The following is a 144,179-nucleotide window of genomic DNA, read 5'->3' as shown; positions in this document are numbered from 1 at the left end:
CCTAAATGTGCTTGTCCCTGAAAGCAGCATGTGCCAGGGGTGCTGTCACCGCAGGGTGACCCGGCTGCACCACCTGGTTGTGTAGGTGTGCCTACAGCCACCACACATGCCAACAGCCCAGCCTGCCCTTCTTTTCCTTAGGTGTGCCAGCTGCTACTGGACGAGTGCTTAAGCCTGCTGGCTTCACCTCCTGCTCCTCTTGTGGGTCCTGCCCTTTGAGTAGTCAGTGATTGAATGCATCCAGAGTTGAAAGGTGAAGCCTCAATGACTCACAGGTAGGGGGAAGGAGGGAGGGAAATGAACAACAAGGGACAGGCCATGTGTTTCAGCCCACAGTGCGTGTTTTTCCTCCCCTCTGTATCCAGCAGGGCTGTATACCATGTGCTCTGGAGGTTGGAGGCAGTGGGTGTCTGCTCCTCTGGAGATGCTGTTCCAGCATTTTGTGGGAGTACAGCTGCCAACACCCTCTGTAACTGAGCCTACCTGTAACCTGACCCAGTCACTGCAGTTTTTTTCCTTCCCTCCCTCCCTTCTCTGCAGGGACTTCTTCCTTTGCCATCTATGATGGAGGTCCCTAAACATCCTTCTTTCACTTCCTCCTGCCTTGGGTGGCCAAGTTATTAAAGGATCTCTCTCTAGCAGCAGTGAAATGGGGTGAGACATAGGAAGCTTACTGATTCAGTGAAAAGAAAGCCAAGTCCTAAAACAGAAATGTGGAGGAGGGAGAAGAAAGTCAAGAAGGCAGCTGTGAAAGAAAAGCACATAGTAGAAGTATGCAGCATCCCTGTAACAAAATCAGTTATTCAACTACCTGTGAGGGCACCTATTTGCATTATTCATAGGGTATTAATTACACAACTCCTAATTTTTTTGAGTCTTTGCCATTACAGCTCAACACCTGCAGCAGGTAGACCAGCAGCACTTTGCTGCCTCCACTCCCCCCCAACACAGCTTATTCAGTTTTCTGCTCCTGCCTAATTATGACAATTACTTTCTTATCCTCCTCTTTTATTTCCCTTTACATGCATTGTTTGAGCCAGCTGTTACAGCTTTAATGTTCTTGTAACAAAGTTGTTCTCTGCAAAGACCCCACCCAAGATGGCACCATGATATTAAGCTGGTATCAGGCAGCTGAAATCAACTCTCCACCAGGTGTTTTTCTGACAGCTTCTAACAAAAAGGAGTTTGTGGGTTTGTTTTATTTTCCTTCAACTGCTGCATTTCTCCATGGCCTCCTCTTACCAACCCTTCCTGCTCAACACATGATGGATCAACACAGATGCACAGTCTCAGAGATTTTCTTAGAAGTGGCATGTGTCCCAGGGAAGGGCTCAGCTGACTGCCTAAGCACAGCATCTCAGCTCCTCGAAGTAGAAATCCACGGCACCAACAGTCTAAGCATCACCGAGGGCTTGTGCTTACAGCCCTCCTGCAGCAGGCCCAGGCAACTCCTGCAGCGTGGGCTCCCCTCCTGCACATCCCAGATCACAGCACAGGGGGCTGTATGCAGACCACAGCAGGTAACGTGCTTACTAATTAATTATTGAGAGCACCAACAAAGAACCATTTGCAAGTGCTAGAAATACATGACCAAGTCGGAGAATAATAAAACAGGGGGAATAGAGCTAGTCAGCAACACTCGATCACAGTTGTTTAGGTTATTCATTAAATATAAATTTTCACAGCCAGATGGAATGCAGCACACCCATCTTTAGGACTCCGTAAGCTGCAAGTGTGCAAAAGCTGCCTCAGCAATCAGTGGAGAGAAAAAGTGGAAACCCAAGTGTATGTATTCATCCCACCTAGCTCAGGCACTGAGCTGTGTCTCCAGGTGAGCTGAGTGCCCTGCACCAACCAGAGAGGGAGAGCAGACTGCCCAGATGAACCCTGGGGAACTGGTGTGACCAAAGTAAGAAGAGCCAAATCTCACCAAGGCTGCCTACACTTTGTTGTTAAAACAGCCCCAGGAAAGGCTAATGATAAGAAGCTCCTGTGACATGCCTCAGGGTATCACTGGAGTTATAAGAAGGTTTTGGTCCAGAAGCTGGAGAATCAGGCTCATGACTGTGTTGTAGACTCTCCTGAGGAAGGAAGAGAACAGAGGCAGTAGCAGAACCAAGTATCTCACCTGATGGGTTCTCCTAGGGTGAGTGCTATTTGCAAGAGACTGCTCTCAAAGCCAGTTTTCTAGGGGTTTGGCTTGAGTTGACCAGGCTAATGGGGTAACACTAGGGTTAGAATTATGCTCTTGGACAAGGACAGAAGGAGCCGAAGAGCTGGGCCTACCACTGCTAAAAGCAAGGTCTGAAGACCTACAGTAAGTGCTGCTGTCTCTAGGGATAATGAGGTCATCAACCCTTGAGCTAGCAGTGCTTCTCTAAAGGGGTCTTAGAGGGACTTAGGGCTGCCCTGACAGATCACCTGGGGTACACAGGCATGGGGGCAAGTTTCTGAAGGGCTGTAGATAATTCTGAAACTGGCTGAGGATTCCTGGGTGTAGGAAACCTCACAGCTGGAGGGGTAAGGGTTTTGGTAGCAGGGGGGCTACAGGGGTAGCTTCTGTGAGAAGCTTCCCTTTTGTCTGATAGAGCCAGTGCTAGCCGTCTCCAAGATGGATCCGCTGCTGGTCAAGGCTGAGCCCATCAGTGACGGTGGTAGCGCCTCCATGGTAACATATTTAAGAAGTAAGAAAAAACTACATGCACAATTGCAGCCAGAGTGAGAAGACACGAGAGAAACACCTCTGCAGACACCAAGGTCAGTGAAGGAAGGAGGAAAAGCTGCTCCAGGCACCAGAGCAGAGATTCCACTACAGCCACTGGTGAAGACCATGGTGAGGCAGGCTGTGCCCCTGCAGCACATGGGGGTTAACAGTGAACCAGATCTGCACCTGCAGCCTGTGGAAAAGGCCATGCCAGAGCAGGTGGATGTGCCTGAAGAGGCTGCAGCCCCCTGGGAAGCCCGCACTGGAGTGGGCTCCTGGCAGGACCTATGACCCTGTGGAGAGGGGAGCACACGCTGGAGCAGGTTTGCTGGCAGGACTTGTGACCCTGTGGGGGATCCACCCTGGAACAATCAGTTGCTGGGAGGACTGCAGACTGTAGCAGGAACCCACGCTGGAGCAGTTTGTGAAGAACTGCAGCCCGTGGGAAGGAGTCATGGTGAAAAAATTTGGGATGACTGTCTCCTGTGGGAGGGACCCCACGCAGGGGAAGAGTGTGAGGGGTCCTCCCCCTGAGGAGGAGGAAGGAGCGGCAGAGACAATGTGTGATGAACTGACTGCAACCCCCCCTTTCCCATCCCTCTGCACCTGGGGGGAAGGAGGTGGAGAAATCAGGAGTAAAGTTGAGCCTAGAAAGAAGGGAGGGGTGGGTGGGATGTGTTTTAAGATTTGGTTTTATTTCTCATTATCCTACTCTGATTTAATTGATACTAAATTAAACTAATTTCTCCAAGTCAAGTCTGTTTTTCCAGTGATGGTAGTTGGTGAGTGACCTCTCCCTGTCCTCGATCCATAAGCCTTTCATTATATTTTCCCTGTCCAGTTGAGGAAAGGGAGTGATAGAGCAGCTTTGGTGGGCACCTGGCATCCAGCCAGGGTCAACCCACTACGTTGGTATGGGTGGGTCCGAGGAAGTTCAGAACTAAAACAGATGCAGCCTAAAGACAGCGGATGATGCAGGGTGACAGCAGTGATGACCAGCATGTGCTTTGCATTGGGATATTCTGCTAAGGCCAGAGTTAAGAACCACAGGATCAAAAGAAATTAACTAAGCAATGTTGTCTAGAAGGTGAATGCAGCCCAACAGTAGTAGTAGAAACAAGTAACTGTCAGCCTTCCTAAAAACACCCAACTGTCTCCATTTGTCCTGAACAAAGATTCAGCACTCCTAGCACTAGCCTCACATTCAGCAAGGCTTGCCACTCACTTCACAGTTAGGAAAACTTCTGCTTTTCCAAGACCTAACACCCATCTTACCCCTTGTCTTAAGCCTGGGCCACAACCCCATCCGCTTTTATGCTGTAGTTTCCTGTACAATAGGTGCAAATCATAATGACTGTTCATTAAGTTGAACCTGGCCCAGAATAATCAACACTGGATTCACGCTGAAGGGCACTGGCTCATTTTAGCCTTACAGAAAAATCTCATCCCACTTCTGAGTAAATCAACGCCAATTTGCTTCCACATGATGCAACCCTTATCTTAGCCAGACAAGCTCTGCAGATGCTTCTATTACATCAAATTCTTCAGCTTCTGCTCTTAGCACTCTAGTCCAGTGATATTGAGCTGAACATAAACAAATTATGACCTTTTTGCTCCAGGTGACTCTAACTCTTAGGTTTTACAGAACTACAAAAATCAAACAGAAATTACAACTTTCTGTGAGCCTACTTGAGCCCTAATGATAGGCTTCATATCCTTGCTTATAGACCCTGAATTGGTACAAAATGAATGAGGGCTCTCTCACCCACATGGTAGCCATCCTACTTCTAAATGTGTAGCAGGACCCAGCAGAGCAGAACACAAAGCCCAAGAGATCTTCAGTCCATGCTAAGCCAAACCCTAACCGTCATACCTTCTGCCATGTTTTTGTAAAACACACCTGAACAAATCAAAGATCCACATTTTCCCTCGGGATGCCACCCTCACTTTTGCTTGTTCAGCCTTGCAGGCACATGCACATATTGACCCATGCAGCTCATTAGACCCTTACCTTTCCATGTGGTCCCTCAGACACAGGAGCCAGAAACCCCCGCCCACATGGCACCAGTGCTAATCGAAGCCCAAAGGCAGTGGAAACACCCCAGAAAGCTTAGGGCAGGGCCAGGGCTCCATTCAACAGGATCTGAGGAGTTTCCTGTTTTACCATAACGTAAATCTGAGGGCCTGGGATGAGAGCCTGTGCAACGTCCTCAAGGGCTTAATTGTTTTTCATAAGGTTGAATTCCTGGAGGATCTGTGCTAAAATGAGGACCAGGGTTAGGAACAGCAAGGTTTGAGGAGCCCAAGTGATCTGCAAAACTCAGATAAGCAGGAGGAGGACGGGCATTAAAAGGAGCAAATGACTTTTGGACTATTTTGGTATGAGGCAGGGACTCCTACATATGTGTCTATGGGCATACAATGCTGGGTTGGAAGAGCCTGTTTTCCTACTGTAATTGGCTCTGTGGGAAGGCAGGATGGGAGCTTGTATCATGCTATCAGGGTTCTTTAGCCCTTCTCATCACCTCAGTGAGACCTAACTGGCCAAACTCACCATCAGCTCCACCCCTGGGACCTTCCCAGCTCCAGCAGCAAGCCTTTTTCAGGCCAGGCTGACTCTACCCTACCCAATGCTAACCTACCTCCAGCATCTGGTGTCTCCTAACCAGCCTTTGGCAAACTCACCACAGCTGCCAGTAACCTTCTATTGCATATCAAAGGAGGAGGACTGGGCAGGATTAGGGATCAAAACAATGCATGGAAGATCTCAGTCGTCTTCTGAATCATTCAGCGCTTGGAGGCTAGGATTAGAGCTGGTGCCACTGGAAGCCAATAGCTCCTGCTTTTTTCTGGGGGAGGAAGAGTTTTCTGAGATGCTACTCCATGGCACAGTAATTTTTAAACACAGGGTTGGCACTTGAGACCAAACTCTACGCCAAATGATAAATCCTGCAGATCTGTGTAAATACTGGTGTCAGTCTGGATGTCTTCTATGTAACTGTGGGGCATGTGTGGATCTCCTGGATATACAATAGCAGAAGCAAATAACTTAATAGGTCTGTTGTGAGTAAAGCCTGCTTCAAAGGCTGGAGTTGCAGTCCTGATTAAGAAAACCAAGAGATGAAGAGCTAAGCTGATTTACACATTTTGCAACACCTCCCAAGGTAGAGTGAGGGCTGCTGGTAATAGCAGCAAGCGTCTCCTGGGTTGTCTTGGGGCACAAATTGTTCTCCAGGCAAATATGGGCAAGCCTAGAACTGAGCTTAATATTAGGGAAAGAGACAACATGGACTGAAGACCTCTTTATTGCTGTTTTCTCTTAAAGCTCAGGGCATTACAGTGCGTGCTGCCCTGGCTGATAGATACACTGAGCACTCAGTGCCTGGCTGGTGCCTTGGGTTGATCAGGGCACTGTGGTCAGTGCTCCGGCAGCAGCGCTGAATGAACAACCTTTTTGCTCAGGCCCAGAAGGTCCACAGGGGTTAGCTGAGGTTAACACCAGCAGATACCAGGCTGTCTAGCAGCATCTTTGCTTCTCAGCCCTAGCATGTGGGATCAGCTGGGCATAAGCCCCCCTACTCCCATGGCACCACCCAGCCAGGGTTTTCACCCCTTGCTCCTGCTCCCTTTTTACCCCATGCTGTTCTGCAGCCCAGATGCGTCCTGACAGATGTATCATATACAGGGAACACAGACAAATCATCAGGCAAATTGCTTAAGAGCTCCAACTTCCAGAGTATACATACTGTTACTCCCAACAACTCCCCCAAAAGCAGATGTTGGCCTAGATGATCTCTCTGAATGTTTTCATTTCCAATTAATTAATTATGTAAGTGTGCAATTTTAAGTTAAAAAGAAGTTGAAGCTTCAATTAGTAAGTTTATTGTTATCTATTAGATTTGGAGTACCTTTGTTGACTCTGAATAACTGCCTTTCTGCTTCAGGTTAGCATTATTGGAAAGGCTATTGAAGCACATGCCCAACATGAAGCAATGCAAACTATGGTTTATAAATTAACTTTATTGCAGTAATCTTTCACATGAGAGGCACCTCTGCCTCATTTATGTACTCCTGTCCACCTTCATGTGCAAAATGTAATGCTCATGAATTTTAATAGATATTGGGAATGTCCGCTGGATTGAGAACAGACTCTTTTCACTGGCCACAAACATAATACAATGGCACTAACATTTTTTTCCACCCTGCTCATTTTTTGATCCTGGCTTCTTATTTAATAATAAACCAGGTTGTGAACACAGTGACTCATCTCTTGTTTTCTCAAAATAGTGAGAAGTTTTATTTATTTTTTTAATCAGTAACTACCTGAGAGAAAGGAATGCCTCATAAGATAAAGTCATTTAATTAGTTTGTTTGCTGTTAAGAAAAATATGTAGGTGGATGTGGGCAAAAAGCCAAGCCAAAGTGGTCTGGCTTTACTGACAGTTCAGCAAAAGAAAAAGATTAGACGTCATGGAAAAAAATTACTCCCTGAACAGGAAAAGCTGGACATGGCACATATTTCTCTTCATGATCTAGCTTTGTAACAGTAAAAGGAACCACTAGCATTAGCTAACAGAGCATACTTAGGGTATAAAAGGGCTACAAAACAACAAAAGCGTAGCTGAACCTGATGACTTTACAAATTACATAACATTTCTTTCAAATATCTTATTTTTCATTATAATTATTGTTAATATTTGGGGAGACCTCATCGCCCTCTACAACTACCTGAAAGAAGGTTAAGAGAGTCGTCTCCAGCTCTCTGCAAAGGGACCAAGTAACAAGTGATAGGACAAGAGGTAATGGCCTCAAGTTGCGCCAGGGAAGATTTAGACTAGATATTAGGAAGCATTTCTTTCCAGAAGGGGTTGTTAGGCGTTGGAATGGGCTGCCCAGGGAGGTGGTGGAGTCCCCATCCCTGGAGGTGTTTAAGAGTTGGGTCGACATAGTGCTGAGGGATCTGGTGTAGTTGAGAATGGTCAGTGTTAGGTTAATGGTTAGACTAGATGATCTTCAAGGTCTTTTCCAACCTAGATGATTCTGTGATATAATATTATTATAGCAAAACTGAGTACTTCCTTGCACCCCCAGAATGCACAAAAGCCAACAGGTCAGTGCTGTTCAGGGGCACTGTGAACATTTGGCTACACCACATAAGTTTCAGAGCACACTCAGACATCAAGCTACTTTCATTTATAATTCAGAGCGCACTACAAAGCGGAATACCTTTTGTAACCAGGTTAGCAAACAAACAGCACTGTATCAATCATCCTAATCTTAATGCTTTTTACATTCCTGCGGACGTGAAACACTCAAGATACAACGTGCTGGAATCCCAAAATACAAACAAACCCAGAGAAGCCATAGAGGAGCACAAGCCTGTTTAGACTTTGGCCATTCTTGCTGAAGGCCAAATCTGCACTGCAACTGCAACATCCTTCGTGCTCTGTTCACAGCCAGATCCTTCTGCTCCACTGCTGCCAAGGAGCTATTCCCCACACTTGAGTTTGTGCCACATCCTGAAGCGGGAGCACGTCCATCTGTACTGAGCTTCCCTCCAGGGACTGCAGGGCATTTCAGACAAAGCTTTCCAGCTGGCTGGTGCATCAGGAAAGTCTACCAGCATGTTTTGGATACAGTATCTTATTGCCAGTCATTCTTTACCCTTTAGACTTTTGTCCCAGATAACAACCAACCAGCTCCATACCTTTCCTGAAATCCACGATTCTTATCATAGCAACCTGGCTTATTTTATGATCATTCAATTAACTCCCACCTTGGGATTGTTAAATCAGTTTCTATTAACTCAGCACAGATACTGAAATAGCCAGTCCACTACTAGTTTTTGAGATGAGTTGTTTTTACCATGTTGGAGGAACCTGACCACCCAACTGCTTCTCCAACAGACCTCCAACAGAGCGAGATATCTGTTTACCACAAAGTCCTACCCCTCAAGCAGGCCTGATAGCTGCCTTAACAAAAAATTAAAAAAAAAAAAATCATATCCATCCCTTCCCATACCATAGTGGTCTATTAGAAACCCTCCTATCATATCACCTTGATTTTCCCTTTTATAATTGAAGACTGTGTGCATGACTACATGAGTGTTTATAAGGAACTTGGTGAGACAATTTCTTCACAACCACCCACAACCCAGCCCAGTTGTGTGTGTAGGACACACTTGTAAGCAACTCTCCAAAACAAATGGAACCCAATGGGAAGCATCTAGTTTTGAAGACTAAATCTGACATTTCCAGCAGCTGTCAGCAATGGCACAGGGATGTGCTGGATAGGGGGCAGAGATATGAACAGAGAACAGGAATTTCCATCAGGTCAAAGACCATGAACCACGTGCAGATTGAAAGTTAAAAAAAAAAATTAGCAGGTGGATGGTCTGCTCCCCAACCAGCAGAGAGAAATGTGGCTCTTCCCCTTTCTTCTCCCACAGGATCTTCCCTTGCATACGCTTTTCTCATTACAACTTCCACTTGCCCTGTGCCCCAGCAAGACTTCCAACTTGTGCCCTTACGCAACTTCAACTTCCTTGTGAGATGGGCTGAAAACCCTACCTGAATAGACAGCAACTGGCTCAGCACTTCTCATTGCTGAGCCAGTAACACCAAAGGTAATGCCCACACCACAGGCTAAAAGGGTGCGACTGCTGCCTGGGAAGCCACGGCTCAGGCACCGGCGGCGGCTTGTATCCCTCAGCATAGCTCCAGCAATCTTCCACGCTCCCAGGCAGGGTTTGCAACTTGTTATTTTACCCTGTATTGCCATTGCATCAGGACTGGTGTCAGACACTTTAAACCTCAGCTGGTTACTTTTCCTTTCTAGGGTGTCAAGAGGAGGGAAAAAAGAACAAGATTAGCTCTGAATTTTCTCCTCTAGGAGAAATTAGAAATTAAATCCTGGGTTAATAAATCTTCATTTTACCCAGTCTGGTCCACCAGAGTGAGGCTAAAGGCAACAAGTTCTCCCTACTACCTCCACACGCTTGGCTGGCTGTTGTCCTGCCAGGGAACACAGGCTCCTCCAAGTTAATGTACTCCTTCAAATTTTATATCATCTTCTCTGGGTCATATCCCCTTTGGCAGGATGACACAACTATCATTTTGCAACATATTGCCTGTACACACACCAGTGTGGACCTCCCTCCTCTCCTGCCATTACCCTCCCCAAACTGGTGAGTTTCTCCCTCTACTGCAACTGCAGCTGCTGTTTTTCATCAGGGAATATGCCCATGTATACACAGTTCCCATAGCACAGGGTTAAACTCTTTCCTTGCTAGGCTGATTTTCAAATCTGACTCTCTAGCATAGAGGTGTGAAACCTCCACCCCGATGACAACTTCCCTGGCATAGCCTGGTACCCTGTGAAGTCCCACTCTGTTCCCCATGCCTTCTATTAATCTTTGTCCAGTCTCCATTTCCACCTCTTTTTTCCCCGAAGGATGCTCTGGGAGTCCTGCCTCCCAGCTTCACACAGGTCGATGCCTGGCTTGGGGCAGCTCAGTGCTTGCAGGGGCTATGGCAAGCCCCAATGACTCCAGGCTCAGCAAGCTGAAATCTGGTGCTGTGGTGGGAGGTGCTGTGCAAGAAGGGGCACGCAGCCCACTGGCTGTAGCTGTGTTCCTATCACAGGTCTGTGGGCACTGTACAGGATCCAAGCAATACAGAAATACAGACTAGTGTGTGCTACTGCAAGAATCACTGATATGGTACCCAAGAGCCCTCTGTGGCCCCAGGTAAGGAAAGGTTTCTCACCCCATTCTAGTGGAACAAAAGCCTTTCCCCTCTACTTTAGTTTCTACACTTTCCATACTCAGCCCAGCTTAATATTCACTGCACCCACATACAGTATTTAGCCATATTATTAAGCCTTTGTAGACTGCAGCAGACACACACCACATTACGTGAAAAATACAGGAATTAATGTAATTGTTTTTAAACATGGCACAGTCTCCAGCATCAATTAAATACTTAGAGTAAAAGGTATGCATGGGAGATAATGATAGGAGCATAAAAATGGCACTGGGCAAACAGCTCTTAAAGAACATGAATTTCTGGTTACGGAGAGAGAAAAAAGAATCAAAAGGGGAAGCCTGAAGAAGTTTCTATTACATGAAACATCTCCAAAAGAATTCATGAAACTTGTTGTGATAGTTTTGAAGACTCAAAAATTCTCAATATTCCTTATTTTTATTCATTTGAATAGCATGTTTCCATACATATGTCAAATCATATTTTTATATCTCGAAAAACCTTAAGTAAACAGATTGGCTGATCAGATGTTGGAAATGAACAGAATGAAATAAAAAAGTCAAAAAGTGGGAGGAAACATTAATGAGAAAATGTTTCTCTTTGCCAGTACACAAAATAGGATATATTAAAAGTGCCAATTAAAAATGAAACAGGAGTGAGGACTTCACGAAATGCATATTGACATGAATAAAAATTATAAGCAAATGACAAGTTTTGTCTATAAAATAATCACCCCAAAATTATCGCAAAAAACGTAAATCGCAGCTCCTTGCATCTTCCTCAATACTTTTGCTCTCCCAGTGATGATGTGGAGGAGAACAGTGAATTTCCTGGCCATAAGAGATGCGGGCAGTGTTTTAAAGGTATAAGGAAGCTCAGTATGAGGTGCAGTGCTGATGAAAAGGGGAATAAGAGAGGTGAGAATCCTGGAAACCATATCTCTTAAGAAAGAAAACCTGACCAAGTAAGAATAGAAGAGTATTGGTGAACAGGAAGCTGACTTAACAGCCTGTGAACAATGATGAACATTTCCAACGCCTGATGTTTACAGTAGCAAGTTCGTGCTCAGCTTTCATTCCAGTGTCTGTGTCCCAGGCTGAAAAATGAGTTGGCTAATAACCTGCACATTTTCCATACACTTCACTGGGAAACAGCATCATTTACTTATCATCAGGAGTTTTATTTAGACACTGAGTAATAAGCTTGTCACCCAAGTAGGTTAAGGCACTATCTGAAACACAAGTATCAATCTGAAGATATCCCCTCCATAAAATTTTCCAGTTAAATAATGACATATAAGAAAGAATCTGGATCTGGGACATTTTTCATGCCTTAAGATGCACCTGGTTATTTTCATCCCTTATACCACTTTCTCACTGTTATTGACTTTTTTTTCAGCTCCTCTTTTACCTTAAAAGACAGCTTGACTTTTCTTGTCTGTTCCCTGCATCCACTGACTGGCAGATGATAAAAACCTTCTTCCCATCAACTGCAGCCAGGCAAGGAGCATGCTGAGAGCCCTCTGAGAGAGCAGAATGACTGGGCTCCTCTACACACACACAGACTGTGTTTAGAGGAAGAAAAAAGAAATAAAGAAAGGAAGAAAGTGAAAAAAAGCAGCTATCATGAGGACAGCACATAAGAGCACTTGGAGAAGTTGGTTTATTTCAAAGTTTTGCAGAACGGGGCCAACTTGGGTGACAAGCACTGAAGCAAGGCTCAGATTTGAGGGACCTCATTTCACAGAGTCAAGTATAAGGAGAAAGGAGGATTAGGTGGGAAGAGGAGTCCTGAGCCACAACTGAATCATGTCAGAAATCCACATCATCAGCAGCTCATAAAACCCTTAAACACTGATAGCAAGAGCTCCGAGTCCCGCTTGCTGGGGGGGAACAGTACCAGCGGGCAGCCCCAATGTCTCCGCATGCACACATGGGGGCACACACACGCACACAAACACACTGTTTTGTCATCAAATGTGTGCGAGCAGTTCTCACCAAGGACAGCTTATCAGCAAGACAGCTATGAGAAAACGATAAAGGCATTATAATTACACCTGCTTGTCTCATCACTGGGTAAATATTATGGGACTCATGCTGAGGAGTGCTGAGTCCCTTAAAATTCATCTGAAGCCACCCTGCACCTCTCAGGATGTGAAACAATGGACACTCATATGCTAAATAAAACTGATCAAAATATCCGAGAGAAGAGTTTATTATTTTTTTAAAAAATCATTTAAACAGAATCAAAACGTTTTGCAGATATGGTTTGATATGTCTCTAAAAAAAGAAGAGACCAAGAATTGTTTTGATATGGTGATTTCTTTTTTAGACTATGTTCTCTCTATTAAAATGTATTTACCTATACAACAGTAGAGCATAAGATGTTCATACTATTAAAATGAAAGGTTTCCAGAGAATTGTTGTTAGGAATAACCAAAGTTTGGTTTTCAAGAAATGTGGACTTCTTATTCCCACACAGGATTTAAATGTCAGCACTGGATTTCAGAACAGAAGTGCTAATTTCCCAGCAGCTCCACCACTAAAAATATGCTTTAGCTGATTAAGTTTTGTAGTAACTCCCATAATAAAGGCAAAAACCAGATTAAACATACTTCTCTTCAAGGAGAGGGGGAAACTCTGTAACACATATTTGCTTTGAAAAGAGTTTAAGTTAATACATCTTTCCACAATGGCATATTCCTTAGAGTGGACAGAACCCATTGAAAAAGCACACAGAAAAGTCATGTAGCACATACCAAAACCAATTAATTTCTCACTTTCCCACAGAGAAAATTAGCCATTGGGCGTTTTCATCTCTGCATCTCCAAGTCATTAGATCTCAACCACTCACAGGATAAACTTCAGCTAATTAGATCACAGTCTCCCAGGTTTTAATTCTTGAATATAATTTAAAGTTTACACCATAACACCAAAAGCTCCTTGACACCAACAGTTTAATTTGCTGTCATTGATCGCTCCACTGCCACTTTAATCAGATAGGCTGCGGTGTCAGAGACCCACTGAATTAGCTACCTGTGGTGTAATCTTGGGTGCGTAATACTGAGTTTTATATTAATAAAGGCTGATATCACCATGATGCACTCCTGAGACAGATAGGAGATGCCGAAATGAGTGGAGTAATGAGGAACTCCACCCTTTCCATATATACTTGTTAATAACTGGTTTCCCTTAATAAAGCTCTTCTAAAGGACAGGTCTTTTCCTTCCCAGCAGCCATACATAATACCCACATAAGCATAAACAGAGACATTTCCTTCCAAAGCGTTGCTCATATGCAATGTCAAAAGGTATATCTCCATCAAGCCACTGGCACTGGCAAGAGAAAACCAATATTAATCATGAGAAAGTGAAGTCAAAGTGGGAACTGTCCTGTCTGTGAATAAACCCTTATGGACAAGACACTACATTTCCACACACACCACAGTCTTTTCCAAAGGGTATCTCTTCTCAGAAGATGGGCCATAAAATTACTTATGCCTACCCCACACCCCTTGGGTTCACAGCATCTTAGTGCAATCCTACCATCAATACTGATTTCAGGAATTGGGCTGGACAACACAGAGTAGCAGCTGGGCTGTAAGTCCTCTTGCCCTCAGTGCTACCCCACTACAGATCTGCACCAACCTCCAGCAGAGGCACATAAAGGGATGAACAGCCACAGCTACATCTCCCAGAGCTCATCCCTTGCCATCCTTGGTCAGATGCCTATTAGACACAAGCAACAGAAGAATCAAGGCCAAAATTTGCACACTTTATGTTTTTATCATTAATTTCCTGCAAACTGGCATAGGAGTCCATCTTGCAGCCTGATTTTGCTGAAAATCAAATCCCTTTCCTTTTTTCTTTGCTATTACCACAGAGTATGACATTTTCTCTCAATACCTCCTAAAACTTCCTCTCCTTGCTGTGCTAGCTTGCATTTAAGGTAATTGGAGAGAGATCGTCAGCCAAGTGAAGTAAGGTCTGAACACAGCTGTGTGTCATATCTCTCCGTCTGTCTAAAAGATAAAGCTGGGTGGAGCCCAGGGAGGAAAGGAGAGCAGAGGGGAGCTGGTATGGGACAGGCATGAAAGACCCAGGAGGGAAGCACACAGTACAGGAGGGGTTGAGATGCACACAGCTGCTCGACCAGGGTGGTGAACGGGGAGCACTGGGAGGGTGACGAGAGCTGCTGGTATTTAAGGTAGGCATGTAATCCATCCCTTCAGGGAGATGGCAGACTGGGGAGAGAGGGACATGGAACTGAAAATCCCCAAAATAGAGGGAAGGGAACACAGTGTGCCACAGTTCATGCCTGGCAGTGTTCATAGCACTGACATTAAGGACTACCCAGGCTACTAAAAGGACTGCAGCCATACCAGAATCCTACCCCTCAAAAAGAGCACACCTTTTCCTCCCATCTGCATATCAAAAACTTTGGCCCAGATCCTTAAAGCTGATCCACAGTAAGGGAACCAGACCAAGCCTGTGGATGTCCAGAGAGACCAGCAAGGCTCAGGACAGTCCCTGGACGTGGCCTTTGAGGAGAGCTGTATGAAGGGTCTGATACATCCCTGCAGATCAGAGGCACATGAGATGCCTCAAGCTGTAAAAGGCAGGCCTGGGCACTAAAAAAACCATCTCTACACAAACAAAAAATCCAAAAATATTACAGACCTACCAGCATACCAAAATACTACAGATATAGCGTTACTGACTTTGAGGGAGCACAGGAGGAGCCCCAGGTGCATACAAGCTCCAGACCTGTACAGAGCAAGACATGCACCTGCCTCTAGGAAACTGCAACAAGAGGCTGGGAGCTGAGGCAGCACATGGCTAGAGTAGAGCTGGTGGCAAGTGCCCTGATACTGGGTGAGCCTATGCCCAGGCACAGGCCCTTCTCCCTCACCACCTGCTGGAGAGGGGAAAAGCAGGGCTTTTGGGGAAGAATGGGTGAAAGGCATGGAACTGGTCGCCTCCAGTTAGCCTACCCCCCAGTATGGAGAGGCAGGGGACAATGAAATGAAGGAACAAGGACAAATCAACCGTGATCACGCTGATAGGCAGCGACACGTACAGAGCATTACCTAATCGCCGTGGCAATTTCGGTAACATGGTGCAGGGATGGAGGGGCTTGCAAGAGGACCACGTGCAGAAGCCAACAAGGTTTTGTCTCCTCTGGGAGAGGACAGGTAATGTCCAGGTGCCATGCCAAGCCTTGCCTTGACTCAGCAAAGCCGTGAGTGCATGACACGCACCCAGCCAAGATCAGCAAGTACCTTGTGTTTGTCACATGGAAAGCACTATGGCAACTGGAGGGGAACACAGGAGAGCCAGATCCTGAGGTGATTACTCTGACCTTACTCAGTGGGAATTTTGCCTGAACAACAACTGAGTAATGACTTTGCGTGTTGGCACACACATGACACACCATTGCGTTTTATATGGGAGTTGTCTAGATTTCTAATTAGTTTGCACTTGTCCTGGTTGTATTTTGACAAAGCAGTACTAGAAAAGCCCATTTTCTTCTACCCCCTCCTGTATTTAATCACATCTATGGTGCACCTAGAAAGCGTTGGGGGGGGGGGGGGGGGGGGGGGGGGGGCTAGCTCCATGCTGTAACAGCTACAAGGTGCACAAGTGCAAACTCACCACAGACTTTGGGCACGCTCTAGGGATGGGGGCAGGGAAAGTCTGTCTCTGCTTTGGACTACAGTATGGACAGGAGCTTTTCCACCAGGCACAGGCACAATTGCACATGGCTGGACTTTATCCACCACCTCTTGACCCGTAAGGTGCTGCAACTATGCCAGCTGAGTGTAAAGATGTGACCCTGTGCCATCTTTGATGAAAGCTGTGGGGACAGCTGGGGTTTGAGGGGCAAGGAAAGCACTTGAACACCATCTGTTCACCCCAATTTCAGCTCAGTCCACAAGCAGACATTTACCACCTAGAGTATAGGTCACGAAGCACCTCTCTGTCCAGTTCGCAGGACAACCCTTCCCAGCACTGCCTACAGATTGACAAATGCCTCGTCCTGTTTGTGGGTTAATGCTTCTCCACCACCACTGCATTCACGGAGCAATCCTAAAGCATCAGTGTCTCTGATTCCAGCTCTGCTCCAAGATTCAGAGGCTGCCTGACCTCCTCCACACCACAGGCAGCTGCACAACCTGATGCAGACTGACCTGCAATGACGGTTCTTCCCAGATCAATTTCCTGGTCAAAGTTCTCCGACTCCTCTGTGCACACACTTAAGTTATTATATAACACCCTCTAAGTGCTGTAAAGTGTTCCAGCATCACTGAAGCACCATTTCCAAAGATGAAAAATAAAATCCTGTAACTCTCACAGACCTCTGTCACCCAAAGTTATTGAAGAATTCATTCCAATTGACGCTGAAAGGAGAACACTGCAAGTTTTACAAGATGGCTCTTATTTCTTTGAATAGACAGAGATTCCCCTTGCAGACACCTGCAATTTTATTTCTAAACCCAAAGGAAAAATGTGCATGGGTAATTATCAAGCAACGTGCTTTCAGTCAGGGATTTAATAGTAAGATACAGAAAAGAAAAATACTATGTGTGTCAAAATAAATATTGTCTTTATGAAACATAGCAATGACTATAGATCAAGCTGGAGACCAGAGCACAATGTGTACTCCAAACAACCCAAAAAGTCACATCGCTCTGTACAATGGAAGGGTTCACATCCCTCCTACAGCCTCACAGAAGCTGATGGGAGCGCGAAGAGCAGACGAGCCCAATGTGTTGTTCAGACTGAAACCTCCACCTGTTGTGACAAAGCATGTTGTTATAGGAGATATACTGGAAGCATTCAGCACCTTTAAAATCTATTTTGAGCTTCAGATAAGATCAGTTTACTAAAACAATCTCAGAAATTGCAAAGGTCTCCTTAGCGGCTTGAAGGACAGCAGCTCCAGAAAAGCTTTTAAGGGCATAGGTCAAGCATGCAATGCCAAGTTTAATAGCAGCAATTTAGGATGCTGCCACCTGTTAAGCTTTTTGCAATCCAGGCCTTTGGACTGCATGGCCAGCCACCAGCAAGGCTGTAAAACAGACCACATGCCGGTGCCTCGACCTTGCCAGGGCTGAGCTCACAGACTAGTTCAGACCCTGTTATGGGCAATCACTTGGCACCAAAACAGCCAAAGCACACGTGCATGATCTCTTTGACACCAAAAGCAGACTTCTGCTGCTGAAAGCCAATTTGCCCTTAAACCACCGTGGACATTTTGCTCCAAATGCATTTGACCTCATTTTACTGTTTAACTGGCACAGTTACCAGTGTGTTCAAATAAATAAATGGTGTAAGCACTCAAAAGCAGACTGGAATATAACACCACAGGGGTTCCTTTCCAAAATGTTGGGGAAGTCAGGCTTCAAAGCTGACCAAATGAGTGGAACCTAAGACTTCTGCTAATTTTGAACAGTGGCCAAATTTCCTATCCAGCTCAAGTGAGGGGTGACTAACACCCCTTCAGCCTCGTCAGACATATTTTATTGCATCACTACTGGTCTCATAGAACTTGCTCTATAATCTGGCGTTTTACTGAATAAGTATGTGGACAAATATAACTTTCCTTAACTGGCAAGGAAGTTCACACTGAATCTATTTCTGAAGTTACCACACAGGGTAACTCAGCTACATTGCAACAGGATATATAAATCCCTGCATACACCAACTCTTAGGAAAAAGAACCCATCACTCACTTGGATTTTGTCATTGTTTGACTGCTTTACAAACTACATACAGGAGGCAACAAGTATACACGCATAGTTCCACAAAAAGTCTCTGCCATTTTCATACATCATAAAAGACACACAAGCTTGAGTTTCCTGAACAAAATATTTTTGGATGAAAAATTACTCTGACTTCAGAATTTATTTTTTTTTCCAGTTTCAGGTTTTTCTAGGCAGCTTAACACCAGTTTTCTAAGATCAGTCACACAGTACAGAAATTGAGGCATACCATGCCCTGATTATTTTCTGCTGTTTTCTGCTGAGCTGAATAGTTAGATTTTTGTGATATATTTTCTACTAATCACAGCCATATAGTATTTCCTCAAAGCAGATGTTTTTCTACATAGTATCTTGATCCTAAAAGAAGAAATTGTATGACATACCCTAATTTCAGTTCTGAATAGACACCTGAAAATCCAGTAGCCACACAGAGGCTCTAATTTGAAGCTTTTCTGGGCCAAGTTTTTTTTTAAAAACAGTTTTATATTCAGCATAAAAACATATAAACTTCTCAGTGGAAAGGAATTCCAAGTTTCATTCACCTGTAAATATCTACTTATCTGTTCATACCTGTAGAGATACAGAAGAGTCACCTTCCCTAAGCATTGACTCCTATGCTTTTTTCAAGACATTCCTGTACTGACAATAAGCTTGTGCTTACGTTAAAAGCTCCCTTTGTTTCACACTTTTATACAACCCAGTACTGCTGAGAATCAAACACTATGATTAAAAAAAAAAAAAAAAAAGTCTCCCCTACCCTGAAAAATTCCAAGTATTTTAAGTGCAGATGAGTACTTTGTCTGGGAAGCAGGAAGACAATGTGTCAACAGACAAGTTACCATCCAAAAGCATTAATGTTTAGAGCAGAAAAACAGATGTGGCAATAAAAGTATTTTGAGGGCAATTCATTCTTGAAATCAAGAGGAGACACTTGTTAGTTGATGAATCTGCTTAGTGTGAGTAGTCTCACTCTCCTGAGGAAATTTCGGCATGAAGAAGAAAAAAAAAAAAAAAAAGTAGTAGAATGTAGAATCTTCTAAAACCACATCCCACAAAAGCATTTCCTTCCTTTACTAGTTGAAAAGTGCCCTACTACAGATTTTTGGGGCTTACTTTTTTTTTTTTTTTCCTCATTGTGGGTTAGCACTGAAGTAAGTAATTTCTCTGGAGAGAGGTTTAGGAAACAATGGGGAGAAGGAGTGGCTTGTTTGGAAACATAATGACACAGCTAAACATACTCAATGTCAACAGGAATTTCAATGCAATTGCACAAGATATTATGGGAGAGGTCTGCACTGTAACTGGGTGAAATACTTCTGCTTGTATCAATAATGCATTGTCACAATGCAAATCGGACCATACCAGGTTCTACCTTATGGCATCGTGACAGACATTCATTATGAAGCCATCCTTAGTTGTGAGAAACAAGAGGTTATTTCTATCAGCATCCCATTAGTGACTTGTCTACAAATAGCTGAACTCTTGGCTCCAGCAGACAGCTGGCATAACAGCGTTAGAGGATTACTTCATTCTAGAAGAAAAAGTAAGATGTGTCTATTAAGTAGATTTCTGTGTTGAAACTTACCATTTGAAAATCTATGCATTTCATGCAAGTAACCGAAGGTTCTTCCTCACAGACTTTTATGTGTGTGCATTTCCTGACATCCCACACCCCCCAAGTGTTTTTTAAATGATTGTCCTGTTCCATCCAGCAAGAAATCTGGTATTTGGAAAATGTTTTCTTTAACAAAGGTAAGTTTTCAATTGACCTTCACACTTCTTTATTTTTCCTCTTCGCTCTCCACACTGCTGCCTTCCCAAATCTCTCTCTGCTCCCTGCAAACAGGCTTGTCACAGACTTCTGAGCACAGACTGGAGGGCCATCATCTGCTTCACCAGGCCAAAGATCAGCATCTCCTCCCAGATCTTGCTGTGCAGCCCAGGGTCATGTCCCAGCTTTTGCCTCAGCTCCATCCCCACCACCACCACCAGCAGGGTGACTGCTGTCCCCGCTCTGCCCCTTGTGCTCCCTGCCCTGCTCCAAGGCAGGAGTTCATGTCAAGGCTCAGTAACTTGTTGCTATGAAAAGTGGAAGCTCCTGATCTCCTTCCTTCCTCCTCCACCTACTCCATGGCAGGTAGCTGAGTAAAGGACAACCTGACTATTGGTGTGTGCAGCGGGAGGGCAAAGAAGGGCAACCAGGGTTTGACCTGTGGGCAGCCAACTCTTCCTCTGCTTGCTTAATGCAGACCTGGTCTACTCTCTGCTTTTTCTTTGTACGAGAAGTCAAATGGTCACATACCACCTCTAGTATTATTTAAGCATCATGTTCGTCTTTGCAGAACCTGATATTGCTGCTGAATCTGGTGGGAGTTGACTCAAATGAAGCATTTGCTTAAATAAATTTATACTATATTAGAAGTATCCTCAAACCAAACTTATTTCAGCTTCTTTCCTGTGCTCCCCACTTTGCATAACTAAACCCATAACTCTAGAATCCACCTGGTATGCAAGCAATTCCAAACCTTATGGAAACTTAGAACCTTTCCATGGATATTAGAACTTAGTGGGCCATCTAAATATCAGTCTCAGTGCTACTCTTGATTGTAGGTCCAGGCTGCTCTTCACAACAGCAGAGAGAAGCTCCACAAAACTCAGGATATACCTCTGCAGAAAGGCAGCAGAGTGTATGGTTTGTAAGCCTAGTTTGCTCTGAGTAGATATCCAGATGCTAAGAAGGTTGCTTTGTTTTTCATTGCTTTTTTAATGGACAAGACTCTAGCCCTCATTTGTCATGGGGGAGACCTGCCAAAAACGAGAACCAAGCAGAGATAGATAGTCACACATGCCCAAGCTTGCAGAGATCTCCAAGCAATGATTCAGCAACTAGACCTCTCTTGGCCATCTCACAGCAACCTCGGCACAGCAGAGTAGCAGTGATGACAGTTCAACATCAACATTAGTTCTTCTACAATTGATCTTTTCTGTAGGTTAAACGAAGACTGTAGTAGGTGTGAAGATCATAAAGAGGTACAAAACTCTGCAGGGAGGGAAATGCAACAAGAGGGGAAAAAAGACAGAAATGGAAATGAGACGGATAGGACATGGACAGAGAGAGAGAAGAGACAGCAGAGTCAGACAAGTCAGAAATAGTAGCAACCTAAAGGGCTAGCTTGTGAAGAAACCATTAAAAAACCCACTAATTAAAGACCAGAGAAAAATTATATCCTTGCTCCTTCTAAGCAAGCTGCTTCTTGATAGCAGGGATTCTTCTACAGGGAGAGACAAAACAAACACCTGACGTTAGAGCTAGTTATTGCTATAAAGGAGTTAGAAATAAATCTACTGCGGACGAGGCCAGAGGAGTATCTGGGCTGAGACCCCCATGAACTGCCAGCACTGTAGTTGAGGGAGAACAGCCACAGCACACCTCATCTTCCCAAAAAGTGAATGCCTTGGACAGAGCGCATGTTTGGGAGGTAGCTGATGTGCCAACCTCTGCCAGTGCAATTAGCTGTGAGCCACTGCGGGGCTACCTGCCTCCCAGCAAGAATCATTGCTGAGCTTTCTGCTCCAACCCGATATTTGCTGAGGACTTTCAAAACATCCAGAAATGTGATAAATGATTTATCTTTCCCTAACACACTGCCCCTACCTCACAATACCCCAAGGGCACAATTAAAGACTTTCTGGATAACAGGAACACTCCCTGAAGTGCTAATCATGCCAGAAAGATTGTTGGATCATTTAGAAACCTAAAGCTTATCTTCTGCACCATACAAAAGGGGATCGGTTTCTCCAGACATCCTAATCTGCAGGATTCTATTTAAATTTCAGCTAATTCCCAGTCCCACACTGGGAATAAGAAAGGCTGATTAGAAGCTGGGTGAATCAGTATGTGTAGAATGGCCTAGAGAAGTAGGAACATTCATTTGGGCACTAATAAAACTGGGAAAGCTGTGGGTGGATGACTAAAAGGAACAAAGGGCTGCTTAACAGTATTGAGCTAGGGTAAAAAGGCCAGGAAGAAAAGCACTCATAAAACTTTATGACTAAGATCAGAATGAGATGAGAAGTACACTAGAAGAAGTGTTGGATCAGGAAACGCCACTCAGAACCTATGGTGAGTCATGTGGACTCCTGCCTCCTAGGACAGGAGGTCTACCTTGCTGAAAGGGTCACGTTCCCCTCTTTGATGCCCCCCCAAAATGGCTGGTTTCCTTCAGTGAATTCATGTGACTTCTCAAGGGAGGTCCAATCTTACATTTCAAAGCAAGATAAGCACAGAGGCGCCAGAGCTGCGGGTTGTATTAAGAGCATCAACATCAGGAAGAGGGGGAAAAAAAATACCTAAAGGAGGTTACAGGGCAACAGATGTGCCCTGAAGGACTCAAAACAAGGAGAAAGAGCAACAGCGTCAGCCTTTGGGAAGAGAGGCCGAGCATTCAACCAAGCCGGAAACAGGACGACCTGGGGCCAATGCTACAGCACTTTGTCAGGGCCTGTATTCTTCTGCCCTTGCTTTATTCACCCTGTGGCTACACAGAGAACTTTCTCCTCCAAAATTGTCAATTTGCAAGTCTCATGAGTGTTTAACTCACTTAATAATCTGGTTTTTGCTAATGTATATTTTGAGCCACAGTCTCTGTTCATTAAAAACAATTTTATTCTAAAAGTATAGAACGGTTTCAATAGTTTGAAACAGCAACATGTGAGGTCCCATGGGGAGCTTGTGTTCAGACTTATTAAAGAGATTACCGAAACATTCAAATAAGATTCTCTATTATGTTTCAGAAGCAGTATCCAATATTAAAACAAATACAGCACTGGGCTAGATACCTAAAGATTCTTAGTTTTGTGCCTTGATTGCCTTCTAATAATTTTGCCTTCTCTTTTTCCCCCCCTTAAAACCTGCAGTCCAACCACCTTTGGCACCGATATATAGTAGACCAGAAACAACACTGTGCACAGATTTGTAATTCCAGGTCTGTCAAAAGGTCACCATGTCCCTTACAGAGCTTTGGTCCAGATTTTGATTACTTTAACAAATTATTTACAAAACTCATTAGGAACACTGACACAAGGCTGCTGGAAGTACACAGAAAACAACCATTGAGATTTTTAGTTCGTTTTGTGTGTTTGGTTTGTTTTTGGTTTTTTTTTTAATTATTTAGTAAGGCTAAATTTGGGGTTCAGACACTCTGAATGACAGTCCTTGTCAACATGCTAATCTTCTGCCTGAAACACTTCAAACATCCTTGGTTTCTACGATATTTTGAACTTCTGCTATCAACACAACCCAAAAAGCAATGAACAAGATGAAATAGGTTCAGTGAGGCAGAGATGCATTTGGAGTGTTCTCCACACTCCCCACCACCTCTAGCAAAGGGAAGGGAGAGATGTGAGACAGTAGCAGGAAAGAAGTGCTTGGGGTATTCATAACCCTACAGCAAAAGATGTACTAATAGACTCCATAGAAGAATCAATTTCTGATTTCCAGATGACCTTCATTGACTCGAGAGGTTTGCAAGGTCAGGTAAAATCTGGTTGCATGAACATGCACTTGGATATTTTCAAACTAATGTTGATAAATACTGAGGTTCTTTGTTTAAGTTCATTGATTATAACAGACCTATTTTGCCCCAAATGAACATGAGATTCTCCAAATCATTCCTTCATCCGGCATTTAAGATGGACAGAGTGATCCACATGCTTGTAAGTAGACAACACACCTACAGTCTATGTCAAAATGTATTCGGAAGAACACACTTACTCTTACATTTAAAGGCATCTCATTGTAGCACAGAAACACCGATGAGTGCTTTGCTACTGACACAGGTATGCTCGCAGGGCCAGAGCCGACTTTCAGTGCTGTTTTGCGGGCATGTGGAGGAGGAGGAGGAAGCCCGCAGCCTTCCAAGCCGCAACAGGCTTCTCCGGCTTTGTTTCCCACACCTCAGACTACAATTCTCCTATGAGAAATTGTAATCTCTCAGGTCAAATTACTGGCTGAGGACACCTAGTGGGGTGTCTCTTAAACATCAACAGTACAAAAACTATCAGAGAACGATTTATTGAAAAACATTATTACTATTAAATCTTTTTTTTTTAATAGTTTTAAAAAGTTACTGATGCTACAGAAAAAAATCCCAGTCTATTTTCCCAAAAGTTTTGTCAGCTTAGTCATGCTACCACACACTGCTTCAGTTTCTTTCCCTTTCCACATTGTTTGCTTAGACTCAGTGTTTTTCAGAGTTTGAGGTCATATTTTAAAAGTGTTTCATGGACCTAAACCCATCAGTAGAATCAATCAGTATTAGCAAGCTCATCAGCATTACTGGTTAGAAGGGCTCCATGGCCTCAAACTACCAGCAGAGCTCCAAACTGCATGACAGCAACCAGTAATTTAAACTGGGAACAGGCAGAAATTTTGATTTGTACCCATTTGTAATGACTAGAGTATTATCTTGTAAACAGTAAACCAAATAAATATTTGCCTGAGACTCTTACTGTTGAATCACTAATACATTCAGTGCAAATACGTTATTGATGCAGTTGGAAGAGATTTTGCAGAGGACGCTGTAAACATCAGTTCATTATTTCTGGTTTTTTGGACCAGGAATAAGATGATGGAGATTTTTTTTTAATATTTTTTTTTTGAGCAGAGATAACAAGATGAAGACATTTCAGGATGTAATCTCATCTTTGACAGGTGGTTTTTTGGTGGGCTAAAGCACTTGTATCCTTTGGATTTCTCTAAACTGAGCACTTTGTTTTGGATTACTGCAGCTGCATGAGAAGTTTTTAAAAAAGCCAAAGTTAAAAGCTGTGTGTCACTCTGGGATTATGAGTCCATATTCTTTCTGCTTTAGTCCTGGAACTGATCTTTTATCAGATCTGAGCTCTGGAAAAGCTATTTCCTCTTCTCAGCTCCTCCAGAGTATTGATGTAGAGCACTATCTGAAACTGTAACACGGGAGCAGGTAAAGTAACAACTTTATCTATTTTATTACAGATTTAGTTAAAAAAAAAAAATCCCCAGGTAGCCCCGCTTCAATACCTGATGGATACGTGCCGAGTACCCACACTGTTCTTTCACCTCTCCAGGTAGATCATGCAATGATTGATAACTCAGCCTGTGCTCCAGCCTGCCCCTTAATTGCCTTAAATACCTGTTTCATCATATTCCCTCTGCTGGCTCCCATGTTTGAGAGGCCAGGCAATGAAGATGTTTGATGGCTTCAAAGTAAAATAGAGGCAAACCGAGACAGGAGAACTGCTTCCCGCCCCTCCCAATCAAAGCTAAACATATGTCTGAAACATACTTTAATTTAAGAGCGGATTGACTGGGGAGGGCCATTCCTCCTCCTCCTCTCTCTCTGATGGTAACACAAAGCCAACAGCTCCCCAAAGAAGCAAGCACCAGCCTGAAACGGGTCAGAGCACTGGGGAGGAAGATGAATGGAGAAGCAGCTCTAATATAGTCTAATGACAGAATTCACAATGGAAAAGCTGGGATCATTTCAGATGTCTTCCTAGTATAAAAAAACCATGGGAAATCGGTAACTGGACCACTATTTAGTCTTTCTCTGAGTGACTTCACCTGAATGTGCAGGATAATTCACTGGTACAAGACAGTACTGTTAGGTTTTTTATTGTGTGAAATCAAATTGCCTTCATTTTAAGTGCTGAGTATCGTGAGGGTACAAGAGCATACATACATACTGAACACAGCAGTATGAGGAAGAGAATGATGCGACAGGATGAGCCACCTCCTTGGCTTGCACACTGAAGCCCTGTGGCTAAAAAGCAGGGTCATGTCCCTGGCTCCAAGGCAAGCTTGAGATAAGGACACAGCTCCTTTGGGGAGTTGAAGGGTGACGCACTTTCCATTCACCTGGGTGCTAGGTCAGCCTTTCTGAACGAGAGGATTTCCCTTCTGCCCACACTGTGTTTGGTGCTGTCTTACTGAATGAACTTCCACTAACAGGTACTGCTAAGAGCAGGATACAGGCTCCATGGTTACCCCAGTTCTTCATTTCTTACCGAGCTGTGTGTTACATTAACTGAGCTCAGTTAGGAGAACAACACTCTCTGGCCATCTATTCAGAATAAAAAGCTATGACATCCAGAACTTCGATACAAAAAGCAGAGTTGAGACAAGCTCATGAGAGCATGAATTAATAGCTCTCAATACTGTTGCATATCGTAAACTCTAAGCACAATGCTGTTTCTCTGACTAGACATGCCTGCTCATGACATGTGTGCTTTTGTGCTGAAACAAGAGTCACAGCAGTAAGGCATAACCAGTTGTGTGACAACAAAGATCACCTGTAATTATCCTCCAGTGCAAAGCTAGAGATCTTCTGGATTATCTCCTTTTCAGATTTAACATAGTCATTAGCTCTCTAAGACTTTGTTCAGTGCTATCTAAAACACCTTTGACAGAGGAACTTTTACTATCTCCCTCTTTGAAGACTAGGACTTTTCCACCACTCTTGGTACTAGACATAAGGGTCCTTCGGGGAAAGGGAGCAAGCCTTGCCCAAGTCCTTGTTCTGAGCAAGTAATGAATCATCATTTAAACAATATAGCCCAATAAAGCTGGTCACGGTCTCAACTTTTACCCTGAGCCTTGTTGATTTTCCCTAAGCATCTGCTTGGCACAGGGCACTACCATTGCCAGGAAAAGTGCACCGCACTTCAAATGCCTATCACGGTAAGGAAAGATTATCAACAGATAAGGAGCTGGGGAGCAGGGAGGATTAGCCTAGTAAAGACCATGAATACAAGGCAGTGCTGATGGTTAGAGATCCGCATTTTCCTGTGCTTGCAGTGGGTATAGGTGACCTATAATGTCCTCTCTGCACCCTTCAGGCACCGCAGCTGGCCATCTGTAATCCCACGGGGGTTTCATCATCAGGAAAGTCTCCTGACAGGCTGTTTTCTTCCCCTTCCCCATGCTTCCCTACCTGTCTTAGAAATTCAAATGCGTTGCCAGTTCTTATGATTTTATCACAACTGTCCCACGTTGTTGTTTTTTTTAATTAAAATCTAAACTCCCATAGGCAACCAATTATGCAGGAATCTCAGGTTTCATTTAAAAAAGCTTCCAGACTTCAGAAACGCTAAGAAAAAGCTTGAAAATGAAAAAAAAAATTCTAAAGGTTAAAAATGTAGAATGAGACACAGAAAACTGATTTTTAATTTTTTTAAAAATGAAATCAAGACTGTTCATATTGCAAACTTTAGTTTAAAAATAATTTTTCCCCCACTTGGAGGCAGTGGAATAGGAAGGGATGAAACCTGAGTCAGTTTTGACTGTCTGGAATTACTAATACTGAATTTTAAAGTTAATTTGACAAATAAAATCTGATTAGTCTAAAGAGGTCAAATAATCTCATACACAAGGAGGAAGGATGATTATAAAACTTGTTTATTGTTCTAATGCCTGTTATGAATGTCTCAGATTAATTGAAAATTAATTCTGTTTTGTTTTTGCTATTGTTTACACAAGGACTAAGAGAACATCAGACACTTTATGAACACTGCAGGCTGACTTAAATAACTGAAATATGAATACATGACCTTTATATGAGGGATGGAAGCTGAGCATTCTTTAATTATGTTCTCTGACTGGTCTCAGGCTGTACCTTTTGCTAAACTGAATAGCATTAAAAGTACAAAATGCATGCTTTGTGGAGCACTGGCACCAGAGGAAGACAGGTAGATTCAGGTCCACAATAGCTTTTCTGTTCCTACAGGACATCTAGTGTCTTCACTAGCAAAATGCTTAAATATCATCAATTCCTTGCATGTGTCTTTGCTATATTAGAGCCATATAAGTTCTCACACAAATGCACCATTCAGATTACCTCACCTGACACTTTCAAAGAGTTTATTCATTGCGACTCTACAAGAGCACTACAAACCTTAAGAAGAGGACACCATTATACAAGGCACCATCTAAACAAGCACAAAAAGACGTGCCTTTCCACACAGAACCCTGTGGAAGTTCACAGCCTCAAATTCGGGCAACAATATGCCAGACAGGAAAGTGGACAAACAAGACTAGGTGGAGAGAGTAAGTTCACACACTGGGCTAGACACAGTGGCCACTAAGGAGTTTGGAATTTTATTTATGTATTTATTTAATAAGATCCACTGAGCACATTTGCAAACTACCATAAGACCTGAACCCCTTCAGCTCTGTAGCAATGCCATTCACTATTTCAACACATAATATCCAAAGGAGCAAACAAAAAGCTGGTCAGATCAGAATCAGGCTCTCAAAATGAGACTCAGTCAAGGGATTTCTCATCTTAGAGCTTCCTGAACATGGTACTACTACAGCTTGGTGTTGTATTTATTGGGGATGGGGTAGTTTTGATATTCCATTTCCCTCTTAAGCAGTCTCATACTAATATGTGAATGCCAGACACGTAATGACAAAAGTACATGGAAATCATGCGATAGCCGCATTCCCGTGAACCCTGTTACAACTTTTTTTTTTTTTTAATCTTCTCCAATCTATGCAATTTAAAGGGGGAAAAAAAAAAAAAAAAAAAGCAGCATTGCCTTTGCTTTGCATCCAGAGCCTGGACCACAATTTGCACTAGTGGCCCAAACAGGGCTACCCCAACACAGCAGCACTGGAGCCCCTGGGATGAGGGGACCAAGTGGTTTTTACAACGTCTCCCTCACACCCTGCACAGGAGCTCTGGACAGCCTGTGAACAGCCATGAGTTTACGCAAGGGCTTTTCTTGAAGGTCAGGATCCGGACTAAGAACTCACATTTACCACTCAAGGAAAAAAAAAAAAAAGGCTGAAAGGTGGTAGACATTTTCTCCATATGGAACAATGGCTGCCAACGATGGTTCAGTGGTAGATACTTGGGGGCCCTCCAGTTTCCACTGCACCCTACCCTTTCCCTCGCAGCCTGCACAGAACTGGCCGCAGCAGAAAGCCCAGTACGGCCAGCAGCAGGTCAGCCCCTCTGGGAGAAGGGCCCACCACCGGAGGCCATGCACCACAGTCCCCAAAGGCGAGGGCAGAGCTCACCCCTCCCTGCCCATCAGACCCCCGAAGGCCCTCATGGGGTGGCCGCTTCCCCAGGGAGGGGAGCGGCGCCTCCGCTTTCCCGCCCAAGGCGCCTCGTCTGCCAAGGGCCGAGCTCGCCGTGAGGGACAACGGAGAACCAGGCCCGTCTCAACAAGGCCACTTACTAACGAAGACAGAAATACAAAGAAAGTGTAGCTGATAGGTTTTTTGGTTTTTTTTTTATTTGTTTCCTTTTTTTTTTTTCCCCTTTTTTTTTCTTCCTTTTTTTTTTATTTTTTTTTTAACCCCCCGACCATCTTGATGACGCGGTTCCTCAACTGCCCCTCCCGCCGAGGCACCGGGCGGTTCCCCCGCCGCCCCGGGGCGCCAACGAGACATCGCCGCCGCCAGGCCCCGGTGCAGGCCCCGCGGCCGCCGCAGCCCTATCGCCGGGCCGGCGGCGCCCTCTGCCGGCCGGGCCGGGCCGGGCCGCGCCTGGGCGGGGCGGGAGCCGAGCGGGAGGCCGCGGCTCCCCGCGAGGGTGGCGGCGCTGGCCGGGCTGGCCGAGCAACACCTGATAGTTCACCGGGTGGTGCGCGGGGGTGGGGGTACCCCCACCTCACCCCTCGTAAAAATCGACCTAGGCGGGCGGCGTTAGAGAACCGGTACAAGGAAGCGAGGAGGCGCCTCTCTTCTGCGCCGCTACCCCAGCGATTCAAAGTTAACTTACTCCTTGGAAACAGATTTGTAACACTCCTCCGAGGGTTACAGCCAGCCAGAACCCCGGCAAGCTCGCCACCAGAACCTTGCCTTTGTGGATCAAGTGATGCCAAAACAGCTGGACAGACTTTGAACCTCAAGTGTATCTGGACAAAGCATTTCTGTGTAGTATTTCCCTTCAATTTACCCTAGTTAGTGAGTTCACCAATTTTTGCACCTGTCTCTCACATTTTGTCAACTAATGCTCCACACCACAGCAGGGAGGCAGAATGCCCTAATTCCACCTGTTCTCTTTCAGGTGTGGTTCCTCCCTTCCTGTAGCTAACAACAGGCAGACAAAATCCTAGACTGGTTTGGGTTGGAAGGGACCTTAAAGATCACCCAGTTCCACCCCCCCCCCGCCATGGGCAGGGACACCTTCCACTAGACCGTGTTGCTCAAAGCTCTATCCAACCTGGCCTTGAACACTGCCAGGGAGGGGGCAGCCACAGCTTCTCTGGGCAACCTGTGCCAGTATCTCAACACCCTCACAGCAAAGAATTTCTTCCTTATGTCTAACCTAAATCTACCCTTCTTCACTTTAAAACTGTTACCCCTTGTCCTATCACTACACTCTGATTAAAACTGTCTCCCCATCTTTTCTGTAGGCCCCCTTTAAGTACTGGAAGGCTGTTATAAGGTCCCCCCAGAGCCTTCTCTTCTCCATGCTGAACAACCCCAAGTCTCTCAGCCTGTACTCATAGGGTCAGTGCTCTAGCCCTCTGAAAATCATCAGCTAGATCACTGAAAACAAGTAATATCTTCTTACTAAAGCAAAATGCAACCCCTTCATTTTGAAAGGAAGGCGTCCACAGGCAGGTTCATGGTGAAAAGACAAAAAGCAAAACCATGAAAACAAGAAAAAGAATAACCATCAGCTGCTTTCATTCTCACCGGCTGTTTCATGGACTAGTCCTCCAAGATGACACCTCTCCTGGCAAAGAGAAGTTGCAATAATCACATCTCTTGGTCCAAAAGGCACATTGCTTTTGTAAAACAGCTATGTGCATAATCAAAATCAGCAAAATAGAAACTCCCTGAAGCCTCCTCAGCTCCCTACCTTCCATGGATTTTGCAAGTGTTGAAAGCGAGATGCAAAGCACCTGGGAAGCCTTTAAAAAACACAGCTGCAGGGAACTTTCTCGCATGATTGAGCTATAGAAGTCTGCCTCTGCAGAAGAAAGTGTTTTCAGCTGTGTTTTATGGTAAGTCACAAGTTTGAATAGAAGTTGTTGCTGCATGGTAATTTTGTTCTTCCATAGCTAGGATGGGCCTTTTGCAGTAGGGGAATAAGTTAAAACAGCTTTCAGGGTTTTCCTGTGGGGATACAATGTGTGTTCCCTCCACACTCAACTGCTTCAGTGCAGGATTTCTCTTGACACAACAATTAATAGGACTTAGCACAAAAAGAGAAGGGAGCAGCTGGGAATTTTCTGTGGCAAGTGATTGATGTGAGGTGGCACCACAACCTGCCCTGCTGCTTCCAGGTAAATCTTTTAAAGTAGGAGGGCTATGATTTCTTCTAGATTAGCTGAAACATTGTCCAAAGGCAGAGTGCAATGAGATGTGGTGATACCAGAGTAGCAGACTGCAGCTAACCAGGCATCATAATGGTCCATAAAATGTTACAGAAGTTTGTTTTTTTCTTGTCTAGCTAAAGACTGGGGTCAGTTATGCTTGATAAAGTATTTGGTCTGTAATCTTTTAGTACTGATAGGTCAAATAGCTCCCTTGTTTGAGAAGTTATGGCCCTGCTGTGGACAATGGCTTAATTCCTCTGTTCTAGACCTACTTGAGATGCAGCCATTTCAGCCTCTTGTTCTATCTTCCCTTCTCTGAATTGCTTCACAGCTACCCTGTTATGTGTACACATCCTTTTCCAGTTTCTGTCTCCTTTAAAGCATCTCCTGTTCAACTCACCTGCTGCTCCTCCACATGACAACCTTGCATACAACTTCACTCCCCTTGAAAATTTCTCCTATCTTTCAGACAAAACTTGTTATTTGCCTTTCTCCTATCTTTCAGACAAAACTTGTTATTTGCCTCTCTAGCTGCCTCTACCATCTCTGTTTCAAGTCCCTCAGTCTCCAGTTCCCATCCTCTTCTGCTCACTCTGTAGTACTTGAGGAATTGAAACACTTAGGGCACAAGTTATTTAATTCTGAGGTGAAAGTAAGTACTCCACAGTTTAAGACATCAGATAACTAGATTTTAGTCAGATGAGGGCAGTGTTACAAAACGTGTTAGTGCCACACTTCACTGCTCATCCTCCCAGTACAAATACTTACATCTCAGGTTTGCATTCTAAAATGATCTAGGCTGTAAAGAAATAAGCTCAGAAAAAAAGAAAAGAAAAAAGAATGAGAAATTAAACAAGAAAAGGGAAAAGAATGAGAAAATAAAAAGAAGAGAAGGTGAAAAACGAAAATCCAAGATTTATGCCAAATGATCTCAGAGATCCAGTTTACAGCAGGGCCATTTCTGCAGAGGAGGCAGCAAATGCTGTGACTGGGGAATGAACAGCCGAGGACAGGAAGAATTGCTCAAGCAGAACTTCTCTGCCAAAGGCAACATGTTCCTGCAGCCCAAGATCTGTGCACTTCTTTTTAATCCTGAAATTTGAAATTGGATTGATCTGGCTCCTACTGCACGTTAGAGTTACTTTGTGCATACATCACACTTTTATTTTAATCTCTAGCCCCTTTCTCTTACTCCTCTCAAATTGGTTGCCACAAATCCTTGGACCTAACACAGAGTGGTAATCTCTTTCTTTGAATAAGCAAGTGAAAAAGATGACAATTCCTGCCTCAGTAGAGAGGTAGATGGCAATCTCTAGCATATGGTAAATGTAACAAATATTTAATGATCTTACTTAAGGAGGAGGGGAAGTAGCTCAATGGAAAGTCACCTCATCAAACCTAACTGAAAGCAATCTTTGCTGAGGTAGAAGTAAAGTCATGTGCATATTCCAGAGCATTTGTTTTTGAAAAAGCCCATTTATGACTTAGAGCTAATTTTCAGTGCAGTATGCTGAAAAGCAGCTGTGGAATTCCCATTGGTGGTAATATAAATGTTGTGCCTGATTGCATGGAGGACATTATTATTTCCCAGGTTAATTCAGGCTGAGGATCTTTAATTCTGCCAGTCTAGTTCTCAAGTACAGTTAAGTTCTCTTCACAGGTAAGGAACTAAAAAATACTAAGAACTCTCCTCAAAAGCAATGGGTAACTGGAATACAAACTAAGGAGAATGATCATACTCATCTAGCATTTCTGTAATGGACTACAAGTTGGATTAGCAGGGGCCTATTAAGAAGGATTGCATGAATGATTGGGACTGTATAGGCTGAGGCTACAGGTCAGGCTTTACCAGAAGCAGGAGAGGGGTCCCTAAGCACAAGTTCCACATACATGAGTTGATCAGTCACAGGTTTTCAGGGAAGTATATGATTTAGGCAATTCTATATGGAGATGGGTGTTGAAACTTGGGGAGATATTTTGCCCTTCTACTTCCAGACCTGGCCACAGAGCACTTCACAACTCCCTACAGTGTAAATTAACTGTAGGACAGGAAAATCTTATTAACTTTATTTTACAAAATGGTAAAGAGATGTGCCCAGGCTAACAGTGGCAGAGCGGGGAGACACAGGGGAAGGGCAGAGAAAGGCTTTCTGTCATCTGTTGGAGGCACTGAGCATCAGTGTGACTTAGTCCATGGTGTTCCTTGCACCAGTAGTTATTAATTGGGCTTATGTGTCATGATTAGCCGATTTAATGAGTATCTGGACCTTTAGATAAAGCCTTTACTTTTCCCCTTTCTCTCTTTTGCCTCTATGCCATGTGCTTCAAAATTCAGTCCCAAGCCAGGGAAGCATTGGTGCTCGAATCAGTTTATCTTAATGTCAAACTTCATCTCAGTGTGCTTTTTCTTATACAATGGCAACTCCCAAATGCTATCTCACTGGACTTCAAATACCTGAACATATAAAATATATATGATTAATACTAACACAAATATGAAATGAAACAACAGCATACTCAATCAGAGAAATTTTCACTTAATAGTTTACCCTCAGGCAGAAAGTGGCATCTGTAAATTACAAATAGGCAATCAATTAAAAATATCTCCTCTGTGCAATATCATTTTGAGATATTTTCTCAATCATTTATCAGGTAGCAGCCTATTTGCACTGGCAATAGCTCCAAAGGCTGTCCAGTGCCTCTGTAGTTGCTAAGGAACAACTTCATAGCTCAGAGGAGTGCAGCCCTCACCATTGTTGTGCTGTCATTCACCTGCATGGTGACATAATTTGGGGTTTATAAACATTTATGCAGTTTGTGTGCTTCCAGAGAATAATTATTGATTGAATACTCTTTGGTCTGCAGATTGTCTCCAGGGTATGTACATGAAAGAAATAAAAATGAACCTGGTTTTGATGCAAAATCCTAAAGTGATGCTGAAACAACTACACGTTCCAGCTTCTATGTGTGTGCACAATTTACACTCCTCTACTTCACCTGCTTTAAGCTAAACAATATTATAGTATTTCCTGGGAGGGAGGTTTTGGTACTGAGCTTTCGCACCACTCTCCTCTGGGTTTTCTTTAAATGTGCTCGATCAGTTCCTGAGATGTTGAACACAAAACCAGCCTCATCAATGATAAAGCAGGCAGGAAGGATTCCTTCCTGTATTTGCAGGCAATGCTCTCATTTATACTTCCAGGCTGTGTCTATTTTTTTCACAAAAGCTTGGCATTGCTGACATGCTTAGCTTCTGACCTCCTGTAGACCTAGAAGTCTTTTCTACAGAATTTGCCACCGTTTTGACAGTGAACCACTGAAAACTGCTCTTGGAGCATGGTTGTCCAGCTTTTGCTCCCACTCTGCTGCAGCAGATTTATCAAGATTAAAATATTTTACTAATTTACCTACAGAAATGTAATCAATGACTAACAATAATGCAAATATGAAATGGAATTGTCACAATAAAGCAATGCTGTACCCCTCTCTGTTACCCTAAAGCAGGATATTGCCCTTCAAAAAGAAGAAAATAAGAAAACTGTAGCGTTCAGAATTGATTTCAAAAGCCTTACTCAGGTTAGGACAGAATGCCAAAATGGGGGAATCAGCCCCAAATGCAGGCGTCTTAAGCTCACGTTACTGGGAGGGCAATTCATCTTATCCTAATGTAGAAGTTTAGTTTGCATGAAGTTAGTTACGCTCCAGGAACCTAAATTTAGGCATCTGTATCTGGAATCATATCCTACCCACGTCATTCTGTCTGTTTGTCTTTCTATCTCTGTACCTTCTCTCCACAAAGCCTGTTTCCCAGTCACAGAAGGAAATGAGACTGATTTGTCTTGCAGAAGATCTCTGACTTGCTGAGTTGAAAGGTGGGGATTCTTTTTTCCTAAAATCCAATCCTATTCCCTGAGAATGCCAGGCAAACTAAGCCAGCACCAAGCCACGTAAAGCACAAAACCAGCAACAGAGACACCATGAGCTGATGTGGTTTTATTTATACACACACCATCCCCATTCTTCCCACTGAACACCCTTTCTTTTGTTCAAATCTGGAGCAATCTCCAATGCATGTGCAAAGGGGTGCAGTGTGAAGGCAGGGGAGAAGACAGAGAAATGTAAATCCCCAGTTAGCCCTCTTCTCTGATTGGTGTTACTGAGAAGGAGGAGGGAAGTGGCTGTGTAGGTTGAAGCAGGAAGCAGGACTTATCTCCTCAGCTAGAATTTAATTCCATCAACCATTAGCTAAAGGGAGAATCCAGGTGTCTCCCTTGGCTATACAAGCTCTCCAAAGTCACAGAAAGAGAAAAAACATGGGCCCCAACATGGTTATGTCTCCAAAGTGTGTGGATATGGCTCCATACACAGCTGGGCATAACTAAGAAAAAGAATGGTATTTTGGAAATTTTATAGCTGTTTTTTTTCCTAATATTTGTTATTAAATGTTTATTGTTAATATTTGCAGCTATTTTTATAGCTAACCTGCAGTTTAAGATAACATGTTTTACTCATTCTTATGCTTCAGAGATTATTAACTGTGATACTTGTTCTCCCAGTTGTGACCAGAAAATTGAGCAACACAGAAGGAGAGGGAGAAAAATGGAGCGGATCCAAAAAAAGCTGATGCCAACAGTACAAATGCATGTGATAAATTATAACAAGATATCTCTAAGCTTTTTTACCCATTCTCCCACACATCTATTTCGATTAAAATACAGGGGAAAGCAACGCTTGATGGATATCCCATCTTCTTGAGAGAGTGCACTGCCTGTACAGCATTTCTGGATGAAAGGTGCCAACATATATCCTGCTGATCAATAACTGCTTCTGGCAGATTGGCCATGTCGGTGTGATGCAAACACCACAGCACAGGTTTGTGTAATATGCACGTTGTTAGGCCAAGTGAAGCCAAATTTCTTCACTACTTATCTTTCCCCCTTTTTTGCTAGAAGACCTAGCTGTTCCTTATTTATATAAAGATAATCTACCTTCCCCATCTTGGTGTCTGGATGCTGTATTTATTGCATTTACTCTCACAAAACTGGGCAGGCAACTACTGTCTGCTCCCATTTAATAGCTGAGAGAAGGAAGCCAAGGAAAATTGAGGTCAAGTCTCATAGAGCCAAAGTACTCAAATCCAAATTTTTAATACAGCTGAAGCCCTTGATGGCCCCCATCAGCTGCCAGCTATTCCTCTGTACCTCTTAGCTGTGTGACCTGGAGCCCTCGGCCATGCCGAAATGCAGAGGTGCCCAGGGGCTGTCCCTGATGGTCTCATGCACCCCGGCACATGCTCCCTGGGCCAGACCGCACCCTTGCAGATAATCACATCCAGAAAGCAGGTGCCCTCAGTCAGTGAGATGGGCTACAGCTTGGGAAATGCTATCTGGGACATGGACAGGGAAGAAGACTTCAATCCATGTCCCATCTGGTTTGTGGCCATAACTTGAATGTGGATCTTCCCTATGCCAGGATGGTGATTAGTCCACAGGTATGAAGGGTGCCCATCCTCATATCAATGACCTTCCTTAGGGACATCTCTACCCTCGTGCCCAATGTTTCTTTCCTTTAGACTCCTGTAGAGTCCAGAAGATTCCAGTTCTATCTATCTTCCTTTCTGGTTTCCCATTAAAATGAAGAGAAGCGGTGAGGAGAAGAGAAAGCTCAGGCCATACCTTACACCCCTATAAAGCAGTATCTTGTCACACACATCCGCTCGTAGGGATGTCTCCAAATATACAATCCCACGTTTTCTACTTATATTTGTATAGTCCATTTCAATACATTATCTCCTCCTAGTAACGATTTCCACAAGACCTTTGTTTAAAATGCTTGTTGTACGTTAAATTTGTTCTGTGTAACTTGAACTCCTGAGAATCCCAAAACCCAGCACATGATAGGCACCTACATGCCAGAGCGGAACAGAGTTGTGCAACTACTAATTATGAGATTATAAAATAATAGCACTCTAGTAGCAAAACAGCCCAACGGAAATGTTCCTATTCAAAGTTTTGACTTATTCATATGACAAGGCACCAAAGGGCACCTTCAACTCAGCTTTATGTTTAACTGTTAATATCCTTTATCATGTTATGGTAATTCCTCAGGCAACCAGGCAGATGTGAAAAACCTTCCCTTCCTTATAACCGATTGTGATATTATGTGCTCTAACATCAAACTTCAAACAAAATGAAGGTATTGCATGTGTAAGATAATATGTAAAATAATTCCACTGTAATTAGGTTTTTGTTTAACTTTGTGCCAAAACCAGGCTGCTAGGTGCATTGCTGCCTTAATTAAATTAATTTGGACAGAAAACTCAGCAGGAAGAAAAGATCTGAAGAGACCGTATGCTAAAACAAGACCTGCTTGGATCCTAAAAAAATAATAATTAGAGGTAACATGGAGAAATAGACCTGATATTCTCCCTGAAACTCAGGTTAGGTCTTCCTCTTATTACACCCCACAGATAGGTCCTTACACCAAGCTATGCAAATAAACTCCTGTCCAGGCCTTTGTTACTCTTTTCTCTTGTCTTAGAATTGTTTCAAATATGTGCGCACTTGACTGCATTAATGACAAAAAGTAAGGCAATATTTGGACATCCCAGAATATAGGGAGAATCATCAGGATCACAGAATAATTGAGGTTGGAAGGGAGGTCATTGAGTATTACCTGCTGCTTATAGGAGGGCCGGTTAGCTCAGGCTGCTCAGGGCTTGTGCAACTGAGTTTTCAGTATCTTCAAGGATGGGGATCCTACAACCTCTCTCGGCTCCAGTCTGACCAACCTCATGGTGGTATTTTTTTTTCCTGGTATCTAGTTAGTTTCCCATGTTTCAACCTGTGTTCATTGCCTCTTGTCCTGTCACCCTGCATTTCTGGGAAGAGCCTGGCTCCACCCTCTCTGCAACCTCCCAGTAGATGGGTCCAGACAGTGATAATTTCCCCTTGAGCTGTCTTTTCTCCAGGCTGAACAGTCCCAGCTCACTCCGTATGTCCTGTGCTCCAGCCCCTGACCATTTTGGTGGCCCTGTGCTGGACTTGCTCCTGTAAGTTTATAACTTTCTTCTACTGGAGCCCCAAACTGGACACGGCACTCAAGATGTGCCCTCACTAATGCTGAGCAGAGGGGAAGGACTACCTCCCTGGACTTGCTGGCTACACCCTTCCCAAGGTCCCTCTGAATAGCAGCCTTGCCCTCCAGTGTATTGACCGTTCCCACAGTGGAAACTTGTAGTGCCCTCTGTCCCATTGCCTTAGTCATTAATAAAGGCATAAACCACTGCTGGTCCTAGTATTGATCCCTGAGGCACACTGCTGGTAACTAGTCACCACTTGGACTTTGCTCCACTGATGGATTACAAACAACCCTCTGAGCCCAGCGGTCCAGCCAATTTTCTACCCACCTTATCATCCACTCATCCAGGCTATATCTCATTAGTTTGGCAATAAAGATATTGAAGAAAACAGTGTCAAAGGCCTTGCTGGAGTTTAGGAATATGATGTCCACTTCTCTCCATCCACAGAGCCAGCTGTATCATCACAGAAAGCATTCAGGCTGGAAGAACAAAATTTGCCCTTGGTAAATCCATGTTGGCTGTTCCAAGTCAACTTCTTGTCCTTCCTGTGTTTGGAAATGGCTTGTAAGATAATTTGCTGTATGACTGTCATGGTTTAAGCCCAGCTGGCAACAAAGCATCACACAGTTGCTTGCTCACTCCTCCCTCCCATGGTGGGATGGAATAGGAAGAAAAAGGTAAAACCTCATGGGTTGATGTAAGAACAGTTTAATAGGACAACACAAGGAGAGGAGAAACAATAACAACAATAATACTAATAAAAGAATATATAAAGTGAGTGATGCACAATGCAATTGCTCACCACCCAGAACCTGACGCTCAGACCCTTCCTGAGCTTCGATCCCTCCCTGCCCCAGCCAGCTCCCTCAGTTATATACTGAGTATATAAATATATGGTATCAAATATCCCCTTGGCTAGTTTGGGTCATCAATCCTGGCTGTGCCCCCTCCCAGCTTCTTGTGAAAATTACCTGTATCCCAGCCAAACCCAGGACATTATCCACCCCTTATTCTATACCATCTACGTCATGCCCAGATCCTACACTTTCCACCACCACTTTTCCTGTCTTTGAGATATATATAGAGACATATATACACACAGAGATATCATTCCCTTCGTCTATGGGTCATTCCTTTAATGTGTCCATTGAGTTCATTTAGTCCATGGCTTTGGGGCTCCATCTGTCGTAACAGTCTTTCCAGGGCAGGAGAGATGATGTGTGGTGTTGGGTTGTTGCCTGCTGCTTCTGGAGCTTGTGGCTGGTGTATTTGGCATGACCCATGCTCATGATCTACAGGTTGAAGATGTCAATTTTGAGGATGTCGCTAGGCACCAGTTGCTGAAGCCAGTCCAAGTTCTATCACTGCTGCCCTCAGTTTCAGCAAAGTCCATCCTTCAGTGATTTGAGTGATTCTTATTGTAATACCGTTGATATGGCATATAGCAATATGTAGTAGTGATGACATACAATGGTAGGATTATTTAGCAGTTAACATCATACAATTTAATTCACTGGTTATTCTCACCCAAAATCAAGTCCTCCTGAGGTACACATCAAACTTCCCCATTCTTCCCCATCACCCACCAAGTGCACCCAGGTCCCTGAGCAAAAGCAATCCCATGGATGTGTTTGCCTTTGCCCAAGGCAGGGATAGCCCCGAATGTCTTCCCTAAGATATTCTTTATGTACACTATGGGGACTTTATCCCCTTCTACAGTACGTGAAGGTTTTGGGCAGGGCCAGCTCGATTGGTAGATCCTCTAGTGTTAACTAACCAGGCGGCTTTTCCTAAATGTGTATCCCAGCATTTGAAGGTCCCACCCCCCATTGCTCTCAGTGCAGTTTTGGGGAGTCCATTGTATCATTGGATTTTCCCAGAGGCTGGTGCATGGTAGCAGATGTGATATACTCACTCTAATGCCATGCTGTTTGGCCCAGGTGTTTATGAGATTGTTTCAGAACTGAGTCCTGTTGTCTGATTTAATTCTTTCTGGGGTGCCACAACACCATAAGTTTGAATAAAGGTAAAGTAAGAAACCACTTGTTTTTCAAGGCTCAGGATAGTGTTCTGGGCAGTGGCATGGCACATGGAATATGCTTCCAGCCATCCAGTGGCTGCTTCCACCATTGTTAGCACATGGCAGTTGCCTTGGTGGGTTTATGGGAGCATGATATGATCATTCTGCTAGGCCTCGCCATATTTTTATTTCAGCCATTGTCCTCCATACCAAAGAGGCTTTAACTGCTTGGCTTGCTTGATTGCAGCGCATGTTTCACATTCATGGATAACCTGTGCAACAGTGTCCATAATCAAGTCTACCCCTCAATTATGAGCCCATATGTTGCATCTCTTCCTTAAGGCCTGAGATGTCATGGGCCCACTGAGCTATAGATAATTCACCCTTATGTTGCAAGTCCAGATCCACCTGAGCTACTTAATCTTAGCAGCCTGATCCACCTGCTGGTTGTTTTGATGTTCTTCAGTAGCCTGACTCTTAAGTATGTGGGCATCTACATAATGTACTTTTACAACCAGATTCTCTAGCCAAGCAGCAATATCTTGCCACAATGGGGCAGCCCAAATGGGTTTGTGCTGACAGTTGCTCTGCTTCCATTGCTGCAACCACCCTCACAGAGCATCTTCCGCTATCTATGAGTTAGTACAGAGATAGAGCACTGGCCATTTTTCTAGATCAGCAATATCTAAAGCCAGCTGGATGGCTTTCACTTCTTAAACTGGCTCAACTCACCTTCTTCAGCACCTTCTGGGACTTGTTGTATAGTACTCCATACAGCAACCTTCTCATGCTTTCCCACAATGTGACATGACCCATCAGTGAACAGGGCATATTGCTTCTCATTTTCTGGCAGTTTATTATAGAGTGGAGCCTCTTCAGCAAGTGTCACCTCCTCCTCTGATGATATTCTGAAAACTTTGCCTTCTGGCCAGTCCATGAACACTTCCAAGATTCCTGGGTGGCTGGGATTTCCCATTTGAGCCCACTGTGTGATCAGTGTGACTCACTTACTACACATGGCATCAGTCGCATGACAGGTAGAAGGGACCCTCCCTTTGAAAATCCAGCCCAGCACTAGCATTCAGAGTGTCAGAAGGAGCTGTGCTTCAGTGCCAACCACTTACGAAGCAGCTTGAGCTCCTTCATATGCTGCCAATATCTCTTTTTCAGTTGGAGTATAGTGGGCCTTGGATCGTCTATATCCCCGACTCCAAAACCTCAGCATTCAGACTTGGGTCTCCCCATGTGCTTTTTGCCAGAGACTCCAGGTAAGGCCATTCTCCCCAGCTGTCGTGTAGACCACATTTTTAACATCTTGTCCTGTTCAGACAGGCCCAAGGGCTACTGCATGAATAATCTCCAGTTTGATTTGTTCAAAGGCTTGTCATTGTTCAGGGCTCCATTTGAAATAATTTGTCTTCTGAGTGAATTGCTGGAGAGGGCTTACAATCAGACTGTAATTTGGAATATGCATTCTCCAAAAACTCATAATGTCTAAGAGAGCTTGTGTTTCCTTTTTGCTAGCTGGTGGAGACATAGCTGTTATTTTGCTGATCGCATCAGTTGGGATATGACGACATCCATCTTGCCATTTTATTCCTAAAAACTGAATCTCCCGCACAGGTCCCTTGATCTTACTTCATTTTATGGAAAAAATGGCCTTCAGAAGGATTTGAACTGTTTTCTTCCCCTTCTCAAAAAACCTCTTCTGCTGTGTTGCCCCATACAGTGATGTCATCAAGGTATTGCAGGTGTCTCAGAGCTTCAACTTGTTCCAGTGCAGTCTGGATCAGCCCATGGCAAATGACGGAGCTGTGTTTCCACCCCTGGTGCAGCTGATTCCAGGTGTACTGGACGCCCCTCCAAGTGAAAGCAAACTGTGGCCTGCACTCTGCTGACAAAGGGATTGAGAAAAATGTATTAGCGATATCAGTTGTGGCTACCTTTGAGTGCAGTTTGTATTGAAGTTCTAGCATGTCTGGCACAGCAGCACTCAGTGGAGGCATGACTTCATTCAGGCCATGATAGCCTACTGTTAGTCTCTACTCTCTATTAGACGTTTGCACTGGCTGTAAGGGGCTGTTAAAGGCTGAGTTTTGCCAATCACTCCTTGGCTCTCTCTCTTCAATCAGAGAGTCTCAGCTGATGCAATATTGCCGCTGGTGCACACTATGGTAGTGATCAGCACCTGTTGTTCTTCAGCCCTCAGCAACCCCACAACAGAGGGGACCTCCAAGAGACTGGACAAGGTGGACAACTGTTTAATTTCCTTCGTGTCCAAGGCAGCTATGCCAAAGGCCCACTAGTACCCTTTTGGGTCCTCGAAATATCCTCTCCTGAGGTAGTCTGTGCCAAAGATGCATGGGGTCTCTGGGCTAGTTACAATGGGGTGTTTTTGCCACTCATTCCCAGTTAGACTTACTTCAAATTCCAATACGGTTAGCTGTTGGAATTCCCTTGTCACTCCAGAAATATAGATGGTTCTGCCCCTTTATAACTTGGTGGCACTAGGGTACACTGTGTCCACTAGAGCCTTATACTCCCGTGGCCCTGACATGCCAGGTCATCATATCCACACAGTCCCATAAAACCAGTTGTCCCTTTCCTCCACCTGGCTGGAGGCAGGGCCTCTCTAATCCTGGTCATGGTATTTGTTTCTCATTTTTTGTAAACATGAATCAGAAGTCTGTTCAAGAGGATCAGAAGTGAGGTCAGCCCTTGTACTCTGTCTGGGGAACTGCCTGCTGGAAACTGGAGCAAAAATTTTCCTGAAAGAATCCCCTTATGTGACTGTTTTTCCCTGCAACTCACATACTCATGTTTTTAGGGTCAAGGTAGACTTTCCATCCCACTTCCTCATGTCCTCTCTGTGGTCACACAGGTAAAACCACAGGGTGCCCTGTAGTGTATGCCCACTATATCCTCTCTCTTGAGCAAAGGAACTCCTACTCGTAACAACTAAGATACGGGACTGTACAGATGGGGAATAGGACATATCTTCTTTGAATTGCTGGAACTCCCAGGACAGTTTCTTCACAGTTGAGACACAGGCCGACAGGGAGGAAGAGAGACTTCCTTTGTATTGCAGGAGTTAGACAGTCACTTCATCCACATTTTGTTCCCCTCTGTCTTTCCAGGTTGTTACTGCCAATGAGTTGGCACACAGTCATAGTGTGCTCTGTAGAAACTTCCTAAACATCGGTTGTGTGCATTGAACTTTATCTGGATCTATGGGTAACTACTTGTTATCCAGATCATTATAAATCACCTCCAGCATGGCTAATTCCCTAAAGGTACTGGATACCTCCATGGTGCTCCACTTGCCTGGGTGACATATATTATCTTCCTTGAAGGGGTACCTTTCCTTCATGCCTGACAAAAGTCACCTCTAGAGGCTGAGGGCTTGTGTCCTTTTTCTTGTCAATGTCCTCTTTTTTCTTGTCTTGTCAATGCTCCCTTCCCTAGACAGGCATCCGAGCTGCTTGGCTTCCCTACCCTTTAATTCCAAACTACTGGCCTGTTATCCTAGCATCGGAGAAGCCAGGTAACAATGTGCTCGCTTGGATGGTGGTTAAAATCCTTTCACATATCTCGCAGCTCACTCAGGGACAGGGTTCAGGTGATTATCTCTGGTGCTGTCTCTTTCCTCCTGCTCTTGTGATGACCCTGGTTCACCTTCATCCCTCACTAAGTGAACTGATTTTTTTGTGTATTTCTTCTTCTGTATGAAGGTGATAGATACTGGCACAGATTGGTTCTCTGGTTCAGGTTCCTGTCGCAGGGTTCTGAGTAGCCACAGTGCCTGTCAGGGGGGTTGGGGTAGATGCAGTGCTTATCATAATGGTTGGAATAGCTGCAATGCCTGTCGGTCTGCTTTACCTCCCTTCTCCCTGAGGGTGCTGCATAATAGCAAGCTGTGTTTGGTAGGTACTGTCCAGGGCCCAGCACAGTGCAGTAAGCTGTGCCTCTTTGGAATAGCCACATTATTTTCCTTTCAAACATTCTATCACCTTATCTGGGTCCTGTAATTGTTCAGGAGTGAAGTTCCAAATGATTGGAGGTGAGAAATTCTCTAGATACCTGCCCGTATTGTCCTACATGCCATGCCACGCCTGACTCTCCAGCCTTGGGGCAAATCTCTGGCTGACATATTAAAAATGGTTTTTATAACCCTAAACAAGACCTGAAACACATTCAGGAGACAGATAAATACAAGCATGCTGTCTTAAACATCCCAGGGATATTAAAAATTCTCAAAAGCTGTTATAATAAGCCTGAAGGAGAATGGGAAAGTAAAAGAATGGGAGCAAGTATCCCACCCTGTCTTTGCCATAGGTTGGGTGTAATTACTGATAAATTCGGAGAGAAGGCGCCCGAGGTACAGGCATAACAATGCCACATACAAATACTAACTTAACCTCATGACCAGTGATGTAATCATATCATAAATCAACATTAACCAGTATGGTAAATTCATAGTCCTGATCCCTCGGCCAGACGTGATAAACACATCACCACAGCAAATATATAGTGTGTATAAGGATTTACATAACACCACCATGTGAACAAATAAACCAACATTATGACTAGCAACTATTTAACTAATATAAGAAATGTTTGCAGCAAATTTGTTTGAACATGCTCTGGTCAGATCTGTTGTCATCATAAACCTTCGTGGCCCATGCTGGGTGCCAAAAAGGACTGTCATAGTTTAAGCTCAGCTGGCAACAAAGCACCATGTGACCACTCACTCACTCACTCCCATGGTGGGATGGAATAGGAAGAAAAAGGTAAAACCTCATGGGCTGAGATAAGGACAGTTTAATAGGGCAATACAAGGAGAGGAGAAACAATAACAACAATAATACTAATAAAAGAATATATAAAGTGAGTGATGCACAATGCAATTGCTCACCACCCAGAACCTGACGCTCAGACCCTTCCTGAGCTTCGATCCCTCCCTGCCCCAGCCAGCTCCCTCAGTTATATACTGAGTATATAAATATATGGTATCAAATATCCCCTTGGCTAGTTTGGGTCATCAATCCTGGCTGTGCCCCCTCCCAGCTTCTTGTGAAAATTACCTGTATCCCAGCCAAACCCAGGACAATGACCTCCTCAGGGATCAAGCTGGGTCTGACTAGCCTCCAGCCCCACAGCTCCTCCTTCTTGATACAAGGAAATTATCACCTGCTTTGCAACTTATTTACTTATAGCAACTTATAATGATTTCTGAATATTGCTTAATAATCCTGCTTGCCCTGACTGTTCTGTGGAAGCTTACCAAAGACTACTGTGTTCATCAAAACAAAGCAGTTTTCTGTGGAAACTTACCAAGAACTACAATATTCAGCAAAAATAAGAAAATGTCCTTGGAAAGCAGATGTGTTCTAGCAAGTTTTAGTCTTCGTAATGGATAGATAGCTATATATGGATGGTAGAAACTAATAGACTGGTGCTTTTAGATAAGATAGAGGTTGTAAACCAGTGGGAACCACTCTTGTTTTTCAAGAAATTGGCTAAGAAAATCTGCGCATGCTCCAAGGGAAAGTACAAGGTGAAAAAGACTGTGAGCCTTCCTCCCAGAGACCCCCGAAGACGACCAGCAGGAGGCAATGCGCAGGCACAAAAATAACATAAACTGCTGACACCAGCCTTTCGAACTAACCCAGTCTTACTTATGCATATGTATGTTTGTGTTATGTAATCCAATGAATATGTATATCCACACTCTATAAGTTTCTGGTAAAATGTGCTGTTGGTGTGCAGGCTTTGTGGAGAAATCCCCTTGCACCCTGGCACTGGAGTAAACATACCTGCTTTATAACTCTCTCTGAGTTGTAGTCTGTTTCCTTGAATCATTCTTGCCCTTCTTGGCCTTCTTCCAGTCATCAGGAACCTGTGACCAATGACAGAAAGTGGCCTTGCAATGACGTAGGACAGCTTCCCTAGCTCCCTAGATACTTCCCATCTGGTCCCATGGACTTGCCTATAAAAAATTAGCCTGTGCACTAACTAACTAACTCTGTCTCCCTATACTCTGAGTATGGTTTCAATCCCACAGGCTCTGCTAAGAGGCTTAGACACCTCAGAGGCCAGAAGGCAAACCTGACCAGTGATAAACAAGGCAAAAAAGGCACTAAGTACCTGAGCCTTTTTTATACTTAGGCATGAGGTCCCCAGCCACACCGAACAGCAGGCCCACATTTTTCTTAGCCTTCATTTTGCTGCAAATGTACTTACAGAAACCTCTCTTGTTGTCCTTCACACTCTTTGGCTAGATTCACTTCCAGATGAGCTTTGATTTTCCTAACCCCATCTCTGTATGCTCAGGCAATGCCTCTGTACAGCACCCAGGTAGGCCATCCCTGCTTTCTCCTTCTGTGTAATCCTTTTTTGTTTCTGGTATCTCCTTGAATTGGGACCACTATACTAATTGTTAGAGCTTTAGACTATTTTACACAGGCATTCTACTGCAAATTCATACAGTTAGTAGACCCTTTTGATCCTAAATCCCTTTAGAAGTAAAATTTTCTGATTTTTTCCAATTCCATTTCTGATTACCTCCCATCTTAATTTCATTCTATTATTTTTAGCTCATGTCTTTGTTTTCTCTAAGCTCCTAATACCACCTCTCCCCTAATTTGTGGTTCTATTCAAGGAGATACCAGAAACAAAAAGGAATTATCTAAATTCTATTAAAAATATTACATTTCCCAATTACCTGCTTGGGTTTTGGGTTAAAGGGGGAAGATCTAACTTTCTGAAAGACACGTTTCTGAAAGCTGAATCGGTCTTCAGGTGGGAAAAGATAAATGACATGCAAGTTCTTAATTTTGAAAACTATGTTCTTCCTTGTAGCAGTTGAGTCAAAACTTTTCTGAAGAATACTTAAATCTTGTAAATAGCCTGAATTTTTCATTATGGCTTTAATTAAGCTGTCTCCTCCCCAGATCATTAATCAAATACCTTTAAATGCCCAGCTCCACTTTGAATCAAGCCTTTTCTTAAATCATTCTTTGTGTCTTCCACAGTGATTTCTGTTTGAGCACTTGTGGATTTTTGCATATGTTCATGATATGAAGAACAATGGCCGCTTGTCTTCTCTACACCACCTATCGAAAGTTTAACATGACCTGTAGTAGTGTAGTGCCGGTAGGTCCCACCGTACCTGGAAGGCTTCCCAGCTCCAGCCAGAGGAATGTCTGGGACCTTATCTATACTGCAAAAAAATGCCCGAAGTTAGAAAGCAGAGGTCTCTCCAGGCTCACTTTATTGCCCTCAGCATTCCCCACCCACCACAGAAGCAGCTCTCACTGCAGTAAGGGTTGTCCAAGTGGAGGGTGCCTGGGGGGGCAGTGCCCCCAACAAGGGCCCCTTGGCTCAGACCCTGTTTGCTCATAGAAATTTCAGTTCTTAAAACCGATAGCCACCTGGGTAGCTGGGGCCACGTTGCAGGTATTAACTGTACTTCACCTGTGTTGCAATCAAGGGCAAAAATGCACCTTTGCAATCTTAAACTTGTGCTTTTAAGCAAGATGTTCTACCAGATTAACTGCAAGAGGAAACAGTCAGTTATAAGCTATGCATGCTTGTCCATACTGAGCTATGTAAGGTCAGCCTCTGTTGATAAGGATGAAAGTACATTGTATTCCCTTAAAAATAGCGTACCCTACTCATGGTATGATGAAGAAGCAAAATGGATTTTGAAGGAGCTGTTCTCGCTATTTATTTTCAATGTATTAATTTTTGTCATTTCAGCACAGTTTATGAGAAGCTGAGTGCTCATTTTAGTTATATAGCTGATCATATGAGTAATCTGTAAGAATTAATATTCATGGTTTTTTATACAGTGATAAAAGTGGACTTGGCAGAAGTTCACAACAAAATGTAAGTGAAGACGGTTCTGAAACCCTCTGCCTTACTGACAACACACTCAAGCGAGGTTTCCCCTTTCTCTTGCATTAATAGGCAAGTTTTTATTATGGCAGTATATTTTCAGAAGGGCCTGAATGGAGCAATGTGATATCTTGCAAATTTAAGATAAGGAAAACATGACAGGAAGAGAAAGAGCTGGGGCAAAAGAGGAGGAAACTGGACAGGTCATCTATATTGGTTTTACTGGAAAAGCAAAAGTTGGATATGAATCACACAGCCAGGCACATGTGGAAGTCAGGCAGATGTCCAGATCATCAAGCAGCTCATGTCCACATCTAGGTAACTCCTGCCAGCACATCTCAACATCTGTTAATATGACCAAGTCAGCTCCTAGACTGCTCACTTCAACAGTATAAGAAGGAAGAGAAAGCTGCTCATTTGTTTCTTGGGTCCCTGTAGCAACAATACTCTGCCAAGCAAGCTCCATCTCATACAAGTGAGGTTAAAAAGCAGATCCTCTACAACCACCCTGCAGGGTGGGAGGAACAACCTGAAGGAAAAAAATGAACTGTAGTTTACATTCATGGATCTGAACAGAACAGATAGAGGTATGGCAGCTACAATACCTTCTATGATACACAAACCATGCAGGGCTATGTGACTTTATATATTAGGGGTGAAATCCTGGTTTTATTGTAGCTTTTGTGGAAATAAATTTTCAGAATTGATTTAAGGTTTTTTTTAGATTGCAGGTTCTTTGATTTTATTTTTTTATTAATAGATATAACATTTTGGTGAGCCATGGTATTTCTATATACGTACCTTGCCAGCATCTACCTCAGAAAAAGGCTGAAGTCATTTGAAGACAAACTAGGTCTCATCCTTATAGGAGGGGCAAAATAAAATAATAAACTAGCAAGGTATCAAAGCCTCAGTTCTCATGATAGATTTTGTTAAGAAAAAAGGAGGGAAGAAAGCAGCAGCTAACAAACAGAAGGCATGAGTAGGGAAGCCTCTAATTTTGAAGAAACCAACCAGCATGGGCAGAGAAAGAAGGGAAAGGCAGTCTCCAACAGCAAACCAAATCGGATCCTTGGGTCAATGAAGAGCTGTAGCTTGCACCCACTGACTATTAGAATATACCAGGACTTTTCCTAAGACAGTAACTTCTCCATTTATATGTGACCCATATCACATATCATCTCAATCCACAATCTACATATAGCTCATGAGGCCCATGTTTCTCTGTGGCTGGAAAGAACTGCTGACCATGAGGCTTGATGCTCAGGTTAGCTGCAATGCTGGTCACAGGACAGCCTGTGGCACCAGTGGTACCTACCAGTCAAGCCTGGAGGCCTACAAACAGGTCAACCCTTTTTCTCTTCTGCCTCAGTCTTCAAAAAGAGAACAGGCAATGATACAGTCTGCTCCTCCACCAGGGGCTTCCACAGGAAAGCTTAGCATGCCTCCTGTAAACTCAGTTAGGAATAAGTGAACATCTCTTACAGTGCACTGTATTTTAGGGATAAATATTTATACATGTATTATTTCAACTTGACCAACAGAGGCAGTTGGTGGTGGGACATGAACAGGATTTGGTCTACTGTGGTGTGTGAAATGCTGTGTTAGATCTGAGTTCTTCTAGTTCCTCCTAAGGGGTGCATGACACTAAAAAAAAGGACAAAGGACAAAAATGTGTGCAGGCACCAGTGGTACATGTTGTCCTAATATCTCACAATTCGAAAGAATATGTCTGAGGAAAACCTATACAAAAGTGTGCCCTGCAACCTTGACTTATGTTTAGTGAATAGGTTCTAGGTTCATGCACTAGTTTCTGAAGCACAAAAGACCACATGCTAGCTTTGGACTTGCTAACCCACATGAAAAAAAATGGAAAAAATCTATCGTGTGACACAAAATAGCTGTCTTTCTGTTTGTTTCCCACACAGCTTTACTGAAACAAGTCTTTCAAGTCATCTGTTTTATGCAATACTCCGTTAAATGTTTGTCAGATAAAGGTTGTTTCTACATCCTGCTTTTTCTGAAGTTGGTGCACTCCTAGGGGGAAATGTTCCAACTGTCTGCCCCTTTGAGGCTGATACTGCCCGGATGCCTCCTCAAGAGGATATCTGTCCATCAGTCAGTCTCTGGAGAGTGTGAAAGATTATTTTGTAGTGAACTCTTTATTTTCCTTCTCTCAAACCTCCTGCAGGGGCCATTTCCCTAATTTCACTCTTGTATGTGGCTTTGAGTTCAGATGGTCTGGGACAAAGCCAAAGAGAAGACACATTTGATGCGGGCAGTGTCAGTCAGCAGGACTCTTCCCTGAAAAAAAATTTCTTTTTATTCAGCAGCCCGGGACAAAGTCAGTCCCCTGAGCGGGTCCTAATGGAGCAGTTCAAAGAGAGCACAGGAATAGATGAACAGCCTCCAAGTTCTGAAGTGCAGGGGTCTGCTCTAATCGTGCTCAGGCCCCTTCTTAATGAAAGCTGCTGCTGCTGCTCTGCTGCAGGGTGAGATGTAGGGAAGTGGGTTGCTGGTGTTTGTCAGAGGTGCAAACAGCCTACCACTAGCTGAGATCTGAGCCAGTTCTTGAAGGACCTTTCAGGTCAGCAGCAGCAGAGTTACTTCCTCAGAAAGGGTGGTATCCCTTTCGGTAACATTAGCACTCAGGTGTGTCTTCCCAATCTAGATAGTCGTGACACCTTCAGATACATCCCTGTGTGTTTCAAGAGCCCTGACTCCCATGCATTTCATTGTTATATTCATCTCTCATTCTGGATGTGAGGTCCATTCTGGATGGTCTTCTCCACCCACCTCCTGAGAGAATAATAGATACCCCCCTCCAAAGCACTCATTGTTGTCACCCATCAGGATTATTCTTTACTGGCAAGGCACAGACTTTTTCCTTCAAGATTCTGAAAGCCTTATTTTTTTTTAGTGGTATCCTTCATGGAGTCTGTCATGGAAGGCAGCACAACATGAGATAGACCATCTGTAAATGCCAAAGGGGAAAAAGAGGACCATACCTGCCTCTTTATCTTGAGGAACTGGGCTTTGAAACAAGCAAACTGCTTTGACAAATGCCAGGCTGTACTTGACAGTTCCCTTCAGGAGAGCTTGGACATTGGCTAGTAGTGCACTTGAGCAGGCTGAAGTTCTTGCTTGTTCTGCAGTGAATGCAGGAGAGACATCAGGAGCTACAGGTAAGACTCACAGTGCTGTAGATAACCACATCGCTTAAATAAGTGGAGGGATACTAAGGACAAGGTGCCAGGATGAGGTACGTTGATCTCAGACTTAGCTGCAGATCTCTACACACCGAATAGCACCTGTGAGGAGAAGAATTTCAGAAGATCTCTGCATTAAGACATAACATACCTGACCTTTCCCAGGCATTTTAGTAATCTCTTAAGACAGGCCTGGGTAAATGTCAAACTGGTACATAGTATAGACATACTTGAAGATGATGGAGAAGAAAGCCCAAGGATGAATGGGGATGCCAGCTCCACACTTGCCCTCAGACTGAACATAACTATTCATCTCTGGAAATATTTCTGAAAAAGCCTCGGGAGCTTTACAGTCTACATCTCATCTTAGCTCAGAGGTTTTCTGGGTGCAGTAATGAAAACATTGGCAAAGGTTTCACACAAGTACAGTGAGTGCCCTGTCTGCACCAGGAAGGAGAACCAGCTTCTTCTTGATTTGTCATGGATTTGTAGTTTTGGATATCTTGTCTATTTTGGTTTTCCAGGCAAGGTTTCAGTAGGTCACATAAGATATTTGGCAGAATTCTTTTATGCTCACTTATGAGCTGACATAAGCCTGCATGGAACACACAAGGTGAGAGAGGGTAAGAGAAAGCTCTTGATTCCAGGTTTAAAGTCTAGCTGACTCTAAGCTCTCCCATACCACTTCCATTGCCTAAACCAGGCTTTTTACAGATCTGCCGTGCCTACCCACCAATATATGAAGCCAAGACAGAACATATTTGAGTACCTTTTGGTGTGTTAAAAAGAAATCTCTATTATAAGTCTATTTTTCTTATGGAGAAACTTTCCTAAGACAGAGCATGGGGAAAGCCACGCTCACATCGAAGCCTGTGACATTTCCTAGGATGATTAGCAGCAGTTAGTAATACTGCTATATATTGTGCACCTCTATCTTCTTTCAGCACATATTTTATAGTTCAGTCAAAACAACCTACTGATCCAGAACTTGTGGGTGGTAGTCAGTCACCCTGGGTGGCTCAGCTGGCAGGCTTTTGTGCATTTTATGCAAATGCCAGAAGGGAAAATCAAGTTTCTGATCCATAACCCCACTAGACAATAGCCTCAATAGAAGGTAATTTGCAACTTCTCTGCTCCTGAGGGACAGAAGTACTAACCTGAGAGCAGTATGTACTGTGAGGATCATAGTCTTAAACATAACGAAAGGTGCTATTCAAGCAGTTGCTAGAACAGTGTTCCTTCCAGTTGCTTCAGGGGATACCCACATTTCTGAGGTAGCTCCTGACTTGGGCAGTTTGGAGAGAGTAACCTAAAAAATTCTCAGTGTTCTTGTGGACACTTGACCAGAAAATATAAAAGAGAGAGAACCTAAAAAGCATCAGAGAGAAAGCAAGGTGCCTTATCTTTCTTTTTTGGCCCTACAGACTAGTGACTTGCTGTTGTGGTTTTACCTGTCAGGCAGCTAAACACCCCCCAGCGTCTTGCTCACTGCCCCACAGTGGGATGGGGGGGGGGGAAAAAGGTAGAACTCCTGGATTGAGATAAAGACAATTTACTAGGACAGAAAAGGAAGGGAAAATAATATTAATGATACAAAATATACAAAACAAGTGATGCACAATGCAATTGCTCACCACCCAGCCAGTCCCTGAGCAGTGGGCTGCCACCCCTCAGCCAACTCCCCTCAGTTTTATTGTTCAGCATGATGTCATATGGTATGGAATATCCCTTTGGCCAGTTGGGGTCAGCTGTCCTGGCTGTGTCCCCTCCCAGCTTCTTGTGCACCCTCTGCTCACTGGCAGGGCAGGATGAGCAGCTGAAAAGTCCGTGACTTAGTGTAAGCACTGTTCAGCAACAACTAAAACATCAGTGTGTTACCAACATTTTTCTCATCTCTATCTCAGCTGAAACCAGGACACTTGCACAGTGACTCCGCTGCTCTAGAGGTCCTGTAGAGCACAGCCATGAAATCTGTTTCACACTATGTAACCAGTTTGCTGTGAAGCTGGTCAAGATGCTTGCTCTTTGTGCATCATAGCAACCTTCTTCTGAAAGTCCCACCAAAGAGATTACCTTCTTGTGGGTTTTAAACCAATCTGTGGCCAAGTGTGTGTCTACAGCTCCTACTGTTAAGGAAGCCTCAATCTTTCAGACATCTCTGAGAGAAGTGCACAGTTTTTCTCTTTAGTCTTATCTTTTTATGCTCACTTTCCTTTCATTCAGGTGATGGGAGAGCAATTGGGACATCTCTGTTTCAAGAGCACTCTGAAAAAGTCGCCAGTGTTATGGATGTTACCCCATAACAGGGGTGAAAGACTACCTGCTTTTCACTTTGGTTTTAGCTTTGGGTATACAGGTATGAGCACAACAGCATCTACAAAAACGGACACCCAGTTGCAGAGGTGTTTCACAGGACTGCTCACCTTCCGCACTGGAAGACTGGATGTCCCCCAGGACAACAGGATATGAAAATTTCCTAGCTGAAAACAGAGAACTGTTGTTCCTGGGAGGGAGAGACTGTTTTGGGGATATATATCTGACCTTGGCAGAGCTTTGCAAGGTTGCTTTCCTCTCTGAATTACCAAATCTGTCTGGATCACTGTGTGCTTGCATGCCATGTCTGAGAGCAAGAGACATTGCACTGTTAATAAGTACTTCCACCATTAACCTACCTCTGTTTTAGGTTATACTACATTTCACAGAAGCATAGTCCATATGAGGCCTACTCTGCCCCAGGAGGAGCAACCTAAGCCCTCCATCCTCAGCCTACTGGGTATGGGTCACATCTTCCACTTAACCTCTGGACAATTTACATCTGGGTTTATCAGGATAGTCTGCTTACACAGATGGACAGATGCACAATCCTAATTTATTGGGCGTGCACCACAAGTCCTGCCTGGCTGTGAAGGCTGATTTGTGTGCTTATGTGCTCCAGGGACTTGGCATTGCCTCTCCTTCACAACACAAGCAGGCTAATCTCAGACAACTGAAATAATTTTTGCTAGCCTACTTTCTTCCTCCAGAAGGAAGCATCTGAAGAAGCTGCTAAAGGATTTCACTGGTCCTTTTGGGAGCCCTTTGAGGATGCTGGTGAAGTGCCTCCATGCAGAAAGGATGGCACTAGGCTTCTCCATTTACATGCAGATGTGTGAAATCTCGACACAGTCAAAACCTGCCGTTCTTTCCCCATTTGGAGCCTGACAGAGAGCCTGGGCATCCCATCTAGGTAACAGTCTTGGCAAAGAGCCCTATTGCCCAGGAAACTATTAGGACAGGATTGTCCCTCCCTCTCTCATGGGACAGGAGTTGTGTCTTTATACTGTTTCCTGCTCTCACTGTTTTTTTGTAGCTTTTGTAGCCCCATCACATAGTGCTACCATTTTTTGGGTTAGTGAAGATGAGTTGCATTCAAAATACACAGGATTGAGCTATTTTGGGTGCACCAGGATCCGGGAGACCCTGTGGCCTCCCTGAAGTCTTTTTATAAGTGACTTGACTTTGAATGTTTGAACGTCTATCAGTGTGTGCTGAATGAAATGACTAAGGGGCATCTGGGCTAATTTGTCACCTTTAGCATATCTAAGACAAAAATTCCAAGTCTTCTCAGATCGGGCTCAAACAAGTGGTGTCGTGCTGAAGTACAGGCACTTTCCTGAATTGCTAGCTCTTTACCTGCCCTTCTGGGGCATGTAATGGGCTGCTGAAGTTCTGGCTATTTTGTGGATTCTTTGCCTTAAGGTGATCTAACAGTTCCAAACACTTACAGGGTAAGTTCCTCTCTGAGTCTCTGATCTTTGCAAGGATACCAAGAAATGATATTTTCTGGGTGGAATCCCACAGTCCTTGTTTTAAGTGCAGTCCAACGCTAAAAGACTGTACATCGACTAGGCTTTTCTAACAAATCTGACTGGTATCAAAACACACAAACAAGAGCATTGTAACTTCATAATTTTAAGAGGATTATTTTGTATTTATAAGCCATAGAAAAAATATATTAAAAACCTCTATGTGTTATCTAGCCCACCCAAGTGGTGCCAACATGTATGACATGCACTGTGGTGAGGTATCCACTTTGGCTGTTCCTGCTGCTCTTTGAGAGTTTATCAGGCTATACAACCCATCATCCTTTAAATTAGTTTCCAATGTCTGAACCCTCATGTGTTGAAGGGTGTTGAGGGTCACCAGTTGACCCTCCCAGCTTCTGCACTGGCACTCTTTTGATAAGCCACTCTCCCTGGGAACAAGCCTGGAGAGCTTAGGAAGCAGCAGGACACAAAAGCACCAAGCTCTCACATCACTTCTGAAGAGCTCGCTTACCTCTGAGCAGCTATCTGAAGTTATAACTCTCTCTCCCCCTCTTCAGCACAGCCAGTTTAAGAAGAGGCTAACTCCTTGTTTTCATACGATAGGCACCTTGCAGCATTCCCACTGCGTTCAAAGGTGTGAGAATCCTCTTTATCAGGCTGGAGTAGTTCAGTAGAACTAAGTTCACTGGAAACAGAGCAGAGGATTGTTTTGTCTCAAAGGATTGTTTTGTTTGCAACAACAGAAGGAGAGAAAATAAAATAAGGTCATGTATTCACTTATTGTATAGTTAATATTAACAGTTGCAACATGTACATAGACAGACAGAAGTAGAAGTTAAACAAAAACAAAGCCATTAATAAAGGGGCAAAATAAATGAATATGACAAAAAAAAAATTATCATTAGATATTTGCAACGTGTCTCCCACAAAATCTGAATAAGGGAGGATGGTCTTGAAGTAGGTTTCAAGAATGAAACAGGGAATGGAAACACAACTCCCCAAAAACAACTATAACCCAGTTAGTTCAGATACATGTTATCTATGGGATTAGGTAGCAACGTAACAGCAAAAAAAAGTGGCAATATTAATCCAGTCCAGATACAGGATCACCTTGTCTCACAATCTTTTTACTCCTCAAGGAAATGTTCTTGCAGTATTTCATGTGCTCCTGGATACTGCAGTACCTATATCTCTGTGTGGACAGCTATGCAGTCAATAGCAATGCGAGCTTTATGAAGGCGGGAGCAATACATTAATGCTATTGGAGAGGGGATGCTTTGTAGACAGTAGGACTAATTGAACAGAACCACATGAAAAGTGGAACCTGCCTACAAATATAGAAAGGTAGAAAACGCTTGTTTGAATGATAGAAAAAGATTGGAAGGAAGGTAAATTTAGGCACTTAACAGGCAGATAAGCAGAATGGTAGAAAAAAGTCTGGTATCATGGAAGATTGTCCAAGACAGGAATTTTTTCATGGGACGTGGACCAAGTAACCTAATTTTTCATGCTTGTTTCCTCCATAACTTCTCTGTGGATAATAAGAATATGCCATCTGAAATCTTTTTTAGAAAAACTACATAAGCAGTTACTATAAAGCAAAACAACTGCTCACTTTTAAAATTTTCAATACTAAAATGTTACAGAAAAATACGGATTGGTGAAAAGCAACTAAACTTTCAAATAGCTGCATGCAAACAACTCCAAAGCAACCTGAATTTTGATTAGTAAATTATTGTAAAGACACTTACTTAATACTTAAAAAAAAAAGAGCAGGTCAGGAAAATTAGTTTTTTAAGTATCTCAGATATTTACCAGTTCCCTGCAGCTTGTATAGCTTCCAAAATAATATGATCTACCTACTGTGATTTTTTATATGTTATTATTTCAGTTCTAGCATTCATGTGTCTCTGATGATGTTAGAAGTACAGACACAGCATATTAATAAAATTATCAGTTGATCTGCTTCTGTTACCTGACCTCCATCTATGCTATCTATTCTGTTTTTTTTCTTCAAAACCTGTGCAGACAGACAGCAAGACAATCAGTATTTTGCAAAGAAACTCTATAAGCCCCACTTGGCCAATTAATAATAGTGGTACAGTGTTAAGATCTAAAGTATAGGCTTTGTCAGCTTTGGATATTTATGGAAATACCCATTTCCCAAGGCCATTTTCTACAGTGTACATGCAATGGTGTCTAAGTGTTTTTCCTTGTACCTATACTTTGAACAGTTTTAAGCAGAACAGCAGTGAAGATGCCAGCCCTATCTGGTATTTGTTGTATGAGGACTGTTTCTGTTGTTACCACAGAAGTATTTAGAAAAAGAGGGCCATCACCAGCAGAAACTCATATTAGACAGCTTGTACTCCTTTCACAGGATGGGTTCAAATTACCTTCTGAAAATTATTCATCGGGTGGTTGTACAGGTGTTGGATGACCTATGTCCAATCAATCCCAGAGAAAACAAATACTTCCAGCTAGCTTCCTTTAGCTTCATACGATGTGTTTCAATGTGGTTGGGATTTGATCCCAAAGGAGTTATAGAACTAGTAAGAAAAAGTTTGGTAAACAAGCAGTTAAAGTAGCACAGGAATTTCCTCCTCAAAAGTTTACTTGCTTTATGCCAAAGTGTGGGCAATTAAGTAAAGGTAGAATTAAAGCATCAATCTTTCACCTCTTAGAGGAAAATAGTAATGCCACAGTTCTCATTATTCACCAGAAAGGATCTGTTTTCTTGTGACGCCTTCTCTAGAGATAAGAAGTATTTTGCCTTTGTTTTATTTGTGCCTTCAAACACAAGACTTCTTTACATAGGCAGCAGGCAAGGAAACACAGTTCTTTCTCAAGGAATTAATGTAGCCATTGAACCAAAATCAACAGTGAAGAGAATCAGACTGAAGTTAAGAATGATGAAGTAAGATGAAGAAATGTAAACATATTTTAGTCATTAATGAAGAATCTGTAGCAAGCAGTAAGAGCGTCAAATGCGTGATGTTCTACTACAGGTTAATAATTTTTATACTGAGATGTGGAATACTGGTAACTGTGATTTAGAAATAATTTCAGAAATCACCATTTTTTCTCTACTCCAAGATTTATTCATATTGCAAATAGGGAATCACTGAGCCACTTCAGTTAAAATAAAAAAAAAGTCAAAAAACCCCCTGAACATATTGGAGTCAAACTGTAAAATCTTGCCTTACTCACAACCATGAAGTTATCCTGTGAAAAGTTATGGGCAACATATCTAGCTGCTTCCATGGAAAGCACAGCTTCCTGAATGTCAAAGAACTGCAGAAGTCCCTTCCTGTGGAGTATTTGTTCAGACGTACAATCACAGAAACTGAAATCTTGAATTTGCATATGCAAACAGCACTTTCTTGTAATTGCAGTTAAATGTATTTTTTCCAGAGTTAATTGCTGGTTTGCTGAGGAATATAAATAGGTGAAACTGAACTGCATTTTCACTCGCTTATAACATGCCTGATCCAGTGAACTGGATCAGTATTTTATTTGTGACCAATCGGTGATTTACAGTTTATCACGGAATTAAAACAATGTCCAATTGTTGATAAAAATCAAGTACTTCTACCTGATGCAGGAACAGACCATTAAAGCTTGCCTAGCTGCAGGTAAATATAAAGAGGACACTTTATTATTACCCTTTTATAACAGGTTAAACAACAAGTCTCCAAGCACTTTTACAAATATTTGGTTAGATGTGAAAATAGCTATACTCCTCCTGATAAAGCATACCATTAATTCCCTTTTTCAGAGCTGGAAATGAAGGCAGATGGAAAAAGCTATACAGCAAATCTGGAGCTGAACTAGGATTGAAAGTGAAAAAAACCCTAGCTCTTTGTTATTCAAATAAACAAAAGGCAATTCTTTTTGGATATGATTTATCTGTGGTTATCTCATGCAGGTATTCAGAAAATTCAGCTGTTCAGAAGGTCTTGTCCCCCCCTTTTTTTTTTTACTTCTGTAGCACAGAATTATTACCAAAGAAATGAAAACTAGTGATCTTCCTGGATGTATAAAGAAATAAGCTATTTGTTGATGTAAGATGCCATGAGTACCATTCAACATTTTAAAAACGGATTATAATTCCATGATCAGTTGAGAAGATCTGGCTCCAGTAAATCAATGTAAATTTTGTCCAAGATTACATTTGGATACAACATAGAAAAACTTTTGGTTTCTGACTGGGAAAAAAAATAAATCTCAATTTAAAATTTATTGTGGTGTGTTTCTTTTTATTTTCCCAATCAGTACTTTTCTGTATGCACCAGTAAAACTAAATATATTTGATTCTAATTTTTACTGAAACACAGTTCTGTCACTAATTGTTGAAAGTCAATTGCATAAGAATTGAGTAATTTTCTTTTAGCAAATCCATATTGAATAATATATTTTAAAATGTAAGTCAAAATGTAGTTGTGGCATTTCTTTTTATAAGAACAGTGAGATCAGTCTGCATCGAAACCCATATTCACTGATGCATTGTAGTAGCTTCGGGCCTGTTTGCTGGCACAAGAATAACTGTAAACCTGATTTAACTGGCTGAGTAGTATGGATTTATGGCTGCTTTGTGTTACAAGTGCAAGACAAACCTAACAACCTGATCAGTGAAAAAAAAAAAAAAAAAAGATGCTGAGTATCAAGAAAAAATTACACAATAAATTAAAGTTGTCATGCAGTTTCTCTGCCACAAGAGTAGCATTATTTTAATGTGGGTAGTAGGTCAAATTCTATGCAGCTGTATTTACATGGTACACCCAGAAAAATCCAATAAAAAGCAGTATTTGAATTTTTATTCTCTCTTGTTTTACAGTAACAGACAGGAAATCCATTGAAACAAAATGCACCCAATGGAAAGTTAAAGTCACTTATTCCCGACAATTTCTTCCCTCTGGGAGACAGCAAAGAATTTAATCTTTGAGGCTTTTTTTGTCTCTATAGTATAAAGCTAAACTGGGAGGAAAAAGAAAAAAAAAATCAGAACCAGGAAGAGCTAGAGCAATTTTTTTTTTGTCATCTGTGCAGGGCTTGAAACTCCTAAAATTTTCTGAAATGCTGGGAAAGAAGTGAGCACACCTTACTAATCTGCAGGCATGTGAGACCTTCTTCTAGTTCCCAGATAACAGGGTAATAGGTTTAAGAAGTTGTGTTTTTTCAGCATATTTAGTTAATACCCCGACAAAGGACTACCTCCTGTTTCACAGCCATTCAACAGTTAGAAAAAGATTATTTCTGAAGATGTCTGCCCTTTTATTTTGATTTTCAAATATACCTGCAGTAGGTAAATTTATGTGTGTGTATTCTTGATAGTACCAGCAGATGCAAATGTGCTTCTAAAGTCAACATACATTTAGTTTAAGCTTAGTTATTAAATGACTAATTAAGTTCCCAGGTTTGATGTAGTTTTATGGGTGAGTGCATAACTGTAATGTCTGTCGTGAAATGTCAACAACCACAGAGCTCTCTCTCATGGTACCGATGGAAAAAAAAAAAAGCATAGAGGATCCACCACAGTAGGACATAATGAGAAACCTGGTGCTGAAAGCTGGATTGCAAAAATGAAGGAGGTGTTGAGTTGGGTGAACCAGTTCCTTATCTGAATGTTTTTAGGTTTGGGTTTGTGTTGTTTGGTTGTTGGTTTTTTTTCCCCCAGTTGTGGGCTTTAGCACTGAATTTCCCTGGAGATACCTCTAATTCTAGTTCTATTGGCATGGTAAAGGAAAGTCTTATCCTGTAGTCCCAAAGTGGCAAGAGCAAGCTCATCCTGACATGCTCTGAATGAGTACTCTGCAGTCTGGGTTTAGAGAGACCTTATCTCCCACTCCCCTGGGTTTCTGATGAGACACTAGAAACACAGGCAAAACTTCAGAAGTACAAAAGACAATGGAGCAAATGATATGTTGGGTATTAACAGAGTAGGAAATGAACTGCGATAACAAAGTGCTGCAGAAAAAAAGTGAGTTATGATTGTGGGCAGAGCTAACTTAGAGAATAAAGGAGGTGTCACAGAAAGCCAAAGGTATCATGTGGGAGGATGTACAATGGCAGGTAATGCCAGACACTTAAAAAGATCAGTTTATTTTATATACTGAAATTCAGATGCTTAGCACCAGTCTATGGAAATATTACCTTGTATGCCTGTAAAAAACAAAAGAAATCCAAACGTCCTTCCCTGCCCTGCACGTATATATGGAGGAGGACACGGTTTACCGAACATTTAACTATTAATATTTCAGTGAGGGAAAGGTGTTTGGAGTAAGTGCGGAGATGACAAGTGTTAGGCTGGTTCACGTTGAAACTCTCAGACACCTGGACTGGTGGGCAGTGAACTCTGGGCTCCCCATCAAAAGTCCCTCTCCAACAGGGGACTCACCATGGCCTTTCCAAAGCATGCAGCCACTCTGAATAACCAAACTCTGCCCTGATCTCTCCTTTAAAGTTTGCTTATAAACCGTTAATAAAATGAATACTCGGCATCCTGCTCTTCAATAGCTTGCATAATTAAAACACAATAATACGTAGATACAACTATTTTGGAAGAGATGACAGAGCCACGAGCTCAGTCCTCGACTAGAAAAGACAAGCTGAACAGACCTGACAGCTTCTGCTGCCAAGAGGAGGCAGTGTCCCCCTCCCCACCTCCACCCTGGCTGCTCCAGCTCTGCTGTTCCTTTGACCTTTGTTAGCAAGCTGAGTTAACCTTGGGGAATATTAACCCAGTTTAAAAAAAAAAAAAAAAAAAAAAAAAAAAAGCTTTTACCACGTTAGAGATCTGAAAGGCCAATCCTTCGGTGAGCCAGATACCAGCCTGAAGAAAGGAAGAACTGGGGGAAAGAGGGTGGGAATCACTGTTCCTGATCAGCTCAGCCCTCTAGGAGAAGAAAAGGTGTTAACAGGGGTAATCAACGAGCTGCTGGTTCATACTGAATATCATATGCATCCCCCACCCCCCCAGCAGGTATTGCTTCATCGTGCACAAAGCAACATGGGTCCTCCTAAAGACTTTAAAACTTCCCTGTCAGAGGAGCACACTGCTCCTCAGCACAGCATATTTGTTACCTGTTACCGTGTCCTGCCCAATTTTGCCCATAACACCTGAACCGATGTAATAATACCTTAGAAGTGGCTACATAGAGACAACATCAGCTTACAGGGAAAGCTGCCTGTTCCAGGTTGGTTTGTTGGGTGGTTTTTTTTTGTTGTTTTTTTTTTTTTTTTTCCCCCGGTATTTTACATCTCCCTTTCTCCTTATCTGTAGTTATTGTGCAAGACATTTGGACAAATCCAAAGTGAGATCCAGGATATTTTTAAGCTCAAAAGAAATACCTTTTTGAAACACAAATTTGTAGGTGTCCTAATAACTAAGTGAGAAGAACTTGGGAGTTCTTGGGAGAAGAACTAGACATCATCAGTACAGGAGCACATAGCCTCCAAATGACTTTCAAAGAAAAAAAGATGTGAATTTCCAAAGTAAGAAATGTTCAAGTTCTCCCGTAGATCAAAAGAGATCTTGAGGGGTCAATCCTTGATGATCATGACGTGACAATTTGCAGGTCCATTTCTCCCCCTCTTGGTAAGGAAACTTAACAGGGAAACTGTTAAGGTACCCTGCTTCAGGCCTAAAAGATCTCTAAGCTTTGAAGGCCACTGACAGTTACTGCAGATTAAAGACAAGGACACACCACACAGGCGGACATGTTAGAGAACCACAGAAGGTGACAATGCAGTGTATTGTCTTGTGAGTTGGGACAATTTTACACCTTATTTCAGGCGAAATTTGAGGTCCAATTCCTGCAACTGCATCAATACTGGAATATTACTGAATGTCACTGGTTCCTTTTGGGAGAGCATGAGCAGAAATAACCCTACAAAAAGGTTCAGATGAAAAGCCTAAAGATGTTTCCTTATGCTTTTGTACTGAAGGGTCTGAAGATACATAGTTCTCTTTGAATAAATAGAGTTGGAAAAATACTGAAGGTATGATCTTGGCTTACTGGCGCACATAATGTAATTCCTTGATATGCATTGGAAAATACAAACCCCAAACACTTACCATGCCAAACTTGTGTGCTTTGCCTTATCTGTAGTCTCTGTACAGAGAAGTTAAGCGTAGCATGAAGCAATATTGTAGCTAATTTGGAGTTGTTCTTAAAAGCGAGTGGAATTTCTTCAAACACCTATGCACTTTTCTAGTCGTACTCTGAGGTTTTGGGATGTTAAGTGGATTTTTTTTTTTTTTTTTTTTTTTGCAGTAGAGCTCAGCTTTGGCAGAACAAAACCTCACTCATTTGTAGATCTGCTTTACAGGAGAATTACCACAAGTCATTAGAGCGTTATAAGTAACATGATGTTTGAGACGGCAGCAATTTTTCAACGTGTCCCTTTATTGAACGGCCCTAAAAGGCAAAAGAAAAAGGAAATAATTTCCCTGGGCTGGGTATTTTATGAGCAATCCTTATCAGCGCCTGACCTGCCCTGTTCAGGAAAGCGTTGTGTAGAATATACAATGTATGTGCATACAACACCCTGAACCGCGGGCTGACGAAGCTGGTGTGTCCGTTCCAAAAGGGCAGGGGCCGCTCATGGCAGCGCGCTGGGGCTGGAGCAGCAAAGGCAAAGCCTGGGACAGGGTCTGCCCGGAGGAGTCTCTGCACCTCCGACCCCGGGGGCGAGGGGGTGATCCGGGAGGCACCGCCGCCGTCCTTCCCGCGGCTCTCTTCGCTTTCCTCAGGTTTGTTTGTCTTGCAAACGGCCGTGGGAGGGGGAGGAAGAGGAGGAGGGCTGGGGGAAGGGGGAAAGGGGAGCCCCGGACCGGTGCGGTCTGGCTGGGGGCGGCTGCTGGCCCCCACCGGGCAGGAAGGATTGCCCGGCCCCTCGCCGGCGGTGGCACAGCGCGTCCGGGGCCCCCCGGGGGGCTGGTGGGCGCCGTCCTGCCGTCCCCGCCCCCGGGCCGGGCCCGCGGCGTCTCTGGGCGGTGGCAGGGCGAGACAGGCGGGCAGCGCCCTCCTCCTCCTCCTCCCCTCCCCGCGGCGGCGGGAGGAAGGGGCCGGGCGACGCATCCACCTGGTGGCGGCGGCACCTGCCCCTTCCCCGCCGCTCCCCCCGCCCGGTAACTCCTCCCCGGCCGCTTCTGGCCCGGTGCGACGCGTCCCGTCCCGTCCCGGCTCAGCTCGGCGCCGGCGGGGGCCGCCCCAGGTAAGCGCGGTGCTCCCCGCCGCCCGGTCCGGCCGCGTCCCCTGCGCCGGAGCTGCCGCCCCTGGGGGGCCCATCCCGGCCGCTCCGAGTTGCGCCTTGCGGGTTTTGGCTTTTGATTAAGGAACTTAAGCTTTGTGTTGGGGGGGTGGGGTGCGGAGGGACCCCGGAGGCATCTGAAAATCCTCGTCCCGGGGGGGTGGGGGGGCCGGGGCCCCGCGGGCGCTCCCCGGGGCTGGGGGCAGTGCCGGTGGGCGATAAAATCGAGGGGGCGCGTAAGCTCGCCCCTTCCAGCCGTGTTTCCCTCTGCTTTAGCCGGTCTCTCCCTTCCCGCAGCCGGTTTCTCTACTGATATGTTGAGCTCTTCCCCGCGGAGCTGTGGGTAAAGCACGGCGGGAGATAAACTGCCCCAGGAGAGGTGAATGGGGGTTGCGAAGCGAGTGAGGCGATCCGAGGAGGTGCAGGAGAAAAGGCGCGGAGTGCTCTACGCACGCCAGCGCTGTCCCTCCCATCCGCGTACTTCTCGAGGTGGAGGTTTGTCCATTTCTTGCCGATGTGATGAAGGGAGGCGAGACGCTGAGGGATCCGGCGGCTTTTTCGAGGTCACGGAGCGAGTAGTCGCTCGGACGGAAAATAAACCAGAACAGCATCTAGTTCTGGGGCCACCTCGTTGTGTAATAATATCACCGCTGCTTTCGTTTAATGAAAAAGCGCGAATTTCTGGTTGCAGTTGTCAACTTGTCAAGTAGTTTTGGAAGAGTAACTTAGTTGCTCGAGTGCTTTCCCACAGGAGCCATATCACTGAAACTTCTGGGCCAACGCTTTGAATGCTCTGATCAACCCCGCTCGGTATCTCCCCTCAGGTGGCATTACTGATGATCGTAGCTCACCTGGACCTTGAATTTCACCTCAGATTTCTGAGTGGGTAGGTGGGTGTCAGTGAAAGACCATTCCCACATTGTGCCTTTGTCCTAAGTATCCCTGTTTGCCCCGAGTAAAGTGACACTAATGCCTTTAGTACTTAAGAAAGAGCCAAAGAAAGCAGCCTCACCTCTGAAGGATGACTTGCATCAACTAAGGCAGTGTTCGATGGGGGAAGAGATGGACGTTGTGTGTGTCATAGATTAATGAAACTGGGAAATGATTGCAGCTCTGGCTGTTACCCATGGGTATCAAACGGAAATGTAAAGCCGAAGGACAAGTAGACTAAGATAAAATTTGATGTCAAAGTAGGACTTGACGTGTCTTTTTTTTCCTTTTCCCTTTCATGCTTAAACTGTTAAAAATTATAATGGTACATAGGAAACCTAGCCTAGAGCAGATCTGTCAAGGTAGTCTGGCCTGAAAATGGAAATAAGTTGAATCTATGTTCCTGGATGTTGATGGATAAACAAAGTGAAACGGTATTCTAGGTTTCTGGTCAAAATATTTCTCTTAGAGTTGCTGCTCCTGGAGATACGGGCTCTTCCTCCTGTGTTAGTCAAGGATCGATCCACACAGAGTAGTTCCAGTCACATGACGGTAGCTCAGCAGTGTCCTTGCTACTACATCAGTACTTCTGCCGTGTCTTTGATGAGTGGATCCCTAAACCGGTCTCTGGCAACACGAGCCTCCCCGTGGAGTGAATTCAGACCTCCTGCCAGCAGGCTTGCTTTTCTTTTTTATCTTCCATAGACCCTTTGGAAGTGGTTTGCAGCTCCTCAGGATCTGTAGTTCACAGGTTGAAAACAGCTGGCCTGGACCTAAATAGGTCGGATTTGTTATGATTGCTAGTTTTAATTTTTCTGCGGAGTGGGTGCCTACTAGTACTGTATTCATACAACATTCATTTGCAACTCAAATATGGTAAACGGGTATTCTTGAGAGCTTTTTTCCTTGCCATAGACAGAGACTTGAATTTTACTGCCAGAAGATGAGGTTTTCTGCTTCTGCTGTGAAAGGAGAAGGGCAGAGGCAGAAGTGGGGATGTAGTGTAGGGGAAGAAGGAACCCAAATTCCAAGCTGGCTGTTGCTCATCGTCTGGCAACGTGGAGATCTGTGTGTGAGGTGGCGGGTGCCGTGGGCAATGCAGGTCCATCTCCTACTGTGCCAGAAAATCTGGTTCTTTCGGTCTCTTTGTCCTTTCTGTTTCAGAAATGACTTCTTTTGTGGGGTCTTTTGCCATTCATGGTCCACTCAGCTAGGCAACAGCTTTCAACCTTTCCCACCCCACTGTTCCTAACAAAGACATGTGATGTACTTGAGATAGCTTGAGTTTCATGGTAATATCTGTTTTCAGAGAAGACAAACGATTATTCCTAGTATGAATATAGCACCATGTAACTGTTTAAAATGAGACTGCTACTCTCAGAGATTTTTAATGCCTGTTTTTGCATGCGGAGGTAGTATTGATCTTGGTTTGCTGGCCTTGGGAATCCTGTTGGGGACTTTATAAGCACTACCAGCAGCTCAAATAAAGAGGAACTGGTTTTTGACACCTGTTGATCAGGTTGATTTTAGCTTCAAACAGCTTCAAAGCTGTTTCATAGGAAATCTAAGAATGCTGAGGCTCTATTTGTGGTAACCTTTTGTATAAATATTTACATAGTCTTGTATGGTTCTCTGCAAGATGTGTCATGTTACTGCATAGGCATGCTGACTAGACCTTACCTCTGTGGAGAAGGCTAGCTGAAAGGCCAGGACACTGGAAAAATCTGATTTCGATGACTTTGAGGTGTTCAGTTGCTTGTTGATTTGTCTTTGACCCCTTCCAGAGGATAAATTTTACCCTGTGGAGTAAATGACCTTAACTTTTTTTAATCATTGCAATAAAACTATCCAGTACTACTTCCTGAAGAAGTGTGAAGAAAATCTTGGTAGTGAAATTAGAAGAAAATTATCATTTAGTTACTTCGTTTTTCATACATTACTGGATTTTTTTTTAACCTTTCTATACTTGATTTGCAAGTCATGATAATTTTTAGTTCTGCTCGTTGAACCGGAATCTTGACCATGTTTCTTTTCTCTTGTCCAGGTAGCAGAGGCAGGAATTTCCCAGTGTGTGAAAAGATCATGTAAATGAATCTGGAATGAACTCTTTCCTTCGTATCTTTGTTTTGTTTTGTTTTGTTTCCTCTCCTCCCTTCCCCACCCACTTTTGTATCATGATTATATTGTGATTAAGGTTATGCTACTGAAACTTCTAGGTAGTTATAAAATGGTGGGGAATAAAAAAAAAAAAATTTCCTTTCTAGTATCATCAACAAAAGCCATAATTTGTTGGCTTGCCCTTTTTTTAAAGTTGAGTTTTGCACTGGAATTATTCCTTTGCTATCTTAATAAGTTTTGCCAGTTTGTTCATTTGCATATGCTGGATTTCTTTACTGTATAAAGGGAACTGCTTTTGGATGTGACACTGTGTTAGTGTTCAGGTTTGGATCCTTTTACTCGTCTTTTGGAAGATTAACTTCATGCATTTGACTGTTAACTGTTTGGTCTTCTTACACCTTGTTGCGTGTGGTTGCTTTTACATAGGTCTAACTGAAGATCTAGTTTGGGTTTTTGTGCTTGTTTTTTCACTTGTTGATGCCTATCATAGAGCTTAACAAACATCTAATGATGTTTCTGTTTCGGAAATAGCACAAAACATGTATTGAATTAATATGCCAGTGCAGGAAATACAGTGTTACCAGTGTAACTCTGGCTACACTGACTTAAGTTGAATTTGCAGTGTTGTATTAGAGTATCTCAAGGTAATTATTCCATGCTATTGACTTAAGTGTCTAGGCATGGAAACAACATATAGTGATCTGTATATAAAAGCTTGTGGAAACTAATATAGCCTGCAGTACTTGTGGAAATCTATGCCTCCAAAGTATGGTACTGGTCTTAATTAACAATTACAGAATGGTGTGTACTAAGGAAGTACCATTATTATTTCCTGCATGGAGAACTAGGGTAAAAGTCAGCAAGTTGGTTTCATTGCCAAAATTGTGATTAAATCTTTAGGGTTTCTTTGCCTTTCGTTCTTTCAGTTGTCTTTTTGGGATGTTGGCTTCTGGCTAGCAAAGGACATGTGTAGTATAAAGGAGTTACGACCTGACGCGCTGTAAGGAGGCAAAAGTGGAGGCAAGTACCTACTTGCCTGCAGTGGCAAGGTGAGGGACTTAGGAGGCTGTGGTGGTGAGCACCACTTACAGCCAAGCAGCATGCTTCTGTGCGTGCTGCTTTTCCTGTCCAGGGGACAGAGTGGCTATCACTGTGGGGAGGAGGACAAGCCTCTGGAGGACTAATAGTCTTGGAAGCCTATATTCAATGAAATAGTATGTTATGAAATGAAGTACAGACCAATTTCACTGCAACTTTTGCTTGAACATAAAGAATTGATTTGCAAAAATCCATAGAAAAACTAAAAAAACCACTCTTGGATTAAATTTGGTTTGAATTAATCTTAATATTTTCAAATTTTTTAGTTGTTTTTGTTTTCTCATTCTGACAACTTTTATTGAAAAAAAAAAAAAAAAGGCCTTTTTTTAAATCTTAATGACCCATGACAGAACTTTAATTATAACACAACTACCTAAGGCATATGTGAGAAGAAGCTAAGATGTCTCACATAATAGCTGCGAGCTGTGAGGCAGTACATTTCACTGTATTCATCAGTATACTACTTCAGTGGTGGCTGTGCATTTTATACTCATATTATTGCCTGTCATTAGAAACAGTAGAGTTATTTCTTTACTTTTAGAGTTATGAAACAAAAGCACACTCAATTTTGGACCTTCTGTGTTGCTGGAGGTACAAATGCTAGTTCTGCTCCATCCATACTGGCCTAAGCTTAAGATTTGAAATTAAAGGGCTTGACTGCATATGAGTGATGGATCCCCTTTATTATTTGGGTATACTTTGTCCAAAGCTAGAAGGTGTTAGCAAGCTGACCTGCAAGGCTCTCTGGACCCTGTCTCTTATACCTTCAAGCCTGCTGTGGGGGTAAGCTCCCTGTGTTTCCTTGCCTGGGGATCTCTGTACACTTTTAACTCCACCAGCTCACTTTAAAGGACTCCTGAGGTTTGTTTCTTCAGATGTACCCATTAAAGTGCTGTTACAGCTTCGCAGACATCAGGAGGAATGACTGGCAGTGGGAGGGAAGGGTAGTTTGTGTTCCCACTAAACTCTTCTGCACCGGAGTGGGTTTATGATACTTTCAGGAGGGATCTAGTTAAATTTGTCTGATATGTGAGGTAAGTTAGAGGCCACAGTATTGGACTGAGATAAGATGGACCAGTCTCTTCTAGCTCTATAGTTGTTGGGATGGAGAGTGTTTGACAGGTCAGTTTGTTTCTCCATGACTCAGCTTCCTTATCTGTTGTTGCCGTACCCTTGATGTATTTGTAAAACATTTTGAAGTGTGTCAGTGATGCATGTTTAAGAAAACTAGATAATATCATTATTGGATGCTACATACTGATTTTTGCCCTAAACATTTGCAAATTAATGGGAGCCCAGTGGTTTTGGTTTAATCTGTTTTTAATATGCTAGCAAATGCTTATGTGTAATACTGTGGAAATCTGTATGTATGTACCTATCACATCCCTGTGTTTTGTGGTATGTTAACAGAAGACTTACTAATCAGAAGCTGGATTTGGGAACGAAATTGGGAGTGATGGTTGAAAGCCTGTTTAAGCAACAGAGATATTTTTTTTTCCTCAGTTCATTAAAAAACCCACAAAAAAAACCCCAACCAAAAAACCCAAAAAGAATAAGGAAGACTGTCATCTGTCAATTTGCAAAGCCTTTCAAACAGTAATGTAAAAAATATTTCTTTGGTCTTTTCTGTTGGCTTACCTCAGACTCACCACCTAGTATTTTTCTGTCTGCTATCACTAAACTTCCTAATCCTATTTATTCCCCCCTCCTGATCAGAGAACAAGGAACAAAAATACCTTCCTGCAACTTGTTACTTGTCCTCTAAGGCTGGGCAGAGCTACACCTCCTGACTCTGCTGTGAAGAGCTGGCTAAGAATGGATGCGACATAAAGCAGAAGTCCTGAAGCCTTAGTCACCAATCTGATGGACTTAGTGTAAGTAGGAGTAAGACTTGTTTTTCACTTGTCTGCCATGCCAATGAATGTTCAACAGTGCATTATTAGTTACTTTTTTTGCTAGTGCTAATAAGCAAATACCAGAACCAGCTTTCCTAAACTGTCACGAAATATTGGCATGCTTGAGGTGCCAAGCTGCTGTTGAAATCTTCTTCAGAGACATTTGCAGTTCAGTTTTGGGTGAGATGACACATTGGTACAGGGTCTAAAACATAACCTTATACATTGGGCTGAATTATGCTGTGTCTTAATGCAACTGCTCTTTGCAGTCCTGGCTTTCAACAGGGGTCATGGCAGTGTGCCTGTGTGCAGGGTCCTGCCCTGCAAGCTGGAGAAAGGTATTTCTCAGTGCATGACTGAGGCACTTCCTAGGCTTTTTTTCATGTAGAGTAACATTATGAGAGGACTCAATAGGTTAAATTATTTATTAAAATGATTGCTTGTGGAGGTGTATCACTGCCTATATTAGAACTGTGGTAACACACATTTTGTGTTTCTTGTGTCTTTGTTAATCTGTGGTTTTACTTAGTGTTAATGTTTAACTTTAAAATAAACTGCTATATGCTTCAAACATTGGATGTAGCTCCTCTTTTACTCTATTTAAAAACCTTCCATATTAATGTGGCGTATTGTTTCCCTGCTGTGCTTCTCTGCCTGTTTTTGGTGGGGTGGCTACAACACGCAACCAAGAAAACAGCTGTTTGCCACACAGAAGAGTGAAAAAGATGTAGCTTGTGGGGCTGCTGGCTGTGGCATTATCAAATGAGTTAATTGAATTTGTATTTCCTGATGCTTTGTTCATGTTCTCGTTTCTGTGTCATAAACTAAGGAGCGATACATGAGTAAGTGTTGAGAGAGGCAGGAGGACCTGAACTTGGTACTGACACCATGTGGGTTGTTGCCAGGATATTCTTTAACTCTCATTCTGTTAGCGAGAGTGAGCACTAACTTAATCTTCTTGGTTTGTGTGGTGCTCGTGTTAGTGAATAGTTGCCACTGTATAATCCTCAAAGTTGTATTGAGAGGCTATTGAGATCCGATTTCATGCTGCACCTTAATTTGTACCCTCTCTTGAAATACTTCCGTATTTCTGCCCCCCCCCCCCCCCCTTTGGCATTTTTCCAAAGGAAAAAGTGACAAGAAAGGTGGACACAGGTTCTGGTTGGATTGTTTTCTGTTTGGTGATTTGTTGGTTTGTTTGTGTTTTTTTTAATATAGGTTCATGCTTTCCTTCCAAACGCTTGAATTGTTTTGCCTCTGCTGACAAAGGAAAGATGACCTCTACTGTAGTAAGTAAACAAAATATTCAGAATACTCTATTTTTTTTTTTTTTTTTAAATGAGGTTTTATTTCTCTACAAGTAACAGCCTATTGAGTGATGTCCCGGTTAACAAGTCTTTTAAAATGTGGAGTATTTTTTGTGTTTTCTTTTCTGCAAAAAAGGAAAGATTCACTGTGAGTCAGGTGTAAGAGTCTTGAATTAACTAGCATTTCAAGTGCTCAGATACTCCTGGGAGAGATTTATGCTTTTAAAGCTTATTTTGGGGGGATAGATTGGAATAGCTTCTAACTAGTTCTTAAAGCTCTTCTAGGATAAATGCTCCACAACCTGTTGTAGGCCAGTGCATTTCAGAAATTACTTAGGTATAGTTGGTATCATAGGACAAAATGGGCAGTAGGCATTTATCCTAGACCTGGACAACTGCACACACAAAGGCTGTCACTTGTCAGTGTTTCTTTCAATGGTGGTACTTCCTAAAACTGTCCTCGCTGCTTATTTCGACCCTGTCAGATGTTCCAGTGCAATGGTTTGTGCGGCCAGCTGGAGGGCTGGCTCAAGAATCCTTCTTAGGTTTAGTTACTTTGGATCAGGAAACTGATCTCTTCGTATGCCTTCCAGCCTCACTCTCTGTTATTTTTATTATTCAAAGTGTGAGCTATTAGGCATGTACTGTCAATCTCCTTCTCTGTGAAAGTTGGAGTCACTAGTATGTTTATACATGCATGGTGTATTTCTGCATTGTCAGAATTACTTAATAGGGTTCTGAATGTAAATGGTATCTGAAACTTATTTTGTCCGAATTGCAGTCTTGCCTCTTGTTTTTTACTTTCTCTGTTTCCTTTTCCTCAACTTTATTGTTTAGGGTCCACCGCCATACTATGAAAATCATGGCTTTCAGCCAGAAAACGTCTATTCTGCCAGGCAGCCAGGTGCTTACCCATATCCACAGTACTTCTCGACAAATGCTCCACCAGTGCCAAGCTATGTCCCAAGAGTTGCTACCTATCAGTCGAGTAGGCCAGTAGCACATTCATCTGAGAGAACATGTGCATCAAGTAAGTTTTGTTAGGATTTCTTCCACTTTTAGACCTAAGGTCTTCCAAAGGAAGAGAACAGATAAAAAGGATCTTCCCTTCCATCTTCTGTATTGAAGGAGTCACCTCCCCATGGATTAAGAACTAATAGCTGGCTGGGATGCCACGGTAACTGGACAGGAACCTGGGTGATTTGGAGGAAGGGTGGTGGAATGGAGAAAGGTCTATCTGGCAAAAGATGTCTGCTTTTAATGTCAAGGAAATAAATAGTGCCTGTGGCTGGAAATGTCCTTATTTGTGAAGCTTATTTCTCTTTTTCTCCTTGCTTTCATTTCAGATATAAAGAAAACCATAGTCATTATATTGTCCATTTTACTAGTAATTTGTTGTGCAATTGCTGCTTTCTTCATCTGGTATTTTGGTAAGACTTTTTGTTTGTTTCTGAAAGAAAAGATGTATTAATCTTTTAAAGTCAGAAATATACATTCTTTTCTTCCATTTTATGCTGAATTAAGGATAGGAAAGTCTTTGTTACCTATCTCCTGAGAGATGAACTAATATGCTTCCTAATGCCTCAGTTTTGTTTGTGGGTTTGTGTTTTTTTCTTTCATTTTCATGAACAATGATGCTGTCACTTTCCCTTCATCAAGTAGATATGTTTTTGACATTGTGATGTCATCTGCTTTTTGACTCTTCTAGAGTGGCTTATTCAGGTGTCTCCTCTGGAAAGCTCTAATCTATCTGGCAAAAGCTGGTTCAGTACAACTGTACAGCACCGTAGCTATTACTAATGAGTAGTTTGAACACTTGCAAGGGTTTTTGCACTGGCACATAACTGTGCGTGTCCAACACATGCTGTGGTGCATTTCATTAAGGAAGTCACTGCTGTGCATCCTTTCTGAAATGGAACTCTGTTCCAAATTGAACTTCACTTAATTTCAAGTGAAGGAAGGAGACTGAAGTAAATTTGTATACCTTAATTGCAAGAGTGTAAACAGTCAAGATATATTTTATTTTCGTAAAATGGAATCCCTCTTGGAGCAGAAGTACTTTATGTCCATTTAATTGTTTCTGTGAGGCTTTTGCTTTGAAATTGTGTTAATGTTGTGTGAGCTTAGCCTGTCTCACCACTGTAAGCCGTACCACAAATAATACATTTGTCTTGGAAGTCATCCCCAACTGGGCTGACTGAAGTCTGAAGCTGGAGTAGAGCAATTTTGTTTGGTTTAGGTGAAGTTTGTCTTGTGCTATCTTAATTTCCCTTTCAATGAGAGCCATTTTTCAAATGAAACTAAAACCCAACTTGCTATGTTTTTAGGAGCCTCTCCTTTCTGTTCTGTGCAGGAAAAGAAAGGGAGAAGGAAGTTAATTTAAAACGATTAGGATGACACTGTGTGTTCTTAGGGGGTTTTTTACTCACTTTGATTTATACAGGGTGAATGTAATCTTGTTTTAAATGGCAGCGAAAGCTTTCGTCTTTTTTGTTTATAAGTGTTATGCCTTGTCAGTGTAAAGCTAACTAACTCCTTTTAGACAACTTAATGGTGCTTGCTTATTCAGGGGAGGCAGTGGACAAAATCCAATCAGTTGCATCAGTGACTTAATCTGACAAGCCATGTAAAGCACAGAGCAATACATCTGTTGTGTCAGGCTAGGTCTCCTCCCATCTCTGAGTTTAAGAGCTCTTTCTGGGGTTTTATGCTATCAAAGCTGGAATACTCCTTAAGATGAGAATTGGCAGTAGTTGCCTGAGGCTGATATATGTTGCTCTCTCCCCATAGTTGAGAATCGTTGTCTCGGCTCCTTGATAGAGTGTGGATCTTCAGGAGTGTGCATACCACCCTCACAGTGGTGTGATGGAGTGAGCCACTGCCCCAGCGGGGAGGATGAAACCCGGTGTGGTGAGTGCCAGCAGTGAAGGGCAGGGAGCATCAGCCAACTGCAGGAGTTTTTGAGTGAATTGCCTTGTCCAAAGCTTGCCTGAGTTACAATAGGACCATTTTAGCCTAAGTTATATCTCTAAAATGGTTCAGGATGTTTGAGTGCTTTTGAAGCCTCTATCTAGATATTCAGTTTGTTTCCAGTCTGATTGAAAAGCTGAAACAAAATGACTGACTCATGGGTTTGAGCTGGCTGAGTTTGAATCAGGTTTTGAAATACTGTCTTTTATTTGAGTGGAGTTTGTGCAAAACTGAATGTAACGTTGTCTCTGGAATGAACAGTCACCATTGATTTCTTAGTTGAACTTCAGATGATAACAGAAATCTAGTGGTCTTCAGTCAGGCTTGTCTTTTTCCACATATTTTGCATTCCTTATTCTCCCACCAATGATTTAACTACTTCATAACTCCTTTGTGTAAGAAAGCCTGGTCTGATCGGTGTTTCCAACTGAAAAGGTGCCAAGGGAAGCTTTAGTGCAGAGCTGAGGGTGGAAGGTGGAAACATCACGAATTTGTCCCTTCCAAAGGTGTGGCATCTTGTTTCTAACACCGGTGTTGTGCCAGTGCCACTCTGGAAAACTCCAGCTGTGCTATTATGCTTTCTCTGGGAACTTTTATTCTGCACATGCCTCATGCAGGGTTAGCATTTACTGGCATATGCTCTAAAGCTGTTCCTCTCTATTTCATTCAGTAACGGGGTTTTGGAGAAGCTTGTTCAGTCTGTTCTTTTGCTTGAACAATTTTATATTAAATTCTTGTGCAAATAAATACATAATGGGGCATGGAATGTCAGAGCTAATTGGTCCTGGTTACATTTTCTTGCTCTACAAGTGCTTCTCTGAAGAAATTTAGTGTATTAAGATATAATATAAAATATATTGCAAAATGTTACATTTTATTTATACACAATATATAATATATTAAGAAATACATGGTTGTGTAGATAAAAGGAAAAGATTGCCTATTGCAGTCTTTCTTGGTGGTAGAACATGAAAGAGAATTTTAAGCGTAAAAGCTGAAATGAGAAGATGAACACTATCTTGTACACTTGCATTTTTAAACTGGTAGTTCTTTTAAATTGCCTTACAAAAGAATTAAGTCATTGTGATATTTCTGTTTACTTGATATTTACTCAGAATTTGAGTAGAAGGCAGCATTATATTACCACCAGTTCATACATACAAGCAAATATTATGGGTAACAATACTTTCAAGTAGAGAAAGAGCAGTAATATAGCGTGTGGTGTTCTGTTTTTGTTTTGTTTTTTCTTCTTCCTTTCCTGGCAGTTAGACTTTTTGGACCAGACTTCATCCTGGAAGTTTATTCACCTGTCAGCAAATCCTGGTATCCTGTTTGTCAAGATGACTGGAATGACGATTATGGGAAGATTGCATGTAAAGACATGGGCTACAGTGTGTAAGTCTAACCTTTGTTGGCCTTTGCATGTACGTAGAAAGGTTAAAATTTCCCTCTTGTCATTTTTAAGAATGTGTATCTGAAATAAAAAGCAGTTGGCAATGTAGTTCTTGTGCACCCAGGTGGGTCTGATTTTAATGATAGTAGCTGTTACAGAATCAGAATGAGACATTGCTCCAACAAGTAACAGTTGTCTGGCACACATGCAGTAGTTACTTAGTAAGTATCCAATACATTCACTTACAACCATCTTCCAGAGCTCACTTCAGATCATTATAATTGCTCAGTAACATCCACTCTGACTTAACCTGTCATCGCCGGTATTACATGGAAAGCCTTGATCTTCTGAGGAACACCAGCTCGTGTGGAAGATCACCATAAACATTTGTGGCCCTGAGGGCTGCCCATGTTCTCTCCGTGTAATGCCATAGCCTGAATTCTTCTGCGGTTGGAATACTTGATGTTGCCTCTCTTTGACACAGTTGGAAAATGCTGTCTTCTGTTGTGCAAGGAGTAATGGAGTGAATTTATTGCCTGCAGGCAGAACTTGTGTGTGCCCACGCTGTGTCGTGGTGCTCTGAATTCAGGTCTCTAACCCCAGTCGTTCCAACTCCAGTAAGAGCCCAGCAACAACTACACAGAGCTGGTCCTCAGGTAGAAAGCCTGGCAGAACAGCAGCACTTGCTGACCTTCTTGTTTTCCTGCAGAAACGTGGCTGTCACCACTTACCGGACCTGAACTTTGCTATGCTGTGTAAATGTACCAGCAAGGGCATCTCTCCATCTTGCCCTGCTTCTTGAGGCTGAATATTCCTACCATGTGTACATATTAGATGAAAATATTATTTTAATCTAGTAACTGTTTGATGGGAAGTGGAACTTGACAAATACTTAAAGAATCTGAGGTTTGGGCACTGTTCTGCACCACCATGTTCTGTGTTTATTTCAAAAAAAATATATTTTTATAGTTATAATTAAAACTATTTTTAGTTTTGTTCATGTCAAGCTCTAGTTTGGCACAGTTTATTGTTACTTGTTTGAAAACTAAAACTACTGAGTTTATAATGAACTTTCTGTTTTGCAGAGATACATATTACTATAGTCGAGGAGTAGCAACTGAAGTCAGCTTTAAAAGTTACATGAAGCTGAACAGAAGTGCTGGGAATATAGACTTGTACAAAAAGCTATATAGCAGGTATCTTTGTTTAACACAAACTTCTTTCCTTTTATCAGGGGTCATCTTAGCTGTTGTAAGAGGTGTAACTTCTGCCTGTAGCACAATGCAAGTACATCTTTTGATGGGGATTGTTAGAGGGAAAGAGACTGTTTTTAATCTGATTGCAGCAACTGCTCTCCCTTCTATTTAAAAACACAGCTGTCATTTTTCCATCCTTCTTCCCCTCTTTTTTTTTTTTTTTTTTAAAGAGAAGATGTTCCATCCTGTTCCCTCCATGCTGTCTAGGAGGTTGCCATGTCAAAGATACTTTTCTAAGGCTCTTTGACCATCAACAGGAGTTTCTGTATGGTGACAATAGCTGCCAGCTGTAACACATTCACAGCAGCTGGTACAGCTTTTCAGTCACATGAAAACACAGCATGCAAAGTGGATCTTTCACTGTGGAAAGTAGTATTTTTATTTTCACTAAACAACTGAAGTGTCGAGTTTCTAAACCTGTAGACTGCTGGGCCTGCAAAGTTCCTGTGGCTCCCTTGTTTAGGTGGTTCTACAACTACTTCATGAATCAGCTGGACCTTTTCTCATGCTGTTCTTCATCTTGTTCCTCACTAGGCTTACAAACGTTTTCTACTGGCGAGTGCAGTCTTCCACATGACAGTTATGGTGAATGCAAGAAATGGTGGAGGCTGGTTGCTGGTAGGGTAGCTGGAGAGAGTGAAGAAAGGAGGGAACCCTCAGCAGGAAGATGAGGGTGAAGGCGGGGGCATAGCTGGAAAGGGTAGAAAGCAGCTGGAGGGTGAACTTTACCCACCATTTGCTTCACTGTATGCCTAAAATCCTGTTTGTTTGTTTTTTTTAATTTCTATTGCAGTGATTCCTGTGCATCGGGAAATGTGGTTTCTCTGCGCTGCATAGGTAAGTGACTTGTTTCTTAAACTTCTTGTTCATGCTTTGAAATGTTCTGGCTGGGAAATCCTTTTGAGTCTGCATAAATAATTGCCATCTTTTGATGGGCAGATGATTTAACTCTGGTTCCGAAGTTCCAGACAGTGCAGTTTAAGGAGCAGGGTGGGAGAAGAGACAAGGAGGGTGTTGGATCCCTGGTTGCTTTTGTCTTTGCTGCCACTGGTTCCTTTAAATGACTTGCCTGAAGTGAAGCTCTGTAGCCCTCACCCGGCAGCCGTGGTGGGACGTCTGTGGCACATCTGCTCTCTAACACGCAGCCTTCGAGTGGGCAGTGGTGATGGCTGTCGTGAGGTGACTCCTGGCTGTTGTCTGTTTTGTTGCTCAACACAAAGGCGTGTGTCTGTATGGCTCACCAGAGATGCTTGAATACTACACTTAAAGGTGTAATGACCCACTGGTTTATGGTGAATTGGGGGCAGTAGCAGGCTATGGGAGACTTGGGATCTTGGTGTCCAGGGCAGGGACCTGAGCTGCAGCAGTGTATCAAACGCCAGCAGCGCAGAGGTCAGACATGGTCTGTGCTCCCTTTTCCTAGTGAAGCCTGAGCTACAGAAGCCATCTATCAGACCAGCTCACTCTTTAACTCATGCCTCTGTGTGTGTAACTGATTCCTTAGAGTGCGGCCTGTCCATCAAAAGCATGAACATTATGAACCGAATTGTGGGTGGCAGCGGGGCGATGCCAGGGCAGTGGCCGTGGCAGGTCAGCCTCCACATGGAGGGCATCCATGTCTGCGGGGGCTCCATCATCACCCGCCAGTGGATAGTGACGGCAGCACACTGTGTGGAAGGGTGAGTCTCACCTACGTGGATACTGGAGCAACTGGAGCACCCAGCTCACTCATTCGTCTCTCGAATGGTGATGCTTCTTGCTTCAGGCTGAAATGCACAAATTTACTTAAGTCTCCCAACTGTCTGCTTTAAAACTGAATTAAATACCATTCCTCCTTTTCCTCTTGCCTTGAATAGAGATGCTAGGTACAATATTTTTGTCTATGTAGCAGTATGGTTTTCAAGTATTAAGGAAAAAAATTTTCCTGGAGGAGGCTGACTGCAGATCATCTGTCTGCTTTCTATGGGAAGACAATCTTACTTTACTTGTTAAAGGTGGAAATTAAATTGAGCGGTGGTGTTGGGCGCAGGTACCCACCCAATTTAAGAGGTAACCTCAAGGCACCAAACTTAATGCCAGACAGTACAATGTTTTCATGAAGAACTTGAATTACACTGTAAGGAAAAACAAAGAGAAGAAAAAAAGAAAAAAATTTCAAACCCTCAAATATCGCACAACTGTAGATATGATCAATTTGAAGATTCCTGCACCATTTATTTTTCCGTATCTTTGTGCCACATGGTAATAAAGCCCAAGACAATATTAAATGTAGATTTATACCTATCCAAGGAGCACTTTACATAAGCATCAACAGGAAAAATAGCTGGTGCTTTGTACATTTTTAACCTATAAAGGAGAGTTGTTTACAGTGGCAGAATATGTTTAAAAGGTGGCTGCTTCTGTTGGAGGGAAAACCCACTAAGCAAAAGCATTTTAACAGTTGGTTGGCTGGATCACAGTTTAGAGGCTAAGCCAAGGAAAAATAACTTTGTCCTTAACTTACATTCCTTTCTCAAGATTTTTGTTTTTATGTTATTTTGTTTTTATTATGTTATTATGTTTTTATCTTATCCCTCCTTTGTTTTCTAATTTGAGCTCTGTAATATGCAAAAGCTATAGGAATTGCAACCAAGCTGTAGCTGGCACAAAACTGTTTTTCAGACTTGATTTTTTTATTTCTTCTTTTGGAGGGAGGATGACTTGCAAGCACTTGGCAGTTCTTATGGAGGGAGTTTTAACACTTGTGGGGAGTTTTGAGCATTTGTAAACTCTGCTGGAGCACAAGAAGCTACTTAAATTACATCTAGTGAGCATGCTTAACATTATAAAAAAAGCTACCAAAAACTAAAACCAACCAAACAAAACCTTGGCATTTTGAAGACAGTGAAACTCCTTCATTAAATCATGTTTTTAGTAATTCTGGCTTCTGCTGCCCTTGCGTGCTTTTACACGTGAGTGATACTGCTGACATGTGAGACCTCAGAAATAACTGCTTGATCCCTCAGCCATGGAAATCAATGGACTTCAGTGTTGCAGTCTCAGACTATAATTTGCTGTGCTGAGTGACTAAGGGGATAGACAGTGATACTTAACCCATTTTGAAGATTTTTTTGCTATATTTATGAAATTAGAGTCAAGCTTTCTTGAAGTTAGATGTCTTGCAATTTGTTTACCTTGTTCTTCAGAAATGGTAGTCAAATACATGTGCGTTCTTGGTCACACATCTCTGAAGACAATTTTTTGAAGATCATAATCTGTGATTTGTTACTAGAGAAGCAAACTTTCTAACCTTTTTTTTTCTGTAGACGATATTCTGACCCGTACAGCTGGAGGGTTTATGCTGGGATTCTGAATCAGAATGAGATGCTCTTAAGAAACGGATACAGAGTGCAACAGATAATTTCCCATCCAGATTATGATACAGATTCTAAAGACAATGATGTTGCCCTTATGAAGTTAGAGACACCGCTGAGTTTTACTGGTATGTATTCTGCTCTTCTTAAGGCAAAAATCCAAAGGCAATGAGCACATATTTTAAAGCCTCTGAAATTCAAGTAATCCTTGTAGATTCTCATGGGAAAAACACAAAGTGTAGGTAGAGACACCTTAGAGACAGACAGACAGGGTAGAGCTAGAGACAAAAGGCACACCGTCTGATTTTCTAAGTAGGATCAATTTAAATCTAGTACATGGTAAGGGAGTTTGGGCTTCTCTCAATAATGTACTTTGACCCCAGAATGCTTTATGATGCTTAAGTATTGCCACTTCTATATGTGTAGGCTCAGGATATACTAGTGGAACAGCTGACTAAAATCCTAAACGAAGTTATGTCACATAACAAATGGGAAAAAAAACCCCCAACACCCAACCCCAAAACCCAACATGACAAGAAGTTTCTTTCTTAAAAGTAGATGTAGGTTGTAAGCAAGCAGTAAAGAATAGAGGACAAACCATTATTTAAACTTTAAATGCTTTTTTGTGTATAGGTCCCTTGCTTTTCAGTGCTTCAGTTAAAGCTACCTGAAGTAAACTGGAGGGGCTCTTCTGCTGCTGAGAGCAGGGAGGTTGTCTGTTTACCAGATGTTTGTGTTTTACACTTCTTGTATATAGGCATTGAATCCTGCTTGCATTGTGATTATTTTCAGCAGGGTTTTGCGAAGAGAATGCAGGGAGGTAGTTGTCTTTTAAGTTTTTCTTCTCCTTTGTCCTCTACTGATCAGAAGAGCTGGTGTTAATTGTTCTAGTTAGCCTGAGCTAGAACCATTAAGTGTGTTTGTTCCTGGCTTTGAGGTGAAGATTAGGTAGCCCTCTGGGAAAGGACAGCTGGTAAGCTTTCTGCTGCTGCCTGCATTGCACAGTATTGCTTATCTGCAAGGAAGGAGAAGTACAGAGACAATGCATGGGGTGTGTGTATGTACTTCAGTGGTGGTCATGCTGAGATACTGCATATGCATTTATTTTGAATTATGCCTGGATATCTGGCATGCGATACTGTCTTTGTTTTGTAGATACTGTACGGCCTGTTTGTCTGCCTAATCCAGGAATGATGTTCCAGCCTAATCAGCAGTGCTGGATATCTGGGTGGGGAGCAGAGTACCAAGGAGGTAAAGAGTGGCTCTGGAATATTTTGTTCTTCTATATAAACCAGTCCTCTTCCACCTATGAATAACCGCTGCATGGGCTAATTGGGCAGTTTGAGCCAGATCTGTTGATATACTATTTTTTCACCCATTTTACAGCCCCTAATATTTGCACATGGCATTCCATCTCAAAGCAAGTTGTGATGTGTTGCATTCAGCAGGTTGCAAAGGAGCCTCAAATCAGTACCAGGGGCCAGAAACATTCACACAGGAAACAAGTCTGTGCTCTTGCTAGCAGGGCCACCTCTTCTGTAATGAGGGTAGCTGTATGCCAAGCCAGCCCTCTTTGGAGGGCTTTCCACCACCTTAAGCTACAATACACCTCAGTCCTTTCCACCACCTCAAGCTACGATAGCATTGATGCAAGTAAATTTGTAAGAAGTGAAAAGGAAAGGGAGGAACAGTGTCTTTCAGTATGAGAAGGTACTGGGGGGGGGGAGTGTCCCGGAAGCTGGACCCTGAATATGGGAATGTGCTGGACCATGAAACGGTGGGGAGGTCTTCTTCACCTCTTGCAGACTTCATGTGCTTTTAGTAGCCCTGTAAATAACACAGTTGATTTAGGGCTGGAGTAGACAGGTAGGTGTCATGTCCTCTTGCTTTACAGTACACTGACAGCAAAGCAGGGTAACTCACTGACCTCTTGGAAGGGAGTTTTAATGTCACAGTTGTCTCTGTGTGATGGACCATACGTCTTAAGTGTCCATCCTAATGTTTCTAGTAAGTTTATTTCATCTTGAACAGCGCTAGCTGCTGGGATTTGTAATAGTAACGTAATATGAAGCTTGTTCTAATTTTGTCTTTGTATGTGTGTTTTTGTGCATATTTCAATTTTAGGTAAAACATCAAATAACCTGAATTATGTTACGGTGCCCTTAATAGAACGTTCTAGGTGTAATTCTGTCTATATCTATAATGGCATGATTTTGCCTACAATGATCTGTGCTGGATATCTAGGTGGAGGAATTGATTCCTGTCAGGTAATTATTCCTAATTCCTAATAATAATCTGATTGTTTTTGTGGTCTTCCTAGTAGGATTTTTTTAATCATCTATTAATTACAAACAGATCATATGCGCAAAAAAAAAAGTAACATTTTGCTTGGGCTTCTAGTTGCTTTTGTGGTGCATCCTTCAAAAGGGAGAGCTTTTGTTTCATCTTCTGAATGGCTGCCAGTGCTGAGTTCTAAATACCCAGAGTGTGAGGCAGGGCTTTTTAATGCTTCAAGGATGTTTTGTTAACTGGTACTTGAAAATGAAAGAATGACCTTCATAATCATGGTGATAGCCTGGCATTATGCTTGTGAACAAGAAAGTCAATAATGGTTATCTCACTGCTCAGTGATGAACAGTTTTCATCATTATTGCAAGCAGTCATCATTTAATACTGTAATTGCCATCATGTTTTGTTTTAAAGACTGCCTTAAAATGGTGGCTAGCTTTTTTTGAAACGTAACCTGTATTCCTGAAGTGAAATGGATTGTGTCTTACCTGGTGGCCAGGTCACTAATAACTTGCTTGTATTTTGCGCAGGGTGACAGCGGGGGTCCTCTAGTAACGAACAAAAACTCCGTGTGGTGGCTGGTTGGAGACACAAGCTGGGGAACTGGCTGTGCTAGTCCCAATAGACCTGGAGTGTATGGCAATATGACTGTGTTTACAGATTGGATTTATAAAAATATGCAGGTAAAGTATTTGGGTGTGTTTAATAATTTTAAATGTCCCAAATTCTGAAACTTGGTTTTATTTATAAAAATAAATAAATTTGACTTGTCTGCTAATGAAGCTATTCTGTTGAGAAGCATCCAAGCAACTCATAAGATAGTCTGTCAGCCTGTCAACAGAATTTGAACCTTTGTTTTCTGTTTTGTTTTTTAAACAGGCAAACAGATGACAACGCTCTCTGTCCTTCCGGATTGATGTTTCTGAGAAAAAGAATAAGTGAAGCCATGGGTGCCTGGGATATTTATTCACTTTGCAAATGATTTTTTTTTCTCTTTGAATTTTCTAAATAACATGAAGGATTGCACACTCGGTTCTGTGCTGGCTACAGTGACTGATTTTAATCAGTGAAGGATTATCACAATGAGCACCTTTCTTCTTGTTGTGGTGCCTGGCAGAAAGTAGTTCTGTCAATTGCTTGCTTAAATGTCTCTCTTTAGTTGAGTAGCTTTCACTTGATAATCAGGTACAGGCTTATAGTGGCAATTTTAATCACAATTTAATTTAAGATTTTCATATCAGGATGCTGAGACGGTTTAATAGTGTTTTAAATTAAATGTTAAGTAATGTGAACATTGAATCTCTGAGCTGCTGGTTAGCAATTTTAAAAGAAATTAATGTTTTTTTGGTATATATGAAGGGAAGTTTTCATGCACTACAGTAGAGGCACGGATGAAAAATACTGTGTATTCAGGTAGTTAAAAATCCTCAGGATCTTGACACAACAATCATCCAACTCAGATTGTTTGAAGTAAGATCAGTCTGACTTGTCTCAAGTAATTAAAAGTGCTGTTCTGCCTTAAGCTGCTCTGAACCCATAAAGGGCAAGATGTGCCATCACTCTCCATGTAGGCTACGGAGAGAGAGAGAGAGAGAGGGATGCTCTGGAGCTTTAGCAGCAAGCGGTGAGTTAAGTGTCCTGGTGGTGAGGTCCCTGGCTGCGCACATCGAGTTTGACTCTTGAACTCTCCCTGCTGTGAAAGGCAAAGGGCCAAGTTTTTCAGTAAGGCTGTGTTGCAAGTGATAGACCTCTGATTTGCAGGCACACATACAGAGGCTGGACGTTTCATACAAAGAAACACAGACCTGTGTTTCTGCGTAACCGGGTGAACTACCTCATTTATTAAATTCGGCTTTTAATTCCTTCAGAGGTTTCCTTTATGTATCTGCATGTATGTTTTTAGCAAAATGTAATTAATATCAGAGTGCCACCTCAACTAGGATTTTGAAAATAATTTATAATCATAGTACAGAGGATCAAAAAGCCATACCAAGTCACTTTTGTTAAGAAGGATAAATCTTTTGAATGAAATTACTAGTTTTGTTTTCTCTTTTGGTACTGAAGTGCAATTATCTTGCATGTAAACACTGCACCGAATAAATTTTTTTTTTTTTTTTACAAGTAGTTTTCCTTAGTAGTGGTTTGTATCTGTTTGCTTGGATTTTTTTGGAAGCAGTTGCTGGATTCAGTGTCTGAAGTGCTTTGAGAATCTGATTTTTAAAAAACAAACAAAAAAACCCTACCAAAAAAAAAAAAAAACAAACCCAAAAAAACCGCCAAAAACCAAAACCCAAAAACCCAAAGCAAAAGAAAAGCAATCCAATAGGTTGTTTTAATTCCAGTATTTCACATCCTGAAACAAACCCAGAGAAAGAGACCTGTGTGTCCAGGAATGTTGAATGTCTTTAGTGGCTGGGTCTGATGAAGTCACTCTCACTTGGGAAATCGAATTAAATAAAGAAGTTTAGCCTAAAGGCAGTGGTTTGAGGGAGTTGCACCCTGTTTTGTCATTACATCTCACGTTGCCTGAAGCAATGTGTACCTGCCTTTCTTCTCTAGGTGTGAGACATGGTGTTTTCAATAGAACATGAGCATAAAGTGTGCCTTGGGGGGAGTACCATGATGTAGTAAACAAGTTTAAAGTACTTTCAAAATAGAAATTAAATAAAGTTGTTATGTTACCAGGATTTTTTATGGCTTCTGATCTGCAGCACTGTAAGTCAGTAGTATCAAAACAGTATACTGAAATGTGGAAAAATGGCAGTAGTACTAAACAAGGTTAAGAAAGCTGTATGCTGTACTGAGGTGAATGCTGCGTCCACAGATGCCAGCCATCTGCTGCTGTAGTTTCATGTCAGGGTCAAACACCTATCATTTCTAGCCTGAAGAGAAGGCTTCTCTTCTAAGCATCTTGGAAATTACTGTGTGGCACACTGTACAAGCACATATTTTTTAGCTGAATGGGCATTACTCTTGCTGCACAAAACACAGCTTTGCCCAGAAAAAAAAATCCTACATATGGAAGATGTAATGAATACAGGGTGCCGTATTATATTTTGCACTGGTTTTCACGAAATGAAAGCTTTTAGAAAGGTTCTCCTTGCCTTGGGCGAGGGGAAGGAGAAAGGCAGCAATTAACATGCTGAGACACCCTTCTGATGTTTAACATCCTGGGTGGTTTAATCCCTTTGGATATCCAAATCCTGCCATCTGCTCAATTGCCCAACAGTCCCAAAATTTGAGGTGATGCTCTAGGCATTCAAAGAAAGCCTTTCTCTACAAATCAGAGGACTGAAAAAGGAGAAACAGAACCATCGGCATCCTGTAGATACACCAATCTTTCCTTTCCCTCTAGGCTGGAACTGTTTCATGCCCACCCCACCCTGTACATACTGGGCTGGAATTTAACAGTGACTATACCTTGCAGGCTCACCTTTCAGGTGACAGCAGAAACGACAACCATCACAGTAAGGCAAAAACACAAAGGGGAGTGGTGGACTTCTAGGGTTGTGTGCTAAGCTTCGTCTAGGAAAGTTAGATAATCTGATTTCTACAGTTTGTGAGTTAGACAGCTGAAAGTCCTAATCTTAATTTAAAAAAAAAAAAAACACAACAACTCTTAGAGCTCTAGCTTTTTAATAATTGTTTCAATGATTATACAGCGTTCATGAAGCAAATTCTAAAAAATAGGGTAACATTTATTTAATCACAACTCCCCCACCAGAGCACTTTACATGAGTAGGTGTCTGCATGTAGGTGCTTATGGAAAAAAAAGCAGAACTGAACCTTAGAAATGAGTGCTAAAGGTCTGTGCTGGCATTACATTTCTAGGGGGATTTTAGGCTAGAAAATGCTAGAAAGCAAGAGTAGAAAAATACTTCTGAAAAATAAATCTACAGCGAGGTGAAGTCTCTCAGGTACTGATAGGCTTTGGCGAGACGATTAACTCGTTGACTGAGGTAGCTCCTGTGTTTAGCAGCTTCACTGTCCTCCTGAAGGAGTTGGCTTAGCTTGTCTCTTTCTTGCAAAAGATGCAACATTGCGGTCTGTAAGTTATCCCCAAAATCATGAAGGGCAGAAGACAGGATAATCAGAGGTATCTGATTGGAGAGGCGTTTACTTGCTCCCTGCAAGAAGGGGAAGAAAAGGCAGAAGACTTGTTTCCCAAAAAGGAACTAAAAAAGGAAGGGGCTATAGGTAATCTGGCAAGAAGTGACAGCACCTTTTAAAATGTTGTACTGAGTTACTATTTAAGGGTGCTTCTAGGAATTAAAAAGTGTTTGCTATGAGACTCTTTTGTGCCTAAAGATCTAAAAGTTAGGAATTAGTTTGCAGACATCTAGTCAATAGCAAGCAATTCAGCTGAGTCAGGTAAAGCACTTATTGAGCCTACATATTCTCTAGGCACTACTGACCATGACGGGAGGAAGCCTAGGTGCTTTAAATATGGGTGGTATTCTGGAGCCAAACTCTACTCAAAATCTTGACAGTCCTGCCATAGACAACGCAGATTCATGCATGCCATTTTCAAAGGCCATGGACACTTAAGAGATTTCATCTCATGCAAAGTGTATTTGGCTTTGCATAAATGTCGTGGAGGTATGATGCACTGACATTTGTTATTGTTGAAATTGCACTTAGGACATTTACAGAAATGTGTAGCTAACATCCAAGACATTTATGTTATAGTAGAATATAGTGAGGCAGGAGGGAAGAGCTTATGCAGTTCTGCCTTTGTCTCTTGTTCTCTGAAAGCTGCTGGTTTTCCATCAGCCTGAGCAACCTGAACATTTAATTGCATGAATTTGTCAAAACCTTGCTATTGAAATTCAAGGTGAGTTGCTACCTACCTTAATGCTTTATTAATATTGAGCTTGTTGCTTTCTGAGGGAGTTTTACAAAACAAAGTTCAAAAGCAAATCCTGATACTGCGTGTTCTTTTTGCTGCGTTTCTTTAACATGATCCTTTGTTAAAACATCCCATTTGTCTTCAGAGACAACTTCTATGAAGCTATCTGCAGTACAGCATACGCACTCTGATCTCTACAGATAGCTGAATCCTTTTTAGCTTAACATTTTATTATCACTCCTCCTGCTGCATTAGTTTAGGATCTGACCGCAAGCCACTGACACGACGTTCTGCTGGCAGCAGGAATATGCAGAGGGGCTTGAGGTTGACCTGAGCTCTCAGACACTGTGCCAAACAATGAAGTGCTGTACATAATGTCGTTAAGTTTATGGAAATCAGTGTTATTTGAAAACCATGAGACAAACTTGCAGTGGGGAAAGCAATCCTGGAACTATTTCTGCCTTTGTTGGAGAGGGGGGCTTGCCTTTAACTGAATATCAATAACTTCGAATTACAGGGCCAAGGGCTCTTTTCCATCCTATTCTCTCCTCCATGCTGGGAAGTTACTGTCCTTTCCCCCCCCTGACACTTGTCCCCATCAGAAAGCCAGCAAGAGAACATTCTACTGGTGTGGGGCTGTGTAGGAGACAGGGAGTCACCTCTATGAAAGGCTGGAAGAGGATGAGAAGAGGACTCCACTTGCTGATGGCATATTCCCTGAGTGAGGGGCAGCTGCAGTAGGGAGCCATGCCCGGCTGGGGGGTAGCTAGCAAGTGGCTTAAGAGCCAGCTGTCATTTTAAAAACCTGCAGGCATTTCTAGTCGCCATATCCTGCAGAGGGCAACTACTCCCCTGCGACTGTGCTGACACAGCCCATCAGACCAGCTTTGTCCTGGCATTTTCATCACTGGCCAGAATCTCCAAATAATTTGTACTGAAACTGCATGTACCTGGATGAGAAACTTATACCCTCTGGCTACTATTGCCTGCATAGTGGTAGTATTGCATGAAAGACTCATATCAACTACAGTTATATCTGGATAAGAGAAATATGCTATAACATTTAGGGTGCAGAAAAACTGCTATATTGTAGTCTGTAAACTCACATTGAAATAGGCCTTCGTGTGAGAAACCATTTCCTGGACAAAGGAGGGCTCTTGATTCAGAACAGATCCAAACGGCAGCTCTTTCCCATTGCCAGCTTTGGTAGCGTTTTCTACCTTAACAGAGTTTAAATCATTACTGTAAAGGTCATCTTGGCAATATACAATTCTCTCCATTTTAAACTGGGTCTGGATATGTCTTTCAGCCACCGCTGCTTGTTTCTCTCTAATGTCTTCAATTCTGGTCTAGGAAAGAAAAACCAATAATTTCTCAGACATTTGCATCCTGTGCAAAGGTGCCGGTGCTTAACAGTGTCCCCAGGGAACGGCAAGGTGGGCACAGTGTTCAACAGTCCTTGTTGCAGCACTGTCTAATCCCAGACTGGCTCTTGAGAACATGGAGTAATGCTTTAGATTCTGGTTGCTCTGTTGTGAAATAGTAGGAAAATGTGGTGGGTTTGTCCCCTCCTTAAACATGAGTGGGATTAGTCAAAACCTGGTGCTTGGACCCCGATGGAAAATAAAAGGTTGACGGGAACAAGCAGCAATGGCCAGCCATGAGTTCAGCCTGCAGCCTGTCTTCGGTTTTTGCATGGTTTTGTTTGTGTCTCCCTCTTGCAGTAGGCAGTGACAGCAGGCACTGATGTGAACTCCACTGCCTTTCCTGCCCTTCTCAGAAATTGCAGTCTCCTATCTGCTGTCAGCGCACCAACCGTCTAACCTCTCACTGGCGCTTTTATTGCAGTAATCTGATGCTTTCTGGCCTTTTTGATACTTCCACCTAAAAATCTGTGGGGGCAACAAAGTTCCCTCAGTCATCCTCAAAATGCATCCTCAAATAGCATCCCTGTGAAAGCATCCTATCTTTTTTCTCATGTTCACTGACTACTAGAACTTCCTCCCTCTTCATTCCTCTCACCAAGGCCTAAAGACCTTCCCCTCTGTGTTTGGCTGAACTAGCTTGTTTGCTTGCTGTATGGTTGTCCTGGGAGCTCAGTAGGGTTTGGCCATGCAAGTCAAATAGCAAACCATCTATTTCACTCATGTTTGCCTTTGAGTTTCCTTTTTAAGCAGTACCCTGTGAGCAGACTCTGCTTCCTGGCTGTCCAGCATTGCTTCTCATCTCTTCTTCAATGCTCTTTCTGAGCAAAGGCCTTGAATGACATCTGTATCATTTAGCTCCACCCTAAAACATGTAATCCCCCAAACTGTGAACAGTCACCTTCTAACTCTCTCATAGTTGAATGAGTTTTGGCTTGTCTGCTGCTGCTCCCTTTTATCAAAGATGAGATTCCTGCTGGCTAACAGCCTGGATTGCCTTTCTGAGAGGGAAAAGCACTGTTTAATGCTCTGAGGATTAACAAATAAGCGCAGGACTTAAATTTGAAATTAGTTATAAATTCTTCAAGGCAGTCAAACCAGGTTTTCTTTGCATTGTGTTGTATGTGTCAAGAATGTGATCAGAATGAATGAAGAGTGTATGTTTCAGATCTTCTCAAAGTTGTACTGAAAGGCAAAATGCACTTTCATTAGTGCCATTATAAACATGCTATCATTTTTAGGCTCTTCCTTATTTTGTAAAAACTGTAGGTCTGCAAGAAATTCCACGCTTGCATAAGGGTAATGCAATGGGATAGGTACTGTAAGCATGGCTGTATTTACAAATGCCATTCTGTCCTACTCTTGTCTTAACTCAGGTTAAAGGTAGTGTCTCACCTTAGCAGCTCTGTTTAGATTGTGAAAATTAGCAAAGTGCCTTTTAGTGAGTTCCACAAATTTCTCTTGAACCAGTCCTAAGGGAAGAACAGACACAAAGTCAGGTAAACAAGTGAGGTTTTAAGCTATTGTTAATATGAGACTTGGAAAAACTACTAATTTTCTGTATTCATCCAGAAATAGCTAAGCAGCTGTACTGATGCACTATGTCTTTATGACCAATAAAACCAAGTAGGAATGTAGATTTCTAGGTCCAAGAGTATGAGCCATTAAAGACCTCCTGTAACCACTTAACACCTGAGAGATTGAGTATCACTGAGATTTCCTTGGTAAAGCAATATCTGTGCTTACAGCTGTGTCTGACCAGATGTGACATCCTTCAGCTGTGTGGCCATATCTGCATCTCACCCTCTGAGTGGCCTCCCCAGGAAGAGGGGCTGGTGCATATAGTACAGAGCGCTGAGTCTGGCACAGACGCCATAGCTGCCTTCTAAGGCAAACGTAGGAGAGACAGGATCATGACATACTTTTTCTCTGGGTGTTTTTTACTGGATGAACTACGTACCCTTTCCCCCAGCCCCAGCAGTCACTGTATAATACTCAATGTCATGCAAAGTACTGGCAAGGATGCTGGGTTCTCAGTTCATGTTTGTGAATGCCACTCCCTAGGCTGGGAATACCAAGCTGCTTGGCTGGCACAAGGTATTTCTACTATACTATTCCTTTATTGTGTAATTTATTGTAGTTAACTTTCTAACCAGCCACTGGAAAAAGTATTAACAAATGCTGGAGGCCACCTGTAGAGAGATTGGAGACTCTAGAGAGGAAGCAAGCCCCCAAGTTGGATCAGATTCAATTCCCCACTTGGAAGTATCCTGGCTGGAGCTCTTGCTCCAGCAGTGAGAACGTCAGCTTATCCTGGAAAAAAATTGTCAGGCCCACCAGTGTCTCCCACGCAATAGCCTCATGTGATCTGCAAGACGTACTGATCACGTTGTGCAGTATCTCAACGGCTGGCTCCTCCAGTTCTATGATTTGCTCTTTTATGACATCCTCAAATGTCCTGTAATTCGTGAAGGCTGGGAGCTCCCGTCCACGATACTGGTCTTCGTATTTCCACACTTTGCTGGGTACATTTTTTTTAACTGTAATATTAAAAAAACATTGCTTTACTACTCTATCACTCAGTTTATAAATTTCATATTTAATAAGAAAGTCTATTTCTCCTCTTTTAAATGCTCTTGAGAAGAAAAACTTGAGACAATCTTTCAAGAAATACTGTTACTACAAAACTGAGATAACACACAGTATCACTCAGTGAATGAGCCATCTCACACTGGATCAAGCATCTAACTGACAGAAAGCAATCCAGAAATTATGATGGTGCTCAAAAATACTGATTCTTCTTGGCACTGCTACCCTCATAAAAGTGGCCATTACCAGTCACTTCTGAGTTTTAAAAAACCCAGAACAAAACAAAAACCCAAACTTACTAAACAGTCACCCCAGGAAATCTACTGTTGGCTATTTAAGGTATCACAGTCAATATTTCTTTGTTTACATTATACAAACTTGCCATCTCAGATGAGGGATATCCCTTCATATTAGTTTACATATTCAAGTAAAGATGTGTTTCTGTGTGTTTTGAAAGGTTTTGACATTGCCCTGTTTCAGGGTCAGATTTGTGAATCATGAATCAAGTGCAGATGTGGAAGGAGAAGTTGAGCCCTGAATGCATTCAATTATAACATTCAGGAATATGAGTCCATGGCTGAATAATAATAAAACAAAAAACAAAAAAAAAAAGAAAAGACAGAAGTAGATGTGGAGTATCTGGTTCAGAGTTTGAAAACGTACCTGTACAGTTAAGGTAGTACAAAGCTGTAACATGGCCAAAAGAACATCTATCAGCTTTGCGACAGAAAGTTCAAGGTTTTAACTATCCAAAGTATCTGCTATTTTTAATACTTTCATTCATCATAAGGAAGCTGAAGTTAAAGAGAATCATCTGACATGCAGTGATTTACCTTCAGAAATCCTAGTGGTGCCTGATAACAATGGTTTTTGCTAAGGAAGGGCTTGCTAAAGCTGCCTTTAGTTTTCAAGCTATGCAAGTGAACTTACCCTGCTGCACATGTAACTCCTTCACTTAAGCATATGTACACATGATTTTGGGTTACCATATTGTCATCAAGAGCTGTCTAAGAGTTGCTGTATGCTGCTCCCCTGATCCTATTGTGAAGTTGGATGTATTAGTTTATATCAATGGGGATAACCTGCAAATGCCTAGAGAATTCCACACTGTGGTTCTGCTGCCACATGGTACCTCGTGCATCTTGTGCAACTGAGTCGCTCTTTGTCCTCTGAAGAAGCTACATCCTTCTGCTAGTGCTTTCTGCAGTCTTACATCAATTTCTTCATGCCTTCATTATCTTACTCTTTTATTCCTTTCCATAAAATCATGTTGACTGGCTTCGTACTTCATGGATGGGGCATAAGAGACATTCACATAGACAAATGTCTGTCTGTCTGCCTGTCTCTTTTCACATATATGCATGTATATACAAATATTTGTCTCTGACTGATGGCACCTTTGCAGCCTGTTTGTACCTACCATTTTAGAGTCATTAGTGATGTTATCATAGATGTGCATCAAAGACCAGAATAACCTGTTTCAAGAGCTACTGCTTGACTGGCAGCTGATGTTATTTCATCTCTAGGAGTAAATGATGGAGTCTCTGAAAGATGTGAAAAAGATGCTGCCAAAGATGTCGAGTATATAGCAGAAGGTCAGTCTGGGTGTATCACCCTACACCTAAGTTTAGAACTGAGTTCAGTTAAACAGCAAGGTGGGTGATGCACAGAAAGGGGTACTCTTTACAAGGCTGTGATTATTTCAGACTCAGAATTGTTTTCCCCACACCTTAAATGAGAGCTTAAATAGAACAAAAAAGACCAAAATACTACTGCTACTACTACCTTTATTATATAGATTTTTATTATTATTATTATTATTATTGTTGTTGTTATTTTTGGTGTTGGTGTTGGTTTTGTTGCTGTTATTTAGAAGATTGGTTCAGAGAATCACCAACTAGTTCTGTCCACAATCTTGATTTTACTGTTTTGCTTGGAGAAGAGAGACATCCACTGATCTCTCTGTAATGACAGCATTTAATGCAAGCTGGGTCTTTGACCCCAAGGACCAAAGCATAACTTGCCTAACACTACAACAGCTGAATGCTGCTGGCTTCTTGTTTTTTGCTTTCTTCAAAACAACCTGTTGATGATGCTGTGTCTTGATTTAAATGCAAGGAAATGGAATCTCAGGTTAGCTACAAATGATGGTTTTCTATGCTTACCCTTTGCAGCACACTCTAGGAGAATCACTTGCCATGTTTGAAACTCTCTGCGGATTTTTGCAAACAGTCTGATTTCATTTCCAAACAACTGTTCCTCTCCACGCATTGCCAGACAGATGTCTTGATTAAAGAGTTTGATCAACTGTAATGAATTAAAGAACAAAGTGAGCAATGTAGTAAAGTTTAATTTCTTCAGACTAACTTTGCATATGTTAAGTAAATCTGCATCATTTGATGTTAAAGCAGGGACATGGTTCACTGAAAATATCCCTTCCTTACTTCTTTGATGCTCTTAGCTCCTGGGTTTTGGCTTTTTTTGATTTTTTTTTTTGTTTTCAAAACCAGAACAGCTAGAGGAGAACAAAGTTGATACTATTTTTTTTTGTTCTGTTTTGATGTGTTTTTGTTGTTCTCCCGTGGACTCTTAGAACCATTTACTAAATTCTAATTTACCAGACTTGTATGAAGTCTTTGAAGGCTGATGAGCCTTCCTGAGTATCTCTGCTGGCCTGCTGAAAGTTTACTGTGAGGGATTAGCTCCCCAAAATGAGACACTAAGATGGACTCGCAAACCATATTTTGATATCAGGAATGCATTTGGTCTTATGAGTGGTGTAAACAATGGAATCCCCTCAAAATGTTGGGCAGGCAGGAATGTAAGTTTTCCCTCTCTGAGGTGACCAATCAACCGAGTTGTTGTTCAGTTCTCTTGTCTCATAATCGCAGGAAAAAAGTTGATAGAAGGGGCCATGAATTCCTGTGGTCCATTATTTTTTGCAGGTATGATGTATTTCTGCCAGAGGTTTGTCTATGTTACTCAAAACACTTCAGTGACAGATACCATAAGCTTCCTGGTGGTCCATGCCAATGTTTTGCTAAGTTTAGGTGGTTTCTTTTTCTCCCATATTTACCTCCTCGCTCTGTTCTGTACCGATACTTACATCTGTGAGGAAAATCAGCTTCTCAGGCTCTGTTGTGGGTGTGCCTCTTCTGTATTTTTGTAGATCCTGTAACGTTTTTTGGAGAACCTCATGTACTTGGTTCTCTAGTGTTGGCAAAGTTTTCTGGGGGGTAGACAGTAAAGAAGGACATTTAGGTAGGTTGAACATGTCTGGTTTTGAAGGAAAACAATATCGCTCTAAGAGTAGCCTACACCTACATGTGACCTTTGCTGCTCTTAGGAGTCCAAGAGCTCGCTGTCTTTGTATCCCACACGTGATAGTGAGATAGAATGGAAGTGCAAATATGGCCTTCATTGAGAGAAGACAGGGAACTAGGATCTCCCTGAGAAATCAAGCTGGATGTCACTGTGAGGTGGGCAGAGAAGCTGCAGTAAGGCAACATTTCACCTACAGTGAGCCAAAAACTATGTCCTCACAGGTTGCCCCAGGAAGGTGGGGATGCAGGGAATATACTGACCCCTCCGTTCCTGATAAACACCTAATTGAACATGGCTGTTTAGTTGCTTATTTTATGTAAGGTTAAATAATAACATTTTCTTTTCTCCTTCAGGACTGAATTTAGAGGTTCCCTGTATTTTAGCATTTTCCCTTAATGGAATAAGTTAAGTTACAGATACACATATATAAAACTAAAACCCCAATATACTTACATTAATACAGTAATATAATAAAACAGATCTTACTTGAGAGTTAGAAGACATTTTAAGTTATTGCGTTTTAGTAAGCTCATAGCAGTAACTTATCACCCAGCCAATCAACACTCTTCACAAACGAAATATCATGGCTGTCATTGAACAGGCTGGAGTTATGAGTCACAAGTAGATGAAATGGTTTGCCTGTTGTCAATGTTCAGCTTAAAGGCAAACCTGAGGACAGAGCATGGATTTCTTTACCTCTCACTCTCAGTTCAATTTGTTCTCAGATTGCTGGATTGAAGGATAATTAAGTACTATCTATGCATATAAAAATGCAATCCAATGTTGAAGGGCTGAACTTATTTTTACATAGTAACTGATACAAACAGCTTAGTATGGCACCTCTGTTACTTACTTTAATATGTCCCACAAGTTCATTTGTGAGCTTCTCTGCCAAATGAGGGACAGTAGCCCTTCCTTCTTCCATAAGAATGCTGTGAAAAAGAGGAAAAGGTGGTTTTGGATAGACCCTGTGTGTAGGGCAAGGAGGCAGCACTGATGCTCTGCTTTGTTTTCACTAGTTCTACTACACAAATTGAGTAGAGAAAGGGCCCTCGGGGGAGTTCTAGTACAGATGTGGTAGCAACCCAGGACTCTGGGCACCATGGCTTTTATGCAAGCTTTGTTTCACAGCTACTGGCTAAGCAAAGGGAAACAGAGAAGAATCTGATAATCACAAAATCTAACAGCAGATTAATGTGCTGCTGTATTATTTCTGTATGTCTGAAGTACAATGATTCAAAACCCTTTTCATCTGCCATTCTCTACGGTATGATTGATTTGCTGCTGAGTCATCTAGATAAATTTGTGCCCTCAGCACTGGCAGTATCCTTTCTCATGCTGAGTTTCACTGTGTTTTTCAGTGAACAGAAATTCTTCAATGCTTGTCTTGAAATGCTTAGATGCTTAGCTTGAATTCTTTGGGACTATTCTGAACTTCTGAAGTTCATTGCACTTCTCCCAGGGTTAAGGTGAGATATATATCAGTTTATGTGACATGTAAAATTCTTCTGACTTACTGGAATGCAACACTACATGGGCAACGAGAAATAGTGAGTATAATTAATACCCGGTTTTAATCCTAATTTAAATCTCAACAAGTCAACAAGAAACTTTGAAGTGACTTTAGTACTTTTTCTATTAAGTCATTTCTGCGAGAAGTACCTGAAATGTTTGTGATTCTCAAAGAACTTTCTCTCCTGCTGGATTGCAGCAGCCAAGGTCAGTTTGTTATGGATGTCCTGCTGGCCACGGCACCTCACGATCATGTAACCTTTTTTGAGAGGGATGACCAGGTTGCGTATTATGTTAATAATAGTCTCTTCAGTTCCTCTGTCCACCAAGTCTGGTTTCGTTAGGATCCCTGCAAAGTTACACAAAGAGAAAGTTAGTTGAGTGAAGGAGTTAAATGTGGGAGAGGTCCAATAGGACACCCCACCACCAGAGTGGGAACACTCCTGCACTGTGTTTTATAAAGCAGCTTCATTTCATTTTCTCTCTCCTAACAGGTTTCCAGCTTCTGGGCTTTGCACTGTAAGACTTGCTCTATAGTTTGCCTCCCACCATGCCTTTTGCCTTGCAAACCGAAATTGACTCAAAATTGAGTCAACTTCAAATTCTTAGAATTACTTATCTCAAACTGTAAATAGTTTACTTAGGCTGTTTTCTTTGTTTCCTTCTTCTAGTAGCTGATTTCACAGATCTGGCATGGAATACAGAACATCAGACCTTAATGGGAAAAAAGATTTGCACTTCTCTTCTACTTTTAGCTTAAAAATTGCCTCACCTAATGTTCTTTCTCCACTGGGGTCCACCTCCTGAGCCATTTTCAGTGCTTCTGTTGTTGCAATATCCACATTACATGGCACCACTACCAAATTGAGTGTCTCTTTGCAGCCAATAATTTTTCTAAGTAACATCTTGATCTGCAATGCAATACAGCGGTAATGAAGTTCAGTGAAATCAGATGATTGCATGTAGGATGTGACAATTTCTAGCAATATGAGCCACTGTCTGATGACATTAAATGTCACATATACTGAGTATAGTATTACATGCTAAGGGATAGCATGGGAATGGGTCAGTGGAAATATGCAGCCTCTTCCTATGTCAAGATTAATCCAAACATCTAGCATGAATGAGGCTTGACTGTTGTTTTGCCTGTCCTGAAAGCTATGTAACATTTAACTTCTCATAAATATAATATTTCATTATGGAAATATTAAATATATTTAATAAATAATCACATGTAAGAAAAAAAGCTCTGGTGTCTAGGTGCATATTTATGGAGAGAAAGCAAGATAGATTATGACGATAAATCTCAAATTTGTATCTCTGCGAGGAGAGCAAATGTCTTTTAGTTTGTATTTCAGTAGACTATCTGAAAAGAAACACCAAGTCACACATGACATCTAGTTGACTTTGTTTCTGTATTTCAATGCCAAACTAAAAAGAGTTTCTTGTAATTTGTGTTGTACTGCAAAATGTTCACACAGCTCTATTGTGGTTATACTGAATTAAATTAACCCTTTTTTTCGTGAGGTTTGGTAAAGGTGCCTCTCTTTTCTACTTCGCATTCATCCCAATTTCTGACATGTTACAATGCTATAGCTTCCATCTCTGAAGCATTCAAACAGCTGGGGATGATGGAAATGTGTGGATCATGTCACACCTGCTGCTTTCTTCTGAATACAATATAAAGATTACTGTCTAATTGTGAAGTGAAATTACTCTTAGAGAGTAAAGCACAGACAATGCACTCATCTCATTTTTGTTGATATGTCTAATTTAGTTTCAGCTACTCTTATTCCAAGTTCCTGTTTTAAAGTATTTTAGGAGAAACAATACACTCAGCTCCTGCATATCACCCTCACAGTTGGCCTTGTCCAACAAGAGTTTTATTTGCATTCCCCAGCATTTCTTCTAAAAGCAGACAGAAGAGTAGAGATCGCCTCCACTTTAATGCATATTCTGTTTACTTCCAAAAGGGTCTACTGAGATTCCTTAAGGAATGAGAAAAAACAGGATGGGTCTGATTCTGATGTGTTCTGTAAGAAAGGGGTGACAGAGCAACAAACCAATAATAGGGCCAATTTGCCACCTTGCTCCAGAAGAGCTTACAAGAACTTGGATATTCACCTTTACCAAATACACCCAGAGAACTGGTAAGAGACGACTCATTTTGGGATGTATCTATCTTCAGGACTGTGGTCTAGCCAAGGGACATGGGGGCAGCACCGTGTTGAGGGTCGACATAGCCAGGTTATTCTGTGCTAAAATGGATAGGCTGTGTCAAGGCACTCAAAGTGGCTCCTTCACAGCTAGCGTGGGCAGCTCCCTTCTGCACAAGGACGGGAGGGCAGGCAGGAGATCCTGGACTACATTGTTCCTATTGGCAATTGTTGGGGAGGGCAGCGGGTCTGCCGCCAACTTGATTGAGGAGGAATTTGACCTCAGCAAGATTCCGGTGTACCTGTGAGAGGAGGAACTTTGCTGAATAAACAATACGTGAAGAACTGCTGTCCACGAAGCAGGATGTGGGAACTGCAATAGCAACATGTGATAAGGAAGATGGGGAAGTATAATAAATGCTAACCAATAGCAATGTTAAAAAACAAGCTTTGTAACCAATCATGTAGATGCACGATATGAGTATAAAAAGCGAGCGTCTGTTAGACAAGAGATATTCGTCTGTTAGAGATTCGTCTGTTAGACAATAAAGAGGATTCTTTCTTCTTGTAATAAAGATTCTTCTTGCCTGAATAAGTTGTTGTGTCCGTCTCTACAACGACAGGCAATTACTTGCATGAAAAACACACCTGCCTGTTTGTTAGCATAGCTCTACTGTTGGCTCAGAAGCCTAGCATAATAAGTCCAGGTTCCTACAGGAAAGGCTTGCATGTGAGATAAGTTACAGAAGTGACCTTGTGCACAGGTTGGCATATGAGACTGAGTTTTACCTGTTCCCCAATGTCTTTTGGCTGATCCCCCACAGCCACTCTGGCAATTCCAGGAAGATCAATTAGTGTCAGATTTGGGACATCTGGAGACCGAATTTCTAGGGAAATTAATTCTCCACTAATGGCACCTCTAGTACCAGCCACAACATCCTGGGCTGCAAGGAGAAAAGAGCAAGGCAATGAATACAAGCTTCAAACAGTGCATCAAAGCAAAGCAGAACACAACTTTGGAAAGTACCTACTACCACCTAAGGTTCTTTTAGGCCTGGCTTTTTTAAGATTCAGATATGCAGGTAAGTCCATTTATGCAAAAATCTAAGGAAATTTTTATACAATATGTGGATACGTGGAGTCATTTTGGAATGTGAACTGTAATATTTTACAAAGTATATACTTAAGAACTCTCATATATGCAGACAAAACACACCACAGTGAAAGTGACCAGATGAAATACTGTTCAGTTTTAGAAATGCTTCCTCAACATCAAGACATTTTGAAGGCATTAATCAATCCTTGGCCGTCTTGAAAGATAAATAGATGTTATTTTATATTCTTCACGTTTTGATAGAGAGGTTGAGATATGAAGTAATTTGTCCCAGATTGAGTAAGGCAATAATGCTTGAACTGTGAACAGCACAGAGAAGCAAGGAACCCCACAGTCATTCTCATGAGAGATTTTCAGCTCTGTAATTAGCTTAATCAGTTCATACCACTTGCCTTGCCAGTTTTGGAAGGATATATTGAAAATATCCAAATAATATATTGAAAAGCTAATAAAGAAACATTAGGACAAATAACAATGTTGCAAAACTGCGTTAGTCAAGGAAATAAGGATGATCCAGCTTTCACATTTAGAGCAAGTACTTACTGCCCTTTGGGTAAGAAAAATGGTTCCTTACACAGCATGAAATATCATGAAAGTAAAGCTGTGTCATGGGAAGGACAATGACCGAGGCTGTGGTCACACTAGCTGGCAGAAGGCCTATACGCCCTCCACTCTGCCTTCTTGCAATTTTCTCCAAAATCATAAAAATTTAAGCCACAGAAACCTCAAGATTCTCTGAGCTTTTGAACTGATGACAAGAACCATTTAGGGCTTTGCATGTTTACAAGTTGACAGACAACCTCCCCAAACCAGGCAGACAGCGTCCAACTGAGGACACAGTCTGAGCTTTTATTGGACATCATGGAGTACTGTCACCACTGAAGTAGTAAGTAGCGTAACTGTCTTGAGCGAGTTATATTATGTTTCTTCTGCTCTGAATTCAGCTCTTGGTGTTACTCATGGCTACAATCACTGTGTTAGTATGGGAACTGCTGCTCAGCCTAAGAAAAGGACAGAAAGGATTCAGAGGAGATTGAGCAAGCCGAAGCAGAGGGGAATGCATTACAACTCACCTTGTCTTATTGCTCTCTCCACCTCAGATGCATTTTGGAGCTCTATGATGATGTTGCGGTAACAAATTTTTCCTTTCCATGCCTGGGTGGCAGGTATTTTTCTCAGTTTAAGTTCCAAGGGACATCGAGTAACAATACCTGCAGCAATTCCAAAGACAGAGGTAACACAACATGGACTGCATGACATACACAGGGTTGCCTAATACTTTGCACAGAGACACAGAAATTTTCCAAGAGACATTGCCAAAGGGGTCTCCTCCAACTTTCCACTCATAGCAGGACCATCACCAGCACTAGATGAGGTCAGCCATAGCTCTGTCCAGCCATGTCTTGTCTTGCAAACCTCCAAGGATGGAAATTCGCACCTCTTTGGGTGACCTGTTTCAATGCTGCACCTACATACTATGAAAACCTTTTCCTCAAGTTCAGCCTGAAAGGCTAGATCGTATTGTCAACTCAGACAGAACTTGCAGAACTTACATAGAATCATAGAATGGCTTGGATTGGAAGGGACCTTAAAGATCACCTATTTCCACCCCCCCTGCCATGGGCAGGGACACCTTCCACCAGACCAGGTTGCTCCAAGCCCCGTCCAACCTGGCCTTGAACACTGCCAGGGAGGGGGCAGCCACAGCTTCTCTGGGCAACCTGTGCCAGTTCTCAGGAAAAGTAAAAGGAGAGGAGAGGAGAGGAGAGGAGAGGAGAGGAGAGGAGAGGAGAGGAGAGGAGAGGAGAGGAGAGGAGAGGAGAGGAGAGGAGAGGAGAGGAGAGGAGAGGAGAGGAGAGGAGAGGAGAGGAGAGGAGAGGAGGAGATCCCTTTCACCTCATCAAAGTGAAATTCAGATGAAAACTCAATGAAGGTGTGTTCTTACCATTGCCCCTAGGAAGAGCAATGCCAGACAGGGCTTCTAGGACAGAGCTTTTCCCAGAGCTCTGGTCTCCGATCACTGCGATTGCGGGCAAAGCCAGGTCATTTTCTATTCCGAGAGCTCTTAGGCTGTCGATCAGATCAATGCAAGGTTGGATCTTTTCTTCGTATTGGTTGTACAAGGTATGTTCTGCTGCCTGCTAGAGTTAAACTTACAGTGAATTTTCCATAAATTTAAAATAAGTTGTTTCCACAAGAAAACACCCCTTTTTGGCATCCTTTCCAGCTAATCATTCTCTAGTAAACCTTATGTACTGGCATCAAGCTGTACGTCATATCACTGTGCATTCTTACACATTTGTGTTATAAACAGGTATATGTAAATACAAAAAAGTCAGTTGAGGTTGGCTCAATGACTATCCTTAGTAAAAATACCAAACTTTGTAAGCTATCCTGAGAAGGTAAAGAGTAATATGAGACCTCAATACTAAGTGTGCTTTTTTTTTTTTTTTTTTTTTTTTATTTTAATAACTGTCATTTTCTTCCACTCATCCATAGATACTGAAGTATGTATATGCAAACGGAGACTAGCCCCAGTAATAACAGAATGTAGTACAAAATAGTTTATTAAATCTTTGTTTAAGATTTAGTTTGTGTTCAGACACCAAAAGCATTCTGCTGTAGCGTCCTTAACAGGTGGCTAAAATCTTTTAGACCATCATGGCTCTTCTTTCTTTGCCTCATTTTAGGCTAGGGTAAAGGATGAATATGAGTGATGTGTTTTAGATGTTTTATTGTAATTTTTTGGTTTTGATACACGTGCCAGATACTAACATAGGTTCTTGATTTTCAAAACAAACGAAATAATTTCCAGACCTTTACAAAACTGGTCCACCTGCTGTTAAATATGCCCAGTTGAAGAGTATAAAGATCAATTTGGTCTCTTCTCCCTGTTTCTCTCTCCACATTCCAGTCTGACTACTGCATTTAGAAATGCAGTTTCGAAAACACCAATATTTTATAGACCCCAACAGGACAGGCACAGTCATACTTGATTTTTTGAAAGGAAAAACTGAAGATTCTCACCATCACCTTTGTCTAAGAAAGCCACCTCTGAAAATACATCTGTCAATCAGATCTAATCAAACAGAGGAAATTTATCTTCCAAGATGAGAAAGACAGCACACATTACTGGAGGCAGATATTTTAAAACCTTACTGGTAACCCCTCCCCACTATTTTAATCACAATGTTTACTAACTAGTAAATCCTAACCATTCTCAAGGAATTTGACTATGGCACAGACTTAAAACCAATCTGTTTTCAGTGTCAAATATTCAACACAGGTTATTATTAACCTTTCTTTGCATTTCTGATGAAGGTAGTAGAGCCTCAGGTAAAAATATCTCAGATTTTAGGATTTCTGTTCAGCATTTGCTAATTGTTACCAATGAAACAAATTACATGTTGCTCATTAAATTTGCTGCTAGGCTGCTGCCATCCTACTTTTGAGACCTGCATTTTTTATGCCTGCAGATTAATTGCAGGTACCTGTCTTCCTAGTTACACAAATGACTGCGTGGCCCTGACCCCAAAAGTATTCCTCTGCTTAGACCTAACAAGTGCAGATTACCCAAAGAGACAAAGGAATTAATTTTGGGGCACAACGTGAAACATAGGAGTCAGAGTGGGAAGGATCTATGCCCTCTTCTGGTATCTGCCTTACCTTGTCTTGCTCTCCGTAACACTGTTCCTTCAACTCCTCCCACTCGTAGTTAGGTTTTCTCTCAGTCATGTTCTCCGACATCAGATCTTCATCTTCTAAGTCTGGTGGGAGAGGCACTGCAAAAGCTTCTGAAGATGTTTGTACAGAAGGTGATGTAAAAACATCTTTCTTCAGGGCAGGTTTGGTTCTTTCAGAAAGTTGTTTGACTGCTGCATTCTTATTATCCATAGCCTGCTGATTTCTTGGCCTACCACGTAGGTCATCCATAAATACTTCTCTAAATAGGGATTACTGTCTGGTCCAACCACTCTTTCATACAGTTTCTGAAATCAAACATGGGGCACTGAGCGACTCCAGCTTGCAACATGATCACAGCAGAGAAATCAAACACCATTTTTATTTACTGATTCAAACTCTCATTAGATATCAAGTGCCACAGCTCTTTTCAAATCACTGAAATTGCTCTCCAGAGGATATATTTGAAACACTTCTCCCTACCTCTCTTATGCTTTCTTTGTGTTTTCAAAAAAAGAAGTTGCCACAGAGTAAACAAGAATATTTTTGGGGGGGAAGGGTGGAAAAGATAAACCATTTTTTGCAAAAAGCCAGTTTTCCTCAGTGAAATCTTTTGCTAAAAGGTGTTTTGAGAAGCATAATCAGTATGGCAGCTGCTGGGCATGGTTGGAAAGAGTGTGTGAATGCTTAACTTCAGTCACATGGGAGTACAGGGCTGTGTGGCTGCACAAGGAGGGTCTACATGGGTGGCCCAACAACTATGACAGTAGGAAACACCAAGCCATAGTCTGCTATGAGGCCAACTCACCTCCCTTGCAGTAGAAATACTTGTCAGGGGCAAATCTTACACCTATTTTAGAAGCTCAATATCTTAATCACCCCCTTGATAGCTTAAAACCCTCTCCAAAAATGGTGTCATTGGCAAACTTGCTGAGGGTGCACTGAGTCAACGTCACCTACAAAGATGTTAAATAGCACCGGGCCCAATACTGACCCCTGAGGAATGCCACTAGTTGCTCTCCACTCAGACATTGAGATGTTGACCACAACTCTTTGAGTGCGACTGTCCAGCCAGTTCCTTATCCACCAAGTGGTCCATCCATCAAATCCATGTCTCTCCAATTTAGAGACAAAGATGTCATGTGGGACATTGTCAAAAGCTTTGCACAATTCCAGGTAGATGATATGAGTTGCTCTTCCCTTACCCACCAACGCTGTAACCCCATCGCAGAAGGCCAACATATTTGCCAGGCACGATTTGCCCTTAGTGAAGCCATGTTGGCTGTCACCAGTCTCCTTATTTTCCATATGTCCTAGCATAGTTTTCAGGAGAATCTGCTCCATAATTTTATTGGGCCCAGAGGTGAGACTGACTGGCCTGTAGTTCCCTGGGCCTTCCTTTTTCCCTTTTTAAAAATGGGGGCTATGTTTCTTCTTTTCCGGTCACCGGGAACTTCACTGGACTGCCACAACTTCTCAGATACGATGGATAGTGGCTTCGCCACTTCATTCACTAGTTCTCTCAGGACCCATGGATACATCTTTCCAGGTCCCATGGACTTGTGCACCTTCAGCTTCCTCAGATGGTCTCAAACCTGATAGTTCCCTACTGTGAGCTGTTAATTCTCCCAGTCCCTGCTTTTGCCTTCTGCAACTTGGGCAGTAGTGTGGCTGTAACACTTGCCATTGATTACCTTGACCTTCTCCATACAATGGGTAACCAGATCTCCTGTTTCCTTCTGGAGAGGGCCCACATTTTCCCTAGTCTTCCTTTTATCACTACGTACCTATAGACATACTTTTTCTTGTTGCTTTGGATGTCCCTGGCCAGATTTAATTCTATCAGGGCTTCCCTTTTGTGTTTGAGGTTGTCCAGGAGCTCCTTGTTAACTTCCTGTTCTTTTAATTTTTTGTTAAATTTGCAGGTTTTCTAGTTTGAGCAGATGTCAAAACAGGATGATCAGACACAATGTAAGTTATACTTTCAAGGTGTAAAAGAAATTTAGAAAAAAACAGATCAATTCCACACTTGCTATTCAGTCTTTCTTTTTAATAAAACAATACAATATTTTAAATAGATATTCCTGTCTCTTTTTATCAAAATAAAAAAAAAATTACTATGGGAAAACTTCTCAGTTTTGACCAGAAATAAAAGATGACTGAACTACTTCAGTTTCTTTATTCATTTTACAGTTCCCTCATCTTTCTCCACATGTACCCTTTTTTTTAATATTTCAGTATGAACTTTTTTCTCTTTCTGCTAGTGAATTATAGACCTTTTCTTCCTTGAATGAAGACTAAAAGTGCTTTATCTGCAACAAACATACATTCCCCATTCACTGACCACCAGATTCTTTTGTGATTTTTCTATTGCTACAGGAAATAATTTACTGATAGTAATGTTTCTAATAGTAATTGCTTTTATTGCCTCTCCCATTCTCTGTGTGTGTTTCAACTGAGTGGAATGAACACTTCCCATAAATTTTTAATTTAATGTAAGTATTACCCAGGAATAGTTTTCTGTCCCATTTACATTATTGGGCTGTGTTCAGAATTCTTAATGTACTGATTTTAGCCATATGGCCTCCTAAATATGAATATGTTCCCTTCAGAAAGAGGTTATACAGCAAACTTTAGCTACCCTTACAATGAATAGGATGAAAAGCAAAAATAGTGTAGTAAGGCCACTAGGAAAAACAAAAACAAAAACAAAAACAAAAAAAAAACAACAAAAAAAAAGAAAAAGATCTTGCAAGATAAACCTGTGATATCTGGGAAACTGGAACTTAAGGAGTCTGACAAAAAAAGGGGGAACTTTGAAATATTTTAGTGCAAGGGCTATATGTTACCACAGACCCAGGTTTTTTAGCTAAGTCTACAGTGCAGACCACAGTGTGCACACACAGATACACAGGCTAACAAAGATACCTACAGTAAGCAGTAGAGAAAATCAGCATGTGTGGATTTCTGAGCTACCCGGCTGTTCTTCACCTGAACCTGAAAATGGTTAGATAGGTTGGTGCAACCCTTCACTGTGCCATGCAGGCATAGTGATTGCTTTGTGTAGTGAGCCTTGACAACATTGGATGAAAGAAAGAAAGGAGAGGAAAAAAAGAGCTGCAATTTTTAAGTGCCCTTCTGAAATTAGCCAGAATCCACGTGTGAAACGTGACACCTGGATGATGTGCTGATACTGAAATTCTGATACCCCTCCCACCGGAGTTGCACCTGCTTCAGTCATTGGGACTATATTGGTTTCCTTGAACCTTGCCTTTAGACGTTTGCCTGCCTGTGTGTTGGAAACCACTCCCAGCACAACATGAAGCACTGCACTACACAACTACATCTCCATGAAGCACCAACCTGCTGATGGTGCTAAAGAGGAGTTGCCTCGTTTTTCTCTAATGATCCTGGCTTTGTGTCTTGACCGGTAATAACAAAATCTGTGATCAAACCCAAAGTGCAAAGCTGTGGCATAAACCCACACAGCTCTTGAATTTATTCACTCTGTGTCCAGCCAGAGGAGCGCAGGGACTTCTGCCTGACTTATCCTGTGATTTCAGGATATTTGGGTAAACTACACAGTCTCTGGTTTGTATGTTTATTAATTCTAGCTGTCTTCTCAGAAGAAAAATGAAGCAATGCAATCCAAAATTATGCTACACATGCATACTGCCAGATAAACCATGTTGCTGAATAAAATGTGCCCCCACACAATGCACACTTCAAAAAATGTGTTCCAATTTAAATGCTGTCTCTCAGTCATCTCCCTTTAAAAAAGAAATAATACTAATATATTTTCTTTTTTCCCATCCCAGAAATCAACAAATCCTACTCCTGGAAGTCTTGTTTGACCACGCTTACTTTAGACTCTTATACAGCCTTCTCGCATACAACTATTAAAAGGAATGAAGAGTCAAAAAAAGCGTGATTCTTTTTAGAAGGAGGAAAAGAGAAACTTTTACCTGTGTCGTGTCCTGTAGCAAGGAGAAGCAATGACTCTTCAACTTCTTCTTGTGCTTTTTTATTTACAGGCTCCACCTACACACTGTGACAAGAGTCAGGAGAAATGAAACCAATTCTGATATGAAAAGGGCTCGCTTCTTGACAGCTCTGGGAATAATAATGCAATGCGCTGTTTTTTTCTTTTCATTCATTTCCTTATATGCTAGCCAACTTTCCTGCTCTTGTTTAGCAGATGACAGAAATGAAACTCCTCACAAGCACAGCTGGCTGCCTCCTCACTTGGCTGTACTGCACAGCAGGGTGACAGGGGCAAATGACAGAGGTGCTTGGAAATATTACCCATGAGGAACAACCCCCCCCTTCCTCCCCCAAAAAGTCCACTCGCTGAGTCAGCTCACTTGCATGTGGGGTGAAACCAGCCAGGTTGAGTGGAGAGTGGGCAAGCTGCTGTGCCCCACTCCCCACAGGGATACCCACTGGGGATGCTTGGCCCTGCACGATCTAGGGGACCCTTTCAGCCTTCTCATCCCTTCTTGCAAAGAGCAAGTGGGTGAGGGCGCCCTCCACAGGAGAGGGAGTATTTTTTCCACCTCACAGAGAAACTTTCCAGCCCAGCTATGGTGGCAAGTTGTGTCACCGCTCACCTGGGCTGCACCTTTGCTGGTGGAGGCTGCAGGGTATGGCCGAGGTTGCTGAACATGGACAACAAGAAAGCAAAGGGATACACAGTGGGATTTATTGGTGCTATGCACTACTTCAGGGCAGTCGAGGTCTCAAGCTGTTTCTCAGGTCCTGGCACTCATTCCTTGACATTACTGGGTCAGGATGCTCCCTATTCTGGTGTCTTTGCTCTCCTGCCCACGTTTTTTGTGTTTTTATAGGTTCTAAGCTGTTAAGAAAAATCAGCTTGCTTTGTCCAGACAGGGACTTTGCAAGCCTGATGGAGGATCAGCCGTTATTTCTCACTCCCTCTGGTTTTGACTATTGCCTCGATCAGCTGCTTTCAGTTCCTGGTGGTTTGGGCGTGTTTCAAACTGCCTCAATGTGGTTCGTGGATCTGACTGAGCAGCAGTCACAATGTTCATTAGAGCCAGCCCTTCCTCCTACTTCATCATCTAGCAGAGACTCAGAGGGCTTGTCTCTGAGCTCTGGCTGCAGGTGCGTGGCAGGGAGTGACATGAGGCCAGTGCTGCACGGACAGTACCATGGCTCGCTCAGCATGGGCCGAGGCAGGGACTGCAGCTGCAAGCTCTCCTGGCCTCCTCCGTCATCCCTCTTCTTGTACTCAAGCATATAAGAGACCTATCTGAGTAGGAATGGGCTTCTGAGTCATGCTACTGATTAGCTTATTAATTTTCAGCAGTGCTTTTGTTACATGAATGATTTGCTTATGGGGTTTTGTTTAATCACAAGACTATGTTTTGAAGAAAAAGTTGAGATCTGGGCAATATCACCTTGCTGTGAAGGGAAAATCAGGGTTCTCCATTCTCCAAATGTTAAGATTTCAGTTGTCCTATTTTTTTCTGAATCAGCAAAGTAAAATCTTTACCCCATTACTGGGAAATACTTTAGTGTAATGAATTGAAAACAGTTTTCCTGTTTATGTAATGATTTGTAACAGCATGTTTCACTGCCAATACAGTTCTACAGACTAAGACAACACAATATAGGATGTTTAAAAAGAGATTAAGCAGAATTTCTTTCAAATCTCAGAAATGTAGAGTATGTTTTGAAACAATTTTAATCAACATAAATATGGGACATGATGCAAAGGATGAAAGACCAAGCATTTGTCAAAACAAATTAATATTATACTTTTAAAAAGGAATATAAAAATGTAATGTAAATGCACTAGTTGGTAGGATCATTATGTGACATAAACCATTAGGCAAAATCCTTAATCATAAAATTATTCAGGTAGTAAGAAACTGTCAGGTATCATCTAGTCAAACGTTATAACTCAAAGTAGTTCAAAGTATTTCAGACCATGTTGTCTCAGGCTTTATCCCATTGATTCTTGAAATCCCCCAAGGATGGAGATTCCACAGCCTCACTGTGAAATTCATTCAAATGGTTAAATAGCCTTAGAGGTATATTTTTTTCTTCTTCATATCCAGACGGATATATCCCTGCTGTGTCAGTTTATGTCCCCCTTCTCTCATTCCCCCACTGTGCAACTCTGCAAAGAGCCCAGCACCATCCTCTCAGACATAGGTGCTGGGGGACTGCTACAAACCCACTCCCACAGCCACCCCTTCCCCCGGCTTGAGCAAGCCCTGAGGCCGCTGCTCCTCCCCTGACCTCCCTCAAACTTGCTGTTCTGCCCGTTTTTCAATACTGGGGACTCTAAACAGGAGGTTGTATCCAGATGAGATCTAACAAGTGCCGTGCAGAGGGGGTCAGACACATCCCTCCATCTCCCACCTGCTCCTCTCCACACCACACAGGGTGCTGCCAGTGTTCAGTGCTGCCAGGACATGCTGCTGGCTCCTGTTTAGCCTAATGTTCACCATGACCTCAAGGGTCCCTTCCAGCAGAAGTGCTCCTCAGATGGGCAGTCCCCAGTTCATGGCACTGCAGGGGTTTATTCTGTCCCAGGAGCAGAATTATGCATCTGTCCTTGATTAGTGGACAAGGACCTTAACACACACCACTCCCCCCGAAAAAAAAAAAAAAAAAATTAACATCTTCAGACAGCTGCTAAGAAAAACTGTCAAAAACCCAAGCCTAAAATCCCTACAAAAGCAATCCCTACCTAAATAAATAAACAGAAATCCCACAATCAAGCCAGAACAAACACTCATAGCTTCTGTAAAGCTGTGTAGCTGCCTGTAGTTCTGCTGATGAAAGAGCATAGTTCTGGTAGTTGTAGATGAGTTGGCTGTACTTCCACAGCAAGGGCAACATTAACACAGCACAGATATGTGCTGTCAGGGAAGAAGGGAGTGGATTTGGGGTATAGTGTTCAATGCACCCTTATTCTGAGCAGCGTCAGCCTAAAGTAAAAAACTGTCATTCCCCATGGAGTGATGTGAGCAATGACCAGATGATGTGCATTCAAAGTATCTGGAATTAATTTCAAGCATATAGAAATATATTTTAGGTTATGTAAATTGGTTCAAAGAGGGGGACAGTTTCCTCAATTTATATAAGGTAGTGCAGGCAAGAATTGAAACTGCAGTCTAGGGTATTAAACCTATTTGTTCAAGGAATATTGAAATCTGTTAATGATCACAGACTGGTTTGAGTTGGAAGGGACCTTAAAGATCACCTAGTCCCAACCCCCCTGCCATGGGCAGGGACACCTTCCACTAAAGGACCAGGTTGCTGCAAGCCCCGTCCAACCTGGCCTTGAACGCTGCCAGGGAGGGGGCAGCCACACCTTCTATGGGCAACCTGTGCCAGTGTCTCATCACTCTCACAATAAAGAATTTCTTCCTTATATCTAACCTAAATCTACCCTCTTTCAGTTTAAAACTATTACCCCTTGTCCTATCACTACATTCCCTGACAACGAGTCCCTCCCCATCTTTCCTGTAGCCCCCTTTAAGTACTGGAAGGCCGCTATCAGGTCTCCCCGGAGCCTTCTCCAGACTGAACAACCCCAACTCTCTCAGCCTGTGCTCACAGGGGAGGTGCTCCAGCCCCCTCAGCACCTTCGTGGCCTCCTCTGGACCTGCTCGAGAAGGTCCATGTCCTTCTCATGTTGGACCCCCAACACAGCACTGCAGGTGGGGTCTCATGATAGTGGAGTAGAGGGGGAATCAGCTCCCTTGATCTGCTGGTCATACTTCTCTTGATGCAGCCCAGGATACAGTTGGCCTTCTGGTCTGCAAGCACACACTGATGGTTCATAGTCAGTTTTCCATCCACTAATATCCCCAAGTCCTTCTCTGCAGTGCTGCTCTCAATCTACTCATCTTCTAGCCTGTATTTGTGCTTGGAATTGCCCTGACCCATGTGTAGGTCCTTGCCCTTGTCCTTGTTGAACTTCATGAGGTTCACACAGGCCCACCTCTCCAGCCTGTCCAGGTCCCTCTGGATGGCCCATCCCTTCCCTCTGGCGTGTCGACCGCACCACACAGGTTGGTGTCATTGGCAAACCTGCTGAGGGTGCACTCAGTCCCACTGTCCATGTCACCTACAAAGATGTTAAACAGTGCTGGTCCCAACACCAGCCCATGAGGAATGCCACTCATCACTGTTCTCTACTTGGACATGGAGCCACTGGCCACAGATCTTTGTGTTGATGGTATCTGAACAATTGCCAGAAGAGAATGGATCCTGAGATCTGGATGTTTACAGGCAGTAATATTTTTCCCTAACCTTTTTTCTATTTTCCTAGCTTCTGACAGTGAGAAAGGAATAGAAGAGCATTGTCTTTTACAGATAAGGCAAATAAAGTCAATTTGGAGGGGAGCAGCAGAATCTGAAGACTAAAATATTGCATGTGGTGTATATGATTGTCCATGAACTGTTTAGGTGGAACTAGTTTTACATGTGCTTACTCCACTTCTCTTCCTTTAATCTTGTTACATTAAAAATTATTGAGACAAGCTCCTCAATTCATGTAAATTATCACTTTCAACAGGAAACTAAATGGTAGCAGAAGATCTGGGAAAATTGTGTTGGGAAAGTTGTACCCCTTGAGGTGAATTAAACATGTTTGTGTTTAAATACAAAAAGATTTAATGAACAATGTATTGAGCAGAGTACTACTGCTGTTAAGTGGTTCTACAAGGACTATGTAAACATGTGGCATAGGCTAACTCCTTATACATGCACCTATACCCATCATGTGAGTGTTGGCACAGGGTGCCTTAGCCCCACAGTGCCTTCCCTGGCACCAGCTCTTCTGCCCAAAGGTGGCCCCTGGGTGCTCCCATTGCACCATTGCTACAAGACAGGCACTTCTTATCACCTGGTGAAACTTCATTCCCTTACACGGAGCAGTCCTGTGTCTGGCATCCCTGCTTCCACCCAGGGTAACTTCTCCTTGCCCTCCATGCCAGATCATGCCTTGGTCACGAATGACCACTGCTGAGCAGTTACAATTTGAACTTTCCCTTCTACAGCTGTACTGGGTCTGGCTGAGCTGGAATTCGTTTTCCCCTACAGCAGCCCTCACGGTGCTGTGTTTTATGCTGGGAGCTGGCAGGGTGTTGTTGGCACCCTGGTGTTGTGGCTGCTGCTGAGCAGTGCTTACACAGCACCAAGGCTCTCTCCGACATTTCCCCCGCAGTGGGACGGGGTGGGCAAGATCTTGGGAGGGGACACAGCCAGGACAGCTGACCCGAACTGACCAAAGGGATATTCCAGACCATGTGACGTCTGCTCAGCATAAAGCTGGGAGAAAGGAGGGAGGGGGTGGGGTCACCCTTGGTCCTCCAAGGCAACCACTACACGTACGGGAGCCCTGCTCCTGAGAAGGCCTGACAGCGCCTCTTCATGGGAAGTAGAGAATAAATCTTTCTTTTTTTTGCTTCCATGCGCAGACCTTTGCTTCGCTTTGCTTATATTAAAACTGCTTTTGTTTTACTCACAAGAGTTGGTCTGTCTTATTTTCTTTCCCCTCTTTGCCCTGTTGAGAAAACAAGGGGAATGGGGGGGGGGGGGCGGGGAATGATAGAGCGACTTGGTGGGTATCTGGCATTTAGTCAAGGTCAAACCACCACAATGGCATATGAGCAAAACAGGTTATGAAGTAAATTCATGCTGTCTCTTTGCTATGAAACACATCTATAGCTCAAGCTGTTTGAGCTTCACTCCAGCAAAACAGATGGAGGTGTAGACACCAAGTAGTGGACTGGGGGAGAAGGTGAATGCTTTCACCACATCTTGGGAATAACACAGGAACAACTGCATAAGGAAACCTGCAGGGCCAGTTTCATGTCTGAATTGCATCAGTTGTGTCTTAGAAATGTTCAAGTATTTCAGAAACAGCCTTTTTATAAGGAACAATGTGATCACTGGCTGATGTATATGTTTCACTGATGATTGTGGCTAAATTATATATATGTAAAACCATACCTTACCTTGTAAATCTGTACATGCAAATTCCTCTACAGGTAATCCCTGGGATATTACACATTACTTCCAGCAGCATTATGATATACACATAAGCAAGGAGTCTCTTGCACTCTGCTGAGCAGGGTAAGGAAGCTTCCCTTTCCTTCAGTTTAATGCATCCCTAATGGAGCTAGAGCCAGCCCTGACAGCTAAGGGATGTGTTGCATCCCCGCTGAGGTGCCTTGCAAGAAAAAATGTGGGAAATTATATCACAGAAAATCCTTGAGCCCTTGTTTTTAGTACAGTGTTATAAAAGGGTTAAGAGAACAACAAGAAAAATAAAACCTCCTTTTTTTGTCCATTGTGTTGTTAGCCAAGGGAGGGGAGGAGTGCAGTGCAGTGTGGTGCTGGGCTGGACTCCCGTCTCAGGGGAATGTTACATGTTGATCCAGAAGGGGAGAGCTGTGGGCAGCATCAGGGAAATTTTCTTGCCCTTCTTTGTTGAAGTACCCTGGGTGTTTGGGGAAGTGCAATCTCCCAGAACAAGGTTATTCTGCATCAAAGTCTTATCAGCCCTCAGCCCCTCCTCTGGAGGGAGTTGTCAGCAACATCAGTTAGAGCTGTATGTGGACATAGGTTTTGTGACAGGGAAGTCTATCAGGACTTGAACTTTCTGTGCTCCTGGCTCATTTTTCTGAAATGGCATGAAACAAGACCCCAGGACCCTAGAGCAGAGGGATGAAAAAGCCCTCATAATTTGTTCATATGAGCTGTCAGAAGTGGGACTGCCAGTAAAGCAGAAGAAATCACTCTAAAGCAGTTACTGGGTATGTGCAGAGGCACCCTCAGGCCAGCATTGTAGTCTGTGAAGTGAACAGGGAGGTGTGGAGTCCTGGTAAATTTTGAGGTCCAGACATTTCATGTGCCTCTAAAACTCAGCACTTGTTTATTTGTGCAAAGCAGTTTTGAGTCTACAGGACTTTTCAGCTGATGGTATGAACATGCATGCCTGACCGAGCCTTTGCAACCCTATTGTGGTGACTAGAGAACAGTATATCTTGTGTATTTGATATAAACAGCCACCTCAAAGAGTAACTAACAACAACCACTGAGGAGGAACTCCTCATTCAGCATAGGTATGACCCCTGCAAGAGGTCCTTTCTTCTCCTGCAACAGTGAACCTTTCAACATGCTCAAAAGATCAATAGATTAGCCCTAATTTTAGATCAAAACTGCACAGTGCCCAGAGAAGTGGTCCTCAGAAAAAACCCTGCAGCCTCACCCTCTTCTGCGCCAGCTAGAGGCATCTGCTGCTTCCACATGTCCGAGCCACCACCTCTTTGCACTCTGCATTAAATATCTCAGTCTTCTCCCATATGATATATTGGAGTGCCCCTGAAAGAAAGTGCCAATGCAAGTGATGCTCTACGCGTACAGAATTACGAATGTTACATTGGACTGTAACAGCTGTTTTACCAAACAACTCCTCAGCCAACACTGTGTACTGTGGTGGTAGTCTGGAACATAGGGAGACTAGCTACTGAAAGCAACAGTTAAGCTCCTGTTTTTACCAGTGGCAGATCATTTTTCTTTTTAATATCAGAAAGCAGAAGTTACCTTGGGTGGTGAATGAGAGGAAAAGACCCGGCCCTGCATTGAATTCATCAGCAGCTTGATAACTCTCTGAGCAGAAGAGGGCTTGGCTTTGTCAGCTGTTGCACAGACTGGAGACAGTTGTTGGGTGAAAACTCAATCCTAAAAGCCCTGTCTGTATTGCTTTTCCAAGAGATTGCAGGAAGGGTTCATTTTATCAGCTTTCCACCCCAAGTCTCCTTCAGTATCGAGGCATGCAGAGACAGCACTGTTTTGTCCAAGGGTGCATTTTACTTCACCTCCATGACTTTTGACTTACTTTTAAAGCAAATCTTGGGATTGTCCCCATCTGCAGCATTTTGCCTCATGTCACACACGAGACTCAGCACATCCAAACTGGACTGGTTTTGGATGACATCAAGCCAGCAGATGAGCTCCAGGAGTGCACCTAATGCACCTCAGTCACTTGCAAGTGTACAGTCCTTGAGAGCAAAGAAAAGGTTGTCCAAAGCAACCTCCTTCTTTCCCAGGAGCTGTGTACAGTGAGGTCATGGGGACCTTGGCAGGGAGTATTTTGCCCCATAGACCTGCCCCCATTTGTCCATGCTGAAGGAGCCAGGCAGGGCCTGAGCTAACTGGAGGGGAACCGGGCCAGCATCTATGATCCCAGGAAGAGGCGAACCCAAGTGGGATTCTCAGCTGCGCCAGCCCATGGATAGCTTTGCCTCCCAACGCTCTCTGTCAAACTGAGCTACCAGTTCGTAAAACAGGTCTAATGGTAATGTACTCACACATGCAAATATACACTGGTAAGGAACACTGTGCATTTTAAGTGAAGGGGATTAACAGCCTGATCAGAAAATCCTCCATGTCAGAAGAAAGCACTTCCCACAATAAATGTTAGATTCCTTGATCTTTAATACTGGGCAACTGCAGAGCAATTATGGTGGTGTCTTTGGTTATCAAAGACAGACTTGTGAGGAGTCACACAGCAGTGGCCTCCAAAGGGGAGGTGAACATCTGTTTTTCATTCTTCTGCAGAAGGAGGTTGCCGTCGTTTTGCTTTGAACACATAAGATAGATAAGAGGCAAAGTAAGCAAGAGGTTATTTTCCATTCTGATTTTTTTCTAGCTCATTTGACTAAATACCCCTGTAAATACATAGAGTATTGCATCTCCTGTCTCTAGACGAGATTTAATGGCTTCTAGTGGAAAGTGTATTTAGCCAAGCCTGAATAGCCACCAAAATCAGGTTCCCAGCCTCCCAGATGCCAGAGACCGTGAGATCAGCAGTGGGAGCTCAGCTGCAAGATGCTGAATTCAGAGAGAGCCAAAAAGGGCTTCGGCTGGGAAGCTGGCATATTTATAAGAGTAAAAGTTAAAGCGTCCTGATCTTTAGAGGGATTTTCTGTGCACAGGGGGTGGTCCCTGCAGAACCACAATTTGTTCCCTGGAGAACAGAGGAGAGAGAGCAAATGAGGGCTGTGAGGTTAACACAGAGAAAGGCCACTGTGTGCCATCATCTCTGAGAGGAGGGAAACGATTCTGTAGACAGGGCTCTTATTCTAGGAACAAGAAGACTTTGATTAGGATTGTGTGAAAGGTTTTTCTTCTAAACACAGGCTTGGGTTTTGTAGCCATGTGGAGCCTCTTATTTTAGGGCTCGCTCTCTGTTTTTTCTTTCTTGGCTCCATTTAACCTCTCAAACTTTTCTCATTCCATTTCCCTCCCTTGCTATCTAAAGAAGGAGTGTAAGAGATTGTTTTCTTGCTTATAGTATCCCAGGGATGCTGCCATCATCATGTGAAAGCCTCTGATCACTGAGAGGGTCCTGAATTTGCGTGCATGTTTGTGACAGAGCAAGCAGGGAGCCTTCTCCCCTGACAGGGTGGCAGTTTCTGCCGACGCTGAGCTCTGGGCAAACATGGGCCAAGCCACAAGGCCTGCCCATTTCAGCAGCAGTCTGCTCTCTCCTTCCTACTACATCTCTGTCTCCTGCTCAATGGAGTTAATTTTCCTCAATGTTGCTTCCAGATTGCTGCTTGGAAAAACCCTAGGGCAATTAGCTCATTCTTTCATGCAACTATGGAGTAGATCAGTCAGGTTTAGTTGTATGCGAGACCCTGTAAGCCCATTTACTATTCCTAAATGATTCACACACTGGAAGATGTTGGAAATCCCCTGGCACTGTTGGCTATCTTTGCAGAACAAAACAACTAGGACGAAGAGAGTTACAGACCATCCCTCCATATTATGTATTTGGAGGAGGAGTGAGAAAGGGTCTTGACTGCTAGATAGGAAACTGGAAAGGATGGCATCTGGTCTGCCAAAGTTACTCTCATGGCCTTGTTGTCATAATTTTACCCAGGAAAGAAGAGGGTTATGCAGGGTTAAGGAGTGAAGGGATTCCCAAACAGTCTCTCAATGGCACATGCCAAGTCACATGTCCCTGTCTGAATATGGAGAACATGCATACTCAGGGCATGCATATATTTACACCCATGGTCCTGAGAGTAATAACTTTAAACAGACAGAGAGACTCTGTATAAAATAGAGTGCTTTCGAGTCTGTAAAAAAATAGCTTGTATGGCTCCAGCTTTGAAGGAAAATACCTGTAGGGCCATTTTGTCATCCTCATGTTCGCCTCCTATAGCTTACCTGGAGAACAGGAAAGACTTTGCTGTAGGCAAGGGGCTTCGTTCACTCAAAGAGCAGGGCGAGGAATACCTATAAGGAAGTGGAAAGGGAGACCTGATAAAAGGGTCTGAGAAGTTGTCTCTTGCACCTTTTAATTGGCAGTAGAAGAGGCACAAATTTCCACTTCTAATGGGTCACCAGGGAGAAAGTGCCCTGCAAACAAGAGCTGCACTCCTATGTTCAAATTTATGGGCAAAAAGGAAGCACACCATATATGTATGTATATATATATCTATATATATATCTATGTAAAGCCACCAATTGATAGTATAATGGACATCTTAACAGACTAACTCAAGAATCATTATCACATGATGCAATTATTAACAAAGAACAATAACACAGGTAGTGTACAGAAAAAGTCACAATAATAGCAATAATACCATTAAAATTGTAACACAACTTAGGTCACTTCTCCACTGCTTTTCTGAGTCCTAAGGTCAGTGGTTTCATGGTGGTGGTGGTGGTGACGGGATATTTCAGTGAATTGTCAGCACCTGGTGTCCTTCACAGAGAGGAATACAATGTTCATGGCATGGGTTTTTGCTTCCTCTCTTCTTCCTTTTCTTTCTTTTTTTTTTTTTCCCCCCTCTCTTCCTCCTTCACTTAGGGTCACATATATATGTTTGCTAACACATATTTACACCTTTCTCTTTCTTCATTGGTCTGCAGCTCCAGGTTATGTGTATTTACTATATACAGTGCCGTTTACCACTAGATGCTATTTCCTTGCCCTCTTTTCTCCCCCTAAAACCAGTTCTGTCCAGCTCCAGGACTGCATGTCAGTGCTTTTTGATCTGTTTGGGGTTTGGGTTTTTTGGTTTGTTTTTTTTTTTTTTTTTTTTTTTTAAATGGTCATTAGTGAGTTGGCTGGAGAACATGTTCCTGTTCGGCACCTCTGCTATGGAGCCAGGGACACTCAGGAGAGGGTACAGCTGATGGTGGTAGTGGTTATAAATAGTGGGATTCTCAACAATTTTTGTTAAAACCTTGACTATTTGCAAGTAACCTGGAAAAAATTAATTACTGTGTTAATCAGAGCACAGTGAAGCATGTGAAGAGCTGTAGGAAAAATCAGGAAAGCTGAAGACATAAAATTAAATGTCATAGCCTTTAGTAAAGAGCACAGTTCAGATCTCTGAGGATCTAGATAATTCTTACCTTTTGTATCTCTATGCCATTTCCTGGAGGAGGTGATAATCAGGGCTAACACTTGTACCAGCTGGGGCAGCAGTGCTTCTCTATGCTTAAATGCTTTTTCAGATGGAGTAATATTGGGGCTGGTATATATCCAAATTTCCCTTTTTTAAAATGACAAAGCAGAATTATAGGCTTAAAAAGAAAACAAATAAAATTATAATCAATGAACAATTCAAACTAGAAGAGATTATTTACTGCTAGGACAACACTTACCAAGAACTAGTAAAATAAATGAGAGAAAATACCGTTATTTTTTGTATTCTCAAGAATCATTCTTTTCCAGGGATGATTAAGGGTCAAGTTCTTCAGTAAACTGGAGGGCAATTGCATGGTGTTGTGGCAAGTGCTATTGCTGGGAGTTTTGCTGTGCTGCAATGCCAGAGAGCCACTAGCAGATGAGCAAGTTCAGGGGATGACCTGAAACCAACTTTGGCAGCAGTTGAGCTGAAGCAGTGTGAGGTCCAGCATTGCCTACATTAGTCTGTTGAGCTCCATATTGCTACGGCTAGTTTCTGCAACCAAATCAGTTAGGTTAGAGCTGAAACTAAATGGATAGCAGTAGATTATATTTGTTAACTATGCTTTTATGTTCCAACCCAATGGCTTGAAAAATTTCTAATGGAAAGTAATTAATGAATTGCAGCATCCCTTTTCTTACATGTCCTTTTCCTTTTACTTGAAAATTATTGATTATTTCTAGATTTCCTTTTCAAGGAAATTACTGAGGTCCCAGCAGAACAGGCAATAATTTACTGCAGAAGGGCAGAAGGTTTCTTGTGGAAGGACCTGATCCATTCAAGCTGCCTTGTGCCTGCAGCGGGCAGGAATACTTCACATTGCACAGAAATCTCCCTCATGAATGTGGAGGAGGTGAGGATGAAGGAGAAGTGGCCTTCCTCTTCCATTTTTTTACAATGGGGATTTTTAACAATCAAAAGACTGCTGATTTGGGACTGTTGAGCTCCAGTTCATCTGCTGCAAGGAATGCCTGCTTAGCTGGTGAAGGGAAACATGGCAAGTAGAGACTTCATCAATTAACTAAATTTCCAGAGATGTGGATCACTGTGATGGACACAAGTCTCACAGAAAGCAGAGCTTTGCTACTGTGCCCCAGTTCTGTCCTTTAAGTTATCAGAAGGAAAATCAGAAACTGGAGTTCTCTGTTCTGGCTGCAAAATATAGAGATAGTGAAGGTCTAATTCTTTTGCTTCCAGTCCTTGCAGGCAATAAAATCTGATCAGGCAGCACAATGCTATTCAGTGAACCAGGATGGGAACAAAAGGAATTTATTGTCAGATGTGACCTCCAAGCACTAATAACCCTTTGGAAAGTTTTACTACAAACCTCATTCTTCTTTTCCAAGTCCAGGTTGTCACACACCTCCTGGCCCTGTGTGAGAAGGTGGAAGTTCAGCCTAATTCCCAAGAACTCTGACAGAGAATACCCAGGAGATAGAAAGAAGTTATATAAAGCATAAACGGCATAAGATTTGTATGAGCAGTACAAGGTTGAAATGCATATTGGTTTTGGCTGCAACATAACTATTAAAAAAATATTTTTTTATTTTTTAATGAGACCTGCAAAGGAGACTAGAAAAGGCTAAAGTTTCTGTCTCTATGCTCTCATCTTTGGAAGGGGGAAAAAGTAGTTTAGAGCTGCTAGCATAAAGTTTGTATTTGAAATGGGAGAATCTACATTTCCTATGCTGCTGAAAATCTCCATGGAAAGAAAAAGAACAACACAAAAAACACCCAGCAGGGCAGTGAAATCAAAACTTCAGTGTCCCAGGAAATGAGGAATTGCTGTCGCTCAAACATTATTAAAAACACCCATCTAAATCCCCAGAATTCTAGTCATCATTCAGCATTTCACTTGCAGCTAAGAAGAGATCAGAGATAAGACACTCATATATCGCTTCCCACCAGGCATTACGTATGAGTAAAAGCATCAGCTTCTCCTTGCTCTTCTGAGTGGTTTGCAGTCAGTGGGAGTTTGGCTTTAAGCACAGCCTGCCTTTGAAACAGTATCTTTTGCTGAAGAACTTTTCCTTTCATATATTTTTCTTTTAAATATAGTGGAAACTTCCCACTTTGAGGTAGATAACATTACACAAAGAACCTAAAGAAACAGTTACCACTGAGGAACTGAGAATGTTACCTATTATTTGATCAATATTTCCTACTGCTGCCACCAAACTGGACTGTCAGGGATCCACGAACTTTTAAGAGGTGTGTCAAGACCCCAGTCATTCTCTTAAATGGAGAGATAAACAGGGCCTCTGTCCAGGTACTTCATTCTTCATGGGATTGATCGTCACGTTCACATTGGATGGAAAAATGAGACCAACAGCTACTTTTTCTAATTGCTTCTATCTAAAATGTCTACCTAAATGCTAGGTAGGGGGTAAGAGGAACTTTCTTGTGAGGAATGCCGAGCAGCAGGCTGGTGCTTGGTGGGGGTATTTAAAATGGGATCTTTCCACTTCCCCCTGCAAGGAAGGCAGGTCTGGTACAGTGGAAGCAAAGCTGGTGGCCTCCTTGCTAGCCACAGGCGAAAGGCAGGGTGCCTTCCACCCGTGTCTGTGGCTTCCAGGGTCTGTCCAGGACAGGTAACTGCAGAAAGGTCAGGTACCTCTACGAACAGATGCCGAAGATCTCGAAAGACACTGCTGCCACCTGCTGTGCCATTTTGCTTTTAAATACACAAACCCAAGCCCTGAGTAACGCTACTGCCTAAAGCTCATGTTTTCCCATTGGATTTGCCTACTAGGGTTAGAAAAAAGATGAACTGCTCTGCAGGTTTTAACCTTATTTCATGGCGGGGATCCCGCATGCTGTACTACCCACCCAGAAGTATTTCACGAAGCACGGTGAAGACTGCAGCACCGACCCGGCCCAGGAGAGCACAGCAAATCACTTCCTACGTGCTGCTTGTGGCTGGCAGCATCACCTGGCATCCACATCACTAACCTCCACTGCTTGAGTTTGTCTGTGGTTTAGAGCACATGACAGAGAAGGTAAGGAAGGAGAGCTGCATTAGGGATCCTACACCCTATGGTCTTGCCCCCAAATAAAATTAAATGTTTAACTTCATGATATTTTGATTATTTTTAAATCCAGAGCTATTTAACATTTCTACTGTTCCATAAAAAAGCTTTTCACTCCTTCTTAAAAGTGTTCAAGTTGTGTGTGCAAAGTTGAAATCCCACTTTCCAACCAACTCTCTGTAAAATTGCTTCTAATCTGAGAAGAGATTGAAAAAGTGGCATCTTTTTTTGCTCAAGTGACCACTTTTCCATCATCTCTTGAGATCAGAGAGTTATCAAAGTATTTGAGGCTCCTCTGCCTGCCATATTTAAACACTGTGGCATGAGCAAAGAAAAACAAAGCTGATGATAGCTATTCAGCACTGCAGATGATTAACACTGTTGTCTAGAGGACTCAACTGCATCTTTGAAAAAGTGAACACATGGTGGAGTTAAAGAATATTTTGCAGGGACTTGTGCTGTGAAAGGTTCTCGAGTGGTTTGATCTTGGATTTAGAATAGAGGTATGCACCTTTTACTGCTGTCCGTTTGTAAAGAATGGAATACTTGCACAGTGTGAAGAACAGAGCAAATGTAAGAATGGAATATGTGCAGAGAATGGAGTACTTGGAGTACCTGGAGTACTTGCACACTTCATGGCAACTGCTAAACAGAAATTGATCTAAAATTTAATTGTAATTGATGTAATTGTGGCCTGGAGTGGAGGGTAATGACTGCCAGACTGCACAGAGTCTGAGGACTGCCTCAGAGTTTGGCACTGTGAAGATTGCCAATCATTACTACCGTAATTATGTTATTTTTATAATTCAAGCATGTAACAAAGGGTGATTACAATGTAAAAGAATAAACATTCTGCCAGTAACATGAACAATGCCTGAATAAATTATTGGTGACATGAAGCCATACACTTAAGAAAATGAACATATACAAGCCTTACATCTTGGCACTGATGTGGTTGACAGGAATGGTAAAGTACAATTGGTTAGGTCAGTTTATCCAAAGCACATGAGAGGTTTGATACGCTGCAATGCTATGACATCCCTAGGAAGCACATACAAGGCACCTGGAACCCACTGCTTCAAACCTCCCGAGGAATAAGCACTGAAGTACCTTCACAGAAACTGTGTCCCACCACAGGTTCACATGGAATACAGACACCTATGATAGCTCCCTTCTCTTGCAAAATGACATGTGTGAGGAACAGTAGCAGACGCAGAGAACTTTTCTTAACCACGAAGTAGCCTGCAACTGCTAGAAAACCTTGAGTCTTCCATCCAAATGCCTAGGTTTCAAGAATGAGGCCAAGTTCAGCATGTGTTGAACAGGTCATATGCATCTACTGTTAGATGTGTAAAATACCAAAATGAGTAGCCCCTGACCTACACAACTTGAAGGATGAACAAGCAAAAAGAAAAGAAGAATGACTTAGATGTGGAAAGCTATTTAAGTACTCAATTTGAAACCAACCTCATCAGTAGCAAGGTGATAAGAAACAGTCATTGTGAGTCTGCCAAAGTCAAATTGATTCAAGCTAACTGTTTTCTTTGGCAGCATCCCTGTACGGGGCAGTTCACAAGCCAGTAGCAGGAAACGTAGTTTTAGAGACTGGTGAGGGATCAGATACCAGAAAGCTGCTGGGAACACAGCAGTGACTGTAAGTAGGTAGTGGCAGCTTCAAAAAACATAGAGATTTGAAGCACTGCTGAGCAGACTTCAACCAGGCAACATGGAGAGCAAGAGCAGACTGAATGTGGCTGTTGGCAGCCACCCTCTCCAGTCAGCGATTCTGATTTTCTCCCGTCCAAAGTGCAGGACACTCCTAAGCAGCTGCATAGAGTGCTGTGACCCATTTGAAGCACAGCATGTTAAGGAAGTTGATACCAAATGAATGTTTTAATGTTGAGAAAAATGTAAAGATTAAAATATGTCACCAGAGAGAGTTGATGAACACAGTCTTCAGATACATAATAGAGTGGCATAAAAAGAATGGTGATGAGTTGTTCTCCATGTAATTGGCTTGGTCCTTTTAGGTTAATTCAGTGTGTTTGAAGAATAACTAGAACAATAAGGAAATGCTACAGGAAGCAACTTAAGCTGTGGAATCTGCCATATGGGAGGCTTCTGAACAACAGAACAAACACCAGTTAAGAAAGGTCGAGATATACTTGATGTGCTTCATAAAAGGGGAAATTGAAGAAATGGCTTCTACAGTTTCCTTACACTTATTGTTTGATTCCAGTTAGCATGAAAAACACTTAAGCTTGCATGAAGTCACTACATATTTTAAAGTAAGAAAAATTAATTAAACAAATCATGCAGATTTGCAGCTTAAATCTGGTAAAATAATACAAGTGTTAACATGGCTATTCCATGTTGTCAACATCACTAAAACCAGCTCAACAAATTTAACTGCTATTTTCATACTTTTTCTGAAGAATTGTAGAATCATAGAGTGGTTTGGGCTGGAAGGAACCTTGCAGATCATCTAGTTCCAACCCCCGTGCCACAGGCAAGGACATCTTCCACTAGATCAGGTTGCTCCAAGCCCCATACAACCTGGCCTTGAACGCTGCCAGGGAGGGGGCAGCCACAGCTTCTCTGGGCAACCTGTTCCTGTGTCTCACCACCCTCATGGTAAAGAATTTCTTCCTTATATCTAACCTAAATTTACCCTCTTTCAGTTTAAAACCATTACCCCTTGTCCTATCACTACACTTTCTGATGAAGAGTCCTTCCTCATCTTTCCAGTAGGCCCCTTTAAGTACTAGAAGGCTGCTGTAAGGTCTCAAGGTCTCCCTGGAGCCTTCTCCTCTTTGGGCTGAACAACCCCATCTCTCTCAGTCTGTCCTCACAGGAGAGGTGCTCCAGCCCCCTCAGCATCTTCGTGGCCTCCTCTGGACCTGCTTGATCAGGTCCACGTCCTTCTTATGTTGAGGGCCCCAGAACTGGACACAGCACTGCAGGTGGGGTCTCATGAGAGCGGAGGGGGAGAATCATCTCCCTTGACCTCCTGGTCACACTTCTCTTGATGCACACCAGGGCATAGTTGGCTTTCTGAGCTGCGAGTGCTTATTGCTGGCTCATGTTGAGCTTCTTTGTCAACCAACACCAAGTCCTTCTCCACAGGGCTGCTCTCAATCCACTCATCCCCTGGCCTGTATTTGGGATTGGGATTGCCCTGACCCACGTGCAGGACCTTGCCCTTGGCCTTGTTGAACTTCATGAGGTTCACACAGGCCCACCTCTCCAGCCTGTTCAGGTCCCTCTGGATGGCCCATCCCTTCCCTCCGGCGTGTCGACCGCACCACACAGCTTGGTGTCATTGGCAAACCTGCTGAGGGTGCACTCAGTCCCACTGTCCATGTCGCTGACAAAGATGTTAAACAGCACCAGTGCCAACGCCAAGCCCTGAGGAATGCCTCTGTTCACAGCTCTCCACTCAAACATTGAGCCACTTGCTGCAACACTTTGAGGGTAACCATCCAGCTAATTCCTTATCCATTGAGGATGTGAGAACTGACATTACTAATAAACTAACATCAAAATAATTTTCTTTATTAGTAGTGATTTTATATTACAATTTAGACTAAGTTCTATTTGCATATTAGTCTTTAAAGGAAGCAAAAGAAACACATACTAAAACCAACCAAACCCCTAAAATTACTAATGACAATGAATATTCACTTTCAAAAATCCTTGTATTTTATCACTGACTTCCTGAACACTGTAATTCCAAACCAGAGTATTTTATTTCTGCTTGTCATCAAAATACCTACTTGTTTTCATTTTAGAGTAAAACCTGACAGAGGAAAGAAAGGTTAAAAACTGTAAGACTTATTTTACAATTAGTGTTCAGATGCTTATTGGGTTCTGGAAGTAATTTACTAGAGTATAAAAGAGATATAAAAATATATAATAATCTTTACTAATGAGGTATGCATTTGTTCAGATCAGGTTTCCTGGGATACAGCCTTCTATTTGGATCTCAGCTGGCCAGTCACCATACCTGTTCTTCTTCTTGTCAGAGTGGTTTATCTGTTAAAATAAAAATTCCAATGTTTCGTTCTGCATTTACAAACTAGTTTGTCAAACCTCATAAACCAGAAGAGGAAATGGAGTAGGACTGGAAAGCTAAGTAGCACGTTGCATATCTTGCTTGACATAATGGGTGAAGATTACACCAGTTTCTCTCTTACATAGAGAGCTTTATTTATTTCCCAGATGGCTGTCCTAATACACACTAAATTGAATACATTTTTCCTGCAGAAGCTCTGTAGTGTGAAGAAGATTGCAACAATATTCTGGGGAAAAAATATTATGGAAGTTTCACATGCCTTTGGAGGGAGTCAGTATTATCACAGGAACTGATCTCTGTATTGGGTTTTCTCATTTCTGTCTGCCTCTGTCATACATATGAGCACTAGTGGGCTTATAGAAGGCAAATACAACAAGGTCAGAGATGCAAACAGAAATCTGATCTAAAAAATGGTATCTTACTCCTCCTGAAGCCTGAGGGCAAGTTATTCAGAAAAGTTTTGTGATGCAAGCATTGCCGTATTTGCACAGTCAATTTGAGACAGCCCAATTTTCATACAAAAAACAGCCTTTATTTTTAGGAAGTGCTTGGAATTTGTCCTTCAAGAAGAAAATTCAAGTGTCTGTATAGTATGTCAGGTTGGACATTTCAAAACTGAGACTCTCTAGAATTGCTGTCACTTCTGAAATTTGTCTACAGATGACTTAGTGCTGGTGTAGTAGAAGTCAGTACTGTACATGGCACAGATCCAAAGCAAAGAATGATGACACTTCAGAGAACTTGCATTGTGCAACTGAAGCTTACTAAACAAGCTACAGTTATTATAGCTAACACACAAAATCCACACCTGAAGGTTGTATCTGATATACAGACAAATATAAAGTGAAAATAAATGAACCTGACCTTTTCTTTTTGGATATTATCTGGCAGCTTGAAGCCTTTGGCAGCTATAAAGGCCCAGCTTGACCTGAACTTCATATTCCATATTTCTTTACTTCCCAGCTCTTCTATTAATTTTTTGGCATCATTTTTTAACCTAGGAAAGTGTAGTGGGAAAAAAAAAAGTGTTAAAAATTCAGGATGTGAAAAATGTTGAAAAAGAACACAGCTGATTCATGCTTTACATTAGTAAGTCAGCAGAAGCAAAAATGACAAGTTTAAAAAAATCCCAAGACCTGTCATAGTAGCATGCCATTAAACTCACAGAGAAAAATTCTTTTTCATCCTCCTCTTTATGTTCCTGATGATAATACAACCTGTTTGTAACAGCACAGCAGAAAGAAAAATGTATCTCAAATACTCTTTGATGTTTCAGCTCTTCTTATATAAAGACAAGGGCATCGAATGTTTATCAACTGAATGATTAAGTCTTTCCCTGTATAATTCAACTAAAAAACCCTTAAGATTTAAAAGCACTTGAAGAATCAGGTTAAGATGTAAGGAGGAGTGCAAACTAGATACGTTATAATTGGAGGTGTGGATACCTTCTGAATAGAAGCTTGTGCCCCAGAGGTAACAGTGGTGCCCTTTATGAGGACAACTGGTGCTTTTAAACAAATATAATGCTATCTATCCATCTTTAGAAGCATCAACATAGATGATATAGGCCGCACTGTGAATGGACATGGAATCAAAACTTTTTAGGCAAGAAATGAGAGAACAACCCTGACTGTAGAGTGAAATTTACCACTCCTTTACAGCATTATGCAATAGTAATTTTCAAGCTATTCTTTGTTCTGTTCCTCAGCCTGTCATGAAAAATTTGCTTACCGGGTGCTTCCGTCATCATGAGTCACCATCAAAAGGAGGGACCCTTTTGGAGCATTTTTAATGAATGTCATCATCTCTCCTGAGTGGTCTGTTGAATCAGTTACACAACCAATTATTCATTACACGCATATCACATTCCACTTACTTTCAACTTGGTTTCACTTTTTGGACTTGTCTATTCAAAATGAGTCCTAATTAGGCAATTTTTCTGTTTACAGGCAGAGGGCCTAATGGTGCAGAAAACTGCTAGCTCTCACTGAAGGCTAGGAAAGCATGGACTGGTCTGCATTTCCCAGTAATAAACGAAGATACTTCTGAACTTCTACAAAGCCATTTACACCCAGGGTAACTACAGAGATGGTTTCTTACGTTTACCTCACATACTATTATACATGCAAGCAAAGCATGGAATAGCTCAGGAGAAGTCATTGCTATTCTATGAGCTTCCTACTACCGTGCTAACTGCAGAGCTGAGTTACACACCCCGTTGTCCACCCACTTCCATTAAATGGCAGCCTATTTGCAGCACTAAGCTATTGGTTTTGCAATTGCTAAACATACACAAGACACTTGTTTTTCATACAAAAAAATGTAACAGGCACCCTGGAGACATTACAGTCTACATGCCGTATATAAAATTATAGCCCCATGATTAGTCCCAATGTGATTTCTATTCATGCATGTAAGGTCACAAGCATTCTTAAGTGTTCAAAGAATCAGCTTCCAGTGCCTCATAGCATTCTGTTTCTCCTTACTAATAGGTAAGGACACTGTTATCGTTCAAAGGTTGGAAAACGTATTAAAAGCTATTCTTAAAGTAGATCATCTTTCTAGCTACATGGAAGGATGTTAAGAGACAGACTAATATATTTCCTATGATGATTTTACAACTAAAATAGAACAAAATACATCAGGAAAAGAAATTTTGCTGAGTGAAGTATCTGGATGTGGTACCTGGTTAAGTGCTATTTCTACCAGACTGAAATAATGGAGGAAAAAAAAAGACAATTAAAAAATGGCAATTCAACAATCTAAAAAAAAAGCAAGACCATTAAAAAAAAAAAAAAAAAAGACAATTAACTATCTCAACCAATAGGAGAAATTCCGCTTTTCAGGCAAAAATTGTCATCAGATCTGGCCAGAGCATATTTTATGAAGACAACAGCTGCTTGTTTCTAGCTGGTCCCTGTCAACAATACAATCACAGTCATTTGAAGGAGCAGGATAATTATATAAGTCCTTTCTTAATGCTGAAACACAAATAAAAGCTCTATTGAACTCTTTCCCCTACCTCCTTCCCACATGTCAAAAAATTTTGTTGATGTAGCTCTTCCTGTTTTATCTGTAATTAAAAAAACAAAAGTTGTGTAAACGAGCAAAAATTGTTAAATCAGCATATATAGCATTTACTGCTAAAGCTAGGCATCTCTAATTTCGTGCATTATTTGGCTTCTGAGTTTTATTTTGTTTAAATTTTTAAAATGGAAGGAATATGGAAAATGTAAGTTTAAGATTTGGGAGAATATTTTGTTTTATGACGTCTCTGAATCATCAAACATGACTGAAACATTTTTATTACTTTATATTCTAAAGAAGGAATTCAGTTTGCTGTGTGCTTCCATGTTTTTATGTCTATATATACTATACTAGGCCACAACCATAAATAGGAAAATTGCTTAAGCCTATAACTATTTGAATGAGCTTTATAGTATTCTATTAAGTAGTGTTTCAGATGTGCAAGCTTTCACACCATCTGAATCTCAGTGGACAGAAACTCAACACTCATCATTACCATATCAGAAACCGGGCATGCAAACAATTAGTCATTCCAAAACATTTTGGTGAATATTCATCATTAATTATGCTGCTGTTTAGATGACTCTCTGTTTAAACAAGACATGTACAATGGGAAATACTTTTCAAATTTCTAAATCCATGCCAACTGAGTTAATTGATTTTCATTATCCAGGACCCATATCCCTGCTACATGAGAAGGTCTTTTCCATTTAGAATGCATCAACTCATTTCTAGTAAGAAGACCTAGCAGTTCCTGCTTCATTTCTGGCTTATCTTTGATCCATATATGGTAAAATCATGAAGGCAAATTCTTCTGAACATAGGGTTCTAAATGGCAGGTTTATCATGCTGATGAGAGGAAAAGATGGCAAAAAATCTGTCAGTGGTGAAACAGCATGCTAGAATTGGGCTTTTTCTGAGCAAAGATCACAAAAAAATGGAAAAGGCTGTAGTGAGGACCACGGGAATCCACATAATTCTTTCTCTTGCCCTCTGTGATGTTAGCTTGGGCTTAATAGTTCTGTCTTCCTTCTTACAAAAGACCATTTTAATTCAGAGAAGAAAGAGTTGTCATTATGGAATAAAATGCAAGTGTGATGCCATAGGAAACTTACTGAGCAGAGTCATTAGCTTGACTGATCTAATTAGAAGACGTGTAGAAAATATGTCTCACTACAAACCGTTCTGAGATAATGGACAGATTAACCTGCAGATGGAGATTAAAGTGTAGCTAAAATGACTATATGTTTGATGAAGGAAATGTCTGTTTAAATATGTGTAAAATTTGATATATCACTTCTTCTTCCTCACTAATGTCAGATGGAAAGACAAGGCTAGTTTCCTACTCCTATTTGCTATAACCTTGCTTATGCATTCAGGATGAGTATTTGCCCTCTTACTCTACAGCTCTATGCTGAAAACTAATTTTTAACTGCTTACTTATTATAACTAGTAGTTTTTATGATTTCTTATTGGGAAAAAAATGCAGTAGTTAACTGGAAAAATAATTTTGGAACAGATTCTTGTCTACAGTAATTTAACCCAGTGACTTCAATACAATTATGCAAGTTTAGACAGGGTCAAGATCTTGCTTAGCAATACTGAGACAAAAAAAATGGAACATAAGTGTTTTGTGATTAAAGCCAACTTGACTGTGCATCTGAACTCCCTTTCTTCCCCTCCCCAATAACATTTAGGCATTTATTTCCCTCAGGACCCATCATTGAATACACTGCACTTCAACACCATTCCCATTCATCTAAATTAAAATGGTGCCTCTGGTTCTGGAATAAACTGCACCTTCTGCTTCCCAACAGCTCCCACTAAAAGCAAAGACATATAATGGAAGTTTAATATTAATCAAGCTTTGAGTTTGTCTTTCTGTCCACTGACCAAAGTCTAGAAAAGGAATTTGTACCTTGGTTGTACCTTGGGGCAGAACTGCAATTCTCAGCTACTGCTTGCACCTTATCAGTGGAGCAACAGGTATCTTTTATCAAGGATTGAACGGAAAGTTGAGTCTTACTGCTGGAGATCATAGATATTTTTGCTATGTTACATAAGAAGCAGTTCTTTTACCTAATAAAATGCACGTATACTGCTTCTACGTACATGTTTTCTCTTTTCTTATACTGATTATGAACATGTTTCTTTTGTTTATCCAGAGGAGCCTTTCTCTCAAACACAGATGTTTTCCTTACATTTAACACACATCAAGTTTGCAATTTTTCCCTTTCTTTCCTTCCATACTAGCTAGTAAAAAAAACCCCAAAACAAACAGAAAAAATCCCCAACCCTCCCAAGAACATTTGCAAATTATTGCAGTACAAAAGTATGTCTCTGTAACATTTCTTCTCTTACTTACAATTCACAATGGCAATGTTTATACCACTTCCAGCATTACCCTTCTCTTTGCTTATAAGCCTGGAATCAAAGTAAATACAGTATCAGCAGAATGTATCAGTCCAGAGGCTCTGATCCAAAGTTGTATTTACCAATGATAAATCACTTTCTGATGTTCCTGTTTTCTTCAGTTATTTAATTCAAGATTTTGTAGTAAACAGGAGCTATGGCTTAAAAATCTTGCACATTGTATCAGTCAGTTTCCGTCAACGATGCACAATGAGTCTTTGAAAATGAGCCAGATCAAAAAAGTACTTCATTCAAACGCAGCCAGAAAGATAAAGAAGAAAAAACCCCAAGATAAAATGGGGTTTTGTGGCACTATTCTGTGTGGAATATATCTACACAAAAGATCACTGTAAGGTTTTGAAGTCACTCTACCCGTCCACTTTGAAAAGCCATGACAGAATCTGACTTTCAGAAGGTGTTGACCATTCAACATACTGTAAAATGGCTACCCTGTACCATGAAAATTAAAAATCATACTTGAAACTAACAGTTGAATGCAGCTTACGTAGAGGAACAAAGAAAATAACCAGAGATTAGGTACTTAAAAAAAAAGGGAAAAAAAGATTTAAATACTGTCAGATACATTTTGACATTTATCACCAGAATAGGAGCCCCCTGCTAAGAGCTTACTTGCTGCTACTGAACCAAAATGAAACACCCATCTTCACACTGCAAAGCACTTGCTTAGATCTGAAGTTAGACTGGTACTCACAGCTCATCCTCAAAACAAATTTTAGCCAGCTTTTCTTTGCCACCACCACTAAGAATCCGATAGGCATAGTTCCCAGGTGAGCAGGGAGACCAGTGATCACACTTCTGCCTTTTTGGGATCGGGGCTACAACAACAAAGGTGAGAAAATGTTTTCTTGGATACTCCATAAACAATTTCTACATGGAAAGAATCACTTCATGTCCACATGCTAAGTTCAAACATACATACAGAGAAGCTGATCCTGTGAGTTTTCCATTATCATGGCAACATTACCACAGACTTGCCTGAGCTTTAAGTTGATTTTCAAAGAGCTGCTGGGAACAAGAGCAACCTTATCTAGTGGAAAATGCTCCATAAATTATTATCTGATCTGAATCTAAGGTAATTATTTTGTGCAATTTTGTATAACAGGAAATGAGGGCTAAAGGGATGAAGGATTCCTACCAGTAGGTTGAAGTTAATGGCTATCATTCATTCTCATTTTAAGCCTTTTTCACATGATAACACAGTCATAGAATGAGAAAAATGTACACATTAAGCCACCCCGTCAGATTAGAAGAAAGAAATAATGAGAATTTAATCACAAAGTCTGGTTAGTGATTCAACAGTTTACCATAACTGCAAAATACCTATGACAGAACCAAAGCTGAAGATTTGTCCTTATATGCTAGTAAACAAATAAGGTTTTCTTACATTACTATTCCATTAACTATATTTGCATACTGGCAAATACAGGCTGATGTGTTTCTTCAAATATAGTGTCCACGAAATAGTTCAGACTTGCACTAATTAACTTTAGACAGCAAACTTCATTCTTACAATAGCACATACTAAATCATTTATTAGCTAACAAGCCATTTGTCATTTACCATGTAAATAGACAAGATTAGTTATAGTATAAGAAAAAAAACCAACAACTACACACCTCTCAACACTGGTTTCTTTCCAATGTCTTGAAGATAAGCAATAGATGTTGTTATTGTCTCTTTGGATACAAGAACAGCGAAGAAGTATCCCAAGTACCAAGCAGTCAACAATGCTAACAAGAGCCCTGCTAATTTCACAAGATCTGCCAAGGGGGAAAAAAAAAAAAAAAAAAAAGAAAGAAAAAAAGAAAGAAAACCACAGAGACATAAAGATGTTTTCACAGGAACACACAAAATTTTCTATTTTCTCTGGCATTGCTACATAAACTGGCTGTTTTATTTCTGATATACTGTGTTAACTGTATTAACTGTGTTATCTGCCTTCAGAGATGTGGCAATACAGTATTTGTTGCATTCCCATCTCTGACAACCCCTTGTGTTTCTAAAACTTGGTCTTCAAGCAGACAACTACCCCTAAGACTCCCCTCAATCCACACCCATAATACCCCAAAGAAACATGAAGTTAAACTTAATCCTAGTAACATTTTTACTCTGAAAAGTAAGTACCAGAAACTACGTATGACTAAATAGGTAGCATGCAGTTACTATTGATTTTCTGTGACAGGCAGACACTACAGGAATGGTTTAAAATGCTGACTGTACAGGGAAGCCCCTTAATCCACCCTTTTGACACGGTGGGTAAAAATAACTGAAGAAGGCCCAAATAATCTCCTTCACACAATGAGCTCTGAGTGACTGTTTTCATCTTCTCTCAGATATAACAGTTTCCATGGACTGAATTAGTAGCACATCTACACAATACAACAACAGGATTCACAATCTTCCTGTATATGAAGAAATAGAAATAAATTCCATATTGGGTATCCTCTTCCACATTACCAGAAATGCTAACATGTATTCCTGATCTAGAAGAAAAGTGTGACCTAATTTACAATGCTAAACAAGGAGAGACAGCACTGCAATTGTGAAACATCGATGTTTTGATGTCATGAGATACTTCCTGATCTGTAAAGAAACATGTCCTTGAACAGAACGGTTTGTTAAAGTGAAAAAGGAAAATTTTTAGTTTCATAGTCTTGAAAACCAAGTTCAACAGAACCAACGTCCAAAAATATCCAGTATGTTCACTTTGCCAACCTGCTAGAAAATATTGTGTATTATCTAACCTAAATCTTCCTTTTAGCAGTTTACACTCAAGAAGATTTTCCTTTCCTTCTTGGAATTGCCTTTTAAAAATATTAAGCTTTCTGCCCTACTGCTTCTCTAGAAGGCGGCCAAATTGTTCACTTGTTCTCAAGTCCTGTTTTGCAGGTCCTACTGCTCTCCCATGAATTCTGCCCAACTGGTCTGCATCTTTTACTACAGAACTGACACACTAGTCCAACACACACATTCTGGAGGCTCTACTTCTGGTATTCATGCCAGAAGGAAGTTTGACTTTTTCTCGTAAGAGTAGACTTTAGTGACCCAGGTTCTGTTTATAATCTACTGCAAAGCCAGATCTTTTTTCCTGCAAAGATTTTGTCTCTCTAGCTACTTCCTATCCTGTATTTGTGCATGCGGTTATTCCTGCATTCTACTAGCTTTAAAAATAAAAAGCCTAACAAAACACTGCATAAGATGCAGACGTAAAGCTAGCACTGAATAGTACTGTTGCCTAAATTCCACATTCTTTACAATAGCAACAGAAGTAGTAAGTAGCTCTCTCTGACTCAGTCATCCTTCACAAATGAGTCACGGCTGTACTCCAGCCCTTGAACTTCAGTGAGGAAGAATGATGATCATTATGAACATTCAAAGTTCTGTAAATAATCTCAGTTTCTCATTTCCTGCATCAGAAAAAGGAAAAAAGAAAAAAAGGGGAGGAAAAAGGAAAAACAAAGGGAAAAAAAAACCACACAGAAAAAAGGAAAAAAGAAAAAAGAGGAAAAGGGAGAAAAAAAGGAGGAAAAGAGGAAAAAAGGAGGAAAAGAGGAAAAAAGAGGAAAAGAGGAAAAAAGAGGAAAAGAGGAAAAAAGAGGAAAAGAGGAAAAGAGGAAAAAAGAGGAAAAGAGGAAAAAAGAGGAAAAGGGAAAAAGGAGAAAAAGGGAAAAAAGAGAAAAAGGGAAAAAAGAGAAAAAGGGAAAAAAGAGAAAAAGGGAAAAAAGAGAAAAAGGGAAAAAAGAGGAAAAGAGGAAAAAAGAGGAAAAGAGGAAAAAAGAGGAAAAGAGGAAAAGAGGAAAAAAGAGGAAAAGAGGAAAAAAGAGGAAAAGGGAAAAAGGAGAAAAAGGAAAAAAAGAGAAAAAGGGAAAAAAGAGAAAAAGGGAAAAAAGAGAAAAAGGGAAAAAAGAGAAAAAGGGAAAAAAGAGGAAAAGGGAAAAAAGAGGAAAAGGGAAAAAAGAGGAAAAGGGAAAAAAGAGAAAAGGGGAAAAAGAGAAAAGGGGAAAAAGGGGAAAAAGGGGAAAAAGGGGAAAAAGGGGAAAAAGGGGAAAAAGGGGAAAAAGGGGAAAAGGGAAAAAGGGGAAAAAGGGGAAAAAGGGGAAAAAGGGAAAAAAGGGAAAAAAGGGAAAAAAGGGAAAAAAGGGAAAAAAGGGAAAAAAGGGAAAAAAGGGAAAAAAGGGAAAAAAGGGAAAAAAGGGAAAAAAGAGAAGGGGGAAAAAGAGAAGGGGGAAAAAGAGAAGGGGGGAAAAGAGAAGGGGGGAAAAGAGAAGGGGGGAAAAGAGAAGGGGGGAAAAAGAGAAGGGGGGAAAAAGAGAAGGGGGGAAAAAGAGAAGGGGGGAAAAAGAGAAGGGGGGAAAAAAGAGAAGGGGGAAAAAAGAGAAGGGGGAAAAAAGAGAAGGGGGAAAAAGAGAAGGGGGAAAAAGAGAAGGGGGAAAAAGAGAAGGGGGAAAAAGAGAAGGGGGAAAAAAGAGAAGGGGGAAAAAAGAGAAGGGGGAAAAAAGAGAAGGGGGAAAAAGAGAAGGGGGAAAAAGAGAAGGGGGAAAAAAAGAGAAGGGGGAAAAAGAGAAGGGGGGAAAAAGAGAAGGGGGAAAAAGAGAAGGGGGAAAAAGAGAAGGGGGAAAAAGAGAAGGGGGAAAAAAGAGAAGGGGGAAAAAGAAAAGAAAGGACAGTAAGATTTTAAGATACTGATCTGAGCTCTTAAAATGCCATGGTATTTAGGAGTCATAAGTATGTGCATTTTCATGACTGTAAGGAAGCCACTGTGAGAAACTTACTGTATTTTCATCAAATAAAGCAATATAATGAATCTTCAGATATATAACAAATTTCCCAATTATTACCTCGGTCTAAGAGAAATCTGCCTCAGTCTACCACTAGTAGTGGTGCAAACCTGCACTAAAAGAATACTTAAAATTACTCCAACATTTCATTCACGCTGTGAATGTGAACATGAACACTGACAAAATTCACATGCAGAAAGAAGCTGCAGGAACCAAGCATAACGAAACTTACTTTTTCTCATTTTGAATATTAAGAAACCTATTTCAGATTTACACACAAAATACATTTAGCTTGTAAAGGAAACCAAGTCATAAGTTTCAAAGACAAAACCCAGGAAGAATTAAGTGAAAGCAACAAGTTTATTTAAAGATATCAGTGATTATTTTTTCAGGGAGTGGGGTGCATTGTAAAGATCTATGACACGAACACAACACTCAGGTTTTGTTTCACTTTTTCTGTTGTTGGCTTAGCAGGTTTATCTTTACAATGATTTGGTTTTCATCAAAACTATGGAGCAACTGTTGCAAAACAGTCTCAACAGCGCAGCATTTTGCTTAAGTAGAAGAGAAGGCACAGAATGTCTAACTTCTGTTATTATTTTTCATATTTTACTTAAACCGCAAGCTTCTTACATGTTTCTAAAATATGCCTTTTAAGGTTTAAGGAATACATTTACCAGCTCGCATGCATGGTTTGTACTTCGTTTGTACTTACAAAAGTGTCCCAAAATATTTTCACTGTCAGTCAACTTCTGGTTTGCTTTCCTGGATTCAGAAGGCACTGGGGGACCACACTGACCTTATCTGCTTGATCCACTTGGATTTCTTAGATTTACATATCCTGCACATGTATACTCTTTTCTGAGTACCTGCACAGACATGCATAAAACCTAACACAATAGCAGCTAAGCCATAAGCGTAGACAAACTCAGGATAGTTAAGACAGTTTAAGATTTGCTCTCCACAGCAGTTAGACGTTATAAAACGCAAAATCCGGTCTACGACCCTGCAAGCCAGGCTTTTGCTGATTTTAGAGGCTGTGGCTCCTCGCTCGGCCCACTGCTCGGCTCAGCATGGAGGGGCAGCGTGGGGACAGGATGCTGCAGAGGAGCTCGCTGTGCTCAGACAGGTGTCACAAACCTCCCTCACTCCGCCTCTGCCATGGACAGGTACTGGGCCAGAGATACTCTGAAATACTCCCGGTGCCTGACAGATAATGGCAGAGAGGAGCAGGGAGGAAGAAAGAAACCGTGCGGACGGTCGGGATGGCAGTGGTGGGACGTGTAAGACAGCAGAGGAGAAGGAGGTTAACAGTCCCGCCTTACAGCAACTCCCAACTTCGTTTCTCCCTCAGGTGCTTGCTTGCCCCTAAGCAGCAACTAAAGAACTAATTGTAAACATTTTTTTAATTTTTTTTTTTTTTTTTTTCGCTTAGCTGACTTAAAATCCCCACGCTGGCACACCTCGCTAATACACGCTCACCCGTATGCAGCAGGACTTTAAGAGGGGGAAAAAGAAAGAATACATTTAAGACTCGAGCTTAAATTACTCCAACCTAAAACGCTGGGTGTCGATCCATTTTCAGACGTTGGCCGGGGCCCAGCCGCGACGCCGGGCACAGGCACCTCCGCCCCGGGGCGGGGGCTGGAACCCCGCTGCCTCAGGGGACGCCGCCGGGAACAGCCCTCCCGCCCCTTCCCGCGGCGAGAGGGACCTCGGCCGGCCGGGGCGCCCCGCTGAGGAGGGGGCAAGGCGGGAGCGAGGCGCCGGCTGCCTTGGCGGGGGCACCGGGCGCGGCACCGGCGCCCTCCGCGCCGCCCTCGGGGCTGCTACTCACATTGCCGGTTCAGCCACATTATTGAGAACGGGGGCGGGCTGTCCGCCCTTCCTCCTCCTTCTCGTCCCCCTCCTCTTCTCGGGACCGTCCCTCTCTCCCGGCTCGTCCTGCAGCCACCGGGACAGCGCGGGAAGGGGAACGGCCACCTGTCCGCCCCGCCCCGCCGCCGGCACCTCAGGGAGTGGCACCCGAGGAGCCGCGGGGCACCTCAGGGGAGGGGAGCTGGGGCCGGGGAGCCGCCACAGCCGCGTCCGGGGAGGCGCGACTTCCCCCCCCGCCCTCGCCTTCCCGGCCGCTTTGCCGTTTGCTGGTGTCCGGGAGGACCGGGCTGCATCGAGGCCTCGCGTTACCTCCCTGGCAAAGGCGGTGAAGGAAGGGCCTGGCCCTCGTAACGGCCGCGGCTGCTCTGGAGGGGGAGAGGGCGGGCGGCCTCGGGGGAAGGAGGATTTATCTTGTCAAACCGAGCGCCTTCTGAGCCAAGGCGTTACAACAGTACACTCCACCCAGAAACTCAAACGTAAGAGGTAGTGCTAAAAATTATTTTCTGCAGAAAGAAACCAACTGGCCAGTAGGATCAAAAGGAAGGTTCATATGCCACCTGTCAGCCTGTTCAAAAAACTGTTTTTGCCCAAATTTTAAAATGAACCTGTTATTTTTAAGTCTGTTGAACCCAACTCAGAAAGCAAGCAAGGGCTTTTTCCTGGTGATGGCCAGGGTCTTCCTGGTGTTTGAGCTGTCAAGGCCACAGGGCAGGGCCCCACTGGAGCCCCCTCCTTCCTCCACCCACTGCCACAGCACCGGGATGACACAAGTCCTACCATGGGCACCAGCCCACCGGGCCGAGCCCTTGGTTCATCTTTTCTTGTGGCGGGACCTGCCAGTGCTGCGAGCAAGGTGTCATGCAGCCTCGCCTGGATGTTTTCCTTCTGGTGGGGTAGCTTGGTCAGTCCTTGGTTCCCATCACTCCACCAAGAAACCTTGCATGGCTTGCACTTGGGGTGTGGGGCAGCACCCTTGCTTGTCTCCCACTCCCCAGCCTCCCAGGCCAGATGTAAGGAGCATGAAGCCACAGCACTGTGCTGACAGTACATGTTTTCTAGTCTGTGGGAGATAATGTCATTGCCCATCAGGAGTCCCACACCATGGGCTTGCCAAGTTTCCAGCATGCTCTGGTTGATGTTTGCAGGCCTGCGTGGGCGCTGAGCCTTGCCAGTACCAGTCAACCCTGGCCCTGAATCAAGGAAATTACAGCTCACATCAAGGACAGCTTCTAAGGACTTAAACATGTTCAGGAAACCCAGCAGAAGACCTCCAAGTTGGGCAAATACCAAACAAGGAAGCTGAGCAATTTTCAAAATGAAATAACTAAACTACGCTGTGAATTAGAATTTGCTCTTAAAACTCTGATTTAGAATCCCTTTCATTCACTCTGCCTCTAATGATGCATAGAAATTATGTTTAGTTCAGCAAACAGATGAATAAAATCCTGCAGGAGGGCACATACATGACCACAGCCAAACTGCGGCTTTTGCCTTCCTCCCAGGACACCCATGAAAGCTATTAATGTTTCCAGTCCCTGGAGAAGAGTAATTTCTTGTCCTCATCTGTGAGCGGGATATTATAGTATCCTATAAATTACAGGTAAAACCTAAGGGAGTAATTGCTGCTGGTTATTTTCAAACGTAGTGGACCTTGCAAATGAAAAGCGATATCCAATAAAACCTAGGTGTGAGAATAATTACAGCGGTAGCAAGGGACAACTCAACTTAAGAAATGAAAAGCAGAGAAAAAGGCAAAGGAGTTATATGCGGGCAAGAGAAAGTTAAGGACAACACCTTTCTGGGTTACTTTTCCAAATATGCAATTATTTCTGCAGGCACTGTTATCCTGTGAGATAAATCAGAAAATGATGTCTCTGCTAATAAATGATTGAAATGATTGAAGAGTACGTTTCTAGTCTCTAAAGTAAAAATAATGTGTCTTTAAACCCAAAATACTACAGTTTGTGTTAGCTAAATGAAAAACTCTGCTACTTTTATTAAAGCCAAGAAAATTAACTAGGATCAGGATAATTTAATTTTGTAATAAATTTATTGTATGAGCATTGGTGTGTCACAGACTCCATGGATAAAAATTTTAAGCTCCTAGAAGCTTTGTCACCACCTGAACTGTGCAAAATCACTATCGCTAAGGATCAGTGTCTATTGGATAACTGCCAATTTACCTGCTTTTATCCACAAGAAAAGTGTAGCAGGTTACTTCAGTTTCATTACTGCCTAAACTACATTGAACTACACCCAGGCATTTGCTACAAAACCAGGCAACACACTAACCGGTTTGCTTACCTTCCAAAGCCTAGGGATCCAGTGGTCTCTAGCTGAGGGGATTTTGAATACCAAAGGACCAGGAAAATTTAAAATGTTTTACTTCAGGTATCTCAGTTTTGTGTCTGCAAAAGAAAAGTAATACTGTTCTTTCTTCAGTAATTAATCAAAGAACACTCCTGAAGGATCATTTCTGTTCTTACTCTGTAACCATTCATTCTCTAATTTGAAAGCTTAGAGAAAATCTTTCAAAACATTAATCTTTGCTCTAGATGCTTGTGAGGCTGTAAACCCCTTTGGTGATAAGCATCACAGGAAACATACTCAGGAAACAAATTACTCTTACAGATACTAAAGGGAACAGGTGAATGTAGGTACACAGTGCTTATGTGTTAGTCTTATCATCACAAAAGCCACAGTCCTTAGAAAAATTTTATGGACATTTGCTAACACCGCAAAATTACAACAGAGCAAGTTCTTGCTTTAAGCTGTTGTACCTCCAGGGGCATTTTGTTACCCACTTGGGTAACAAATTAAGCAAAGTGTCACACCAGTCCTTGTACCTATTTAATTTACATGTTTTCTGCTCATTCACAAATGGCTAACAATGTATTTTTAATTCTGCTAGGATGAGTTAAAGAATTTAGTGATTTCAAAGGGAGGCACAGTTTGTAAGGCAAAGAATATTGCACCAAATCTTTGCTTGTAGAGGTCACAAGGACTTCAAGAGCTACTGGAAAAACTAGATTACCTACATAAAATATGCAACTGATGTTTAAGTTAACTTTACCTAAGACTTAAGGCAGATAAGAACATACACATGGACAATAGGGGTGGCAATGTGGAAGAGCAGTTCTTTAAGCTGCTGTAACAGCCATGCTTCACTGTGTGCCTGTGCCCATAATTCAGGTAGAACCTCAACATCCTGAATTGTGGTAGCATAGAAAGTAATATGGAGAAATATGGATTTAAATGTATATTTTAATACAATTACTTTTTTTTTTTTTTTTTTTTTTTCTGGTATACCTTGAACGGCTTTATGAAACTCAGGAGCAAATACTTAGAACAAGATGACAGTTTTCAGATACTTCTTTTATGGATGTATTAAAACCTTAACATCTTCCCCCGAGATACAAAAATGGATCATGTAACAAAAGGCAAAAAGCAAGCAATTATTACTTTCAGTTGATAAGCTAGAAAACTTGTAAAGCTAGTGAGTCTAGCTCCCAGCACATTGCTGGTCTATTAAATGACTCAAAGATGGGGCATATTTGTTTGTTTTTCTTATGCTTTGTTAATCCAGAGATACACAAGGAAATATATTCAACTGTACTTCATCCAGATAGATGATGTTGACTGGCAACATTTCCTCGGTATTAGCAGCAATAGTTTAATACATTATGGGCCCAAATCTAGTCATCTTTAATATGTAATGGCCCAAACCTGTCAGAAGAGGAAGGCAGTGTAGAGAGAAGGGCAAAATGAGAGGGAGAGAAAAATCCTTCCTTAAATGCTGGATACTTTGATACAGCTTTGCACAAACCTACAGGATCTCTGTTGTCCATTTTCTTGAAATGCTGCTGTCAGCACAGCCATTAGGCCTACAGGTCTCTGCCAGTACAGACCCTGTGCAATCCCATATGGTCTACAGCCAAGTCTGAACGCGAACAATTCCGCGAGCCTACTTAATCAAGTAGAGATTTACCAGAGGGAGCTGGATTGGCAACGATCCCTGCTATCAGAAATCCCAAATCATGTGTAGCTTGATGACAACCCATGGTATGTCCTGGAGTTCTTCCCTGATCCATTCTGCCAGCACCAGCTTTCTCAGCAGGCACCCAGGCCGATGCCACCGTGATGGGCTCAGGTCACCCGAAACTGATGCTGGAGTTCTAAAAGAGCAAAAAACCACAGTAAATCCTCTTTTGAAGCCCAATCTGCAGAGTGAGAGACCTGGATTTCTTTCAGACCCGTCTCCTAGAGAAGGGGAAGAGAGAAAAAAAAGTATCACCTTACCTATGGGCCAGGATGGCAGCAGACATGGGGAGTCATAGTGGGTTGATATTTCAGGACAGTGTGGGAAAAAGGTGGGTGTAAGTTAGTCAATGAAAGTGAATATATGTGCAAACCAGAAGACTATAAAAATACATCCGTGTTTAAAAATCATTATAAAACACCAGCCTAAAGAACGTTCCAAGAAGTACAATTAAAAAAATCTCATACAGTAAGAATACGAAAAGCTGAAGTTAATGTTAAGTTACAATCAAAAAAAACTTAGTCAAAGGAAAAATAAAGAGCATTCTTATGCATAGTACTTCAGAACAGTGCTGGGTGCATGAAAAGAAGGAAGTTGAAGAATTACAATACCTTGCTTATCCAGAAAAAGTAGTTTTATCTAGCTAACATCTATGAATATCCAATACGCTAATATTTGTATATACACTGGCAGCATAGATTCTTGTAGTTTTACAGTAACTTCTATTTCTTAGGAAATGCTAATGAATTTCCTAGAAAAACAAATGGTAAGTCAAGGTATAGTCAGATGTTACATGTAAGCCCTCTAAAAGGAAAAAAACCCGAACCATTTGTTTTTAGAAAATAATTTGTTTTGGTGCAGAAAGGGAAGAATAGTTAATGTTTACAGTACGGCTATCAGAATTACATGTTGTCCTGAAAAACTACACTGAGCACTCGGATTGTAAATTTTCATTCATTTGTCAGCACTGCACTGTCATTACTGAAAAAGCCGTATTCTTGAAGTAAATTCTTACTTTTATGTTTCATACATGAACTTAAAAGGTGTTTTGTCTATATAGGCAAGCTTTAATGGGGAAAGTTGAACAAGGGTGACCGAACAGACAGTTTTACAGTTTTGGATTCAATAACCCTGAAGCACAGAGAGTGCACTGAGGATGATAGCAATTTCAAAAGCATAAGGGAAGTTTAAGCATGAGAAGGAAACCGAAAACTTGTACAGTACCCCTGTGAGCAGAGCTGTGTAATGATAGGCAGGCTTCACTGAATTCCTGGACAGTAACAAAGCCAGCCAGCTTGTCAAAAACTGAAATAAAGCCACCATATTAAACAGTGGTGCTAATCATTCTTGACCAATCCA

The 144,179-nt window shown here is 42.2% G+C and overlaps 3 protein-coding genes across 3 annotated transcripts; 1 reads left to right on the top strand and 2 right to left on the bottom strand.

The window, feature by feature from the left end:
• Positions 1–70,715: 70,715 nt before the first annotated feature.
• Positions 70,716–85,847, top strand: TMPRSS2 (transmembrane serine protease 2). The gene is made up of 14 exons (XM_074929281.1): positions 70,716–70,841; positions 72,081–72,151; positions 73,007–73,199; positions 73,516–73,599; positions 74,960–75,079; positions 76,405–76,534; positions 77,618–77,728; positions 78,582–78,625; positions 79,293–79,467; positions 81,094–81,269; positions 82,297–82,392; positions 83,266–83,408; positions 83,961–84,113; positions 84,310–85,847. The coding sequence occupies exons 2-14, from the start codon at positions 72,137–72,139 to the stop codon at positions 84,319–84,321; spliced, it is 1,452 nt and encodes a 483-aa protein (XP_074785382.1). The 5' UTR covers positions 70,716–70,841; positions 72,081–72,136; the 3' UTR covers positions 84,322–85,847.
• A 1,141-nt stretch (positions 85,848–86,988) lies between these two features.
• Positions 86,989–104,292, bottom strand: LOC141971728 (interferon-induced GTP-binding protein Mx-like). The gene is made up of 13 exons (XM_074929269.1): positions 104,065–104,292; positions 102,344–102,539; positions 101,472–101,609; positions 100,074–100,228; positions 97,901–98,039; positions 97,279–97,477; positions 96,470–96,548; positions 95,399–95,521; positions 94,458–94,599; positions 92,085–92,243; positions 91,099–91,175; positions 89,386–89,628; positions 86,989–87,557 (listed from the first exon to the last, which is right to left on the bottom strand). Exons 1-13 carry the CDS (start codon positions 104,290–104,292, stop codon positions 87,324–87,326), a joined length of 2,112 nt encoding a protein of 703 aa, XP_074785370.1. The 3' UTR covers positions 86,989–87,323.
• A 22,085-nt stretch (positions 104,293–126,377) lies between these two features.
• FAM3B (FAM3 metabolism regulating signaling molecule B) lies at positions 126,378–138,811 on the bottom strand. Its single transcript, XM_074929258.1, has 8 exons — positions 138,741–138,811; positions 133,742–133,885; positions 132,817–132,940; positions 132,058–132,116; positions 129,688–129,738; positions 128,397–128,484; positions 127,530–127,662; positions 126,378–126,625 (listed from the first exon to the last, which is right to left on the bottom strand). Exons 1-8 carry the CDS (start codon positions 138,757–138,759, stop codon positions 126,536–126,538), a joined length of 708 nt encoding a protein of 235 aa, XP_074785359.1. The 5' UTR covers positions 138,760–138,811; the 3' UTR covers positions 126,378–126,535.
• Between the last annotated feature and the right edge of the window lie 5,368 nt (positions 138,812–144,179).

The sequence above is a fragment of the Athene noctua genome, chromosome 1 (genome assembly GCF_965140245.1).
Source record: "Athene noctua chromosome 1, bAthNoc1.hap1.1, whole genome shotgun sequence".
In the NCBI taxonomy this organism is placed as follows: Eukaryota; Metazoa; Chordata; class Aves; order Strigiformes; family Strigidae; genus Athene; species Athene noctua.
Note: the sequence above shows the minus strand (reverse complement) of the source record. Positions and strands in the feature narration are given on the sequence as shown.

Bases quoted from the DNA above. Each gene is read 5' to 3' on its own strand.
- TMPRSS2 (XM_074929281.1), top strand. The intron at 76,535-77,617 runs GTAAGTCTAACC...TCTGTTTTGCAG, and splicing joins AAAGACATGGGCTACAGTGT to AGATACATATTACTATAGTC. The intron at 81,270-82,296 runs GTATGTATTCTG...TTTGTTTTGTAG, and splicing joins GACACCGCTGAGTTTTACTG to ATACTGTACGGCCTGTTTGT.
- LOC141971728 (XM_074929269.1), bottom strand. From the start codon at position 104,292: ATGGATAATAAGAATGCAGCAGTCAAACAACTTTCTGAAAGAACCAAA. The intron at 100,229-101,471 runs GTGAGTTGTAAT...TTCTCCTTGCAG, and splicing joins GGAGAGAGCAATAAGACAAG to CCCAGGATGTTGTGGCTGGT. The intron at 95,522-96,469 runs GTAAGTAACAGA...TCTACCCCCCAG, and splicing joins AACTTGTGGGACATATTAAA to AAAACTTTGCCAACACTAGA.
- FAM3B (XM_074929258.1), bottom strand. The intron at 128,485-129,687 runs GTAGGGGAAAGA...CTGATTCAACAG, and splicing joins TTTTGACATGTGGGAAGGAG to ACCACTCAGGAGAGATGATG. The intron at 127,663-128,396 runs GTAAGCAAATTT...ACACTTTCCTAG, and splicing joins CATGATGACGGAAGCACCCG to GTTAAAAAATGATGCCAAAA.